The sequence below is a fragment of the Catharus ustulatus genome, chromosome 6, assembly GCF_009819885.2.
Source record: "Catharus ustulatus isolate bCatUst1 chromosome 6, bCatUst1.pri.v2, whole genome shotgun sequence".
In the NCBI taxonomy this organism is placed as follows: Eukaryota; Metazoa; Chordata; class Aves; order Passeriformes; family Turdidae; genus Catharus; species Catharus ustulatus.
In genome coordinates, this window is record NC_046226.1 from 56,182,611 (window position 1) to 56,326,789 (window position 144,179).

At 42.6% G+C, this 144,179-nt stretch overlaps 1 protein-coding gene across 10 annotated transcripts; it reads right to left on the minus strand.

The window, feature by feature from the left end:
* Positions 1-200: 200 nt before the first annotated feature.
* On the minus strand, positions 201-72,432 carry ANO1 (anoctamin 1). Of its 10 annotated transcripts, none has more exons than XM_033063569.1 (27): positions 72,390-72,432; positions 40,983-41,161; positions 38,074-38,400; positions 35,661-35,759; positions 34,337-34,488; positions 33,134-33,188; positions 30,713-30,764; positions 27,629-27,684; positions 26,132-26,173; positions 23,058-23,122; positions 22,361-22,495; positions 20,956-21,116; positions 17,831-17,913; positions 16,224-16,235; positions 15,341-15,412; positions 13,436-13,483; positions 12,161-12,235; positions 10,585-10,786; positions 10,084-10,195; positions 9,862-9,919; positions 9,673-9,773; positions 9,403-9,548; positions 8,144-8,296; positions 6,940-6,992; positions 5,201-5,385; positions 3,475-3,580; positions 201-2,147 (listed from the first exon to the last, which is right to left on the minus strand). In XM_033063569.1, exons 2-27 carry the CDS (start codon positions 41,088-41,090, stop codon positions 1,887-1,889), a joined length of 2,919 nt encoding a protein of 972 aa, XP_032919460.1. In that variant the 5' UTR covers positions 41,091-41,161; positions 72,390-72,432; the 3' UTR covers positions 201-1,886. The 10 variants fall into 10 exon arrangements, with proteins under 10 accessions (XP_032919460.1, XP_032919461.1, XP_032919455.1 ...); XM_033063570.1 differs by lacking the exon at positions 72,390-72,432 and adding an exon at positions 72,233-72,264; XM_033063564.1 differs by lacking the exon at positions 72,390-72,432 and adding an exon at positions 71,837-71,963.
* Positions 72,433-144,179: the final 71,747 nt, after the last annotated feature.

A 144,179-nucleotide genomic window follows, 5' to 3' on the forward strand; every position in this document is an offset into this window, starting at 1 on the left:
TGTGGGCAGAATTCTGCTTGATTTCTCCCCACTCCCAGTCCTATTGCAGTCAGTGGGCCTGATCTGTAAACATTTACTACCAGGCATTCCATTTATGTGGGAATAAATCAGGCAGGATTTGGCCCTACAGCAACATAAGTTACAAATTTTAAAAATAGTGACATTCCTGCAAGTCAAAATACAACAGAAACAAGAGGTAACAAAATATAAGCCCTTTATTAATAAAAATCTTTGGTTAGATCAATATTTTAAATAAGCTTCAAGAATATTTGGTTAATACGATTTTCTTTCTTCCACATAATTTCTCTTCTGGTACCTTCTTTGGACAGACTACAGAAAAATATCAAGTTTATCACATACTTTAAAACAAATAAATATATCAAAAGCTATATATAGCATTCTTTTTAGAGTTCTAGAATTAATTTTTAAATTAGTCTGGCAAAGAAAAAAGAAAAGAAAAAAAGAAATAACTAACCTCTTTTGAAAACAGTTTGGTTTTGTAACAAACCATACAGTAGTTAGACTTTAAAGAAATCTTTCCTTTTTATTTTTTTTTTTTTTCAGTTTTATAATGCAAGTGCCATGGACAAGACAAAGCAATAAAAGAAATTAGGTTAATTGCACCAATATTATTTGGAAGTGCAGTTTATCGGTCGACAAAGCAAAACTAAAAGGCATTATGCATAAAAAGAGCTGTACTGATGGGATTTAACTAGTCATGGAAAGCAAGGATTTCAGACTTATACCTCAGGGAAAAGCTCCTTGTACAAAAGATAAAGGATTTTAAGACAAAATAGAAGTCCTGTAACTAACTGAAGATCTGGTCCTGTAGCCCCAGTGCAGGCAAGGCTTCCTCTGAAGACAGTAAATGGGAAGCATTTGGGATTTACTCCTCTGGGATTCCCTCCTCTGGGAAGTGCCAGCCAACAGCAGAAAGTCTGTGGGAAAAGCTGACTGTGAAACACGAGTGCAAGCACTCCCTGCTCCTGCTCCAGAGGGCTACAGGGAAAAGCCTGCCCGGGACAGGGGTGTGCTGAAACAACAGGGAAAAGGGAATTTCCTCGGCAACAGCGGCATCCGAGTGCTTGGCAGGGCAGGGAGAGTCCCTGGAGCTCTCCGTGTGCTCATTAACTCAGGGCATTAAACAAAATGCTCCGTGACCATGCACCTGCTGGGAGGATGGATCTCTGGAATTGTGCTGCTGCTGCCAAAAAGCACTTCCCAGATTCCCTGCACTGATGTTTCCAGAGGCAGCAGTGCCCCAGGCAGGGTCTGGGGGACACAGCAGGCTGCCTCAAGGACTCCCCACACCTGTGGGACTCCAAACCTCAGATCCACAGAGCTAAACTCAGCCTTGGGAAGCAAGTCAGCCCGGTAGGCTTTATGGAATACTAGGGAATACTGATTTTGCATATCATTTATCGAGTTACCTCATGGACCTTCCAACCTGGGTTTCCAAAAATAGTTCAAGTTAGCATTACTATTATTATTATTACTTCAAATTTACCTTTATTTCATTAGCTAATTGATAGGCTAAGATCAGATTCTCAGAGAATATCTCTAGCAAGATTGTCCTAAGTACCTGCATTTTTTAATGCACGCCAACGTCGATAGTGTTACCTAAGGATGAAATACAAAATCTCCCTGCATTACTGCTTGTGCAAAACAAAACAAAACAAAACAAAAAAACCCCCAAGAAAACAAAACCCCAGCATTATCAGAAATAGAATGTGGTCCTCCATGTTTGCAAGGGCATTTCTCACAAAGATGGCAGCGAAATGGCAGCACATCCTTCGACATGCACCGGTGTCCGTCACTGAGGTCCTGCCCTTGGCGCCATGGCTTTTGTCTCTGGAATGCCCCGACAGACTCAGCTCCCTCCTCTCCTAAACGTCCAGAGGATAGGAATGGCAGGAGGACAAGCTCCCACTGCGGCTCCTGGAGAGCCTGGGGCTGTGGTTGTTACAGTTTTCCCCTTTTGTCTTGTCCTTCTCCTTCCAGGTTTCCAGCATCTGCAGCTTCCCTTGCTCTTCCCTCATGAAGACCTCCACCATGAGGACTTTCTCCTTGTGAATCTGCTGACTAATGTCCTTGGGAATGTCTGGGATAATCCAGTCAACAAATTCACTCATGAACATTACCAGGTTCTGAAAATGAAGTTGTGAGAAAACGTCAGCGGGGTCCAATGAAAGAGTGGCGGAAGGGAAGGGGAAGGGGAAGGGGAAGGGGAAGGGGAAGGGGAAGGGGAAGGGGAAGGGGAAGGGGAAGGGGAAGGGGAAGGGGAAGGGGAAGGGGAAGGGGAAGGGGAAGGGGAAGGGGAAGGGGAAGGGGAAGGGGAAGGGGAAGGGGAAGGGGAAGGGGAAGGGGAAGGGGAAGGGGAAGGGGAAGGGGAAGGGGAAGGGGAAGGGGAAGGGAAGGAAAGGAAAGGAAAGGAAAGGAAAGGAAAGGAAAGGAAAGGAAAGGAAAGGAAAGGAAAGGAAAGGAAAGGAAAGGAAAGGAAAGGAAAGGAAAGGAAAGGAAAGGAAAGGAAAGGAAAGGAAAGGAAAGGAAAGGAAAGGAAAGGAAAGGAAAGGAAAGGAAAGGGAAAGGAAAGGGAAAGGCAAGGCAAGGGGCTGATCTTGGTGCACTTAGGAAGGAGAAATCAAAAGAAGACAATATCTGAGTTGGCCTACTGGACCAAATTCCCTCAACTGCTTTATGTGTACTAGAAGTAGAGAAATGTATCAGGCATAGACATCTATGATTTATGTACCAATCCTGACACTGCAGCCACTTAAAAATCCAAAGGAATTTGCAATTGGTGAGTGGCTCATGAGATTTACATCAGGGAGGCAGAACCAAATACAAGAGGTAAAATGGTAAAAATTGGTAAATATATTCCAATTAAATTTCTCTGATTGAAACCCCTTGATTCAAGGAAAGGTAGGTCTTTCCCAAAAAGATAATTTTTAATCAAAAAACCCAAAAAATGTTTCAAAACATTTCAAAAGTTATTCAGATAAGGCAGATTTAAAACATTTGTGTCACAATAAGTAGCACCACTGTTGTGATTAAATCTCTCTTACGGACAAATTACAATATTTTGGATTCTTACTCATATACAAATTAAACTTCAACTTGAAAATTTTTGGATTTTTGAAAATCTCATTCTTGGCTAGCTCTGATGATTTTGGATTAAATTTATGCTGCTTCAGTGAAATTGTTGATGTCCTACGGGAAAACTGGTGGCACCTAACTAGTATCAGCCTTGTGCTTTGCTGCTCTTTAAGGTCATTAAGTTCTTCTGTATCAAACCAGTTCAAGGAATCCCTGGGGATGAATTTTTCCACTGAGGATATACCAATGCCTGGGTGGGTGGGACAAAGAGGGTGATGAAGATAGGCAAATTTATTTGGCTTTTCCATGAAACAACTGAGACAGAAGATATTCCTTTCGCTCAATAAGTTATTTCCAAGTGCCTGCAGTGTCACCTACCTGGAAGACTATCACAAATGCCAATCTTGCTGCTAGGACAGCCCAGAAATCCTTTGAAATGTCATATTTGTTTTCAGACCAGGGAGGTTCTCTATAATCTTTGTACCTGCAAAACAAGACTCAGTAAATCAGGGGTGCAATTCAGGAATGTTAGCACCGGAAGGAGTTATTAACAAACAATCAAAAAATAAATGGAACTGTCTAAAAGAAAGTTCACTGTATTAACCTCTCAGATACAAGGCACAGCTGAAACTTTCCCATAGCCTTCAAGTTAGTCTCAAAACTAAAGGTTAATACATCTTAATAACCCATGATTACTACAAATAATATCAATTTTGCATAAGACAGAGTAAAATGACACAGCTCAAGTGATTTATTTTAAGATAGGTAAAAAGGCAACATATATTTTTCAAACTAATTTTAAAGACCAAAATACTAATCTGAGATTCATAAATTCATGTGTTTAACACATGATTAGCAAAAGGTTGAAGCTCACTTTTGCCACATGGGGAGAACAGAATTTTTCCTTAGCTGTGGCTTATGGAAAATCTATATGTTGATAAACAGGACCAAGAAAAATACATTAAATTCAAAATCAGAGCATCCTGTCAATATTTTGAAAGCATTAAGGCTCTCCATTTTCAAATGATTTTAAAATTCTTGGTATACAGATGGGATTGCAAGAAGACAGAGGCTGGGAGTGAAAAGCAAATAAATCTGGCATTTTGCCTTTGGACCACGATGCCAACACTTCCATTCTGTGCTGAAACATGTTTGCCAACCTTGTTTGACCTCTGCTCAGAGAGCAGCAGGAGGGAGCCAGGAGAAAGTAAAGCAAGCAAAGCTACTTAAATGCAGTTTGGGTTGGTTCTACTTTCATCCCTGAGCGAATTTTCTGTTTAGAGGTAATTTCACCATATTAACTTGCACTATTCAAATATATAAAGAATATAATATAAAATAATATGATTCAAAAGCAGAGTTTTTCACTTGGTCAGTTAGTGTGATCTTTTTTTAATATGTGTCTATCAAAGTAATCTTTGTTTTTTTCTCGCCTGGAATATCTCTTCCTTCCTTACTCTCCTCTCTTCTCCCTCTTCCTCCCTCTGTTGTGCCCCTTTCAGCTTTGCTGGTCTAAGTGTTTTCACAGTCAGATTTAGATTTGATCCCCAGTTCTAAGAATTCATTAGCTGAAATAGGCAACCTTTAAACATGAGAAGAATAGATATTAATTGCCACAAGCATGCTAATTATTCCTGTGTGATGACAGTGTAAATAAGTCTTAAGTTCCAGTGCAGATAAGGATGCTACTGCTCTCATCAGGAATTGGGAATTGAACAAAAAAAGAGGCCCTGGTCACTACATCATGACATGACATTAGAGTGACATAATTTTCTTCCCTTAAAGCATCATTGTTTGTGCTGTTTATCATTGTTTGTCTCCTTTCCTGGAAAAGGGAATGCATAATAATAAAAGCCTTTGCATGGACAAGCACTGAATTTAACTAATCCTAATTTCCCAAAATAAGCAGTAAATCATATTCAGGTCTATTGCTCGATATGTAAGCAAGATGTTCAAGGCAATGGATCCATCTGATATAAAAGACTAACAAGGTGCTAAAAATGGTATTGAAAATACAAGGAACCTGCCCCATTAAAGCAAGAATTTTCCACATTCTTAGCCATCTATGAAAACACTTTGTATTAGCAATCATTCCAGAGAGTACCTGCATATCTGAACCTCGTAGCCAAGATCCAGGGGGTCGTTGGGAGCTGTTCCTGCTTGGAAATCGCTGACATTAAAAGAGGATAGTGTATGGTTGACGAAGCCATGCATGGTGCCATTCTCACTGTACATGTACAGGTACACGAGGCGTGGAATGAAGTCGGATGTGAATGAGATCACAAATGCCTGAGCCACAAGAGTAAAGAGTGAGCGCGGTACCCAGGCAGAGCTTAACATCATCACATCCTCAACCATGCCCAAACAACTCACACAGCTCAGGGGAGCCCTGAAAGAGGAGCATTCACTGCCCCAGCAAGGGATTGTTCAGTGCCCCCTCTCCCAAGGTGCAGCACATCCCCTGGAGCAGTGCCACGCCAGCTGAGCTGTCTGCAAGGGTGACACCCTGAGCTCCCCAAAAACGGAGCAGCTGTACCCCCAGCACCAGGGGAGAGCTACCACAGCTCTGCTTCCCCATGTCCCCTGGGTCACAGCTTCTCCCTGGTGCCTTGCACAAGGTCCAGCTGATTGATTTCCAGCTGCTTTTCTGTCCTGCAAACAACTCGCAGTGATTTGACTCTTCAAAGTCTCCTTGCATTGCAAAAGGACATTAAATGTGTGTGGTTCTTAACTTCATCAGGATAAAAGGATGAGGAGACTGAGCCCAGTTTTATTTTTATGGTCACAAAAGTTGCATTTCATCCAGTTATTTAACATTTTCTGAAAAGATCATGGAGAAAAGACACAGCAGCCAATTGGGCTGAGTTCCTCATGACTTTAGCCTTCCTCATTTATCATCATTATGAAAGATTGGCACTGGCATAAATCTCATGTACATGTGGAACAAACACAGTACAAAATGTTTTACTTATTTTATGGTAAAGAGGAGCAGTACATTGATCAAAGAGGGAAAAATAGCACTGAGTATTGATGAGGAGAGACTACACAGAACAAAGGAGAAAAACAGAGAAATTATTTCCAAAGGAAAAGAGGAGAAATGGGAAAGGCAGACTAAGGCAGTGTACCAAAATAATGGGATAACAGAACCCTGGGGACAAAATGAAGGGATTTCAAGTCTGGGTAATGTGAAAAAAGCCCAAGGGAGTCCATGGCCATGTGGCCATAAGCCCCATTGCTGCACTGCAAACACATTGAATTTCAGCTGGCCTTTGTTTTCATCTTTCCCCAGATGGGGTGCAAGGAGGATGATCATTGTGGATGTCTATTCATATAGAATAGTGCAGAAGTTCATGCATTAGGGCCTGATAAATTTTTGTGAAATGTTTAAATAAACACTTTTTTTCAGGATTTTCCAAGCTCTCTGAGTGGGGGCAATGCAGCTTGAGGGCAGATTTTCAGCGGAGTGATTCTGCACTCTGAAGAGCTGAACTGATTCTCGCCTTACCCAAAAGAGCACTGAAATTAAAAAATACATCTCATCCCACTGATAGCATTTCAAAAGAGTAAAAGCAAGCAGCTGTGGTCATATTTGTTGGAAGGACAGAACTGTTTTATGACAACATTCTGGAAAAAAAGCAGCAGTGACTGCTTACTATTTTATATTATTGCTACTGCTATCACAGCTTGAAAATAAACACAGCAAGTCATCCTCAAATATTTCTCAATTTCTCAGTCATATACTTTCACTTGATTTAAGGGATTTTGTGCTGAAATAAAACTAATGGAGCAGAATGGAAAAGCCAGCCTATTAAATTTAAATTTAACTCATGCTGATTTACTTACATTTATGATGACAGCAAGCTTTCCAATACCTCTGAGGATATTATACCAGATTCCTAAGGAAGGAGACAAACATGTAAATCCTGTTCTAGTCCTTAAAATTAGACAAATTACATCTTCAGTTAACAGAGTTAGGAGCATGTATGATTGTGCTGAGCTAGTTATAGTTTAAATAGAAAAGGAACAAACTATAAAAAATTAATCTAATGGCTTGTAAGCAAAAGGAGCCCAACTGTGTTTTGGCATCTAATTTTTTTAGGTTTTGAAGAATAGGATTGGACTGCAGTGAATTGCAATTAACACATCCTCAGAAACAAATTTAAAAAATAATCAAACCCTCATCACAATCAAAAAAATCAACATCACCCTCCCAATCATCTCCACCAGCAACCTGAACCTACAGCATCAAATCAGGGAGCCACAAAGCACCCCCAAAGCAAAGCCATGGCAAAACATGATGTGTTCTTCAAGTCTAGGATGGTCCTAGGGCACAAGGATGACCCCAAGGAAAAACTCTGCCTGTGCTGCAGCAGAATGAACGTAGAGTTTAATAACAGACAAACTTCTCTGCTCTTGCTGCTTGGCTCTGTTCTTTTATTTCCACTTTTATTTTAATTTTAATGAGCTTTTGAGCCATAAGTGACTGCCATTTGGGAGAAGCAGCTCCCTCATTACAAACACCAGTAGGTGTGAGCCCCCTGTAAGGGCAGGGCTGGGCTCTTGTCCCCACCAAGCCACAGAGCCCAGATCCAGCTCCATCCACTGCAGTTCTCACCCCTCCGATGTTCCTGCTGAGCAGGGACAAAGAGACACATTTGCCCACAGACTTTTGAGTCTCCTCTCATTCCCTAGGGTACTTCTGAGGCCAGTGCAGAGTTACTAAATGTGGAAATTTTTGCTTCTGCACAAAAACTGCATTGCCAGGAAGGGCTGTTGATGTCAGAACTGTGTGAGATATTTTGCTATTGTATTGACAATTTTGATTTACTTAATGAAATATTCATCTGAATTTAAAGCTTTGGTCTTCCTATTTTGAAGGGAAAGCTTCAATAAATTGCAACAATTCACAGGTAAGCCACAGCTGAATGTTTTTTCCTATGTTTTTCCTATAAGCATCTCCCTGTTATTGAAACCAGCTCAGCATAATAATATCCTGCCATCAATCCAGGAACAAACAAACAGGGATACAATAACAATATCCACTTACCTATATCCTTTGCTCTCACTGCTACCGGTCTCCTCAGCTCAGTAACAAATTTCTTGGCATCCAGACGGATTTCAATGATGTTGTTCAATAAAGCAAATAAAGGTGCCAGAGGGAAGGAGGCAACAAACAAAGTTACAAACCCAAACTGGATAACTGGAAAGAAAAAGAAAACATTTCAGTGCCTGTGCCATTATTTACCAAACAGTGCCAGCCCCTAAATTCTGAGGAGATGAGGAGTTCTGGGAGACTCAATCCCATTTTCTGTGCCAGGCAGGTTGCATGATGGCTGCTCTATTTGGGCATGGAAGCACCAGTTGCCACCTTGTAAAAGGCAAGGCAGTAGCAACCAGAGGGATGGGGGAGCTCCTAAAGCAATTTTCCCGTGGGCAAAGTTGGCACAGGAGTCACCTGAAGGAGTGGGATTATGGCAGTGACCGTGCTGGCTCTATCTAAACTTGCAGGTTTTTGGCCTTCACCAATCCCACTGGAAGCTTTGGAAAGGATATGGCTGATTCCTGCCTCTGCCAGGAATAACTTTCTTCCTATAACCTGGGATCATATTTGCTTTTTGCATGGATGTCATGCTCTTCCTGGTACTGCCAGTGCCCATCTTTCTCCTGTTACTTCCAAATGCTGATCTCAGTAACCACATCTTTTCTTATTTTTAGGAACTGGCAGCACGGCCTTGTAATTTGTATCACTGAACTCCCATCTGCTTCAAGTACTCTGAACATCAAGGTCACCAGATATTCTAATTTGTCTCACTCAATATAAGATATTACTTGAAAAAAAAAATATCTCTCTGATCTGTCAAGTACAACCAGGTTTACAGACTTGCATTGCTCTGAGAAGAGTTAGTTCAAATATCAGATAAGAGACTCTGGTGTGGAAATGATTAAATCTGAACTAACTTATTTCCAGTGAAGAGTTCTACTAATGGTAAAATATGCCTCACAATTGCAAGTAGATGCTACTTAATCATTTGCATTTGAAACTTGACAGTGATGTGTTACATGGCTTGAAAGAAAATATCTAAAATATCATTCTAAAATAAGGGCTTGCAAACAGCAGAGAGCACAATTCAGCCTTCCAGCAGCCAGGGTTGGCTGAAACACACTCCAGTCTAAGACTGTACACATTAATAATTCAGTTATCTCATATCCACTGTCTGCTGAATGTACAGTTCAAAAAGCTCAGCTCTCCATCCCAATTAGTCACAATAATTACGGTTTAAAATGTCTTTTTTCCACCTCACTCACTCATTTCCATGTACTCAGGGGTCAGTCCAGCAAAGGGCTCCAGGTTATAGTCCACTTCATAGCGCTGCTTTTTCTTCATGTGCTCTTCATGGTCCAGAGAACGCCGGCGCTTCAATTTCAAGTATCGTATAAACTTCTTCATTTTTCTGAGGGAGATGGGCACAATTTGCTGAGCACTCCATTCTGCTCACTCAGTGCTCATTTCTCAGTTATTTTACATTACCAGGCACAATACTTAAAAAAAAAGAAAGCGCAGAAGTTGCTACTTACGGGATGCCAATCTCAAACAAATTGTTCTGGATCAGCTGCTTGCCCAACATGATTATACTGAGCTGGATACACAACTCCATTAGGCAGCCTCCTGGGGCACACTGGGGTGGACAGAGGATAGGTCAGTCAAAGCATCTCCTCCACCCCCTCTGTCCAACACCATCGCAGACAGGATAGAAATTCAATTACCTCTTCCATTCGGAAGGAGTGGAAAATGTAGACGTAGTCACCCGGACGTCCAACAAATCTAGGGCACAATGGTTAGAGTCAAAAACATCAGATGGACTTTAAGTGTCTGATTCCTAAAGTAATTTATATCATACTCCACTCCTCTGAGTGGGACCACCTAATGCACAGTCCTGAAAAGGCCACCAACAAGCTGAAATCCCAAAAAGCCCTTTCATCACCCACCGGCCTTTGAAGAAAGCCACGTAGAAAATGGGGGTGTAGGCGTTGACAAATTTCAGCAGGAAAGCCTTGAAAATCAGCCGCTCCTCGAAGTTCTTGTCGGTCTTTGGTACCTCTGAAACAATGGGACATGGATGAGAAACGTTAAGGAATTATCCTACCTGGAAACTTTTCAAGATAAATGTGGGCTTCAGAGAACATCAGCCACCTTTTAAACAAGGGATATCTGTATAGTGCTACATATATGTATATAAAAGCAGTATGGCTGCACTGAGGTCAGTGGTCAGTCTGCTGAGGATCCCCACAGCAATTCCAATTTCGTCCCACACCTGCTTGACCCTCATGACAAGCATTTGTAGATGGACAAAAACTTAACCCGAAAAGATTTCTGGACCTTTCCTTACTGACAATATTTTGGAAATTATTAAAAAAAAAAAAAAGTTCCACCATTGAATTTTAGCCACAAATGTGCCTGTCCTTGGCTTTGTGGGAGTCCCAACGCACCGATCTGTGTGAGCCACCTGGCGATGCAGCCGTACACCTCGTCCAGGATTATGATGACCACCAGGTTGATGATGACGGCGGTGGCGGTGACGGTGACGCGGACGCTGGAGCGCCCCGAAGGCGTGGAGCTGATGGCCAGGGCAGCGGCCGTGGAGATCCTGTAGATGATCACTCCGAACACGATGGCGAACGTCAGCCCCACCTGCCAGGAGGAACAGCCCCCAACCTCATCAAAGATTTACCTTTCAATACAGTTTGAGATTTAGAAATCACCTTAAAATTGGGACCTCTGGGCCACACCCCAAGTCCACCCAATACTGCATTAAGGCTTTGATGAACTGTGGGAAAGGAGTCACCTTCATTGCTTGAAAATCACATGAAAAAGGAGGATACCATGATACCACAATCACAGGCAAAAGACTTTTTTTTTAAAGGCACCTAAATGTAAATTCCATGCTTAGCAGTATTAAAAAATACTACATATTGCTAATAAATAAATTCTAAAATACGATATATTATTAATGAGTATAAATAATAATTTCAATTAATATAAATACTATTTTAATCTATTAATGGGCTTGCTTTCAGGCCTGACACCAGCAACATATGCACGTGGTATTTCCTCTGTGATAAACAAACCCAAATTTGAAACAAACAGGAGTATTTCAGCTTCACTCTACACACTGGCCCCCAGATCCCATACTCAGGCTCACCATGCTCTCATAATCACAAACTGAAATTAAAGTCTGATAAAATCAACACACTTCCTGGCACAGTAAAATCTGTCGCAATTTTTCATTGCTTAAATAAAAGAATTATTTTATATCATGATTCTCAAAAGGTACTGATTCTTCAGCTGATCATATGAGATTTGCTGCATTTCAGTTCTCTGAAAATACAAATATTAAAAAAACCCAACCCTAAACCAAAATCCCTACCCCAGAAAACCAAACTAATTAACTTAGTCTGGGGAATTTCACCTTTGGAAAGGGTTTAAGTGGTTTTTTTTAAATATATCTGCCAATCTGTTCCATAACTTGAATTATTATTATTTCTGTCAATATTTGTTTCAAATGCTGGTGCTTTATCAGCAAAAGGAAGAAAGCTATTCTCATCATTATTTTACCTTTTCCTTGAATTAAGTGCTCTGTTTGCAATTCTCCTGCTAGATAGCTCCAAATTTGACTGATTTATTAAAAATCATTGCAATTATGATTGCCACTGGCAACGTCATTTCTTTCCTAAAGTTTGATTATAAAAATGATGTTGGTCTCTACTTCCTGACTGCTTTCTGAGAGGGGCCTGAACTTTTTAAGATTCATCCCATCAGTGGTGTGAGAATTTCCATTTCTGTACCCTCATTTTCCCCTACCCTATTTTAGTATTCATTTTTCTTTTTTGGAAAGAGACAGCAAAGTAGATATTCAAGCTCTTGGAAAAATTTCAGATCATAAACCAGTAAAATGTTTGAATTTTCTAAATTTTGAACCACATCCACCTGATAAAGTTGCTATCACTTCTCTTCCATACAATGACTCAGTAACAAAAATTTCAGGTTTTGCCAGGTGATGCTTACCATGAAGATGATGCCAACAAAATTGGTTAAATAGGCTGGAAAACGGTCCTTCCATGTCAGCTTCTCTTTATCCGTCTAAATTTGTTTTGGGGAGGGAGGGAAAAAGGTACATTTAATAAAGGAGAGTGTGATTCTGCATGTGTGATGAAAACAGAGGGGGAAGGAAAGGCTGGCAAAACCACAACCAGTTAAAAGATGCAGACACAGTGTTTACAGTCACAATTCCACGCAGGCAAATTGTTTACTCCGTATCCAGGTTCAGACTGGTCAAGTGCCTGCACTGGGAGTATAAATAAACCACATTTTTCTGTTTACTTTTTGAAGGAAACATGCAAATAGGCTGTCATAAACCATGAAGTAAGGTCTCTCTTGCTGTTAAATATTTTCTTTTGCTTTCCCTAGAAAAATCCCCCTCCTTCCTCTGCCTCTCCACAGTTAATATTTGCAGCTCTGCTGTTGCACCACTGGCTCCACTGAAATACAGATGTAAGTATTAAATTAATTCAGGCTATGGAGTGGCTCCAAGGTGAATGTTCAGTTGACAGGGAAGATTTAGTTTTGGTGTGTGGTAAGACTTGAAATTTCTTTGATATGAGTGATTTTTAATTTTACCTGGCTATTTCCATGGTATTCAATGGACTACACTAACAGGAATTATAGAAGGGGTTTGGAATGGGGTGATCTTTAAGGTCCTTTCCAACCCAAACCCTTTTGTTATTTTCTATATAACAACTCTGTATATCCTCTGAATTCCCTAAATCCAGTCAATCAGCCACTGCCTGAATTTTGGCCACAAAACATTAATTTGGAAGAGTGTTGCTCCTCTGGAGTCCTTCACAAACTTGGATGCTCGGAATTGTTTCAAAACACCAGAAAATCAACAGCAAAAGGAACATTGCAGAGGATGATGCACATGTAATGCACATAAAAATACTGCTCAAATTCTATTTTTATGACATGCATGTTGTCTCAGGGAAGTGCAAGCGGCTCTTTCAACACATGGCCCATGCTCCTCTACAAAACAAAACATCCAGGATGGGAAATCTAAGATTAGCCATGCAGTGCCATTCCCAACTCATAGACCAGCGTCCCAAAAAGTGCTGAAGGAACGAGGGGAGGAAGGGGAAGAAACCCAGAACTGAATGTGAATATTAAACAAAGGTTCAACAGCCAAAAACAAATTGATTTTTGTCTTCCATAATTACTCATAATTTGAGTTTCTTCATAAGTTTGAATAAAAAGAACCAATTTCACCCCAGCCATGACTGTCTTAACTCTTTGTCTCCATTTGTTTGCTGTCTCTTCTGGAAAATATCCATGCTTCTGATGGCAGTCAAAGGAAACAGAAAAGGATTGGGCAACATGGCATTACAAAACACTGCTCAATTAATTCCATTAATCAATTCCATATTCTCTACTGACACAGCACTTTAGCACAAGTGAATGCTCTGTTAGTTTGCTTAAGGCTCTGTGTTTCAGCTTTAAGTTAATAAAATGTAACACCAATGGAAGGGAAATGCTTGCCCCAAATCCTAGGGAACATCAGGCAATCCTGCAAAGGATATTCCCTTTTTAATACAGGATTGTGCTTTGCTTTCATCTTTATGAGGTGAAAAGAATGTCCAATTTCTTTTTCTTTTAATTTTTTAAAAATTAGACTTCTCTTGAAAAAGCTATAAGCAATTTTAGTAGCTTTAAATATTTTTTCTTTAAGAAAGTTTCCAAGTCTTACAACTGTCAAATTTGAACTTCAACACACTAGATCCCAAGAAAAGATAACCACCAAGTCTTTCAGCAAAAACCTCTTTTTCTCATGTTTCCCAAATTAGTAACATCCAAATTAAACACAGCCCAAAAACTTATAAATAGTCTGGTTAAAAAAAAAAAAAAAAAAAACCAAACAAAAAACCTTTCTTAATTGCTCAACTTTCATTCTCCGATATTAGAGGGCCACCATTCATTAATTGTCTGATTAGTCTTCCACATTTGAGACCTGAATTCTGATTATACCCAAAAGTGCAGCAAGTTACAGGTTTTTAGCAGAATACAGTAAAGTCTGAATCCAAAATCATTTACCCAGCCTATCATAGTGCAGCAACCCAAATTGTTTCTCTCCTGCAAGGGATTTAAAGAGGGATTTGATTTGCTTATGGCCCTGAACCACTTACATACAGCATCCTACAGATTAATGGGAACACATCACCAGCAGCTCTGCAGCATTTTTTAGGAGGTACTCTAGTATAAATTTACTTTAACACTCATCTATATGTGCTGCCCATAAAAAGTGTAAATGTTATTGCAGTTGTATTTTCACACGGTTGTCATAAAAATCCCAATTTAGGGAACAGTTCCACATTGTGGAACTGGCAACACTGGCAACGGACACAAGAGAGGAAATTCTGCCAAATTTTATGCTGGAGTTTTTACTTCTCTCATTAAAACCACAGCACACAAATGGCTCACTTCTTGCAGTGGAGGGGGAATAACCTCAGGTAGGGTGGAGGCACCAGTGTGCAGGGAGAAAAGGAGCTTTTCCAAATCTTTCTGCTGCTGACAGGAAAGGAATTCCAACTCCAGTGCAAGGGCAGGGAAGCTGCTTGCAGGGATTGCACCATCCCGTGGCAAGAGGCAGGTGCTCCTGGGGTGACTGGCAGCAAGTTCAGAGCATAAGTGAGGACTGCCTTGTTCAGTGGGATAAAAGAGGAAGCTGTGTTTTTAAAAGGCAGAAAGTTATTGCCAAAGCTGAAATTCAACATGGGAGTTAGTACTCTTCATTAATAATTTTATTTGCAGAGAAAGTCCAACAAGACAGAGAACTTCTCCTGAGAGGCTTTAGGTACTTTTACTGCACAGAACAAGATGGTTTGTAACAGTTTTCTGAAACTTGATTTATTACAGGTCTCTCAGACTTGATTTATTAGCATTAGAGCAGCACCTCTTTGATGAGGCTCAGTTAGGTTTCCTGAGCCACACTCCTGAATCTAATTAGTAAAGGCATTTCTAGATTTAATCAGGTCGTGTGCCTGGCAGATCCTGAGCATTTCATGTATGGATGAAGACACCTGGAATTTAAACACAGTGAGCATTGATTATATTTTACCTATTTCTTAGTCTTGGGTCACTGCCTGCTGTAACAACCTTCTTTTTCATAAGTGGAACAAATGAATATTTTTACCATACCTCTTTATGCTTGTGTTCTTTTCTCAATGATTTTTCTAAAACTTTTGCTTCATATTCTGCTCTTGGATGATCCTATGAAAGAAGTAATAGTTAATAAAAAAAGCAACATTGCTTATTTTCTCTATCAGCTACAGATTAACTCTCTGCAGGTCGATGTCCTGATAATTTCTGAGTTTTCACACTGAATTTCAATTCACTTGGTATGCCATTCATGTCCATTGACAGTTAACTATAATTTAAAAATGTTAAGTCCTGTGTCTACAGGAGCAACTGCAGGATGATTTGGACAGCAATGTGCAGTGCTGTGTAGATAAAATTTAATATATGAGATATGCAGTATAACCTGCAGACAGCATGGCTCATGATGGTTGGATTTTAATTACCTCTACTTTTGATAAAAGCTAAATGTCATTAAATAATTTCAGTGGTCCTCAGCTCATGAGGGGATACATTTTCTGCTGTAAGTAGGCAAAATACGTGGCTTTAGGATCCCATAAAATTGTCATTTGGGGTGTTCCCCTAATTCTGTCCTGGACAGCATCCACAGATTCTCTGTCTGCATTGCAGCAGAAGGTGCAGGAAACACTTGGAAGTAAGAGACAGCCAAAAGATTGAGGAAGACTCATGGATTCAGAATTCCTGATAGTTACACATTCATAAAAGAGGCAGAATTCAAAATTATGCATTGGATGGGAAACGGAAGGGAGCTGAAAAAAGTCTGATCAAGTGGAGAGGGGAAAGGTGTAAAGGCAAAGCAATCAGTGAGAGTTCCAAAGAAAATCTGATGCTCAAAAAAGGAGAAATGGAGATCAAAAGATGGCATTCATCAGTAGACATAGAATAAAAAAGGTAGGAGCGATTAAAAAAAAAATGTTTTCCAAACCTTGACTGCCTCCTTCAGGAAACCAGAAAAAAACACAAAAAACAAGAAAAAACAAAAAACAAATAAACAAAAATTTGATTACTGAACTGTTGCAGGTCATATTGTATTTATATATTAAAAGTTACATAAAACAAATACAGGTACAGTGGATGGTTAGACACTACCATCCTATTAATGTTCTATATTAATTAACATTATTGCAAGTATTGTGTGAACCTGGCATCCCTAAAACCACCAGAAAATGAGATACTTTGTGCTTCAGCATTTCATTAGAAACTCTGACTGTTCAACATGATTCAACAAGTTTCCCCTAAATCAACATCAGGAGAATTCTAAATTCTGTGCTAAACTCATGGCTGTAATATTTATCACTGGCCACTAAAACCACAGAATAAAATACAGGGAATTGACAGCTGCTGGTTTGGCTGTGCAGAGCTCTGAACTCAGCCATGAAGCAGACATTGGAAAGATACACTTAATCCTCTCCAATTTCATGGATGCTAACAAGTCACCAAAAATAGAGCAGCATATAGTGTCCAGGAAATAAATCCCTATATTCTCCCCCAGTAAATAGGTGTGGAGCAGCACAGAGGCTGCTGGCACAGGGCACCTGGATGTGCTATGGAGGAGATAAATGCATGAAGGGGAGATAATTCCAGCAGAAGGGCTCTGGGGGCGAGGGGAGTGATGGCTGTGCCAGTGTCCAGCCCAGGGAGGGCTGCTGAGGTTTGTGCTTCACGTGAGCTGTATTTGTTGTGTATCTATTTAGGACATCTAGAGACACGACAAGGGAGGTCACACTTCTTTTAATAACAACAGCAGGGCAAGGCTGGGGGCTGGGACTGTGCTTTGCTCTGGGAAGGCATCTCCTTTATTTTCTGTAAAGTGGCAAAATCGGGACCAAAAAGGTGGCAAACAGTTTCTCAGCTGACTGAAGATTTTCTCTCCTTTCCTTCTAATACTTCACTGATTTTTGAAGATCATTTTTCACACAGATTTGGCCTTTTTCTCCTTTATGCTCTTTAGCAGAATTAGTATAAACCTGGCCAGGGACATAGCTTTTTTTTTAGCCACTGCAAAAAACTCCACCACCTCCACACCGTGTCCCTCCCCATGCCTCAAGCCCACATGTCTGGCAATGCTTTCTGAGGTATTTTCCAAGTCAGGCCTTGATCCTGTATTGTTAAAGTTAATAGGAATTTTTCAGTGCTTTTTTTACAGCGCTGTAACTTTATCAGCTTCAATGCTCTCATTTCTGATTTGCAGCAGTGTGAATGAGGTCCTTGGCTCTTGGCACCCTGACTTCAGCCCAGCAAAAGGTTGAGCTGTATATTCCATGCCTACACTGCTAGGTGTGACCCCACTACATACTTTAAAAAAAAATTTAAAAAATCACATTTTGTGGCTATATGATTACATTCCCATGGCAACCAGACCAGATTAGTCATGCCCTTGTTACAGAAACCTCAAATGGTTCATGTATCATATTTTTATATGATTTTCCCTCCTCCTATGGGATGGAGCACTCCCAAGAACATGAGGCAAAGTCTGTAAGTTCGGAGCAACAGCAGTGTGCAAGGCAAAGAGTCAGAACTGAAGGGACCAACCTCCTCCTCTTCAAACCCAGTCAGGTCCCACCTGTAGTTGAGGCGCATCTGTTTTCTCTTCCAGTGCTCCATAAAGGTGGCAGCTGAAACAACATTTAACATACAACACAGATTACACATCACTTCATTTTGTGTTTTGTTTTATTCAGCACTCAGGTCTGGCTGGGGAACACTGATGTACCAGAAGCCAAATGTTTTATCCAGGTGAGCTGAAAAAAGTGCATCTGCTTCATGTAGGAAAATTCCTGCAATTTTTAAGGGGTCTTAGAAAGCCAGCCAAACTTATTCAAATATTTGTACGTCTGACTAGTGATACTATTGATCTTCAACTGCACATAATTTCATCTGTGAGTCCAAAAAACCTGAATCTTGTCTGTACAAAATAGGAATCATTTCAGTTGTACTGATAGCAGAGTTATTCCCTCAAAAATATCAAGATAAAGCATTTTTATATCATTATAATTGCATCCACCTAGTGGTCACAATAGCATGGTTGGCTCTAATCACCACACTCAAATCCAAACGCTTGTGAAAGCTGCATGTGGCAGGTGTGAAAGAGGAAGCCTTTAAGAGTTTTACTCATTAAAAACCCAGCCATTTTCTTTTTTGATGGAGAAGGCTCAGAGAAAAAACCCTTGTTAAAGCCATTCTTGAGTCCCCATGAAAGATCTCAGTCTATATCAGTCTATCTGCCCCTGAGATCCAGCAAGTTCTCAGAGGACATATTTAGATGCTGGGAATACACCAGTGTTGTATAATAAATAAGTGATTATGAAAGAGGCAAGTCTACCAAGAAATGGTGTTCCCAGGGGAGCTTCCCACAGTGAGTATTAACAGATGTGCTCAGGAATGTTCGTGTCCAGAAAAAACAGAGGCAGGGAGAGGGTAACAAAGTTGAACAGAGAGGAAAGGACACCCTCTTGGCTGGAGCCAGGCCGGGGCCATGACACCCATGCGCCTTCCAAGCGAAACTCTCATGTGGAAAAGCTACAGCTGAGACCCTTCACAAGCCACAGGCTTCCTGTGAACAGGGTGGCCAGAGCTGTGTCATGAGAGGGTCCCTGTCTCAAGGACCTGGAATTGCCTCTCCTCTCCTCTCCTCTCCTCTCCTCTCCTCTCCTCTCCTCTCCTCTCCTCTCCTCTCCTCTCCTCTCCTCTCCTCTCCTCTCCTCTCCTCTCCTCTCCTCTCCTCTCCTCTCCTCTCCTCTCCTCTCCTCTCCTCTCCTCTCCTCTCCTCTCCTCTCCTCTCCTCTCCTCTCCTCTCCTCTCCTCTCCTCTCCTCTCCTCTCCTCTCCTCTCCTCTCCTCTCCTCTCCTCTCCTCTCCTCTCCTCTCCTCTCCTCTCCTCTCCTCTCCTCTCCTCTCCTCTCCTCTCCTCTCCTCTCCTCTCCTCTCCTCTCCTCTCCTCTCCTCTCCTCTCCTCTCCTCTCCTCTCCTCTCCTCTCCTCTCCTCTCCTCTCCTCTCCTCTCCTCTCCTCTCCTCTCCTCTCCTCTCCTCTCCTCTCCTCTCCTCTCCTCTCCTCTCCTCTCCTCTCCTCTCCTCTCCTCTCCTCTCCTCTCCTCTCCTCTCCTCTCCTCTCCTCTCCTCTCCTCTCCTCTCCTCTCCTCTCCTCTCCTCTCCTCTCCTCTCCTCTCCTCTCCTCTCCTCTCCTCTCCTCTCCTCTCCTCTCCTCTCCTCTCCTCTCCTCTCCTCTCCTCTCCTCTCCTCTCCTCTCCTCTCCTCTCCTCTCCTCTCCTCTCCTCTCCTCTCCATTCATTTTCCTCATTCAGTTCTTCATTTTCCAGGAGAAAAAGCCCTTTTTGAAACAACATTTGTTTTACATGGTATTGTACCACAATAAAACTTTATGTTGACTCCAAGGAGCTTGAGGAGTTTGACATCCCACTTCAAAACCCTTTCGGATTTTGTGCAGGGCCCAGAACCTGGCTTCTGCCAATCTGCCTTACTTTGCACAAGAGTGTAAGAAAATGGATGAACAGACCCACAGTTGCTTGTTGTGGAAAGGGAGGCAAACTTTTGCTTTTTGGCCAAGAGGATAACATGCCAAGATCCGTGTGGGGCTCACAATAGTGGTGAATGAGGGAGACCAAAGCTGACACTTGACTTTCCTTGTGGTGCTTGATAATAAGCTCTCTGTGCTGCATTGAAAACAACGTTATCCCAAACACAGACCCTGGCCAAAAATTAGAATTATGATGTTGAACTGTACTTAAATCAGTTCAGATGAATGGTAATGTACAAACAGTTCCCTATGTACTGGAAGAGATAAAAACTCAGGGTGTATTATTAGGACAAAATACAATCCAGAACAGGTTATGTTAATTCACAACAAGGTGTGCAGAAGGCTTGTGCTGCTCTCACTGCTGCTGGAATATGTGGCCATCAAAGCTCCTCTCCCCCAGAGCATTCCTGGAGAAGGGAGGTTCCCCATCCCTCCCCCAGCAGGGAGGGGAGAAGCCCTCCATCACCTTTCCTGAAGACATCCTCACAAATATTTCATCTGAGGGGTCATATTTTGACCCAAGTGCTAGAGACATGCCCAGAAAGGGCTCAAAGCATGAGGGCAGGTTCAGGAAAAATCCCTCTTCACAACTCTTCCATCTTCCCAGACTGCTTGCATGATGTCTGCCTGCTGATAAACCTAATTGCATCTCGGAGCACACTCAGGAATCAATGTTGGTTTGTCCTGAAGACGCTAAAGGCCATTACACTTCCCCCAGAGCCCTCCCCTCAACCCCAGAGTACATTAATACATTTCTTCTGTAATGTTCTAAAGTGGAAGCTGGCTCTGCAAAGAGATTTCTTTTTTTTTTTTTTTGGCAAGCTGTTCAATCCCGTTAATGAAATTTTGACATACCACGCAGCAGTTTTATGACAGATGCTTAACAATTTCATTTGCTATTCAGCTTGAGCAACTTTTTGAATTTTAGCCTCCAGTCCAGAATATAAATTCGGGTGTGATGGTTTCATGGGAAAGAAAAAAAAATGAAGGAGAAGAAAAAAACCAGAGAAGCTCTTTGTATCATTAACTGCCTGTGTATAAATACACTGCTTTATCTCCTCTGTTTCTTCCTGTTGTATTTTCAATAATTAAAAGCTTAGCATCAAGGCATAGATCTTCTTACCCCAGAGAGCCATGAAGACTGAGAAGAAGACAGTGGCAGGGTTATCAAACAGATGACTCGCACGGGCAGTGGCACAAGCAGAGCTCATCTTCCAGTAACTGCACGTTTTGTCACACAAGGGACACATGGTGATGTTGTTTCTCTGGTCACACATCTCCATACTGCAACAAAGCCACAGGAGAAGGGAAAAGCACAGTCAGGATGGCTCCAGCTTCATGCTCTGGTGATCTTATCTCCTCTGGACAGCAGCTATTTCTGTAGGATCATTGGATACGATCCTACACCACTGCAGAGGCTGAAATCCTCATGTGAGGCTGTCTCCCTCCCTCCTTCCTTCCCCAGCTCTATTTCTATTCCAGGGAATAAGAGGGAACGTTAAGAAAGCTATAAGGCTCTATGTTTTCAACTCTAAGATCTTACAGAATAAAATAAATAAAAATAAAATAAAACACTCTTGTTTTGAAATAACAAACTACAGTGGTAGATAAGGTACAAGGGAAGTGCTGAACATCAAGAGACTGGAGTTCAACCAATTTATCTCCTCTGTGCTCCATCTGTGAAATAGCAACAGTGACCCTCCCTTTGACTGTCTTCAACTGTTGGAAGCACTACAAAGCAATCTTAATGAACAAAATAAAATTTAAATCTATTTTTTGGTACCCATTATCTGCTTTGTTATTCAGGGCTGGTGCTTGTTGTACAAGCCATGTAATTTGCATCTCCAGCTGATGATGCATGCAGGGCAAATAATGCAAAATCAGAGGGCTTCAAAAATGTTTTAATACAGAACTTGCTGAAAGATTAAAAGTAGGAGGACATCCAGATTTTGTTGATGTGATCACAGTAGTTTATTTGAGGGATGTATATTCTTGATGCATCTCTCTGTCACACAATGCCCTCCTCAGCACTCTGTGCTGGGACCAAACCCCCTCATTAGCAGAATTTTGCTGGTTTGTTTTAACATAATGATCTGAGTTTGGAAAAAACCCAACCACCTGAGCAACTGGCCAAGAATTATTTTTAGGACATCAATGCAACTCCCCAAGTAATATTAACAGTGAATGCTAATGAGATAGAAATGGGCTGTTGTGTGCCCTTGGAAGAGCTCTGTGGTTTACTGGAAGCTGAGATCAGGGAGGCCTGTGGAGGTGGATTAATTTTAAGCACAGCTTCCAAAAGATGAAGCGTGAGGATGCAGACTCTTAGGAGCACACCATCCTGCTGCAGCAGGCACAGATGGGAATGGGGATTGGGGTGTTGGGATGGGGGTGGCATGGGATGAGACCCAGGAGAAAGAAACCCCAATTCAGTTGTGCTCAGCCTAGATATTACTGACAAAACATTTCTAAAGCAAGGCAACTTTGAGCTTGAACTGCCCTCCAACAACAGAATTAATCTATTTTACCTGGGTATGTTCTCATCCACAGTTGCACAGCCATACAGGAAAACAATAATCCCTACAATTGAAGCTGGAATGAGCATTTGTGTATAAACTCCCAGCCAGGCAAAATATAGCCCGATCTTCTCACCAAAGTATTTTCTGAAATACATTTAGAAAAAAAGAGAAAGAAATGAGAGAAATGTTTCCTATTTCTCAAAATATAACGTGGCTAAAATTATGAATCACATCTGGATTAGGCATGGAGAAAGTAAGATCTGATGACCTGTGGGAATTTTTTTCTTCTCAGAAGACTCTTTCTCATGGTGCTTGGAGTCCATCCAGAGATACAGGCACCCTGAAAACAAGTTTGTCTCACTGGTGCATTTTTTCCCCCCCACCATGTTTCTGCTGTGCAAATTGGTATCTTTGGATCTTCTGTGAGTGAATCCTCTTAGAAAGGCACCTAATTTTCTTCAGATTTTCTCAGGTCTTACCATTAGCAAACAAAATTAATTAAAAATGTATCCCCCACAAGCTTTCACGCCAGGTGGGATACATTAGCACGTTCTAAACTCACAGAAAACTGCTTTTCTCCCAGTGAATTTCCCATTCTCTGGAATCCCCTGGGGGTGGCACTGAGGGTAGCATCCCCCCAGGGGCACAGGGCATGAGCATCCCTGCAGAGCTTCATCTCTGCCCACAGCAAGGGCTGCACTCTCACCTCACCAGGTCGATGGGCTGGTATTTATAAAACACTCCGTAGCTCGCCCACTCCTCACACAGCAGCTGGAAAACAGAAAGGCAAGAGAAAGGGGAGAGCTAAAGCACCGGTGGCTTCTCCTTTGCCCACTGCAGGACCCACAGGACCCTCTCACCATGCTGGCATTTCAGCCCAAACCCTGCCAACACGTGCAGCCGGCATTAAATATGAAAAGGGAATGTAATGGTCCGGCGTGCTCCACCAGAGTGGTGAATTCCAGCATGCCAAAAGGCTCTTCAGCAGCTGGACTGATGGATACCTACAGCAGAGACAGGGACAGCAATGCTGCTTTTGTGATCCCAGTCACCCTCTGGGGGAAAAACCTTTTCCTGACATCCAACCTCAACCTCCCTTGACCCAGCTTCAGGCCATTTTGCCATAACACATCATCCAGCAAGAGGTGCTGGGCTTGAGGTGCCTCAAAGGCTGCATCTAACTTTTTTTTTTTCAGCTTTAAACCACAAGAAGCCAATGATTTCCATCTTCCTTTTTGTCAGGATGTGGGCCAAAGAAAACAATGATCCCCGCTACTGACTCGCAAAACTGAGTCCCTCACAAAAATAGGTTCCTCTGAGACCTTCAACTTATCCTTTGTTTTGTAAAATATATAAATAGTGCTTCTCAAATCTGACTTTTTTCTCTTATTCTGTTCAGCCAACAGAGCAAAGAAGAAATTAAACTCAATGGGGAACGAAGACCGAAACCAGTATCAGCACAGGGAGGGCAGCAGGATTAATTTTGTTCTTAGACCAAACAGGATGTTATTCCCTAAACTCTAGGCTATTTTATCATGGGAAACTTGACAGATGTCAAACTCCTACAAGTCTCCAGAGAAATGCAGCAAAAAAAAAAAAAAAAAAAAAAAAAAAAAAAGGGGCAGCCCAGAGCCTGGCCACTCCCCATGCCCATTCCTCCTGCCCACACTTGATCACAGAGAAGTCCCACACCAACAATGTTTCTACAGCAATTTTTGGAATTCTCCTGCCAAACCATTAACAGAGAATTTCCAAGCTGAACTGCTGTACTTATACAAGTGGCTTGACTCATTTAAAAAAACTGAAAGAACAACAAAGCAACTTCTCAGCTTTTACAGAAATATGACGTCAAAAATATAAGTGGGATGTGGGTTTTCCCCTCTGCAACCCAAAACCATCCATCATTATTAATTTCCTTGCAACAGTAAGGGCAGAAACTGAAACTGAACAGCAGGCCTTTATTAAACAGCAACATTCTTGCAAATTTTTTTTAATTCTGCTTTAGGTTTCTTTCAACCTCCTTTTCCAAAGGTTTAAACCCCTGTGTCTGGAAAGCAATGATTTGGGACACCTCAACATCCATTTGGCAGCATTAGCTAAGCCCCTTCCTTTTATAAATATATTTTAAAATTTAATCTTTAAAACTACTTTTATGCTGGGAATTAGATTCCTTTTCTGTGATTTAAGTTGGTCAGGCATGTCAGGAAAACACTGGGCTGAGGAGATTTTGCATCAGCGCCATGTTTTAGTTTTGTGCAACTCAAAACCAGATTTGTGCCTAAAGTACAAATGAATTATCTCATTTACCCTGACATTTATCAGCCTGATATTCAAAGCACAGCTTCAAAGACATGATTAGAGCAGATCAGCACACAAGACCTAAATATTTACTTCATTTCTAGGCCTCAAATATTTAATTTTCTTGTTAAAAAAGGCACAGGCCTGGGTCTAGTACTGGACAAGATTACAGAAAACTTCAAGAAACCAGAAAAGACATGCCAAAACACATCACAAGACTATTTGATGGAACTGAAAGTCAAAAGCCAAGGCAAACACTTCCAAATACACAAGGAACTTGTGAAATTAGTGAAGCTGTGAGGTTTGATAGAAGATAATCTGGACACTTTCAGAAAACATGGATCTCCATCCTATTTTTAGTTGAGTGATGTGTTGCTTAATAATGAAAAGACAGATGTGTGGTATTTTTAACACAAATCAATAGAGGGAGGGAAATGACATTCACTGCTTTTGATGAGCCATTTGCACCTGAAGGACCAGCACACTGTCAATTTTGGGAACCTATTTTTATATATAAAGCCTGAAGGTCTTTGAATCTGCTTTTCCTATGGCCTGAATGTTCAGAGCATTTCTTTGGAGGAAAAAAAAAAGCAATGAAACAAACAGGGAAGGCAAAGATTCAGGTCTGAAGGCCCAGCATACACAGCACCCAAATTTAGCTGCTCCTCCTGAGAGAGCTGGTTGTCACCTCTCCACTTCAGTTTTTGTCTGAAGCACAGACAAAAGTCACCCTTCTTTGGGGAAGTGTGATGGGGTGGATGCAGTCACTGAGCTTGGAATTTAAAAAATCATCATTTTCACAAAGGGTGGAAAATTTGGTTTTTCTCTCATACCTCCTTACTATAAAGTACTACTTCTTACTTCCTTAGGAAAAGTGCTTCCTTAGGATAATTCCTACTTGTTTTACCACAGTGAAAAAGGTCTTTCACTATACAGACAATAAAACCACAATTTAATGCATTAACTTCAGCAAAAAGTGATGCAATGTCTCAGTGTACACACATTAACACATTGTTGAGAACTTCTTACTCCTGATAAATATTCAATATTTATGTTTTCCAATCACTTTTATGTTTTATGTGCATAAACTGCCTTTGCCTCCCACTCCTCCAAGCCTGATCCTCATGCCACAGAATGAATCAAGATTTATGCCCAACACAGATACCAGAATATGACAGAACATACTCTCATCAGAGCTGGCCTGAAATGACATCATCTGAACTTTAGGAGAAATTATATGTCACTATTCTTACCAATGTGGCCTGAGATATCATTACTGAGCTGGGTGCTTTATACATAGCCACGCTACCTTCCACATCTGGGCAAACTGAAATGCTGGAAAGCACTTTTTTCCTTAAACTGCCAGGCATTCAGTGCCTTTCTGCAGCATTTTCTGTGGGCAAAAGCATGAAGATTCCAACAGGTGACTCTTCAGGCTGGGATTCTTGTGAATTTGTTAAACCCCACTGTGCATCAACTTACTTTTCTGTCATTGGGCTCCACGTTTTCACCTTCATAGTCACCCTTGAAAGAGAGAGAAAATCTGCGTCATCCAGCGGGCTGTGCCAAGAACTGCTCTGTATCCTGCATACCCACGTCTCCCACTCACTTAATGCATCAAAACCAGAAAAAGCAATCTGTAAAATAATGCTGTATTTTAGGAGCCCATTTGTCATGGCACACTTTGTCTTCTGTCGTCGGGCACATTAGGAAAGAGCAATCGTGTCTGTCATGGGGGGAAAGGAATGAATAAGTGATAAAGGTGGCCTAAAAATGTCAAGGGAAAGGATGCGGTATTGCCATGGTATTTGGGGTTCAGCTCAGTCCACTGGAAAGAGAAGAAACCAGCTGAGAGAGCTGCTCCCTCTCCAGACTCTCCAAACACTCAGGGCTAATTAGATTTGAGGTTTTAATTTGGAGCTATTTTTTGAGTAAAGACAAGTAAGACAATAAATAACTTCTATACAAGACTATCAGCAGCTGTCTGAAGATGTAAGGCAGGAACAGGAAGAGAAGTTTATTTAATCTTTCTTTCTCAATTTCTACCCAGCACTGATGTAGTTTGAGACCCCTGACATGTATGACAAACACCATGCAGACAAAGAGTCTGCTCTTCTCTTGGGTGCTCCAAGATAAAGCTCTCACAGTCCAGTGTAAAACCAGAGTGAGTGTGGAGAGCAGAAAACCAGGAACACACACTTCACATCCCAGGCTGGAAAACCAGCCCTTGGGTGCTCACACTCACCTCAGGAGTGAGCAGCATGACTGCCAGTCCCTCTGACATCTGCCAAGCTTTTCTGCAGGCTAAGAGTGTGTGTTTGTCACTTCTAGTTTCACTCTAATCCTCTAAATCAGAAGGACACCAGCACCCAGATGTGTGCACCTCTGACAGGATGGGGGTGCCTGGCATGGCTTGAGAATTCCTGAGCTCTCACTGACCCTCTGGGCGAGCACTGCAGCTGAACACACTATTGACATCTCACTGAGCTGCTCAGAAGCAGATCTTATCGGCAGGAAGATCTGCAGTCACATCCAGCCCCATGGAATATGTGACATCAGACCCTTGCTTATGGCTTTTCCTGGTGGCATGGACACAGGAATTTGCAGCGAGATGTGGCCAAGGCAACCAGCTACTTGGTGCCCTGAGAATGAATGTGTTTCCTGGCACTGGTGCCAGGGATCTTGGGGACAGAAGGTCAGGAAACTACAGAAGAATTTCATTTGCTGGAACTCTGTAGTAACTCTTCTAGTGTTATGTTCAAATTTATGATCATCGGATGTAGAACCGTGTGGGGAATTCCTTGAAAGCCAACAGAGGGATGGAAACCTGCAGAAGTTACTGCAGTCGTGACACAAGTGAGAAGAAAGTCATGTTTGGGATGTTTGGGATATTTGGGATGATGCCACCAACACATAAAACACGAGGGATTTCTTGGTGACAGACAGCAGATGTGTAAAATATAATGTGAGATCACTTACGTCATGCAGAGGATATGCAGCACTGTAAACTCCATTGGCAAGCAGGCTGGTGATCCCTTGAAAAATAGAGACATAATAGTTATTTATAATTTCAAGGTTAGACAGCCTCACTTCATCATCCTTCCTGGAGATTTCCCTCAAAATAACAGCCATTTGATCAGGTAATGATTTTGCTGCTATCTCATTCCTTTCCATGTAGTTTCATTTTTAATCATATAGGTTATTATACATGACTCATTTTATGAAATGGAAAACTGCAGAGAGCAAGAGGAAGTCATATATATTTGAGAATCAAGAATTAGAAGCCAATGACTTGAAATTAGTCATAAAAATTAATTACATTTTCTGAAAAGTCAGTTTGATTTAAGGGCAAGCCTGAAGATTTGAGAGCGTAGCAGAAGGCTGGATCACAAGGAGAGTATGGCTGGAACTGCTGGCATAGGGGAACCCACATCCACACGCATCACCCACGCAAAGTTTTGAATTCAGGTTTCAGATTGATCAGAGAAATTGTAGGGAAAGCCTTTGCGAAGACCTTGGCGTAATACTTACCATATTTACCACATTTTCGTCTTTTATTTAAAAGGGCAGTTTCCTTCTTTCTTCCCTCTCCTTTCCCTGTTTACACAGCCGTTTATTAGTGACATGCATGAGGCTGAAAGCAATTAGTGCTTCATCTACTAAATGTTTGTGGCACAAGGGACTGGGAGGAGCTGGTGGGGAATTCTGGAGGAGCACTGCACCATTCCCAAAGGCGGCTGAACCTGGTGGACTGCAGCTCATTAATTCCCTAATGTTCTTTCCTCCTGCAGCTGCTGGAGTTAATAGAGCTACTTCCAATTCTGTTCACCATGTCTGGAGGTGTCATGTGGCCCATGAACATGCATTTGGGGATGGAATGAACCCGTTTTGGGTGCTGAGTCAGAGCAGAGTCAAGCACTTGTCTTTGTGCAGAGCAACGGTGATTAATGCCAACTGAAAAAAAATTTATGTATAAATCTGGCCACTGATATTGGGGAGGATTTGAAAAGACTTAAAAAAGAAAAGAAAAATTAGGTGCTCCAGTGTGCTCCATGCTGCCCATCAGTTCATGGCTAAGAAAAGAGTGTGGGACTGGGTTTGAAAGAACAGTGACTGAACCAGGAAACAGCTCACTGTAGAGACAGTTTTGATTGCTCTTGAAATGAGGATAGTTCAAGTTCATTAACATTTCCAAGATACTAATCACCTGCTGGAGGAGCAGCTCCAGGAGTGCTCAGTATCTTGCGGTATCATTAATTTTCGAAGCCCTATTTCTGATTATACAGGTCTATAAATTGTCTGCAAATGTTTCCACACTCCTGGCAGAAGCAACCTGTGAGCAGATAAATTATTTTTCTAGGGCTGTGAGAAGAGCTACATAGTACCCTTCTGCTATAGATCTGGATTTAGCAGTGAAGCCAGATTCACATTTTCACGAAATTTTCCTAATAAATAACAAAGGCTGCAGTGTTCCCCCGGGCAGCTGCTTTTTTCCTGCTGGGCAGCAGTGTTGCTGCATGATCTGTGTTTGTTTAAATCTGTTTGCCACCTCTGCTGGGTTGTAACCCAGCATTCCAGCACTGGAACACAAAGGAGCTGATTGAGTTATGCTGGGCTGCCCTGATGGCATTTTTATTAGCAATATTCCATCCAGGAATCCTAACACTACCATCCATTAGTGTCGCCCCTATTCAACTAATCTCTGCTGTGCTTCCCATTTTCTGGACAAAAAAAAAACCAAAACCAAAACAAACCAACAAACAAAAAACCCCAAACCAAAACAAAATAAAAACAAATCAACTGAGAAAGCAACTCCAAGGCAAGAATTCAAACTGAGATGTGTGACCTTCCCCTTTCAAGAGTCCAAAGATGTCATTTCCAGTGAAAATGATCCAGCAACAGACCCAAAAAGGGTCTTGAAAGTCACAGAATAATTTGGATTTCCCATGCTACAGAGAACAGCACTTCTGTTAATACTGGCTGGACACCAAATTTTAGTGTATATAGGGAGTCAACAATTGTGCATTGTATGTTGTTACTTCAACACAAAAGTCAAAGCATGGAAATAATTTGTGGCGTAATTGTTCTTCTATTATTTGATGTCTTTCTAAGCAGCTGATGGGTCAATATTGAACAGAACTACCTGTAATTCAAGTTCCTATTGTTTTATTTAACTGTTTGTAGGCAAATAGGCACCATAACAGATTTCAACAGTTACCAAACATTTTCTCCCATGTTCACGCACTTTTCTCACTTTGTCTGGGAATTCACCCTCCCACCTTATTTGTTTGGATTTACCATTAACTATTTGTTAACTTTGGCCCCACAGCCAAATGTATATAAGTGTATAATGTGTAAAATAAAGTATATAACAGCTGAGCAGGATCAGCTGCCAACAGATCTTTAAGGTGGCCTGATTTGCAATTCATCTTTATTGTGAGTTTAATTCTTACAGCACAAACCCTAGGGCTGAAATCCTAAAAATCTTGGTCATGGCAGTACAAATTTCACATCCCCAGACTTGCAGCACCTGCTCTGAGGATTCAGGTGCCCAGTTCCAGTGCAAGCCTTGGACCCTGGCTGTCCCAGGGGGTTCATCTCAGTTCCACTCAGGACAGTCATCAGTCAAGACCATTGCACTCAAGTCACTGGAAAACAATCCCACTATAAATTGTGGGGTTCCTGCTTGAACAAAATGGGCCAAGCCACAGAATTTCACTGCAGTGATTGGATTTTACAGAAATACCCTCATCCATTTCAGGGAGTGTAGAACACAGAGCACATCTCATCTGCTGGTTTATGTCATCATCCATCCTAAGTCACATCTGCAGGGACCACATGCTCTCTTACCATTTAATTTAGAGTTTAATCTATAAATTCACATTTGAAAAAATGTCAAAGGGTTGCATAAATTGAATCGAATTTCCAAATAAAACAATTACATCCACATACATCAAATTAGAGAGCAGGAGAGAAACCTAAACTCCACAGCCATTTACAACACATAATTATTTTCAATATCTGAAAAATATATTGATCTTAAAGCTAAATAAAGTTCCTTACCCATGCTATATTTTGCTTTGGTACATGTTGTTCTTTTCAGTATTTCATAAACCTACCAAAAGAAAAGAAAGGGTTACTTCAAACACTGCCAGTGAAAAGCACAATCTTTTTGTGTACAGCTCAAATATTGGCCAAACCAAGATGTCAATGAAGTCATCATTCTTTAATAAAAGTCGTGGTATTCAGGAGAGCAGGGCTGGGAGCTCTGTGTGCTGTGCTTTCTGCACAGGAGAGAAAAGCCTAACTAAATAGTCAGCCACCAGGAGAATTGATGGGGGCAAACAGGGTTATTTCTGCCCCCTGGCATAACAGAAATGCAATTTTTGCTCGTGTTAGCTATTGATCAAAGCTCAGGGGTGCTCTTCCACCTGGAGCAGCTCTTCCCTGGCCTCCGACGGCGCGGGCTGGCTCCATCCCAAGGAGCTGAGCAGAGCTCCAGGCTCACTGCGTGTCCACAGCACGCAGCCGTTTATCAAACTGGGCTAACACAGGCTGACCTTAACATCTCTGAGCCTGCCTGACCTCGGTGGCAAAACAGATTTATTTATTTTGGGATTTATTGCATTTATTGTCGAGTGACCTTTGCACAGCTGAGCAGCTGCCCGCGAGGTTCAGCCCTTGGCCGCTCCCGTGCAGCGATGCTCTCGGCCAGGCAGCACAGGGAAACCTGAGCAAAGCCCCTCCTGCCGCTGCCTGGCCTCTCTGGTGAGCTGGGGACTGTTTCCCAGCTCCCTAATCCACTTGCTAACTTGACTCCTGCCCAATTCCCTGGAGGAAGCAAGTGAGGGCATCTGGGGCAAGTCGCACGGCTCATCTGTCTGTCATCTCGTGACCCCAGTGAATTAAGGGGCTGTCACAGAGAGATTTCCAGTTATATAATTTTTTTTTAATTTTCTTTTTTAATAACAAAAAGATCTCTGGCTTAGTTCTATTCATCAAAGACTCACAGGGAGTGACTAGATTCCTGTTCATTTCGCAGTAGGCGGAAGGGTCAATATTTGCACTGAGGTTCAAAAACACATATAAGAAAGGCAGGGGAGAACTTTAAGAAAGAAGAATACAAACACCAATGCACACAGAATAAAATTATATTGGGAAACATTCAATATGTTCTTCATTACTGGGTGATTTGCAGGGATTTCACACAAAGCAGCACAGCACCAGCATTATTCTTATATGCCCAGTGTTCCTTCAGGCATTTAAAAAGCCCTTGTGCCTCCTTTTCCTCTCAGCCTCTGCTCTGAGCTGCTGTTTCAATCCATTTTCCAGTCAGTCTTGCTCACCCTCTTGTCCCATGGAGCCATTTTGTCTTGCTGCCTTGCTCAGCCTGTCACGAATTTTAACTCTTCATTTGTTGAGCTCCTTTTACTTACAAGATCTTTTTCCTACACATCTGCACATATAAAAGAAAGCCTACAAACAAAACCCAGGCTTTTTTTTTCCTCCTCCCAGTCTCAAATTAAATATCTTATTTGCAAATAAACCATTTTTCCTTTTTCTTCCCCATTTCTGTGATCCTGTATCTGCTTCCTGGTGCAGCTCACCTCACCCCCATAACCAGTGCTCACATCAAACCCTCGCTCCTCAGGCTGGCAGGGAACTGCACTGTGGAACAAGCTGGAATTTCAGATCAGGAAAGGGAAGTTGGGTATCTCATACCCCTTATCACCACAGCAATGCAAGGCAGCTATGATTGGAATATAAACTTTTTCGGAAACCACTTGGCATCCCAAAAGGCTGATGTTAAATGTAAGATAAAAACACGCTGGCAGCCACATTCCAAGGCACTGGTTAGGAGAAGTGGAATGGGGCAAAGAGTCCCTGTTATCCCCTGAAATGTGCTGCAGCAAGGGCTGCTTGGCACAGCCCCTTCCAGCTGGCCTGGATGTTACATGAGCTGGCCTTTCAGTTCCTCCTTTGGTGGCTATAAATGAGGGAACACCTTCTTCCCCAAATCTCTTCTATGCTCTGTAAGTCAGATAAAACCCATCAACCTCAACCATTGCAGAGAATTTCCCCTCAAAAACAAGAAATAATATTCCCTGTAAATACCTGGCTGTTTTGTTGGAATTTGTCTTGGGATATTTAGCAGCATTTTGCAAAAAGAACAGTGTATAGTTACAAAAAGTTAAACCACTCACGGCGCAGGCAGCTGGTGGGCAGAATGAGTGGTAAAATCTAAATATTCCCAGCTGGTGATATCTCTGCTAAGAAAATTACCCATGAACTAGAAAGGAGAGCCAAATTATTTTCCAAAACTCAGCAGTAAATCTGGAATTATTTATAATTTCAGTACCTGATGGCACAGGAGATCCTTGGCATTTGGTTAAGAAAGATAAACTTGAACAGGCATTGTATTAAAGCTGTTAACAACATGACTGAGGCAATATTCACCATAAATTATTTATAGGCAGTACTTACTATAGTGCTTCTTGTTTTACTGTCAAAGAAGGAATCTTTGTCAGACAAATCAAATCTGTTAAAAGATTAGAAGAAAGCCCATTAGGTTAAAAAAAAAAAGTCAGTAATTTCCTGTTCTTGTTGACCCCTTCAATATTTTAATTTCTCCTGGGGATCTCTCAGAGCTCACATTAAAGAACAGTTTGTAGAAACTCTGTTAAAAAGCAAGTCCAACACAACCCCCACAATTTAAAGAGGCTGCTTATACATTTTTTAATGTCTTTATAGGTTTTTCAGCACAAAAGAGAGTGTTGATGCTCATTCAAGTTGAATCCCTGACCGCTGCTGGCCTTGAATTTCCCCTCATCATCTTTAATTTCCCCAGCTCAGCAGAGACTGGGGTGGTGTCACTGGAAAAGCCACCTGCAGACAGGGTGATGCCCATCCATGCCCACAGTCAGGGGTATCTTTTGGACCTTCTCTAAACCTCCAGGAGCACCCCACACCCAGCAAACACACAAACACTGCATGAAACACCAAACCCCTGTGGGTGCAGGAAGAGGTGCTGCCCCAGGACTGCTGCTTGTTCCAGCTGGCACATCCATAAACAGGGCTCTCAAAGCAATCCTCCGGGATGCTGGCCAGGGAAGAGCAGTAGCAGAGCAGTCCAGGGCAGGAGAAGCTTTGGCTGGGCTCTACCTCATGGTTTTTTCCCTACACCCACATTTACAGCTGTTCTTGCTGATCTGGGATTGATGGCAAAGCCACCTCTGACTTCACAGCACTTCAAAAGGCAGGGCCTGGTTGGCACTACCTGGGTCAGCTGCCCACACCAGATCCATGAAATGATTCTGAATTTATCAGCCCACATCTCTGGCTACAGGTTTTACTGAGCATTTTATTTAATGTGGAGAAGAGACTGTTATAAACCACATTATAAATCCCCTTCTGGCAGCCTAACAGAAGTGTATGGTTATACAAATGCACATTATGTGCCATAACAGCAGCTAAAACACACAGAGATTTCTCTGCAAAGACTCATTCCTCAACAGCAAACAAAAAAAAATCCCCCCCAAAATAAATTTATTGCAAAATGGAAATATTCTTTGCAGCAGTGCCCACCAGAGTGTTGGTGTTCATGCTGTCTTTCACCCTCTGGTGCCTGAGCTGCTCAGAGAGGCTGGAACCTGTGGACATGGACATGTAGGGAAAGCTTTCACTTACAAGTGCTGCTTCTCTCTGGAGAAGGGGTAGGAGAGGCGCTTCACCGTCTGAGGTTTGTGCTCTGCTACTTTTGGCTGGATGGGCTCTGTTATTTTCTGAATCACAGAATTAATCTTTTTCAGGAGGCCGTGGGTCTGGTTGATCTGATACATCTGAGGGGGCAAAGAGAAAAAAAAACCAGTAAAGCTTTACTGCTTTTGGTTATCCATAGGTCAGAGTGAACTGTAAGGAATAAACCAGCAAGTAGTTAAATAAACAATAAACTATCAAGGAGTGTGATTTACATTCTTGAAATCATCCAGAAAGAAAAACCAAGGGTGCTTCTGATTAAAATCCCTGGTAAGTGAGGCAATAATGGGGATTAATATGAAACCCAAACAAAAAATGTGGTTTTTAATATATGATGCTGGGCTTGGAGACAGTCTCTTGCTCCATTATGGACTTCCCTGTGCGGACTGGGACCTGCACTTAGTCTGTGTTTAAATATTAATCCCTCTCTGAGCTGTGCTCACTGAGCAGGTTGCTATCTATCTATCTATCTATCTATCTATCTATCTATCTATCTATCTATCTATCTATCTATCCATCCATCTATCTATCTGTCTATCTATAATCTATCTATCTATCAATCTAATCTATCTATCTATCTAATCTATCTATTTATCTAATCTATCTATCTATAATCTATCTATCTAATCTGTCTATCTATCTCTATCAATCTAATCTATCTATCTATCTATCTATCTATCTATCTATCCATCTATCTATCTGTCTATCTATAATCTATCTATCTATCTATCTATCTATCTATCTATGTATCTATCTCATGTGATTTAGAATTGATGAAAATATACTGTCGTCCCTTTAATGATATTTCAAATATTCTGAAAAGTAATTTATTTTTTGGTAGAGTGGCTTCTGCAAATGTGGCTGACTGTGTATATGAATAGTCACTAAACCCAGTGGGACAAACTCTTATCCTTGTGTTCATTTTTAGCAGACTTCAGGTGAGAAAAAAAATGTCCAAAAGGCACACAGAAATTTCACCATCAATTGAAACCTCTACTTTTAAAACATACTGATGATGAAATCATTCTCATCATGTAAAGACAGTGGTAGCAGCCAGAAATTCTTGATTTCCATTCTTCCCTCCACTTTTTTTCTCTGCTGCCCCAGGCAAGTTCATTTGTGACTTTCATTTCTGGTGCACATAATTTAATTGTTTTTAAAATGCTTGTGGAAAGAGAAGTCTGCATTTATAAGATGTTCTGAGAGGAGCAAATGTTTAAGCCTTCATGAGGAAAACAAGAAAATCAGGACTCACCTTTTTTGTGGGCATCTTGAGCTTAAGGAATTCTGCCTCTCGACACAATACATTCCATGGTGCATGTATTTTTACAAACCCAATCCCATGGATTTTAGTCTTACAAAAAAAGAAAAAAAAGCAGGGGAAAATGTTACTGATGAGAGGAAATTAATCAAATTACCCCTTGTGATTCATACATATTTAAGGAACAAACAGTCCATTAGGAGCAACATGATAACTCCCCTTTGTTTGAGAGAGCTGGTTTCCAACAACAGGACAATACTGAACACCTCACTGTGCTGAGCTGCTAACAGAACGTGACTCAAAGAATGCTATTGACTCCCAGAGCAATTACCACAAGGTTAAACAGATAAAAACTCTTTGGAAAATAAAAGCTAATGACTGTGGACACACATACAGGCTAAGCCAGTTAAATTTGAAGCGGAAGCATCCAGCCAAAATGGTGTGATTTGGTGAGTGTGTTGTAATTGCTGGGCCTGAGAGAGTCCTTGCTGCTCACCCCTCAGAGGAGCAGCCTCAGAATCAAATGTGAAAAAAAAAAAAAAAATCTATATATATATCTATATATCCATTAAACCATCATAATTAGGAAAACTGGTTAGAAGAATTCCACCAAACAAAGCAAAAGGAGGACAGAAGTTAATGACAATATTAGTGGTTTGCCTGCAGCCCAGTAATTCTCTGAGCTGTGCTCTAGAGGGACATGGATGTTTGCATCTGGCACTCCCACATACACCCATGTTTGCTCCCCTTGGAGCAGCCCTTCCAAAGGCACTGGGCAAACGATATCCGACCAGGATGCATTCAGCAAACAGAAGAGAAATTAATAACAATGAATCTTTCTAATCTTGCTGCTGCACCAACTTAGGTATTATGATGACAGCTTTCACACAGCTATATCCTCACTGCCTTTCTAGAAACTGGTTGCTCAGAGGACCATGGAATGGTTTGGGTTGGAAGGGAGCTTAGGGATCATCCTGTTCCAACACTCCTGTCCAGCCTGGCCTTGTTTTAATCAATTGTTTGTGGACATCGAGCCCCTGACTGCAACTCTTTTGTGAGTGACCATCCAGACATTTCATCAAAGAGAGCTAAGTGATTTATTAAACACCATCTGTTAAAGAAACCTTTGCTCTTTTGGAACCAGTGATGTCTCCAATGGAGCTTTGTGGCTTTTCAGGCCCAGCTGATTGCAGATCTTTCCCCCTACATGGATGTGCTGGCTGTGGAAGCTGATGTAAATCCCTGAGTCTTGCTTTCATCTCTACACTTTCATCTCATGTGGTTTGGAGACTTGCACTGAAAGGACAGGGTTCCATCTCTTTTACAGAATCCTGGCTTGACTTCTGAGCCCTTCTGCATAATTTGAAATAATGTTGCATGTCATAGGTGGAACCTCCCATCTGGCAAAGGATTTCGATATCTATGACTTTGCACAGGCAAACTCCCTGTTTGTTACAGAAAACTACAAGTTGGGCAGAAAGCAAGTCTGATTTTCTTTGGAAGACAAGAGGGGAAAGGTTTTAGAGTTTTCTTGCATTGTACCATGCTAAGTATATATATTACATATACATAATATATAAAAAATAAAAATGTCTGTAATTTATGAGTAATAGGTGACAGATCCATTTTTTTGCAGTCTCTTCCCAGGTTGAAATGTTTACCTCAACTTTTAGATCCTGTAAACAAAACCAGCACAAATGTTTACCCTCTCTCAGGAGTCTGAGGCACATTGGTTGGGTCAGATAATTGGAGCAGCTTTCTTTGAAATTAATACTGCTGTGTCTATTTCTACTAATCACACACTGGCAGCACTTCACACACATCATTTTTTACACGGTCTAATGGGCTTTTAATAGAATATCCTGTTTTCAGGGTGCAGGTGGAAGATGTTACGAGCTGTACTGTTCATGTCTAAGAATGGAAAGAGCAAACTGTAACACAGACCCATGTGCTCCAGCAGGACCAGAGCCTCCTGAGCAAATTTAATTCTCTGCAAGCCTATATTGAGGAACAAAGGTGACACTGCCTGTATCAGTTTTTTTTTTTTTCTTCCCAGAACTGAATTTTCCAGAGGATCCAAACTACTGCATACTGTAAACCCACCAAACTGGGATTAGTGTTCAGAGCAATTTAAGCCTCACTTCCAGACAGCACAACACAGCCGTGTTGCATGGCCAAGAAAAGCCAGGAATTTCACCTCATTGGGGCATTTACAACAACATGGCACACTCCTGTGCAGCCAGCTACATCCGTGGGTGAGGATGGCCCTGACTGCCAGAGCTGCAATCAAACCCTGCAAGAGCCGAGCTGGTGCAACCTTGATCAGAGCCAGGCACAGCTCAGCAGCCCCCAGGACCTGGCCACCAGCCACCCTCTCTATTGCTAACCCTTTCAAGTGCGTCCTTACATCTTCATCGCGCTCCAGCTCCAGCCCAGCCTCCACAAGGTTCCCTTCGTACTCCTCCCTGCGGAACCTCTTGTCGTCCTCGTGGTAATCCAGGTGAGGCTCGCTGTCCCCCATCTCCAGCTGCACCCCCTTCCCAGGGAGTGGCTGGTCCTGCTTGGTGCTTCGGACACTGGCATCGTTCTGCTGAGCCCTCCTGGCCAGCGTCTTCCCGGCTGAGGATTTCTTGTAGTGGTACACCAGGATGTAGTCCACCTTCCTCTTGCCATCTCGGAAGTAGAGCCCGTATTTGCAGTCAGCATCCGGGTTTTTGGATAGGGAATTTAACAACTGGAAGTGCAGAGTGGGGAATGGAGAGAAGAAGAGAGAAAAATAATGAATGCACAGCCCAACATAGGCACCAGACAGACCATCCTCTCCTATCAAGGCTCCTTTTGCCTGGAGCACAGGATGCCCTCTCTCCAGACAGCCAGCAGATGGGAGGAGTCCCCCCCATGCTACTTACTCTGAAAATTTTTGCGAGTTAACACCTTCAATTTTACTGATAGCCAGCTGGGATTTTATCGGCGAGAAATAAATAGATTGCATGACTGGGATTTAATCTAATCACCAGCACACTGGTTCATAAGTCAGCTACTTGCTGGGTTTGGTTTTCTCCTTCGGGGGTTAATCGCCACTAAGATCGTTTGTCCTTTTCCACCCATGACATCTGCAATGCTGCAATTCTGACAATTAGATTAATATCGTGTGGAAACATTTCTCACTTCTCTTATCTATCATTGCAAGTCCATATCATCTGAGAAAGAGATCATCTTAGATACAGACTGAAGGGAGCCAGCTGGTCCTGCGGCGCAGCCAAAAACGCCATGGAAAGTAGCCAGGGAAGTGGGGTCACTGCTTATTGAGTTCACCACTTCTTTTTCCCACTTATAAAACTATGTCACTATGTGATCTGATGGTGGCAATGGCTTTATTCCCAGCCTGAGTTAATGCTGGATAAGTGCTGCAAGATACATGAAACGTAAGGCTTACAACACAATTTCACTTCCAAGCATTTTTTGAAAACTGCACAGGGCAACTATAGAAAGAAACAAACAAGCAAAAAGTACTAACAATTTATTTATTTCTACTTTTATAACATTTATCATAGAAGTGGATTCATAATCAAGTGTAGAATTCACAATTCTACCCTTGGAGATGCACATACTATTAAAAAAAAAAAGGAAGAAAATTCATTAGTAACCGGCACTTGTTTTTACAAAAAATACCCATCACAGGAGTGGCTTTTGAGTGATCAGGGAATTTTCTGTCTTTTAAGTTTATAGAAGAATGTCCATCATCTTGGACATATGGAGGGAAAAGGACTTGTGCTCCAAAAGAGAGCAATTGGTCACCAGTTGCAAAATGCTAAAATCTTTTTGGGATGTGCATACCTATTTATTTCATACATAAAACACTAAATGCAAGTTATTTTAGATGGTCTTTGCTATCTGCTTTTCTCTCCTTTAGGATCTCATCCCTCTTTCCCATTTAACCTAAACCCTTTACACCAAGTTAATAAATATATAATAAAATAACACAGCATTTTGAGCCACCATGGAGTTCACTCATTGTCCTCTTGCCTCTATTCCCTGTTCCATGAAAACAGGGGAGGTAATTTAGCCATGTCAAACTCTTCAGGGTGCAGTTTGTTCATGTTTGTGCCCTACCTAGATATTCTTATTTAGTTTGTAAGCATAACTTTGATATCAAAGACCATTAGTAACTCTTACTGTCTAATTGCTTTATGATTAATGGCACACACCTGTGAATTCAGAACTTTTTTTAAGGCAAGGTGATAGTCTGCTTGTGGCAGGCAACTCATGCAAATTTCTACAGAAACAAAATATAGCAACAAATGGCAACTAACTGGGTCGTGTTTAATTTTTTTTAACATGTGTTGACCTTACTAATTATTTAAATAGCAATTTATGAAAAACTGGGCTGAACTACTACTGTGGCTATTGAAGCCTCAACAAATTCATTATTATGTGAGAGTAGCTATATCCCACTGCAAATAGGAAGCAGCCAAAAAACTTGGTTCTGTTTTAAATAAATTAATGGTCAGATTATTTTAAGGATGGGTATAAATGCTGAAAGATACTCATGGGCCAGATGCTCCCTTGCAGTACTGCTGTGCTTAAATGGAGTTGCATTGACTTAGACCATGTAAAGCTCATATCTCTTCAGCTGTGAATGAGACAGAGACAAGACATTTCAGTTTCACCACAGCAGGAGGATTTTAACACCCTGACAGAATAATTCATCCATGCTCCATCCTAATTTTAAGCACAAGCACAATAAATCACATGTTGCTTTTTCTGGTACCTCTTTCCCCAGTGAATCTGTTGTATAGCCCACTCCACTTTAATAAACTTATTTTTATGTTTAAATTACATAACCAAGTAATAATCATGCTGGGTATTCATGTTGTTAATTTCCTTTAAAATCTGTGTTAAAGAATTTAACTGAGGAACAATTAATGATACTAGAACCCTAATCTTTATTGTGTGCTGGAAAAGATAAGTTTAATGTTACCTATGTTAACAATGGGTTTTGCATTAAATTTTAGACATTCTCTTCTGTTCTTCTGGTGAGAAGATGTAAAGGTTGGCACAGCCTTACTGCAGATTCCTTACTCTGAGAAGAGTCAGCCCATTTTTATGCTGCATGTCAAACCATGTTCCCTTTCTCACACATCCAAGAACAGCCCCCACCACATCAGCATGGACAGGTACCAGCAGTGCCTGGCACAATGCTTCCCTTGGAAGAACAGAGAGGATTTCAGAGCGTCCTGGCAGTGGGGAGGATGGGGAATGAGGTGAGGGATGAAGTGCAGGTGCCCATCCTGGCCCAGCAGTGTGGTCACTCACCGTGCTCTCGTGCTGGTCATAGCCGATGTCCTCGATGGCTCTGATGTTGATGATGTGGATGCCCTTCTCCTCAGCAGGCAGACAGGAGTACTTCTTATTCACCCTCATTCCTGTCTCCTCTGGAGCCTCGCTGAGATCTTCTGGCAGAAAATCCACCCCATGAAACTCGCTGTCTGCGTCTGAGAAGGAAGGGAACAATTTTATCAAGACTCCTTAATCCCAACACTTGCTCCTCCCAGAGCCACCCAAAAGCTGAAATGTATCCTGTTCCTGCCTTCTCCTGTCAACGAGCCCTTGGCAGGGCTCCCACCCCTTCTCCTTTCCTCCCTTCTCTGCTTTCCTCAGCCTTCTTCAGCCCTACCTGGGTCTACTCCTCCTCCAGAGGAAGAGTGCTGAGTTAAATTTTTATCCTACACTGGTGTCTCGAGATGTTTTTACTCTGTGGGCTCATGGAATGATTGTCTTTCTTGGCAAGAGGAGGAAAAAGGGGAAGAGGGAAGGGAAAAACTTCTGGTGAGGGCAGGTGCCATGGTGCCTTTCCCTTTTCCAGGAGGCGTTTTCTCCTTTAATTTGTTCACAGTGGAAAACTAATCAAGGGCTTCCCCTCAGTACCTACATCCTGCATCTGATTCACTTAAATAAATTTACTTTAAATAAGCATTCTTATTTAAGTAGTCTTGAAAATCTGAGTGTTTCTCCCTCTCAACCTGCTTCTGATGAAGACATCAGACCAGTTTCCATTTCCTGTTTAAGTATAAAGATAGGTTAAAGGATTTAATATAAAAATTTCACTACAAACTGAGCAACCAGATAAGTGACAGAATGCAAACTGATATTTGCATATGGGCACTTATGCAAGCAATAGGCAAAGCGTTCCAAGATTTTATTAATTATGACACTGAAATAAAATGCTGCAGTATTGTACACTTTTTTTTTTGAAACCATACAGGAGCAGAGCTTGCTCATCTAAAGAGTGAAGATAAAGCAAGAATTGTGTAATTTATTGGATACTAAATTACTTTTCCCAAACAACAAAGACCATAAAACTGAATCACCCTGTCTGATTGAACTTCAGGGATAATGTTGAGGGAAGAGAACAGGGAAAATCCCACTCCCCAGCAAATTTGCAGATGATGTGAAACTGAGGAGCAGGATTGATAAACTGGAGAGCAAGGCTGCCACTTCAAGAGGTCTTGACAGGCTGGAAAAATGGAAACCCAGAAAGGTCCCCCACTTCTGCAGCCCAAAGAAAGGAAGGCAAATGCTGGGGTCCCATTCCTCCCTTCAACTACCAGCTGAGCAGTACAGACACAGCAGTGCCAGATTCTTCTCACAGGTGCATGGGAAAAGGGTGAGAGGCTACAGACACAAGCTGCAACAATGGAAATTGTGACCGGACATTAAAAAAACCTAAATCTCAATTCTCTAACAACGTGAGTGATCACACGATGGTGAAGGAACCAGTGAAGCCACAAATCTCCATCCATCCCTGGAGAAGGTCAGAGCTCGACCCCACCTGGCCCCAAGCAACCTGACCCAACCTGAATGCTGGGAGGGCACTGCAATAATCACTGCATTTCTGAATGTTGGGAGGGCACTGCAATAATCACTGCGCTTCTGATCAGGCTCTTTGTGGGGATGAGGCTGGAGCCAGCATGGACAACAGCCGGCAGCACACAGAGGAGGAGGGTGCACCCAAAGCCCTGGCACACGTCCTAAGCTTATCAGAGAAAGGTAAACATTGCTGTTATGAAAGCCATGCTTCTGTGGAATTTGCAGTTGTGCTCCTCTGGAGCTTGCCAACACCATGAGGATGTTAATTTCAGTTCTGGGCAACCTGCTGGCCCAAGTTGCTTTCACAGGAACATCAGTGCTCATTACCATCATCACTTACCAGGAAACCTGGGCAGCAATCAGCCTCTACGTATTCATGTGCACAGAATGTAACACCCACACCTTTGCTGTTCTTGGCTCATCTTTAACACTCTCCAACAGTTCTCCCAGAAAAGACAGCACTCGTCAGGTCTCAGGGCAGCATCACCAAACTCAGCAAGCCACTCGAACAGCAATTTGTAACAGCTCAAGGAGCTTTTTTGGGGGGTAATATAGAGATACAGACAAAAATCTGCTGGCTCATGGGAGTAGCTGGAATGTTTGTAACAATTCCCTACACGTGTATGGTCTCTTTTTCCCAACGCTCACATGCATGCATGGACAGGTTCCCTGAACAAATGGGAATCCAAACAAGTGTGGGCAGCTGCAGAATCCTGTGTACTCAAGCTGCAATATACTCATAAAATAATACAACTTTTGGAACTACATAACCGTAACAACCTGCATTTTTATTTGGAAGGATGCAGAAAACAACTTTGTAAAAACAGTGGATTAAGTGCTGTAAAATCCTTTCTTCTTTTCCCTCCTTTTCACATGTGTACTGAGTAAAACCCAGTTATTTCAGAATTTTGCAGAGGGCATTAGGAGAAGCAGCTTTTACTGACTGTGAATCTGAATAATGGAGCTGTGAACTGAACAGTGCGAGTTTAGGAATCACCACTGGGATGGAATAGGCTCAGAGGAGAAAATCACAAGCTTCATTGAACCCAAACGACCTCCCTGTGCTCTGAAGCTGCACTTCCAAGCAGCGTTTGTGAAGAGCCAGCACGGAGCAAGGAGACCTGCTCAGATGATTCAGCACCATTGTGCAAGCCCAAACAATCCCCCCAACACAAGCAGATATTTACATTTCTCTTTACACATCAGTAGCCTGGCAATATTGGAAAGAACAAGTGCTTCAGGTAGGCAATGAATCATAGAATTTTGGTTTATGACTACTGGAAAATATGTGAATTGTGAGAGCTTACTTGATACAATCTTAATTACAGTAAGTTTGATTTCTGCACTTACGGATGATGTCAGGATTTAATACTAAGCCATCCAAACCACTTTGGTAATTACAAACACTCAGGGATTACAAGCAATTCACTTGTGCTGGTTTGGCAGAGGTCAAAGCCTTCTATTGCAAGCCTTCTTTTTTTTTTTTTTTTTTTACATGGAGTAGAGCATTTCAAAGACTTAAAACCATGAATACTTTATGCTAATCACATTAAACAAGGACAACAATTTAATCTCAAAATAAATTCATGTTCAGAATTATTTATGGTGAGATAGAAGAGGAAAGGTGAGGAGTGCAAAGATGAATGTCCTAATTCAGCTAGACTGACATCCTAATCTCTTTGTTGGGAGCTGAAAGAGGAGAGCATTGTGAAAACTGCTGGCTTTGCTGCCTTCTAAAGCTGACTAACCCACTCGCTTCTATTTATTAAGCAGAAAACACTACAACAAAGACTTGAAGAAGCACTCAATGTATTTCACCATAGCCACAAAACCAATCCCAAAAATCCATGGATTTTTAGTCAGCAGAAGTCTCTAATATTCCTGGAACACAGAGTCAAACCCATGCTTGAGTGTCTCACTCTGAACAATATGGAAACAAGACTGAACCCATAAAAAAACCCTCAAACATGAAACCATGTCATCCTCTGTTCAAATTTCAGTCGCAGCTGATAAATTTCCCAACCTCATCATGCAAAGATTAACACTAATTAATAAATCACTTTACACCACTGAAATTTGGCACATGGTGTTGCAACCTTTCCTCATTCATACAATGCTTCTTCACAGAATGTTGAAGACCAGGTGAACCAGAACCAAAAACCTGTTGCAGAGACCAATGTATTTTCTCCATGACTCAATCAAACAGTAACATTATAGCCATAACCATGCACAGCCACTGAATATCCCCCAGCAAAACATGTTTTCATCATTAAAATGAATTTTAAAATTGCATTCATACAACGCGACTCTTGATGGAACACCCTGCATTAGTTCTAAAGCAAGCATCATCAGATCACCACAAGTACATCTAAGCAAATGAACAACTATTTCTCTTGCTCAGCCTGAAACAAGAAGTGTCACTGAAACTGCCTTCTCTTGTTTTCTTTTTCTTTTTTTCCATGTTTCTTCTTGTTTTCTTTTTTAGGGAGTATGTTTAAGAAAGTGGGAGAACAAAAAAAGTTGCAAAGATCCCTGAGTTAGCTGTCCTAGCTGTTCCCAAAAGGGACGCAGCAGGAGAGTTACAAGACCATGTGATTTGAAGTTTTAAATGTCCATGTCCTTATATTTGTGCTTTATATAGACGATGATAGAATTCAGAATGAAAAATTAAGAATCACGCAGGTAACGAGGAAGCATATTAAGAAAGTCATGCACACGTACACATATATATGCTAAAAGAAACACATACGACCTATAAGTAAAGATTGAATATTTGTTTATGGTATACTCTTTCTACAGAAAAAAGAAATTAATTGCTGTGCGTAATACATTGGATAACTTTTGGATTTAAGTTCTTGTCTCGAAGAAAAGATAAGATACTGAGAAAAGCTCCTTTAGTGGGGTTTTGCTTGCTACATATTGCCCCCTAGCAGCAGGATCCTCCTTCAGCACATCCTCACCCAGTCCTCTACCAAAGAACTGCATCTCCCAAATTCCAAGTTAGAGGTTAATCCTAAGAGGAGAAAAACACCATTCTTGCAAGTGACTCGCCTCGCGCTTCCCCTTTTCCTTCCCCTCCAAGGCTGTCAGATTTGGGGGCCAGAACCCCTGGAAAGCAAGGCCAGGCCAGTGCCAGGCAGATTCAGAGAGCCACCCCAGCAGCAGCACAGCAGCAGCACAGTAACAGCACAATAGAGCAGTAGCAGCAGCACAGCAGCAGCAGTGGCAGCGGCAGCAGTAGAGCAGCAGCAGTGGTAGCACAGCAGCACAGCAGCAGCAGCAGTGGTGGCACAGCAGCAGTGCAGTAGCAGCAGCACAGAAGCAGTGGCAGCAGCAGCAGCAGTGGTAGCACAGCAGCAGTGGCAGCAGCAGCAGCAGTGGTAGCACAGCAGCACAGCAGCAGCAGCAGTGGTGGCACAGCAGCAGTGCAGTAGCAGCAGCACAGAAGCAGTGGCAGCACAGCAGCACAGCAGCAGTGGCAGCACAGCAGCACAGCAGCAGTGGCAGCAGCAGCACAGCAGCACAGCAGCAGTGGCAGCAGCAGCAGCACAGCAGCAGTGGCAGCAGCAGCAGTAGCAGCAGCAGTGGCAGCACAGCAGCAGTGGCAGTAGCAGCACAGCAGCAGTGGCAGCACAGCAGCAGTGGCAGCAGCAGCAGCACAGCAGCAGTGGCAGTAGCAGCACAGCAGCAGTGGCAGCAGCAGCAGCACAGCAGCAGCAGCAGCACAGCAGCAGCAGCACAGCAGCAGCAGCAGTGGCAGTAGCAGCAGTGGCAGCACAGCAGCAGCAGCGGCAGCAGCAGCAGAGCAGCAGCAGTGGTAGCACAGCAGCAGAGCAGCAGAGCAGCAGCACAGCAGCAGTGGCAACAGCCGCAGGTCTCGCTCCCAACCAGCGGGTCATTCCTGCTGGCCCGAGGAGCCGTTGCCGGGAATGCCAGCGAGGATGCTGGAATGCCAGCGAGGATACCCGCTGCTGGCAAGGAGGGCAGTTCTTTTTTTGGGATGCTGACACCTGTTTACGAGGCACTGGCTCCGGACCAACAGCCCGGGCAGGAGCTGCCCTGCTCTCCAAGGAACACCCGCACCCGTCCTGAACTTGTGTTCTGCTCTAAGTCCTGACATCAGGCACTGATTAGCAGCACATCAGGGACAATTTGATGTAAATTTTCCCTCGCCTGTCCAGCTGTGAGAAGCCAGATGTTGCCTCGAGCTGTGCTGCGCTGCTTGTGGAGAGGCAACACGTTTCACTTGTACCACTGGCCTGGCAGGAAAAGGGAGCCCACCTCCCCCGGGGCAAATTTAACACCTCTGGGAATGCTGATACCTCCTGTCCATCCTTTCAGGGATGCAGGGATGTTGATATCTCCTGCCTTTCCATCTGCAGAAAGGTGAACCCTGCCTCTTTAATCTTCTTCAACACCACACTACGTAGGACAATTTGGAACTCACCCATCTCCTTTGCTTTTCCATTTACTTTAAAACTTGTAGCCTACATCTGTGCTGGTTATTACCTTAATGAATTAAGCATGATGTTATAACCCAATCCATTAAACAAAAAAGCTCAAACAGTGACATAAATCTTGGATTCCATGGACAGTTTACTTTTCAGAGGAGAAATACTTTCAAAGTAGGATGACCTTGATGTGCCTGATGCTGACAACTCACTCTGAAGGGCAGAGCCCATTCAGACACTTCATGTCCAGTGCTTGGGAGTCACACGGGTGGAAAAACTTCAGCTCCTGGCAGGATTATTTGGATGATTAGCTGGCTTAGCTCTGTTCCTCACTACTGAGAATGGTGGGGCTCTGGAGTGGGGCTGCAGCTTTCCTGGAAGGCTGGCTGCAGCTTTGAAGTTATTGATCTATTATTATCAGCAACATACTCAAGCAGGTTAGAAGGACACACAGCTATGACATCATTTTTTATTTATGCTTGTCTATTTTTGTTTTTAAAGATTCATTTACCCTGTTTGCAGGATGCAGGCCTGGGCTTAAACACACGCCTGATCTGACACAAACCTTGGGAAATGTAAACACAAAGAGCAAAACCACCTAAAACCTGTAAAGATAATAAACATTTTGACTGAAATGGCATTTTCAACAGCGCATAGAGAACCAGAAAATACAAATTCTACCATAACACTACTGCCTGTTTATTTAGACCCTGTCAAATCTCACATTTTATGAAAATCCATAAAACCTCTTCCCATCCCAAAACAAATTTCATTTTTTTGTTCACAACTACTAACAACTATTTAATGGTCTATTAAGTAAACCTGTTTTCAGACATATTTCTAAGTTAAGCACTCGTCTTCTTCCAAGCACCAAAAAAATATTATTTGCTTCTATTGCTATTGCACCAAGATCAGCACTAAAATTATGCTCAAGTTTATGGTGAAAACAAAACTAGATATGGGAGAGCCACTGAATCCATGTTTTGTGAATCCTATTAAATATGTTTTGCAGGGTTATGATGCTCATTACTTTTGTTTGTGTGTTCCAGGAGGACAGTTTTTATCAATGGGAGCAGTAAGCTGAAAGGAAAAAATATACTAAAAAAGAGATTATGGTGAGAGAATTGGTATTTATTGGTACAGTGGATACCTAAACTCTCACCAGAATCTAAATATAAAGGATATCTAGATACATGTAAAATATGACACATATTTTCCTTTACCAGGCTGTAACAAAAGGTTCTTTATACCAATTGTGAAAATGAGGATCTAAAAATTACCAGTTTTACTGTAAAATCTGTCGTGGGCTGCAGCCTGGGGCTGAGGCCATGGCTCATGTGCTGACTGGCAGAGCTAGCTGCTCTTTATCCTTGAGGTTTCCCATTTAAAGTCCTAATCTCGAGACATTTGCACTCGTGTTTACATTTCCATGCAAAGCCACGAGGGCGTTAGGGCTGCATAAACCCAGTTATGGATGTCTTGGAAGGCTTTGCTCATCTGATAAAAGAGGGTTTGGGCCACAGGCACAACATTCAGGAGCTGCTTTTCTACATTTGAGCTGAGAGAGGCAGTCACTGGGGCTGGGTTTTCCAGGGCAGAGCTCCACCTCATTTATATCTCCACCTCATTTATATATGTTTTCTGGGTGTGCCCAGGCAGGTGGAGCTGATGTGGTGGGGAGATGGGAGTGGGAGAGATCCAGCCAAGGTCCCAGCTCTGAGGAAATCTAACCAAATCCTGAGGAAATCTAACCAAATCCTGCCCTGAGTAAGAACTCCGATCTCCTGAGTTTTCTGACAATTCTTATTATCTAATATATCTTCATATCAAAGGAGCAGTCAAGATCCAGGCTAAGTATAAACAGCTGCCCTGTAGGTTTTGTAACAGGGGACAGGCTTACTAATAAATCTGTATTATCCAAATATACACTGGTCAATCCGCGTGTCCTGCCCAAAAACAAAAGGAGAGGAAATTGCCATGAAATTACTGTCACCTGTACAATGGAAAGAAGCCGAGCGTGGAGGGCTCTGTGGTTGCTGCAGGTGTTCAAAGGCAGCTGGGCCAAAATCTCTATCCAAATATCTAAGTTTCATTCCGAACTTGCTCCTGTTTATTCTGCAGTAGCAATTTCCAAAAGGAGCTCAGAATCCATCCGTCTTTAAGGTGTGGACCTTAAACAGGCAGATTTCTGCACCAGGATGTACGTGCCTAACACTGCTCCCCTCCAAAAGCAAACAACAAACCCAAGGAGTTCTTATCACAAGAACCTAAGACATCTATTTTGAAGGATCATTGTGCTCAACCTTTGTATAAACAAGGACATCTTGGCAAATTCAAAGAGATATCCTACACAAAAAAACCCCACAAACAAACTAACAAACAAACAAACAAATCAACAAAAAAAACACCCACACCTTTTTTTGTAATTATGATGACCATGTAAAACACTAATGAAAACAGAAGTAATAAAGGGCAACTCTAGTCTAGTATTTTATTTCAAAAAGTGAGTGATAGGATTCCCTCATTTTGCCATCTTTCTGTTCATTGCTCTTTGAGAAATCATCCCCAGGAAGAGCATCACCAGACAATCACAAGTATCACCAGAGGGGCATCATTCTTCCTACAGCAAACCCTCAACACTCTCTCTTTAGTACTAGAAGTGAATCCTCCTCCATTGAGGAAACACCTCTGAGCACTACAAAAGTATGGCCCAAACAAGCAAAGCTAGAAATTACCGATTTTCAAACAGCATGTCTTTTCTGTAGCCAAATCTTCTTTAAATGCCCAAACTGCAGCTCTTCCACCACAGAAGAGCCCAAAATTCATCACAGGCACGTGGTCAGTGATAGGCTGCCCAAAGATATTCTGGATAAGAAGGGAAACAGCAGCTCCTGCCAAGAGCAAGCATTTGACATCAATGCAGAGAGAAAGAGAGAAAACATTATTTGTTTTCCTATTTCCTGAGAAAGACACTGAGGATGTAACTTTGTTATTTATGCAGGGTCAAGGTTTCATCCTAGAATTTAGGAAAGGAATTTGTTTTCCCCTAAAGTGTGATTAAGTTTATAAGACTAAGACAAGTTTTGATTGTGCTTTTTTTTTCTGTTTTGGTTAGCAGAATAATTTCACTTTCTGTCTTCTCTTTTATTTGAAAAAGGAAAATATGCTGTTCATTTATCCGCTACATGTTTATCCATTCTGTGTTTAAAAACCCTAAACAAGAGAATAAAATGGAATTAAACTTTAATATACTGCTTATCTTCAAGCACTGAAACACTTAGAAAAACAATACTCTGCATGAAAAAAATGCCCCATGTTTTACCAAAAGTAATTTTTTGGGATACGTTAAAGGACAGTATCGGTTATTCCATAAACTTTTTCAAAATACATTGTTAATGGCTATTTACAGACTTGATTGCTTTTTAATAGCACATACTCTATGCTGGTGGATTTGTTAAGCAAGTTTACAAAACACATTTTTGTCAGCTAGGTTTCTAGTCTCATGAACGGTCTCTACAATTTTAGTTTTGGTTTTTTTTTTTAAAATATTCAAGCTCTTTGAAAATTATCTTGAAGTGGTTGCTTTTAAACCTACAATAAATGTATTGCTGATTGAGAGAAAGGGAACTTCTGACTGCAGTAATTATGTAAATATTGGTATTTTTAAGGAAGAGAGGGCAACTAGTTTAATAAAAACAAAGGTATTGCAGTTCTGATTGATTTCAAATCTGACAGATAACACGCTAGCAACATCCTTGGGCCATTTGCTTTACTGACCTTTTAGATGTCTGTGGCCTGTAGCTGTTTCTGGTTTTTATTACAATATTGCAGAACATATTTTTAGTGTTTGAGCGACAGACGATATTTAAAATACAATAATTTCACAATTATAACGTGCACCATTTTGACTAAAATTTTGGTCCAAACCCAAAGTGCAGCTAATAATCAGGTGTGACTTATATATGGACAAAGAACAAAAAGCTGCCAACACCTGGAAGTGCAGGTAAGAGTCGACTCTGCCCAAAACTGTTGGAGTGCCAGCTCCTACAGGAGGAAATACCTACAGACCCAGCTTGTCACTCCTGGACATGATGTTCCAGTGGGAAAAAACCATCACCACACCTACTCCAGCCCATGAAACAACTCCCACAGCCCCCATCAGGACCTCCCCAGGCTACAAAACATCGAGTGCTTTCTCTGCCAATCTTTATGCTTGCTAATCAGCCATCAGGCTCTTGGAAATACTCAACCTACGACCTTTTAAACAAGATTTAAGAAGCCAGGCAGCAAAAATCAGCCATTTGCAGAAAAATCTGTGTCTGAAATGCTACTTTTCATGGTAAAACAATGACTTGCTGGTTTGACAGAAAGGCACTTCTTGCTGATCCTGAGTCTTTTGAGCACTTATATCCTGTTTGGCTTCTCTCCTTTATGCCTATTTATTTGGGAAATTTATGGTGCGATTCCCAGAGGTTCGGATGCTCTATCACTTACCCACGTCAATAAACAATCTGTTTAAATATGGAAACACTTTGTAGCGGCATAACCAAAGGCACTGGTCGTGCTGCTGCTGTGCCTGAGGAAAAAAAAAGGGAAGGGGTGGGGAAAAGGGACCTTTTGGTGAAGACAGCCATTTATCTTCCATTAATCCACCAACACCACTGGGGCACACAGCTGGAAGATTTACAAATTCTGCCCATTCTGCCCTTGAGCTGGACACTCTTCTGGTTTGGGTGAGAATATAACTGGTCACACCATTTACTGATAGCTCTGCTCTCTCCTTAATTTTTAGATGCCAAAACTGGATCTGTTTTTGCTCATGTCCCAATATCTTGGTTTTGGGAGACACTTTGTGTTGAGAACTTCCAGCCACCACTGGCAGCAGAGGAGCTCACAGAGAAGAGCTGAAGAAAGCAGTGTCAAACCAACTGGAAGCCAACACCTTAAGGTCAAACTGCACACCCACTGTCTGCCCACCCTGTGCCCAAACACTGCACGACTCCTCCATTTCAAGGAACACCCACAAAATTATCTTTCTCATGACTGTAGATCCTCAAAGAGCCTGTCAGAGCTCCCAGCATGGTGTAACATGTTCTGCTCCTAATCTTCTCCAGAGTTGTCACCTGCCAGCGCTGTGTGGATTCCTTCATTCTGTGTCAGTACAACTGTCCCTTTTGTGAGAAACAGCTCAGAAAAAGGAAAATTACAATTTAGGGTACGTCCAGTGAAGATGAACAAGCAACAGCAGCTTTTTTCTGGGATATTGCCTGCAGCACTCATCACTTGTGTCAGACACAGGAACTCAAATTTAAACAGATGCAAAATGACAGAGGGGGTTGTGGCAGTGATGGAGGGAGGAGTTTCTCTTCCTAGAACACAATATAATAATTAAAAACCTACCCCATCACTACCCACTTTCCCCATCCTATACTGGATGGTCAAGAAGACAAAGGGCCATGAAGGACAAATAAAGTGCGCAAGTGATTAATTAACATTTAAAACGCTCAAAATCAGTCATTAGAGATGAGGCTCCAAAGCTGGAGGTTCATGCCAGGGCAATAGCAGCAAAATAAATAAATAAATAAATACATATATAAATAAAGTAAAACAAAACTATTTTTGCAATGGTACTTGAGAAATTTATGAATGGGATTCTGCGATGTGGTTGCCCGAAATAGCAAAGATTTGGACATGGTGACCCCAGGAGTTCCTGAGAGCAGCTGGCACAGAGGCCACGCGTGAACGGAGGGTTTCCCACTGCTCCCTCTCCCCTCCTGTCAGGATGGGCTTTTCCCTGAGTTACAAACAAAATCCAGCATCAGTATAAGGCACCTCACACTAGGACAAGGATGATAAATATTACCTCAAAACCAACAACTCTATCCAGAAACCCAAAGTGAACTTTGCAAACCCCACTGGCCAGATGCCTCTCTTCCTCTACTTTCTTCCAAGACTTGTTTCCCTGGATTTCTTTTCATTTTTGTTGCTTTAGGCTGTATGCTACACATTTTTCTTGTGAAGAGATCTTGAAATGGGATAAAGTCCTCCAGGTCAGGCTTTTCCAGCTCTGAGCAGCATTATTACGCGTTCCCTACACAGAGATATTGTGGATTTATGTTTAGTTTATGAGTCTAGACCCTTCTCTGCCATTTAACTGGCTAATTATGCCTGCCCAGATGGAGGATTTTGCACTTGTCTGGTTCTCATCTCCAGTCCTGGGAGCACATCCTTTTCCAGGAAGATAAGCAACAACAAGTCTGCTTTAACAGCGCAAGATTTAAGGCTGCTGGTACCAGATCCAAACCTCCACAGGCACAGACACAAAAAGCTGAAGGGGGAGCACTGACTTCACTGGTTCAAGTTTCAAGAAATTTTTGGGGGGCAAGCTATCATCAGCAGGCTTTATTTTACATCTATTATCAACTGTCCTGCCATGTCCAGCCTGAAGTTGATATAGAGGAACAGAACTGCCATTAACCCATCTGGGTGCCTTTTTTTTTTTTGAGGAATTTGATGGCAATACAAACCATATGTGACCGTACTCAAAGAAAATGAAACCAGTACTTTTGAGTGGCCTGATACTACGCAGATGCAATACCTAAAATTGTGGAATCAGGGTAGAAGTTTGGTTTTACACAGTAAAACTTAGGAGGAGTAAACCTGGAGGAGATTCTTCTCTATAAACATGAGAGCACATTTGACGTGGAGATCAAAAGGAGAACTTACTCTAATTAAACTGAAAAACAATCGGTGCTCCAGAACAGATAATAATGAGAAATGAACACTGAAGGAAACTTTGATGTACTTCTAAGATAACTGTGGTACTTTAAAATTGGATGCAGTTCAAACATCTAAAACATGTCAGTCTGAGATCTACATTTCAGATTGAGAATGTGTTGATGCACAAGTAGATTTTAAAATAAACACACGGTGGAGCAGAACACAAACATGGATTAAAATAAAAAAATCCAAACCCCTGCTCTTCAGTTAAATCTCCCCTGTTGAAGAGGCTTTAAAACCACTTCTCCTTCACACAAGCTAAACCCAAATGTCAAACTTCACTGAAATCATTGTTAATAATTCAGTTTGCAGCCTAGATTGGCTGGGTTGCCTGTTGACTCAGTGCAATTTGAGTCACAGGCACAGCCCAGATCACACTGCCAGCTCCTGCACCCACCAGCAGGCACAACACTGAGGGAAAAGTGTGTCAGTCCTGATGGAGAAGAACACAAACCTGTGGATATTTCAGCAGGCCATTTGTCTTGCTGATGCTAATGAAGATTTCTCAGGATGGGTAGGTCTGGTTCATTACTGCCTAAACTGTGGGACCAAACTGAAAAGGTGCTCCCAAAAGCATCAGTAGTGACAGGATGAGGAATACAAGGCAAAAAAAAGGACAGAAACTTGGAGACTATCAAGCTCCCCTAAACATACTTCCTTACACTCCTATTTAGCAGTAAAATGTTCTCCTGTAAAATATTTTCCTGCAACACCCTTCACCAAAAAGTCACCTAAAACAAAATAAAGAACTATAAAGACAGCTAAAGGCACAACTAAAAAGAAGCTATAGTTTTTCTAAGCTGAATGAAATATGTGAAGACAAAAGCCACCACAGGGAGGGAAAGAACCATTCCAACAGCACCATCAATCCCTCCATTTACACAAGAAATAATGTCCATGTGATGCACTTCATTTTCACTCTCTGCAGCCGAGCCATAGGAAGTGGATTTTCTCAATATCATGATCTGACTTTGGATGGGCATCAAAAAACATATGATAATCTTCAATTCAAAATAGAATGAAAATTCAGAAATGCTATTAATAACAAAAGTGTTCTCCTCCACTCCCCCCACCCCCCAATCTCCTATTTACATCTCCTGTGCTCTGAAGTTTAAAATTCCTATGAAAGTCCCATCTGGGGGCATGGAGATCACAACTGGAAGAGGTCCATGAGGTCCACAAAAAAATTAATATAAAGATAAATTTTTAGAGCACTCTCTCTGTATAAACCACAAGACAGCAGGTGCTGCCAGGATTACCCTTCAGGAACAGTATGTGCCAGCACCTATTGGACTGTTTATGAAATTGGTCATTAAACTTAAACACTTTGGAGGATGGAGGAGAGCCTGTGGCTTGCTGGTTTTAATTACTTTGCTGAGGAGAGGCTAGCAGAGTGTGTGACAGCTCCAGGGATGAGCACACCACATGGGAACAGCTTTGGACGAAGCTGCTCACGTGCCCTGTTATATCCATGCTCCAGGAACTACAGCTTTTCAAATGTAAGCAAATTAAACAGTGGTTTTCATGAGCCTGGCCAGCCTTAAGGACATTTGACCCAAGGACAGGGAGTGGGGCATCAAAGGGGACACGGGGAGCTCTCAGTTGCATGCATGCATGGGCTTGCTGCCACCAGAATGTCCTGACTCGTGTCCATCATGTCATTTTCAAAACAGCTGCTGCCCACAGGCGTTGTTGGAGTGTTTAATTACATGGCATAAGCACTGAGAGCTCCAGCTCCCACCCTGGGCCACCAGCAGGGCCACCAGGCAGCACCACAGCTGTCACCTGCACGGTGGCTCCTTCCTGGTGCCCACACAATTTGTGTCCTGCTGGAGTCCATACCCTGGCCTTGGAGAGCTCCTGGAGCCAACCAAACACGCAGCACATGAAATCTGAACGGGCACCACCACAAGCACTGGTTTCCTTTCCTTAAGAGGCAAAGTGAATAGCTCTCATTTTATTTTCAGGGTGCAACAGCAGCCGGCACCAAGGAAAACAGAGGTGGAAATATTTTTCTAAAGCCCTTTCCAAAAACTTTGGCCATCTGCATGCTGGATGACGGACTGTGTGTGATTCCATGAGTAGATTTTAGGGATTTCACATTTCTGAAGCACTTGGGAGACAAATATTTTCCAACCTGTACTTCTTTCAATCAATTACCTGCCTACTCACTACAGAAATATTGGAAATCCTACAGTTTGGGACCTACTCTTAAGGTCCAAATTCATTATTTGAACACATAAATCTGTTGAGACAACATGCACCTTCCCCTCTATCCTAAAAAAGGGTTCCTGGAGCCCATGCAGCAAACTCCCAGGCAGCAAGCCCTGTTCACATGGAAATGTTAAAGAAGAGGAACAATATCAGAGTGCCCCCTATTTATAATTATAGCTTTAATAACATTCCACCTCCTTTCTAATTTTTCCTCCAGGTTCCATTTTCAGTCTGTTCTCAGTGTCTGCCTCTCACAGGCATTTCCAAACTACAACATATATTTTGGTGAACTATCAGTTTCACTCACTCCACAATGATTTTTTACTTGATAGCAGCATTTATTTTCCTGGTGGGGCTATGAACTATTCCCTCATAAAGAATAAAGCACCTAAAGGTTAAGTGCTCTCAGAAAAAATTAAGTTTTAATCATCCAGGTACACACCCATCTGTTCACTTTTACCTGGAGTTTTTGATGGGTTAAAATTGTACATGGATAGAGGAAGGAATGACAGGATTGAAGTTTCAAGCTGGAAGATTGTAGAGTAAATTAGGGTGGAATGAAACAGCACTGCCAAGTCCAAGGAAAGGTGAAGACTGCGTGTGGCAGACTCAATCAGTAAGTGATTGATCGAGTGTTTAAGCAAGAGAATGCTGAGGATGGGGCATGATCTCCTAAAGAGCTAAAGCAGGGATTGCTGTAAGGTCCCTGCTTCTGAAACCACACACAGTGGAAAGCAAAACACTTTGTTGATATAAGGGCTCAGAAATGCTGCAGTTATAACCCTCATGGGCCAAGTTCATCATTTTACTCCTAATAAATTCAGTGAGGCAAGGTGGGTCTTTTCCTCTCTTTTCCACAGAGGTTCTTCATCCTATATCACACTGCTGCAAACCACCACTAAAATACAGGAAATGCAAAGAGAAACCCTTGTCCATACAAATTTTGACAAACCCTCACTATGAAACACCAACCAAAGCAGATCATAATGGATTCAGGAAAGACTTTGGCATGTTTTTACGAAAAACAGCCTCTCAAACCACACGTTACCAACCAGTGTGGAACCCAGAAGTTACGAATATGAAAGAAAACTCTTCAGGGCTAGATTATCCTCCCTCTGTTTGGACTCAGACTCCTTGCCCCCTCCTCAGACATCCAGCCTGTAGGAATGCACCAGTGTCCCACAGCAAATTTCTGTGCCCTCCAAACTGGGTGAGTAAATACTCCCTACATAAAAAATATCTGTTGATCATGCCACAGAAGTAAAATAAATGAGGCTGTGTAAGATGAGAAGCTGGAAAGGAAAGATCACCCAGGTTTACCCTCTTTCAACAGCTTTTAAAAAAAAGATCCCTTTCCCCCAGGTGCAGCCCCCCTGGACTGCCCTGTGCTCCCACATGGATCCCAAGAGGACTCACATTCCTGGGCAGAGGGATGGGAGCAGGGGGCACATCTACATCCAAGGAACTGACACTCCAACAGCATTCAGCTGCTCTCTGCATCCATTGCTTCCTTCCCAAATATAACCAGCTACTTAACCATATCCCCAACTTAACAAATAGCTGGGGCACTATTGCTTTTTTTTTTATGAAAAAGGGAAAATATCAGGGGGAAAAAAAAAAAAAGAGAAAGAAATAAACACAGAAAAAAGAACAGACACAGAAGTAAACAATCTACCTTAAAATAAACTCTGTGGTATTATCTGTCTCTTGCCAAAAAGTTATTAGGGAATAAAAGTGACAGACTGTCTACTAAGATACATCCCATGACCAAATGACACACCTAAAACTTGTCAAAGACTTCCCTCTGTTGATGTGTCTGCTTATCCTTAGGGATCACACGTGTTACAGCACTGTATATCCTTGGAGGGTGGAAGCTCTTGATTTATTTGTTGCAGGGAAAGAACACTTCTTTCCCCCACCTGATTTCACCCTTCTGATGTGACAGGTCTTTTTCTGTTCTTCACATAAACCAGAGAATTCCTCGACTAAAACCAGACTCCACATAATTATTTTCCCTTAAAAATAAAGTCAATAAAACTGGCAAATGTGAACAAAACTGGAACCGATCTATCAAAGAACTGTAAACAGATTTTCTTCCAGTGCACATTCTTCACACTGAGGAATTACTACTGGTCAGTATTAAAACCAGACAAATGATGTGGTGCTTTGGTGAAGGAGGGGATGAAACAACTCATGTGGACAAGTTACAGACATGGGTGAAGGAGATGGTGCCTCAGCCCAGAGAGAAATTCTGGGAACTTGGTGTCACATTGTCCCCTACAGAACACATCCCATCAGAACTGAAACACCAGGCTCTGCTGGAGAACGGGGCTGTGACCACACCTTTGATGTGGCTGTGCACTGGGTATGCTCCCATCCAGTTTTAATTCCTGTTAAAACTGTGGGAGGCTGGAGCAAGGACACCAGGAGGGCTCAGGAGAAAAGTGCTGCCGTGGGGGCACTCTGGAAAGGGTTTCCTCTGCAGTGCAGCCAAAAACATTGAGAGAGATTTTAAAACTGTTTGCAGATGAATATCTGTACTTTTTTCCTGAGAGGGAGCTTTAAATGAAAATTAAACTGAGCAAATAAAGCAAGCTACAGCTATTGAAATAGAAAGTGTACAAATCATGGGAGGGAGGAAAGAGCAAGAGAAACACCACACTGGGAGGTGCACACAGCAGGGTAAAGTACACAGGAGTTTGAGTCTGAGCAAGAGCAAACTGTGCATCAGAAACCAGTCTACAGCACATCAGCTGGACAGAGGGAGAGATTTTACCTGTTAACATCACTAAGATCAGATTCAGCACAAAGATGCATTTTGTTACTTCATTATCTCTTCTTGGGGAGCAATCAAAAATCTCTTTTCAACACAGTAGCTACTTTTATTTGCATTTATCTCAATGCAACCTGAGTGATGTGACAGTAGCCCAACAAGAGCAAAATGCTTCTTTCCAATGCTGTGAGGAATCCATAGCATCTGGAATTCCCTGCCTTCCTGGACTGTGCCTCAGAGCATGCCAACACCAACACAGCACTGCTTCACGGGATTCTATCCCCCAGTGGTATTGAGTCAACCAGAAAAGAAAAGTATGCTCAGACATGACGTGAAGAGAAATCTCTGGCCTTCCCAGAAGGAAGTGCAGAGGGCAGCTCAAAGCTGAACCCTAAGAAAACTCTGGTCGCAGAGGGTTTTGCCTTGCAATATGGTTTAGATTAAAATCCTATCTGCCTCCACAGCTTTGATGAAAGTCTTGTTTTCTGTGTCAACTGAAGGCAATGAAATGAAACAAAGAACTTGACACATGTACATGTCTCCAATGGACAAACAACTGGCTGTTTCCATAGAAAAAACAGAGAGCAAACTGAAATAACCCTAAAAAAATGAATTCCTGATTTGGTAATAAAGGCCACATGGTCTGCTCAAATAAGTGCAGAACTGGAGAGGCAAAACTGATTGGTTTTACCCAAACACCAACACTGATTTCATCTCTTACTTCATCTCTTCTTCATCCCAGGACACATTCCTGTGGAAACTGCAGAACTCACCTCTTACTCAGCAGAGCTTTGGCAGAATTAATTATTGAGCATTTAATCAAATCAAACAGTGAATGAGCACACCCTGAAGTACAAGTCTGTGAAAAACACAAAGCAAACCCAACATTATCGACTGAATTTTTGTGGTTGAATGCAAATCTCTTATCTGCACTCCCTGGAACTATTCTGGTCTGGGCTGCACACAAACTTATTTTGTACACCAAACACAGTTCAACAAAGCAGAAAATCAACAGAAACATCATTTGGAAGTTGGATATTACAAACACCTCTTGTGAGATTTTAATACCATGAGACTTCAGATTTTGCCCTGATAGTCTGAACATTTTACAAATCTCACAAGCCCAAATTTAACCTTCCCTCCACTGGGCACTACTATCAACAAAAACTTAGTGATCAATAATGCTGGCACTGTAAGCTCATGCAAGGAATAGTACTGGCAAAGGCTCTGGATGTGAGCTGAAAACCCATTTAGTTAAGAATATTTTATTGTGGAAAAGGACGTGGAAACAGAAAATAAGTTAAAATGATAAAGAGGCCTGAATAGAAAACCCATGGTTATAAATGGAACAGTTGCTGTGAGCAGACAGTTCTGTACATCCACATCTGTTCCAGTTCAAAGCAGTTCATGTGAACCAGGGGAAGGAACTATTTTTTCCTTCAGTGCTGCAAACCTATCTGCAGTCTGGCCAGGGCAGAGGGTAGAAAGAGGGAGAAGCCACCATCACTGGCTCAATCCAAATTTCAATGAGATGGAGCTGCCACCAACATCTCTTCTTGCCTTTTCCCGTTTTCCCTCCCATATTAAAACACACTTAGAAGAGAACAGCAAAGCTGTTTGTTTTTGCTAAAACCAAGATTAACAAAAGCTCTGTTTTTGTTCCTCTGCTCACAGATAGTTTCTGTTTCACAACTGTCCCTTCTGGGGCCACTTTGATGATAACGTGGGAAAAGCAGGCAGAGCAGTCAAAGAGGGAAATAAATATATAAAAATAACAGGGCTGCTCCAGGACTCATTCAGGTTCCAGAGGAGCTCACAGGCGGATTTCCTGCCTGTGGATATCTGAAACATTTTCTCTACTCAGTTCAGTCTTTGTTTCCCTAATATCCTCTTCTTCCTTTGAATCTTAAAAATTACTTTTTTAAAAAGTAAGTAACAAAGACAGCAGTGGCAAGAAAAAATGTGCTGCAAAGAAACAGAAAGAGCACTCAAAAAAGGGTGAAAGCTGGAATTAGCTCCCTGTCCTGGTCTCACAGCAATACCATACTTCAGAGGAGAGTCACTCCCCTGTAATAATCTGGTCATTAAATGTATTTATTTTCCCACTTACGTTATTAAATGACTGCATATATACAATCTGGGGGATTTAAAAGCTTTTTTTTTTTTTTTTTTTTTTTTTAACATGGGATTGTTCACATTGAGGTTGAAATATGTCTATAGAGTCTCTGAATTTATTTGCCACGGGAAAAACATGAAACTTCCCGCAAACAACCCTGCTCCTGACGGAAAACACGCTCAAGTCAGTCAATACTGAGTAATTCCTGGACTGAAATCAATCACAAGCTCCCAGGAACTGCTTCAACTAGGTTTTGCGTTAAAGATTTAGTGCTGTGACTGGTGAGGCGCTGAAATCCCCAGCTACCATTAGCCATTACTTCCAAACAGGATGGCAAAGCCTCCCCTGGAGCAGAGCTCACGAGAAGCTCCCTGAAATGCAGAGATCTTCCACTTGAACTAAATACAGTAGTTTCACGAATACAAGCCGCACGGATTATAAGCCGCGCTTCCGATGCCTCGACAATGTTGCTGTCTTTGTCAATAGATAAGCCGCACCCCGAATATTAGCCGCACTTTCGTTCGTCGCGAGAATCCGTGCGCAGCTTTCACAAATTGGCCAATTAGTAACAGGATCGCGGCATAGCGGGCTTTACTGGCTCGGGGCGGGGCCAGGCAGGCTCGGCCCGCTCATGGTTGCCGACGGGGCCGGGTGGCCCAGCTCAGCGCCACGGCTCGGTGGGGCCGGCCGGGTGGTGCTGCCGCCGCCGCCGGGCTCGCTGGCCCCCCTCTCCCGTCAGCACCGCCCCGCTGCCGCGTTCCCTAGCCCTGCCCGCCGCCACCCGGCTCGCCGGCCGCGCCGCGCCGCGTTCCCTAGCCCTGCCGGCGGGCTGCCGCCGCCGCCGCTGGGCTCGCCGGCCGCCCCCTCCCGTCTGCACCGCCGCCGCGTTTCCTCGCCCTGGCCGGCACTGCAGGCCCCCGCACCACCGGGCTCCCCCATGCTGCTGGCCCCGATTCTGCTGGGCTTCCCCCGCTGCCAGGCAGCCCCACCCGCCGGCCTTCCTGCTTCTGCCATGCTCCCCTGCACTGCTAGCCCCAGTTCTCCCGGGCTCCCCCGCCCTGCTGGCTCAGGCTCTGCCGCCCCCCTGCCCCGCCCTGCTGGCTCAGGCTCTGCCGCCCGCCCCCCACACTGCTGGCCCCGCCTCTGCCAGGCTTTCCCACCTCTGCCGGGGCCGGCCGGGCTCCAGCTTGGCTTGGGGCTGCCGCGGGCTCTCACTTCCGTGTTGGCAGCTTTTAGAATTTTGTTAATAGATTAGCCGCCCCGGAATATTAGCCGCACTTCCGGGTTTCCACCAAAATTTTGGTCAAATTGGTGCGGCTTGTATTCGTGAAATTACTGTAACCCTCACAACCCCTTGCACAGAGGCATGAATGAAGGGGCAGGGCTCGTGTCAGGTGGAGAAAGCGCTGTGGAGAGTGGGAAGCTGCTGCAGATTTCCCCGGGACACAGAGGCATGGGAGCTGTCGGGACACTCGGCAGGGGCTCCTGCTCAGCTGCCCACTTGCCACCAAAACCAGGGCTATTTGTACACTGAAGTGCTTCTCTGGATGAGGGCCAGAGGGCACAGGGAATTGCAGGACACAGCCCCCAGGAGCTATTCTGAGAAAATGTACTGAAGAGAGAGGAAGAGGAAAGCTTTCGTTAATTTATATTATCAAGACAACAAAGATCTTGTTTTGGAAACAATAATCTTCTAACTGAGAGCTTCTTAGCAAGATGCTACAAAGAGAAGTTTTAAAAATTAAATTATTTCATCTGCCATTTAGAAACTATTAGCTTTAAAAGGCTTAGATTTGATTTCTATGCCTCTGGTATGTAACAATGTTTAAAATCTAAACCAAAACCTGTTTCTGCTTTTCCTCTGATAATTAGTAGATGGTGTCTGGTTTTCATTATTCAACTATACATTTATATTGCTAAATGGGCTTAAATGGTTAAGATTAATCAAAAATACTCTATCACAACACACAAAAGACAAGTCATTACGGCACTGTAAGAACAGAACCAGTGAGCACAATTTCTCTTGCAGACAATGACTTGTCATTATTTTCAGTGTGTTTGTGAGAGAAGATTCATTCTCAGAAGAAAACTATCAGCTGCAAATTTACCAAATAAGCTATTTAATTTTTACAGTGTGATGGCACTCCTCAGTCCCTTACAAAGTAATGAGCAGAGGAAATAAGTGTGGCCCAATAGCTCAAACTCCAGTTCTAAGGAGCTGAACTAAGGAGCACCTAGAACAGTTTTACCCTGTGTGATCTGGGGCAGACACTCTGCTTCTTTCTCACCTACTCAGTGCACAGGCTCTTATCCAGAACAAATGTTCTCTCAGCTGAATCCATTTCAAGTGAACTAAAATGACAGTTCTTGTTCTCTGTTGTCTGTCAAACCCATAAATTCAACATATTCATTCTTGTCATATGCCAGAAGTTCTGCAACTTGAATGCAGTGCAAATGGAGTGATGGGCTCTCACAATGTTTCTCTAAGGGTTGTGAAGTCCTTGAAGATCTGTGCATACAGAAATACATTCTAAAGCATACACAAAAGGGCTGGGACATGATTTTGGTGTTCAGTCTCTTAACCTGGGAATTAAAGGAGGATCTCCTTGAGAGGATATATCAAGGAGGTATCCTTGAGTACAATCGTTCAAAAACAGGATCTGCTCCTATTCCAAGTGCTCAAACATCATCTAACACCCCAGAGCACATGAAGCCAAATGTTTCTCCAAAATGACCGAACTTGAAATCCTTAGCACAGGAAGAATTGTCTCTGTTAGCTGAAGTGTGTCCTGGCAATGTGCCTTAAGCTGCTCTCTCGTGCCTTTAGCTGGCCTCAGCTTTCTGGCAAATGGATTATTGACAGCAATAAAGATGTAAAGGTGAAATAACATTTCAAATCTATGTCCCTGTCAAAGTCAATTCTATACCCTAACATTGCAGGAGCCTGCAAACACAACCCTGCTAGTGCAGTGCTGATACCCCAAACCCCAGAAACCTTGAAAGAAAGGTAAGGATTACTCAATTCACACCCTCTGTGCAATCAGTTATGCTGATTAAAAAAGCTATGGAGTGTGTGGACACTCACTCTTCATTATTCTGTGTGCCACTAAGAGAGGTTCTCCCAAAATATATCCTGGCAAAGGAAATGGTGCTCAGCATGTTTTAGTGTAGATTACTTGCCATTTTTAAAAAGTGAACAAAACTACAGCATCTTCTGCTACTGTTGTACAGAGGCAGCCTTAAACTTCACCCAAAGGAGACCTCTACCTAAAATTCCTAATAACAGTCATTTATTTTCCTAGTTCTGAAAATAAATGGTTGGTTTGGGGCAGCAGCATGATGAACTGACTGTACGCCCTAGGAGACCAGATTTGTGAAAATGTTACTTAAGCTGATTAAAGGAAATTAAGTGTTGCTTTGCATGTTGGTCTGATGAACCTTAGGGGTAGTGTGAGAGGAATAATTGACTGGAATCTCACTTTTATTACTTGAGCGATAAACTAACCTTAAGAATTCCACTTCTAAATTATTTTTTTAAACTCTTTGCACAGAGCTGCAAGGTCTGACCACACTGGAGGCAGATGCAGAGAGCAGCTTTCCCCTCTGTGCTGCCCATGTCATGTCTGAGATCCCTGAGGCACAGTCCCAGAGCCAGCCCTTTCCCTCATTGACCCCGGAGCTGCAACTCCCACACCTGGCGAAAATCCTGGAAAAAGCCTGGCTCCACATCCTTACTTTGTGACTCAGGCTCATTTCTGTTTATACTCTTGTGAGCTGAAGAATGATGATGACTAGTAGCTATATAGATAAATAAAGTATATTAAGTCACAGGAAGTAAAAAGGGAAAACCATTAATTTATTTTTAGAAACCTGTTCTTGCCATTCATCAGAAGAAGAACATCCAAAAGTCTGGAATGAGATACAAGCATCTGGATGGGGTTTGCTGATCACATACCAGCGTTCAGACTACTCACAGGGCAGTCAGTACTTGCCTTCTTTAGAGCAGTCCTTGACTCCATCCAGGAACACAGGATACAGACAATAATGGAGTAGTTTCCACTAGCAGGAAAGGGTGCTGTCACTACACAGGCTGCAGCTGCTTGGTCTCCCCCTTCCAGTGGTCCTACAGCAGATCCCTCCCTCCAGATGCACCGTGGCACCAGCTGCTGCATCCCAAACTGCTGTCTACACACACCTTCCATCAGCAGTGCCCACCCCAGGCCAAACATCAGGGAAAATGTTCCAAGGTCCAGATTTCCTTCTCCAGATGGACAGACCAACTCCCTGCACCCCATCTGGCTGATCCCCAGACACAGAGAATGGATTGAGAGCAGCCCTGAGGAGGAGGACTCAGGGTTGCTGGCTGAATAGCAGCTCAACTTGAGCTGTCAAGGTCTGCTGGCAGCCCAAAAAGCCAAACATGTCCTGGGGTGCCACAAAAACAGCATGGCCAGCAGGTGAGGGAAGGGATTCTGCCCCTCTGCTCTGGAGCACTGCATCCAGCTCTGGGGGCACAGCATGGAGGGGTGTGGATGTGCTGGAGCGAGTCCAGAGGAGGCCATGGAGATGCCCCATGGGCTGGAGCCATCTCTGGAGCCAGGCTGGGAGAGGTGGAGCTGTTCAGCCTGGAGAAGAGAAGGCTTTGGAGAGACTTAGAGCCCCTTCCAGTGTCTGAAGGGGGCTCCAGGGGAGCAGGAGAGGGACTTTGGACAAGGGCCTGGAGTGCCAGGACAAGGCAGAATGGCTTCAAACAGGAAGGGCAGGTTCAAATGGGATATTGGGAAGGAATTGTTCTCTGTGAGGGTGGGGAGGCCCTGGAACAGATTCCCAGAGAAGCTGTGGCTGCCTCATCCCTGGAAGTGTCCCAGGCCAGGCTGGACAGGGCTTGGAGCCACCTGGGATAGTGGAAGGTGTCCCTGCCCATGGCAGGGGGTGTAACAAGATGATCTTTAAGACCCTTTCCGACCCAAACCACCCTGGGATTCTGTGACCACACCAATGCTAATAAAAACCATAGAGGTGATAAAATCTGGAGCCGGATGCTCCACTCCCAAACACTGAGTGAATGCAATGCACCCATACACCCTTTGCTTCCCCTCCTCTTGCTGGTTTGCCAAAACAGCACCAATCCAACAGTGGAAAACCTTTTGAGGCCAACAGCGCCACACTCGCGATGAATTTAATGGGTTTTGCATGAAAGCTTCCATCTCTTGCAGCCCGCAGAAGCTGTTTTTTTTCTGGGCAGTCATACCACAAGCATAAAGTCACACCATATTTTGAATCTTTGCCTTCCAAAATCCGGGAAGAATTGCAAGGCGCACTCATTGACATGTCCTGTAGTGCATGAGCAGCCAAGATGCCATAGTGCAAATGGCCAGACACGGACACACAAGAGGTTTTGCTCTGACTGTTAATGTTGCTCTGGACAAGTGTCTGGCACCATCCTTACTTCAAAGCAGTAAAAACCCTGAAAGTCTGAATGATGCTTAGCCCTGTCACTTCCACCTTGGCTTCCTTTCCACTTCTTAAGAAAAATTATAAAACTCCAACAGTATCATGTTGAAACGCAGAGTTTTAAAATTTATTCAGAGTTCATTGCTTTCACCTCCATGATGTCACTGAAGTCACTATCTGCTCACTTTTCCTACTCAATTTTTAACAATGTGTCCTGAATCTGCTCTGAAAATGCAACTTAGTTGCTAGACTTTTCCCCTTTTCCACCAATTGAATGCTATGAAATGTATTTCCTCTCCCTGGCATATTTTCTCTTAGTAAACCGTACTTATCAACACATGGATCCCTATTGCACATTGCAAGATTGTTCTGCAAGCAGGATATCAGCTGACGTCAATGAAGATGTACAAGGGGCACCAAATATTTTGCAATGTGTTTAGAAAACAGAGATTTTTCTTGTTTTAGCATGTACTCACCAGGATACAAATAGAGGGAGAGGTAAACCAGCAGGACTGGGAGCCAGGAATACACAACTCAGATTGTTATGTACCACTAATGTCATGATAGAAGTTCAATAATTTATAGGATATGAAAAGAGCAATTAATGCCTGCAAACCACTTAGGCTTTTCATAACAGAGTTCAGGTTTTAAAACTCCCTCAGAGCACTCACAGTTGCATGGAAAAAGTCATAGGTGTTTGTGTCAGTGTAAAAAAAGAAAAGGTTCTGCCTTTCAGTGCTGCAGTCTCAATATTCCTATTGCATCTCAGTAATTGTATACATCATTAATATACCACTGATAGGAATAAGAATGTACATCCAGGTCCCTGCACAGATAGAGGGCTGCCAAGAACAAATCAGATATGTAGATAAGGTAAGCAGGCAAAGATATTAAAGGGGAATGGCACTGGGTCTGGTGTTACTGCTATCTTTCCATCAGTTCAAATCTGGAAATAGTTTCCGTAATGGCTGGAAGGACAGACTGCCAGCAGAAGGTTCAAAAGATGTGAACTGTGGGAGTCTGAAGAAGACAGCAAACACTGAAGAAGACAGCCACAGAGGAGAGGCGGGGACAAGCCACTGGAAAGAGCAAAGGGAGCTGGAACACAGAGCACAGGAGCAGCACAAAGGCACGGAACAAAGGCAAGGTGAGGACGGAGAAGGGACATGGGTCAGCTGCTGCAGAGAAAGGCTAAAGGAGGCAGGGAGGTTAGGGGGCAGGGAGAAGGGTTGGCCCTCCCACCAGGATGTAGTACTACTTTCAGAAATAGAGGGGTGAACCAATAAATAAAAGTCTGTTTCCCTGGAGGGTATGTGGGATCGCCTGGGATGAAGCTGTGGTGACTAATGCAGGCCAGCAGAGCTGCTCTGCTTCCTGTGCATTCCAAGGCTCCCGAGCCAGGCAGACATTGTGGTCGTTGCTAAAAGACCCACATTGACCATAAATTACCTCGCAGGAACAATGGAGACACCACTATCTCTGTGCTCTTCAAAGCACCAGAACAAAGTGGCGCAGTGTTAGTGGCATTGCTTAGCTCTAACAGCTGGCACAAGATGACTTAGCACCACTGAAAATAACCCCGTGACAGGGCCCCAGCAAAGCTGCCAACCCCTGAAAATCTGCCATTTGTAAAACCCCCTTCCCTTGGGATTTATACCTATGACAGAACTGCAAGTCTTGTCCTGATCTCCAGTTTGGCTGCAAACATGGGTGAGGTCGGGGAGGCGAACAACCCCACACCAGCTGAACACCTCTGTAATCATACAGAGCTCTTTCATCCCACTGTTGCTAACTTGGCTTCTGTAATAAAACATAATGCTGTGAGGAGAAGGGCTTTGTCAGAACCCCTGAAAACACTCCCAAGAAATAAGGAGAGTGATGACTTCTGTTCCTGGAGCTCACTGGACCAGCGCTGCACCTATGCAGTGACCCAACAATTCTATATGAAACACAAGTTTTGATAGCATAGATACTTCAAATTCCCACTCCTCTTGCCCGAGGACAATGCCAAGGACTTCGGACAGGCTTTTCTCTGGAGCCTGCTCGGTGCCTTTGGCTTTCCCAGATCTCATTCCTGTGCTGACTGCCCTCTGTGGCAAATGAAGATATAGCAGAGGGCACAGGGCAAAGTACCTGGACAGCAGGGAGCAGAATGCTGAGCTCTGTGTGGAGGCTAAGGGGATATCTTTTCCCAGGAGTCACAGACCTTGCTGCATAGTGTGATACAAGCACCTTCTCAGCACTATGATCTCAGTGAGAACAGCTTCTTCCCACTGGAGAGGTTTCTGGTGAGGGGTGTATCCCAGGGGATCTCGCTCAGGATCCAGCTGTGTAAGATGCCAAACGTGTCCCAGTTAGTACCAAGTATCCCCAGTAAAATGGGAGGAGGGGCCAAACTTGGCTTTTATCAGCCTTTCACACAGTAAAGTCCTCAAGCTTTTCAATCCTGTCACATCCTTTCTTCCTCTCCTCAAAGCGATCCTAATTACAAGTGAGCCTTATTTTCCAACCACAGCATGTCCCCAAGCATTTCCTTTTCTCAAAACCGCCAGAACCCAAAGGGTGCAATTTGACTCAAAAGGGATATTTTTCCCTTCCTGATGCCAACAAACACTGTTAATTCCCAGGGTTACTCTGCTGTCTGCCTTCTGTTTTGTCACGTTGCTTTCACCCATATTTCACACCATGCACCTGTGCAACCTCAGTGCATGGCCCCGGCGATCCGCAGCATCTTCCCAGCACATCCACCACACCTGACTCCACAATGGCCCACTTCCCAATGCCCTGCCAGAGCTCCCAGTGACTGCCAGGCTGCCCTGCTTGCTGCCAGCCCGGGGCAGGACAGGGAATGCTTCCCATGGCACATGCCTGCAGACCGGCACAAAGTCAGAGCCGCTGCCCTGGCCGCGTGCATGCTCACCCCTAGGAATTAATAACTTATTATGACAAATTAAAATATTAAGTTAATGATGTGCATGACTGCAAGTTACAGAGCTGGAAAAGAAGTCCTAATTAAATCAATACAGTTATTAGTCCCTTGTCATCTCTGATTGATTATTAGCTTAATATGCTCCATAATTTTCACTGCTAATGGAAAGAGCTGCAGTGCTACCGGGGAAGCTGGGCAGTACACACCAGAAACCTATGGAGACAGGCTGGAACTCCCAGCTCTGGGTTGAACAAGGTCTGTCAGAGAAGGGGGGAAGAAACATTTCATTTTTGGGAGTGCTGGTCTGAGAGCATTTGTTTTCAAAGGGGGCAGATGTTCGTTCAGGGGATTTTTGACTGCTGAAAGGTTAAGGAGTAAAGACTTGACTCCTAAGGTTGGGCTTAGTCCCAGGCACTTGTCCTGGTGCCTCTAAGCTTTTCTCTGCAGTGACAAGATACCATCACGGTCCTTTCAGAAGCCAGCGTGCCCCTCCCTTGCCCCAGAGTCCATCCTAGTTGTGGCCCTCATCCCATCCTCCCCAGATGCACTCGTTACCCCGGCACAGAGAAGGAGTGGGCACACAATAAGCTGGCAGGCATCAGCTGTGGTGCCTGGCTCCTCAGGGCACAGATGTAGCTCAGGACACCTGTCCTTTCATGCCACCGACAGGGCCAAAAATAATGTGCTGAGGTCACTTTTCTCCTTGGTAGTGATAAGTGAAACAGTACTTTGGATTTAGGCAACAGATAGTATTTACCCAGAGCTTTGGGGAGCACAGCCTCCCTCTGGCTTTGCTGTCTTCCATCATCCTTTCACTGGCCCCAACTTTTCCCTAACTCCTCTCAATGAGTAGGTTTCCTTTGCTGTCTGCAGGAGGATTTTTTTGAGTGTAAAAACTTCAAGGATGGGTCTTTATATGTGCCACCAGCAAGCCACAAAGAGAATTTGTACCACAAATGCTGCTATGTCATTAGACAGGAGTTTTGTCTCAGAAACACCTTTCACAAAGAAGTTCTTTTGGGTAGGATATCAACAGAAATACAAACACACACTGCCAAGAACAAAACTGCTCCTTGAACTCATCAATGAAGCTGTTCATGCTGCTAAGGGGTGATTCAGTAAATTAAATAATGTCACTGTGCTTCTCAAAGATAAAAAGCCACTCAAATGATTTCTCAGGAATCTCACCACCCTATCGCTGCGATTACCTTGTGATAAATTGCCACCTGCCCCATGAGTAATGGTAGTTCCCAGCACCATTTTATCATTTAGTCCTCTTACTGATATCTCTGTTAACGTACTGTCACAACACTTCAGTTTTCCATGCTCTACGTGCCTTCTACTGCAATTGTGCAAAGTTGGAGCTCCTTATTCCCAGAAAGAAGTTAAGGTGGGACAACCAGTGTCACGCAGAACTCCTGTCCCCTGCTCCTTGCATATAAAACCCACCTGTCTTGTGCCAGACATTAAAGAAAAATTTCAAATTCTGAGCACTCTGGCCAGCCTAGGTTTGAGGAGTAAACAGCATTTCTTCTAGAAATGGACTGAACTCCAGTGAAATATCTGGCTATTTAATGAGCAGGCTCTAGGATAACGGTTTTCATGGGAATCCAAAAAGAAGGAGTAAAGAAAAGGGTTCTCTGTGCTATTCTTAGCTGCAAACAGCTAGATTTGGAATTTTGATTGTAAAGCATGGAATTTATAAATGGTGCCATGCTAAATTTACTTCATTTGTATACAATTCAGCCAGATAATCAGAAGTGTTCCAGTATGTTCCTGGTTAGCATCTTGGTTCTGGTTTTATTGTCTCCAAGCTGGTAGAAAAAATGCATTCAGTAAATAGTTCTTGCAGAATTTGTGTCCCAGTGCGCATGCAGGAAGGTTTTCTATAGAGAGATTTTATATAAATGTGCATGTGGGTGCCCATGCATGCACACAGACACTGAGCCATGATTTATTTCCAGAGGGAAGCCAAGGAAATTCCCACCCCCTACCATTTAAACGATCTGCTCTTTGGCTCCAAACATTCTGCAACTTCTCAGCCAAGGAATGTATTTTCCCCTTCCAATATAGATAATTTATTTTACTGCACACATTAGTTAATGATAGCGAGATACATGATTTAGTCAGCTCTGTAAAAACATTACTGACAATCTCAGACAGATCCATTTCATTTAGTAAGTTGGGATCTTTTTTAGCTCGTCTTCTGCAGCACGGTGTGAATTAACAGCAATCATCAACTCAAGGATTTGTCATATAGACTCCTCACTCCGGCAATTTTTCATAATTAGATTGGCTTCCTGCGGTTAGACGAGCTTTTAATTATGATATTAATATAGGTTAGAAGGACTTTACACTGTTACACGCTTCGGGGGCGGGGAGGGGGGAAGCGGGAGGTGGGAAACGAGCTATTTCATTTCACCGGTACTCCGCAGCGATTATTTCTGGATTTTTAAAAATAGTCGATGAAACGCTAATAATAAATCCCTTATCGGGGCACCCGGGGCGCCGAGCCCGTCCCCGGGCGGGCAGCAAAGCGCCCCCATCCCGCTCGCTCCCCAGCTCGGCGCTGCCCACACTTACGCGGTCCCCAGGGCGCGGCGGCCGGCAGCCTGCGCAGGTGGATCTCATCCTTCTCCATCGCCCGTCCGAGCCCCGCAGCCCGCCAGCCACTTGGTACCAAAGTGAACTTGCCAGGATCCCTCCTCCCGCCGCTCCTCCTCCCCCGTCCCCCCCTGCTGCCGGGGCGGGCGCGCTGCTCCGGGAGCGGCTCCGCGCAGCGCCCCGCCGCCCCCGGGCACACTTTAAATACGGGCGGGGAGCCGGCCCGGCCCGCCGGAGCGCGGCCCTCCGCGGGGAGCCGGCCCTCCTCCTGCCCTGCCCTACCCTGCCGTCCCTTCCCTCCCCCGTGACGCCGCGGCTCTCCCCGCCCGATCCCCGCGGTGTTCCCACTCGATCCCCGCGCTATCCCCGCGCTACCTGCGGCGCTGGCAGTGCCGGCGCTGACCTTGGGCGCGGGGCGGCGGCGCCGGAGCGACGGCGGCAGCTGCGGGCGGGGACAGCGCGGCCGCGAAAGGTCAGCGCGCCCCGGGCTGCGGGAGCGCCCCCGCCGCGCTACCCCCGCACCCCCGCTCACCTCGGAGCCCCAGCGCCGCTCTGCCCGCGGGGGGAAGGAAAAGCCAGGCTGGCTCTGCTGCTGAAACCCCCGGATCGCTCCCTCTCGCACAAAGTGCCGGCTGGCCACTCCCCGTGTTTCTCACAGCCCCGGTGGGAAAGGTGACGAGATTCCCAGCTGGGAGATCAGGGATAAGGTTCTGCACCCCGCAGCCAGGGCAGCCCGTGTCCCAGGAAAGCTTCTTCTCCCAGATCAGGTCCAGGAGAGATGCTCTGAAGGTCACCACAGACACCAACACACTCGGGCACTCAAAGAACATTTTTTAAAAAACTTTTCTTTTAGAAATCTGAGGTGTAAAATTGCCGGAGCTCGCTTTTTACACCTCCTGTTGCGTGGCTGCATTATTTGTACAGGGGTTTGAATAGAATTTCAGGCTTTCCCTTTTCAGTGCCCCACAGGGATTCCCTGGTCTTCTCCAAAGTTGCAGCCTGGGCCCGTGCTGTGCTGCAGAAACCTACTCAGGCAAACCTGACACAGATTTATCTCCACCATTCTCTGACTGTTCTCTCTCCTTTTTTTTATTGTAATCTCAGACCAGCACTTAACCCTCAAAAATGCAAAGCCAGGAGTGTGCAAGGGCTCTGCCAGAAGGAAAGAGGCTCAGCAGGCATCCCAACTTCTGGCAGGCAGCCCCCAAGTGTCCCACATTTACAAGCCCCTCTCACTGTCGTGCTCCTGCTGTACCCAGGCCCTTCCCGGCCCCCTTGCATCCAGGGAAATTGCAGGGACTTTGCTGAGTGGCATCTTGTTGGTGGCACTCACCTCCAGTCTGCAGATCACAGTTCTAATTCCACTCTGAATTCCACTTTGCTACTGAAAATGTAGTGGGATGTGGCTTAGGTATCTTTGTGGGGCTGTGTTTTGGAAAAGTGTAGAAGCATCTTTCCTGGGTTGGTTGGGGGTTTGACAGGAGAGCAGAAAACAGTGTGGTGAATACACAAACAAGGGAATTTATGCATATGGACTTTTCCTCCATGGAATATAAGCCCCAGAAGCCCTGAGTACGGATGGTTTCTGACTACATTTCCTGTCTTGTTTACTCCATTTTAACTTTTGGGCTGGGTTTGGGACAATATGGATCAGACTATTTTTACAGGGCACATCACTGGGTTTAATTTTAGCAGGGGAAGGGGCGAGTAGATTGTGTTGCACTGAAGCCTCACTCAGCAGCTTGCTTAACCCCCGGATCAAAGACACTTGGGAACGTGCTCTTTTCCCTTTGCCTATAATTAATTCATTTTGGACAGAGATCTGCGACAGACCCAAATGTGGGCACGGGACCAACATATATATTTGTTTTACAATTGTGAGACACAAAGAGATTCCAGTATCCCATCTTGGTGTGACCACAAGCTCTGTGAGCATCTGCTAGATAGAGCTGGGGTGGGAATTCAGCCTGAATGTACCCACAGGGCCTTCATCACTGAAGTGCCACCTTTCCTGGGGATATTCCCTACTGAAAGCCCAGCCAGAGGTAGATCAGCTGCTTGATGACAGCATTTTGTGGCAGGTCTTAGGAAGTTTTACTCTGACAAGCTGGATATTGAAAATCAGGTGTGTATTCGAGCTTCACACCTGAAAAAAAAAATAAAGCTGACATTACTGCCTCATTCGAGGTGTTTAAGTCTCAATGAGCAGTAATTTACCTTAGTGTCCTGAAAATTAAAATACATTAATTGCCTGGTGTTATTTTGGAAGGTCCTAGGCTGACATGGCCCAGATATGAGTGGAAATGGAAAAATCTCAGTGCAGTGACATGTGCTCCCCCCAGTAGCACTGAGAGGCAGGACAACCAATTCCCATCTCACACTCCCAGATGAGCTCTGGCCGATCCTTTAGCTTCTCTGGAAAAGCCCATTGCTGGAAACTGCTGTAAAGGTAACAGGGAAACCATGAGCCTGGCCAGAGCCTGCCTGACCTCCATCCCCCTGTGCTGCTTCCCCACACTATTCCTTCTACCTGGCTGTGCATGTGGACTTGGTAATTGGGCTCACAAGTGCTGGACCACTCACCTGAGGTGACAGAGCGGTGCTGTGGGACTGCTCAGTCTCCAACAGGCGCAGAGGAAATGCGATTTGTCTTCTCAAGAGCCCCACGAGCTAAAATAGGCTGCTGGGATGACAGGAAGCAGAGATTCAGCTCCAGTTTTCTTCCTCAGCCTGTGATAAACCCAGCGTGCCATCTCAACACATACTTGTGAGAAGAACGGCGAGGGGATGGAGAGCCCACTGCCTGTGCAATTAAACAAAACCTCTCTCCCAACGGTGAGGAAGGCGACAGCGGGGCTTGGCACCCACACCTGCAGTGAGTGCTCTTACTGGAAATATTTACAGTGTGTAAAATGAATTGCGTGCCTTCGGAACAATAATAGTGCAGCTCTGGGCTGCTGGATTCTGGAGCTGAGTGGAGGCTCTGTGTGCTCAGGGTGCTCTGAGGAAATGCCTGTGTGTGGCACCAGCCCCACCACCCCAAATGGCAAACCAACCACCCACCCACCCCTCTGCCTTGGAGTTGTCTCTGGACAATTTTTCCAAAGTCTTTTGTGCTTTTAAGGGACGCCCAGTGAAGGCAGGGATCCACTGCAGCTCTGCTCTCATCTGGGGCACCCAGAGATAAGAGCCCATATCCCTGGCAGGCACCCGGAGCAGCGTGAACACAATCACATGATGGTGAAACAAACGCTGGCCCTGGCTGTGACAGCAGCACAGCCCCTGCCCCTCACCGTCACTGCCACACACAGCACACTCCCTGGCCAGACAGAAATTAAAAAAGGATATATTGTGTAGAGTCAGAGAGCCCTAAAACCGCAGGTAGCGCGGGAAAGATAAACAGGGAGTGATAAGTCACAATATAAAAGCTAAGGTATGCCCAGAGGAATTCATAGGTGGTGAGATTAAATAAAGAGAATGAGTTTTTTTTCCATGTAATGCACTGAAGCCATAGGATATTTTTAAGTAAATTGCTATACACTAGTAAATAAAACAAAACTATATACAGAGTACAGAGCATTGTTACATTGTCCTGAGACACAAGTCAAGAAGCTTTTTTTTTTTTTTTTTTTTTTAAAAGGGATGAGAAATATTTATGAAAGATAGCTCCAATGGTGCCTAGTGCACAAAGGAGTCTGGCTGTAATTTTCAGCTTAGTGAGCTCTCAAAGCTTGGATGGTTGGGCAGACATTTGTGGGGATGTTCTATTTCTAATCTCCTTTCCTTGCTGCTTACCCCTGACAGACCTGGCTGAGATGCACCTCAAAGTATGCCAAGTTCTTTTGGCACTATAGCACCTAGCATTTGTGTAGAGCTCGTGTACCTAAAGCACACACGACTTTATTTGTTTTGAACTCATTCAGGTCTGTTACTTCTGTGACAGAAGTCTCTGCTTCTTTTTTGAATTTTTTTTTTTTTTTTTTCTGATTTAACATTTTGCAAAGCTCAACGAGAAAAATGTTCCTGTTTGTCAATAGTAATGCCCTGATGGAGCAGGACTGTTTCAGCCACGAATCTGGGAAACACCCCGGCATCAATGCTGCCGAAGTTTCCGAGTGTCGTTTTACAGCTGTTAGAGGCACCTCCCACTTCTTCCCGGTGCAGTTTGCGAGGATCACCAGCCGAGAGCCCGGCAGGTCTTTGAAGTGAGTTGGGGAGATTCCGTAAGGAGAAGGTTTGACTCAGCCCGTGTGAGTCACGGCCGCTCCCGCTGCTCCGGGAGGGAAAGCTGGACAGCTGTGGCACAGCTGCACCGGCCAGAGGGGCGGGGAGCCAAAAGGAGCCCACTCCCAATTGTTTAAACCCTCTGCTATTGGATCCAGCCACCCTCTCGGTCCCAAAGCTGATCGAACCGGAGCCAAACTGCTGCTGATGTGAGTTTACTTGTGGTGAGATCGCCACCATCCATCTCCAGCTCCTGTGGGATTCTGGTGCTGTGCTCAAAATTATCCTTGCATTTAGAAAAGTTTGCCCTAATCCCAGGCACTTCTTGCTATGGGGCAAGGCAATTGGTCCGTGTCCATTCCATCAGACACAGCAGTGTGCGTTCCCTGAGCTTTGATCTTTATGACTAGCAGCAGCACAAATTGATTACCTTCTTGAACTGAATCTTCAGGTAACCATGACAGGAAAAAATCAGAATGGTTCCTAATGTTTGTGGTTTTTTGGTTTTTTTCTTCCCAAAAGCAAAACTCAGCCCACAATGTTTCCATCTTCCAGCATGCTCCAACTTGCATCTGTGTCTGTGGTCTCCAGATACAAAATCGCTTAGCAGAGTTACCTGTAGAGCTTTAGTCACTTGAATCACAAAGAAGAAGAAAGGGTGAAGCATTTAATTGTGGCTCCACTTACCACCCTTTGCTTTTATAGGAGGCAGAATCTCCCTCAACACACATTTAGTCCAGGTGTTTACTGCAGCTTCGTTTTGAACCTGCAATGGTTTCACCACCTGTAATTGAGGCAGCAAAGCCTTTTGTTGTAAAATACAAAGAGGCACTAACAGTGAGTCAGGTTAATACTTTAAGTGGCTTGGATACTGCAAAGCTGCAGCTTCATGTGCTACAGTCACTCTGCAGCAGATTAGCATCCTGCATGCACTGGCAGTCCGCTGAGAGACAAGGTTTTAACACTTCATTGACTGTGCTGGGAGTTTTGCCATCAGCAGCAGAGGTTTTCACATGCCAGGACCTAAATATTTCACATCCTCCTTCCATATCAGCAGATATCCACTAAAACAGCTCAAGGTTTGTTATCTGGAGATTTCAGACTCTGCATAGCTCAGAGTTCTGACAGCAGTAGCCAAAGGAGGTGCTGGTTCTTCCAGCCCATCCATGGGGCCATCTGCTCACTAGGATAACAGTGATCACATCCAGAGACCCAGCCCATGGGGTTTTGCTCCTTGTCCATCTCCCACCTCCTAAGTAGCCAGGAGCCCAGACTGATCTCCCTTTCCTAAAAACACTGCACAAAAAGCAGCAAATTTTTACATCTGTAAATGAGTGCAGATCTGAAGCTGCAGCAGCACCAGACTGTGGTCTAACAGCAAAGAAACTGTTGCTGTAATACTCAGATAATATTTCACTCATATATCTGCTTTTTCTGATTTGAACTATGGCAGTGCAGCTCTCAGGGTCTACATACAGCAATTACCTACAAATATTGTAAGGCCTTTCCATGAGACCCCACTGATGAAATTACACCTAGGACTGTCACTGAAATGTAGGTTTAAATTCTGTACTGTCATGCATTCAGTTCCAACTGGTCATTACAGCTTTCTGCGAGTTTCATTGTTTTGGGTTTTTTTTAGATATCCATAGTTTATCTCCAAGGTGTTTGTGGTTTAAACACATGAATCATGAACTGAGTAGGGATCTCTGTGAAGACTCCCTGGAAACAAGAGGACAATGAGCTGAGAATCAGTCCAGGGCTGAGTCAGAGGCAGGTTCAGAGACATTCACCAATATTTTCCAAAGCAGAGATACCTATGGCCTGCTTGGGAAATTGTGAGAGTGGGGAGCTGGTTAAAGGAACAGCTGTGTTCACTTTTTCAGCCTCAGATATCTCTGTTTCTGCAGGACAGGTACTGAAAGGAAGAAACAGAGACAAAACTGAAGAAGGATGTTTCAATATGCATTCATTCCCCTGAGACAGATCTTAGTAAGAGACAGCATCACCTGGAGTAGCTGAGTCCTGGTCAGGTAATCAGGTATGACTGTGTCCTCACGTGCATGTGTTTGAGTACCAAATGGATCCAGGAAAGAATACAGAGCTTTTTGTATTGTGCTTTGAATCCATATAAATAAAATAATGCAGCAGTGATTGTTTCCTGGTGGGGCTGAGCGCTGTGCCTTCCTGCACGCTATCTGTAAATATAAGTAGCCTGTCTATATCCAGATGGGTAATCAGGATTAACAAAGCCAGGCCATTTGTTACTGTACACAAACGTGCCATAAAAATGCACCACTCACAGCAAACACTGGTGTTTGGAAAGCATCACTGTGTGATCCTCACAGCTCCAGGAAAAATCAGGGTGGGAAGGCAGGCAGAGCCAGAGGGGATGACAAAACCGAGGTGGTGCAAAAGCCCAGAGCTGTGGGCTAGGTTTAGTAATAAGAGGAGGGGATGGACAAGAAGGGATAAAAAAATATGATTAAAAAAGTTTGTAAAGTCCTTATTCAGCGTGACTGATCCAAAGCCAAACTCCTGTGACAAGCTGTTGCCTCCTGTCAGGTGTGACATCCAGGCCATTTCCTTCAGCTCTAATGCTGCCTTCACCGTGGAATCTTAATAAATCTTTTTAATTGTACCACTTAGGAGTGAATCTGTCATGGGAGAATTTTTTCGTAGCTCCCCTCCAGACTGTCAGATCTGTCTGCAAGAAAAGAAGAAAGGGTGTTCCACTGCTATTTTTGTCAGGACTGTGATCCAAGAGGCACTGCATGAAGGAGATTTCTTTTTCAGAGGTCAGCTCACGTCACAGCAGCCTCTTGCTGGTCACAGATGCAAACTGAGTTTGAGTGGGTTCAGGAAGTTCTGTGTGCATCATTTATGTAGGTCAAGGTTGGAAATAGACCCATTCATACAAATTTCTGGGGATACTGGTGATTTCTTTTCAAGAGCAGCTCTTGAATGCTCCCTTTCAAAACACGGGGTTTTTAACAAATATATTTCTTTTGCCTATTTTATCAGCTATTCCAATGATAAAAACCAAGTTCTTTTATATATACAGCTTCTATATATATAAATACAGAATTCTTTTAGCAGCAGGTTGAATTCCCACGGGAAGATGCCAGCACATACCCTGAGGATGAGGATATCAGCAGCTATGAGGTGAGGAACTTGGCACAAGGTCTGAAAGGAACCAGTGACACAGGAGAAGAATTTCCAGTGGCTCATTCTCTCCTTCTTCCCACGTACAACCTGCACTCAACAATTCACACACCTTAAAATGTTTTTACCTGAAAACAAGTCCTCAGATACCTTTCACTATCAGAATTTAGTTATTGATTATGGACAATAAACCTGAACAGAATATAAAGAAGAAATCTCAGTGTTCTTTCTGAAAAATTTTAAATACTTTAAAAAATGCACTTATTGCAAACTTGTAAGTAGCTTTTATTCAGCAGTGGGTTTGGGAACATCTGGACATATGTAAAAACAATCCTGAAACATCTCAAGATGAAACTCTGGTTTTAATTCTGCAAAAAAAGATTTAAAAGTATCTTTCTTTCCCTATGCCCTAATTCTCACACCTTTCTCAGGCAGAGTTATTTAAGTTATTCTCCGTGAATCTTGCATGTTAAAAGACACACAGATACAACTGATCTTTATCATGTTCTTTTAAACACGAGGGGGCACCAAAAAGCCAGAGGAGCAAGATAGAAACGGTTCCCATACAATAAATCAGAAAAAAACCTGTAACAACTCTTGATAGCCTTGTCAAGTGAGACAGATTTTGAAGGAAAAAGAAAGGAAAGCAATGCAATGTTTTATCATCCCTTCATCTGAAAGGACTGGGAAAGTAATCCCTGCCATCTTTTGCTGCCTCCTTTCTTTTGCTAGCTAGAACATGGATTATTTCCCACTACAGATAGTTCTCAATGAAGGTGGAGTCCTGTGTCCATGGTTTTATAAAGGAGGAATCCAGCCTTGAAACTAAAAGATGCCAAATACCCCCTAAAAAGCAAAGTTGAGACAAAGTACCGTTAGATCTTTTATTTTTTTTTTTACTACAGAAACATCAGTCATGCTTGTGTTACTAAAATTTCCAGCCCTTTTCCAATCAATTTGTGTTTTCATAAAAAGCTGACTAGAAAGGAAGTTCTGATATTTAGATTAAGATATGAAAGTTTTTGTTCATGTGATCCCATCTGCTGAAGTGTGGGTGTCTGCACTCACAAACCAGGAGAATTTTCCCAGTGCTGGGGGAGAGCAGGGTGGTGTAAATTCCTAGAGTAGAGCTGTGGTGTGAGGAAAGTGTTGCTCCATCACCTCTGTGCTGCTCAGGCTGCTCCATCACCTCTGTGCTACTCAGGCTGCTCCATCACCTCTGTGCTGCTCAGGCTGCTCCATCACCTCTGTGCTGCTCAGGCTGCTCCATTACTTTTGTTGCTCCATCACCTTTGTACTGCTGAAGGGGCTCCATCCCCTCTGTGCTACTCAGGCTGCTCCATCACCTTTGTCGCTGCTGAGGCTGCTCCATCACCTTTGTACTCCTCAGGATGCTCCATCACCTTTGTACTGCTGAGGCTGCTCCATCACCTTTGTGCTGCTCAGGCTGCTCCGTCACCTTTGTAGTGCTCAGGCTGCTCCATCACCTTTGTGCTGCTCAGGCTGCTCCATCACCTTTGTTGCTCCATCACCTTTGTGCTGCTCAGGCTGCTCCATCCCCTTTGTACTGCTGAAGCTGCTCCATCACCTCTGTGCTGCTCAGGCTGCTCCATCACCTCTGTGCTGCTCAGGCTGCTCCATCACCTTTGTGACTTCCCAGGCTGCTCCATCACCTTTGTGCTGCTCAGGCTGTTCCATCACCTTTGTTGCTCCATCACCTTTGTGCTGCTCAGGCTGCTCCATCACCTTTGTTGTTCCATCTCCTTTGTGCTGCTCAGGCTGCTCCATCACCTCTGTGCTGCTCAGGCTGCTCCGTCACCTTTGTACTGCTGAAGCTGCTCCATCACCTCTGTGCTGCTCAGGCTGCTCCATCACCTTTGTTGCTCCATCACCTTTGTGCTGCTGAGCTGCTCCATCACCTTTGTGACTGCTCAGGCTGCCCCATCACCTTTCTACTGCTCAGGCTGCTCCAGCTCTTTTGCTACTCAGGCTGCTCCATCACCTCTGTGACTGCTGAGCCTGCTCCATCACCTCTGTGACTGCTGAGCCTGCTCCATCACCTCTGTGACTGCTGAGGCTGCTCCATCCCCTTTGTGCTGCTGAGGCTGCTCCATCCCCTTTGTTGCTCCATTACCTTTGTGCTGCTGAGGCTCCACTGAGCTTTTCCAGCCCCGCACAATGTCCAGGGTCAGGCTGCAGGGTTTGGTGTGTGACAGATCACTGCTCTTCATCCTGCTCATGAAAGGGAGCAGAATTCAAAGGAATGCCAGGTTTTAGTGCAATGAATGAAAGTAAGGCTCCTCTGAGGCTTCAGGGAATGGCTTTGGCAGTGTGTTTTTCTTTCTAACTTTTCCTTTTTTTTTCCTCTTTGACTTCAGATATTGAAGGTTTCCTTCTGAGGAGTTTCCCGCTGTCTTAGGTGGACTCTTGCTCTTCCTGGATTTTTTTACATCCTCCTAACTCTCAAGGCAATTATTCATCTAGCCATTCCCTCTTCCCACCCTAAACAAACATTTGTAGAACGAGTTTTCAAAGGAATTAACAGTTTCCAGGTCAACATGAGGTCTCAGGGGACATATCCCTAACTGAGAGCTCATTTAGCTGGATTCCTTAAGTCAGAGGGTAGCAATCACAATGAGGAAATAATTTTTAAATTTTTTTTTTTTTTTTGCAAGTGTTAAACTGTTTTAACTAATTTAAAATCCCAAGTGAGCCCTGCATGGACTTAAAATGTCTTTTCTGTGTAGTCAAACCATACACAGCTCGGTTATTCCATCTGTGAGATGAAGGTCCAGGTATGAAGGTTTCAAACTCCTGTTATTCTGCTTGGGAAAATGGTTCTACAATGACACAGATGTCATGGTAAAGATTTTCCTGATAACTGACTGTGTTTGGACCTGCACAGGACTACTGTTCCCATTCTCTGTGTTCATCTAGCTTATGAACTCCCTGTTCACTGCTGTGTTTGTTACCTCCTTAATGTAGGTAAAAATGTTAATAAATGGTTTCCAAAATGAGAGAACTCTTTGGGCTTTGTAAATATATATGAAATTTTATACATATATATTTGAAGATGTGATGTGTTCTTTCAATTCATCACAAGCTCAGAAGAATCTCTTTACTCAAAAATGGATTTATGGATAAAACACAGGAAAATGGAGTCGAGATGTGAATAATTTTCACACCATTACCTTTCTTGTGAATGTGTCAGTGAGCTTGACTGTGCATTATTCTCATATGAGTAAATGTTTACCTTGTGCATTACTGACAACAGACCCAGCTATGAGGAAAAAAACTCATCACTTCTGCAAACTTGAGGCCAAAGCCTGGCTTGTCCAACCTTGACATCAGGGTTTCCACTGCACTTACCAGACCTTGAAATCAGGGGAGTCTCTGATGAAGAACTTGATGAAGACTATAGGTCTGTGGGGGGCTTTTTATTCAATCACTTAAAGAGATGTTGGGATGGAGTAATTGTTGCCTAATCAAAATTTTTCTCTCGCTTTGCTTAATTCCAAAAATAGTAGAGGAGGTTCTGCTTGCATTATGTCCCAGGTTTCCAAGCATTTCTGTGTGTGTGTGCTGGATGCATTAATTCCTGCACATTCCAGAGCTGGAATTTTGCTTGTGCTGAGCTGCACAACATCTCTTCAAGCAGAGATGCTCCTGTCTGACCCTGCTGGGACATCAACAATCAGCTCCCTCACTAAAGCTCAGCATCATCACCTGATGCTTTCATTCAGGTCTTCAGTGTGCTTTGCTTACTTTTTGGGAGATCATTATTACTGCAATTGTGTTTGGGTTTGGCTTCTCTTTCCCCCTCACATGAATACATTTTATTCTTTTTGCCTGCCTTCCATTTGTCACCTTTCCTTCTTTCAGCTGCAGACATTTGCCCAGTAGGGCTGAGATGCCTTACTGGGTTTACTGGGTGCTTACATTAACCATGACTGCAGCACCCCTCCCTGCACTGTGTCCAAACCGGCCCCAGCACCAGGGAAACTCTCCAAGGACACCAGAGCAGCCTCTGCCATTGCCAAAGCTGTCCTAGGAATTTTAACCTTCACACCAAATGTCTGTTTCTTGTCCACCCACCATACCTAATGTATCTCCCTCAGACACACGAGCCAGCTCTCTGGGGATTTGGAATCATTGATTTAAGGAAACAAGGTTGTCCACACTTGATAATGAAATCAGACAGTGATTATGGTTCCACATGAACAACTTTTGGTGACAGCTCTGGCTCAATCCATTCCTCTTCCTGTATGTGCTGGGCCTTTTATTGCTGCACTCACTTCTTCCTCTGAAATATGGCTCTATAACCCAGGCAACTTATCTGAAGGAGAAAAAAAAGAAAAACAAGATTTGGGGTTTTGTTCTGTTGAACCAGTTCCTTGAACAATCTCTCAATGACAACACATTTTAGTGATGGCTCAGAGCAGGAGGCAGCTCAGAAAAAGGGTAAGAGTCACTTATAAAATCATAAATAACCATGCTGCTGGATGTGGCACTACAACCTGAACTGGAATCAGTCAGAAAAGTTAAAACATGGCCCTTTGTGAATAGCGAAACTTCCAACATGGTGAATGTCAGGTCTGATGAAATTTCCTTTCAGGCAGCAATGAAAACTTCCTGAACTTTATTTCATTCACTCTGTCAAATATGGCATATAGTGTTTCAATCAACCTGAAATAAATTGTACTTTCCAAAGCACAGAACTTTCCTGCAGACAGCAAATTCTCTTACTAACCAACCAAGCAGAAATAAAGTCAAATGATGAATACAACCTGGCCTTCTTGATGTTACATTTAAATTTGCAGCCAAGACAATGAAAGAAAAAAAAAGGAATAAATTGTAACTTAGCCTTTCCAAATTGAAAAACTCAAGCTCAAAATGAAGCTTTTGTGCCATGGTGTGGTTTCTTTTCTGTGCTGTGCAGGTGTGCTGCAGATTTCCCCTTCATTTTGGAATACTGAATTTGTATTGAGGAGGAAAGGAAACTTTGATCTGCAAAGCTGAATTTTATCCACCAGCTCTGGAGCTGTCCTTTAAAACAAATTAATGTTTCCTGGATGCATTTGATACATGCAAAACCCAGAAGCAGCTAGAAACCTTGGACATACCAGATAATAAAATCAGAAAAGTGTGGCTAAGCTGGGTGGAGAAGTGCACAGAGCTCATGGAACTCATACCCACTCTTACCTCCATCCCTTCTCCCTGCTCCCTCCCACTTGGCACCAGCACACAGGAGACTATTTCCAGTGACAGAGGAAAGAGCTGCCTCCTCCTCAAGTGGCTCTGCTTCCGTGGCACACAGAGCTAGAAACAAAACAAAGCATTGATAAACAAGCACTCCTTGCCTTAAAAGAACCAGGCTGTGAAAAAAGGGAAGTGTCAGCAGTGGTTTCAGCACTCTGGGAATTCATGGCTGCGCTGATTTTGGACATCAAACACTCAGCTGATGAGAAAAACCTCATCTGGCAGAGCTGTACCAGCATCACCCTGAGCCTTGCAAAGCTGGAAAATTATAGTAGCTCTCCTGATTTTTGTCAGGGTGGAGGAAGTCATCCTTTCCTCCTAACAGCACACCATTGTCCTCCTTTCTGGAGAGTGAGCACCCGAGGACTTAAAGTTTCAGTTCACACCATAACACAGACCAGAAGCAGGGAATAAAATCCTGGGGATGTATCTGAGGTGCTGTGGCCTGGGTCTGGTGCCAAGAAAGCCTCCAGCAGGATGAAGGGGTACTCAGCACCAGGTGGGAATGGCAGCACCACCAGGGGAGCCCGGGGGAGCTGTGTTCAGCAGCTGCTGGGCTTGCAGGGTGATGAGAACATAGGAACAAGAACAAAGAACATAGGAAGGAAATGTGTGATGGGATTTTGTGGTTTAAATCTGTCTCCTTTCACTGAGGTGAGCAAAAGCAAGTCTGGCTAAGTCAAAAGTTTTAATGGTAAGAGGGGATAGTAACAAATCATTAAAAAACTTTAGGATGCTGTCAGATAATCTAATGTTTAAGTTTTGGTAGGAGGCTAAAGCTGCAGTGTAAGAGTTGCCTAGTGTAGGATTTAAGTATTTATATGTGTTTTATTAGCATTAATTTTATAATTACCAATATGTTGTTGTGCCAGATGTATGTTTGCAAATACCACCAGACCCACTGTAGCACCAACTTCACTTGTGTGATAAATATTGACATGTTTGTCTTAGAAAATGATCTCTTTTGCTTTGGAGTCTTTAATTAGTTCCGCTTTCTGTCACTCCCTGGAATTGATTTTTGCGTGTTTACTCTTTGGGAACTGTGTGTACAATCCTTGCATAGCTGCCAGAACTTGGGTGATATGTTGTTCATCTCTGGAGCTTTGTTAAAGTGTTTTGAAAAGTGAAAAACTGAGGTTTCTATAAATCTGCCAGAGAGTTGCAGCCAGCTTTGTTATTATTTAAAATATTTTTTTTTTTAGAACTTGAAGAAACTTGGAAATGGGCAGGAAAAGTTTAAAAGTGTTTACTTTAACAGTTTGAAACATCATATTTCACGTTGCTATTATAAACAGTGAAATGCCCTGTTCCCTTATTTGGTTAAAAAAGCAGACAAGCTATATGCACTGGGTATTTTGCCTTTAGGACATTTTTAACAACAATTATTAATTACAGTGCATGCTGGTTGGCATCCCAGATTGGTGCTACTGAGCTGAGAAGCCAAATATTGAAAGTTTCTGTTTGAAGGTTCAGTTCATAACCCCTCTGTTTGGATTAAGAGCAGAATGTTTGTGTGAATTTTTTTGTAAAAAAGTTGAGCTTCCAATGTTTAATGGAAGTGGTATTATAACACAGGCCATGTCTCCAAAGTTCTCTCTGAGTGAACAGCAAAACAGTTCTAAATGCAAACATATGCCTCATAAACTTTGGTTTATTTAACTTTTTTTTTTTTTTTTTAAATGAGGAGATGAATTTTACAGCTGACAGAGTCAGAATCAGGCAGCATTATGTTCAACAAGCATTCCATCCTGAGGGGTTTTTTAAGCTTTACAACAAAGATTTCTATTTATCTCAGATTATGCAATATTCAGGGACTGGAAGTCTAGTCTGTGTCAGAATTCTCACATTGCTCTGCATCCCATCTTCCAGGTTGGTTATCTGTTGCAATCTTAGCCTAAACTTAGCATTTAAAAGCTTTGTGCTGGCCCACAGTGCTCAGACATGAATCACCAGCTCACTTCCCCACGCTCTGATGGCATTTATTCCGGAGGAAGGAGCTGACCACATGTGCCACTGCTTGCCCAGGAGCTGGGTGGCAGCTCTGCTTGATAAATTATCAGAAAGCAAGAATGTCTCTAGATGAGCTTGTCCTAAAAGTTTTAGATGTAAAAGTGGAACACAGAAGAAGGAATTGTGGATGACTGGGGAGAGATGATTTGCCCAAATCATCTGCTCATCCAAGTTCCATACAAAGCAGAGTGTGCTTTGTAATCCACCAGGATTTCTACAACACAAAATAAGGCTTGGGGGGGTGGTGGTTCTACCTGTGTAAATTCACTGTGAAAGGAAAAAGTTCACATACTTCAGACCCCTGCACAAAGGCACTGGAATTTACTCCCTTTTTTCCCTCTCACAGATGATCTGGGATCACCCCAAACAGAGACATCTGGCATGCTCTGACCAAGTGAAGGACTTTTTTCCCTTAAAACTCCCAGTTTTGGGTGTTTTTTGGGGATGTGGAATCAAATGCACTGAGAGGTTTTTAATAGAAGATATTACATGGCTCTGTAAGTGCCTGACACTGCCTGGCAAGTAATTCAAAATTGTTACAAAAGAAAAATCCAACAACTTTTAGAATGAAACAGAAATAATCTTTAACCTTCTGAAAATTCAAAAATTGAGCATTGTTTTTTCCCAGTTCAACAGCAGTAGAAAGGAGAGTTCAGTGATTTTGACTTGTTTTTATTGTTCTTTATTACTCACAGGCACAGGAAAACACATCTGTAACATAAAAATTCAGACTACCTGTCCATTGGAATAAATTTGAAATCTAAATTCTGAGCACTTAACCCACCTTTATCACTCTGGAAAGAATTAAACTTCATATTTTAAAATATTTAAAAGACTCCTTTAATTTTTCTGTCTGTCAGCTTTTCCTGTAGCTGGTACTGAATGCAACTAAGGAGTCTGGTGGGGAATTTAACACCCAGAGTCACGAAATTCTCACCCTTGGGTGGAACCTGGAGGACTTATGGGTCAAGTGGAGAACAAAATATGGCAAAATTGGAAGGTTGTAATTCTGTTTGGAATGTCTGGAAAAGTGTCAGTGTGTGGAATTGCTCCATCTGGGAGAGGCAGATTTTACCCTTCATCATCCCAGCCAAATGGGAACAACCAGTAAAATGAAAATATTTAACTAAAATCTCTCCTTACACTTCACATAATCTGCAGAACGGTCTATTACATGCGTACACTTCACATTAATGGAGTTCCATGGATTAATGAGATTAAGAAATATCACTGGAGATGCTGGACAAACTGGCAAGTCTGTTCTTTCTTCTGAAGCCATGCAATTAGAAATGAATTCAGGCTCCTTCTTTAGTCTCAGACTGAGATTGCAACATCTGCAGAGAAAGGGAAAAAAACCCTATAACAAGCAGCTCAATGCCCCATGACCCATTACAGCCATAACTGAGATAAATTATGACTGAAATTTAGGGGAGTGAATAAAACCTTCTAGACAAAATTCTAAGGTACTCCAAAAATAACAAAATACATTCAGAATTATATCCCCAAATTTTGGTTGTTTTACAAGGTTTTTTCAGCACCTGTCTCTAAGTCTTACCATGCAAAATCCAAACTTTATGAACTACAAAGAGCATCAGGTTAAACAGATAGATTTTTCTTCTCTTAATTTAGTTTATGCATGTCCAGCAACCTGGTCTTCATTACTTTTATGTGCACCAAGACTGTTTCAGAATTAGCAGAGAAGGGAATAACTGAATGGAAAGAAAACATTATCAAGTGAGTAGAGCTGATGAGGACAATTCTGAATTAGTTTTGTCAGCAGCATTTCTGGCTTCTGAGAATCTGAAGGGTCTCATTTCTGAGATGTCAAGCCGGCAGTGGAGGAGTTGCCAAAAATAAAAGACATCTTCAGAATAAATATAAATCCCATCTTGTTTAGAAGAACTCATCAATAGGGTGAGAGTTTCCCACAGGACTGAGCCCAGGCAGGGAAATTGTCCTTGTGAGGATGTTTCCGTTCCGGAGGAATCCCCCTTCAAACCCCAACGTGCTGTCACAGAGCCACCATCTCCAGCTGCCAGAAAGAGTCCTATGAGAAAATGACTACCCTGACATTTCCTTCTGAGGTCTCTTCTTTCTCATTTTCTAACTGCAGAGCCTCTGCCTGGGCGTGTGAGTCAGTGGATTCATTGTGGGGAAGGCTCTGAGGCAGAAATGCAGCTTTTCCATGGATTTCTATGCCCCATCTACTGCTGCTTTATCAAAATGCCCTTCAGCAGAGTTTAACAACAGCACTGCCATCTGCCATGTGCCTGCAGCCTCCTCTCCTTGCCAGTGGGAGAAGTGGGAACAGTTAAGTGTGTTTTATAACATACCCTCCTCCCCAACATGTGCATAAAGGCACCCAGAGCTCTGCATGAAGATCAGAGGAAGATCAATATCCCAGACATGCTCCCTGAACTTTGTCTGGAGGGTTGTGATGTTTAGGGTGGTCTCCAGCTGCTTGGGAAATCACCAGGAGATGGGGAGATGTGCAAGGAGGTGAATTTTACCCTCACTGTAGAGCTCCACCACACCAGGGAGCGTGCATCACCCTGGCCAAAGATGTTCCTGCTGTTATTAACAGCAGCTGGTCATTAGAGGCTGCTCTTGAAAGTCCAGGAGCATTTCTAAAGTCAAGGCAAGCTACATGTTTGACTGACCAGCTCTTTAACCAAGGGCTTTAAAAGCTTGTATGACTTCTGTCACATAAGATGAGCCGTGCTTTGAAGGCACCCAGGTTGCAGAAAACATTGCATACGAAGGAGCTGCTTCACAGTACAAATGGGCTGAATTACAGTAATCAAACCTGTAGGAAGTGGGTATAAAATATGGTCAGTGTTCAGAATGAAACTGCAAGAAGCCTGCAGTTTTTTGTGCACAGGCTACTCAAGACTACTATGCTCTCCTTGAAGTGCTGTTCCATGGGAGTTTCCATGTCTTGATTCTCCAAGGAATCCCGAAAGTACAGCAAAAGCTGCAGGGAGAAATAAAAAAGGACAGCAGGGTAGTTGTACTCAGAGGACCTAATTCCTGTTATTCACGTAATGTATGATTCACTTTATTATCTCTCTGTGCCTGTATCTTTATTCTTGGTCTGCTTAGATTGAACCTTCCCAGAAACACCAATCATATTGGGACATCATCCTTGACATCTTTCAATAAAACTGCTTCATCTTGAGAAATGGGTTGGGCACTAGGTAGGTGTTTTGGATAAGGACTCAGGGAAATGGAGTTCACTTTTCAGGTGCAGCACATGGCTCCTGCATGAACAGGTATTTAGCTGGGCTTCCACTTCCCACATGTAAAACAAGGAGTTTTGCTTACTTTCTGTGTCTTGCCTAGTTGAATTTGGAATTCTGTGGTACATGGACCTCCAACAAAGTATATTTATCTACATGCAGAACCAGGAACAGGGGGAGATCAGGCAGAGGCTCTGGCATGAGGCTGTTTTAAATCTACTGGACTGAGTTTTGCCCAGGGTTGAAGACTTACACGTTGATTTGCACTTTTTTTTCCCAAGCTTGGAAGACAAGCCAGCTTTGGAACTCAAAACCTCATTCAGGTTAACCACTGCTTCTAACTTTTTATTTTTTTTTTTTAAGTCTTCTTCTTTAGACAGTGAGAAAACGTGAAATTAGATAATCTCATTTGCATTTTGCTGTCAGAACTTTACTCAGCTCAGATTTTCACTTTACAGCCATGACAGATAAAATTACCAGTCTGGATTCCTTACTGAATTTAAAACGTTGGCAGAACTGTTGTCTAGGTATGGATTCCTGGATTTAGTCCCTGTTGTTCACTCTTAAACATTGTTATACCAGTGGGGGTGAGAAGGAGATTCTGGCACCCCATTAATACAGAATTATTTACCCCACAATCAATCCTTTTGCTCAAAAGCAGAAACTTGGGATTTAACAAATCTAACAGTAAACTGCCACACAGGAAAATTCCATTTGAAGCTTAGATGGCAGTTGTAATTCTCTCTTTTCCTTCTTCTGAGCCTTAGAAATTGCACTTCTCTTCCCACTGCAAAGAGACCTCCTTTTAAGTGCACTTCCCTAAGGAAATGAGAATCTGTATCTACTTAATTTAAAAAGACTGCACAGAACTGTGTTTTGGAAATTTTCTAATCTGGTGATGGGCTGCAGTCCCTCTCACTGTGCTGCAGACACTGAACCAAAACAAACCAAGTTTTTGCTGACACTCTTTGCTCTCCAAGTGGATTCTCATTTTCAGAAAGGATCAACACATCTTCCACTACAAAAAGGTCAGTCAGGTCCTTCTACCCCTCAGCACATGTCTGAGCTTCATTTTTTATTTTAATGGCAATTGGTATCACCAGAAACTGGGACAATTGTTTCAGCCATTTAGAGAAATGTGAGAATTCAGATTAAGATTTCACACATTTTAAACTAAAATAAAGGTGCTGAGCAATCTCAGTGGAAGGATAATATCAGGTAAACAGAGCTGGGGGCTGGTATAAGTAATTGCTGAGAGCAGCTAAATGGTAAACAGCTGAAATGCACCTCTATTCGTCAGGAGAGCTGGAGAAAACCCCAAGTTATTTCTCTGTTTTTCATTCCCTACATCTTAAAAGTAGGCCAATTATTTGAAAGTAATGGGTTATAGTGTGTGGGAATTAGCAGTGATGAAATGCTTAGACTCCCTGAAAATCACAATCAGCATGATGTTATTATTGCCTCACTTCAATCCTTCAAAATACATTCTGTTCTCTTCAAGTTAAATGATTTCATTTAAAGCCTTTAGGCTTAGGAAATCATAGTTGTCTGTGATATTCTCAGCTAAAATTAGTCATATGCTGTGTGAACTATGCTACAATAGTGGTGGTGTCGTGTACTGTTCAATCTGCTTTGCAAATGCAAACTGCCTTTCTATCTACTATTTTACTATTGCAATTATAACAAATATCTGTTTTTATACTTCATTTCCCTGTCCTCTGTGATTTAATATTTTGCTTAAACACAGCAGTATGTGTATTTTATCCAATCCTGCTACAACCCCAATAAAATTTTAGAGAGTTGAATAGAAGAAAAATAGCTGTGCAGACCTGTGAGAGCTTCACAGTTCCACCCTTATTCCAATGCATATATTAAATTTAACTTACTTAACTTTTTGCAAATACATCAGTGATATAAATGCTAAATACATTTAGGGTCCTTTACTTTGAGGAAATATTAATTAATTTCTCTATTTTTTTCATCCTTAACTTTATTTCATTGCTGAAGGAGATCCTGTGTAGTGGCTTTAAAACTCAAAAATTCTGATTTACCAATCAATACTAGTCATATATTGCCAAAACATGGGAATAATTTTATACACCTGACATTAAACTGAAGACCATACAGGATTTTTGTTTTCTAGCTTGCTGTTGCATAGTCAAGAAAAAAAATCTAATGAAGTTGTCTTGCTCTTCTTCAGTCTTCTTCTACAGTTCCCTTTGTCTAAAGAAATAATAAATACAATATAAATATATAATATATAATATATAATATATAATATATAATATATAATATATAATATATAATATATAATATATTATATATTATATATTATATATTATATATTATATATTATATATTATATATTATATATATAATTATAGTAATATAATGCAAATAATAATGAGTCCACTGTGCTTTTGCTCAACCTTAAATCTTACAGGTTATATCCTATACATTTAATCAAAGACCAATGTCACTGTTTTCTCTAACAAGGAGCTGTAGCCATAATCTGGAGGCTTTGACCTCCATTCAGCCCTTGTTCAAATAAAGACAAAAGAATGGCCAGGAATGAGGGAGGAATTAAAGGACCCTTTAAAACAACACCTAAATAAGCAGCAAAGTCCAAACTCAGCACAGCAAAGTCGTGGCTTCCCTAGAAGAGTTAAGCTAGACTGAAGTGATTTCCTGCAAATATTGAAAAAAAACCAACAAACCCCAAAGCACCTTGGGAACTTCAAAGACAAGCATAAATAATGTGTCTTACAGAGAAAACAACTTCCTCTTTTTATTGTAAGTACTCTAATAATGTTTAATTCCATCACAGGTTCTTCTAAGATATCAGAAGCAAGGGGGCCAGAAAAGTCTTGCAATTAAATTTCTCTTTAGCAGTGATGAACTTAATCACTTTAGCAGTCATTTCTAAACTTAATTTTGGTGACAAAATTGATTTATTTTAAACATTTTAAACATTTTTCCTGTTTCTGAGTTCAAAATGCTTTCTGTGATGTGTCTGCAGGATGATCTCAAGCACTAAATTCAGTTAGGCACAAGTTTATTTACTACTGTAATCATTGTAGGAAAAATGGAATTATTCCATGCAGGGGAGCTGACAGCAGAGTACAGAAATCTTCTCAAAGGCTGGGAGCTTTTTTTTTGATTGCTGCAAAAGAATCTGTTGAGAAAACAGGATATTATTTGCATAATGCATCAAAATGACTGTTAGTTTTCCTTTATGAAGGCACAACAAACTTCCTGACACAGATAATATCCTAGCAACTCCTTGTGGTAACAGAGACACCATTCCAGCAACAGAAATATTTACAGTATGTTTTTATGGCATATTAAGTCTCAGCTATTTAAAAAGCTGGAGGAATTGTTCTGTATTTCTAAAAATGGAATCTTGAGAGTAAGCTTTTAGAACTATGCATCATTTAGTATCCAATTGTTTCTTTTTGTGTGAGACACAGGTTAATTTTGGAGGAATATTTTTAAAAGACATGATATTCCTCTCATTTTATATTGGTCAGTGTTTTCAACAAATTTTCAGTAGAGTGGTAATTTTTTGTTAGACAAAGACTGGAGAATTTAGAGTAAGAATAGCTATGTGGCAAAATTCAGTTTTACTAAGTAAATTAAGTAATGAATATATATAAAAATATCAACAGAAAACTGGGGTAAGGCATAGTTGAAAATCTATATTTTAAGATCCAAATATTCAACTTCCATTTTATCTTTTTTTTTATAAGACTAGCATAGCATATTAATCATAGTCTATGTATACAATTGATGGGATAATCTTAATCTACACACACAGTTTTAATCCTGACATTTTTTATACCACAAGAAATTTGCATGAATATGAAACTCTTAAATGAAAACCTAAAGAATTGGATAGCAAAAGTCTGGTTTCTGAGCTGGTTTTACACTTGGTTACTCATATCTGCCCATTCCATTACAGTCAACAGGACTTCATAGCTGAGGAACTTCCTGAGGACCCTTCCTGAAGAAAGTTTTGGCTGCAGAAGGATGATTAGGTAAAAGTGGGTGTTTCTCCTGAGCAGCATTTTTCCATTTATATGCTGAAATGTCTTCCATGGTGCCTTGCCTCAAAAAGTGAATATGTAACCAGTCTAAAGCTGCATTAAATGGGTGTGAAAAAACAGCTTGAAAGTCAAGATCCACTTGTATTTCATGAAAACCTTTTACTTTTGTTGCAAATCTGGATACTTTTTTTTTTTTTTTACATTTCAAAGCTGATCAGAAATATCAAATAAGTGAAGAAGGGCAGCCCTGTTTCCTGTAAATGAACTCTGCTGTACACATTTCCCTGGCATCTCTGAGACCTGATGATCTCTCTGGAGGACACCCCATTAATAACCCAGCAAGGCCAACACTTGTATATTTATGCTTTTGCAGCTTTCTCATTGAATGAGCTGAGTGACTCGTTTGCCTGACGACCCAAGTCAGGAAAATGTGTGCTCAAAGTACCCTGTCATCAATCTTTTTCTTAACTTTAAACACGTGTCAGGTCCCCATGAGGCTGACCAATCCTTTGGGTCACTATGGAAACTGGCTTTGGAGCAGCTGAGAGAAGTGGGATGTAGCTTTAAAGAGTATTTTAACCCAATCCTCTATTTCTCAAGACAAAAAAAAGTCAAGACCAGCCCAGGAAGCTTATGATTTTTTAGCAAATGGAAAATAAAGGTCAGCACACTCAGCTACACCACAACCAGGAGCTACAAGAATTCTGCAAAGTTTTCTGTGAACGCAGGAATCTGTGCGGAGTTCTGCTTAATTTGTTTCATTAACTCTGTCAGGAAATATGATATAGTGCTCAGGAACGTAAACACTCTGACTTACAAGTTTGTTGCCATACAAGTAAAGGGCTTTTTCTCAAAGTCATGGCAGACATGAGTGTACACAAAGATATTCTGCATAGCAGGGGAGGCCACCCACAAAGTTGGGTGAATTTAATTTTTGATTCACATTCCTCCTCTCCCATAAAAGCCAAGGTGGGCCATGGCTGTTTTCCCATAAAGTGCTGAGAACACTCACTTGGGCCTTGACCAGAGAACAAACCCACACACAGCCCCTGCCCCCCCCCAAAAGATCCTCTTTTTGTACATCTGACAGGGTAGCAAATTCCCCAGAGGAAACGCTTGGGCTGAGGGAAGCACTGCAAGGATGTTTTCCTTCTGCATTTTAAAAGACATTCCCCAGCTGACATCAGACCTGATGCCAGCCCAAGGCCCAGCCATAGGAGATGGCACTGCTGGAGAAAAGGCATTTTTGGCTCTGGCCACCTTTGTTTTATGGCTGCTGAGGAGCCCCTGTGGGTGGTCGTTTCCCTTTGGTTTCCCTTCTGCAGCCGACAAGAGTCAGAAAGGAGATAACAGCAGGGGAAGAGGGGGAGAGAGAGTCACAGAATGGACAATCTGAGACATGTGGAGCCAGATTCTCTGAGAGCTAAATTAACTTATCACTGATTTACTGTTTATTTTTAATCACAATTACTATTTTGATGTCTTGTGAAAAGTGCATTTTATGTCACAAAATGAACGAGGGACCAAAATTAACCCCTAAACCCAAATTTCTACTGAGTTCATTCCTCATCTTCCACTTTAGGACAAACATGAACCGAATCAAGAACAGCACTGGTATGTTTTCTCAACAGAGGCTGAAAACCCTGCTCCCTTATTGTTATTTGTTGCTGTGTTTGCCTGGAACTTGAGCAGACAGTTCAGTGTTGTATGACCCAGTGCCAGTTCTGGGGTGTATGGAGCCAGTCACCTTGTCTGAGTGGTTTTAAATCCGTGCAAGGCAGTTTCTGGCATTCCAAGCATGTGTATACATAGGCATTGTCAGGTCATTTCTTTTTGAAGTTACTACTGGATTCTAGCAAAAATCCTAGGAAAAGGCTCACTATAATTCCCTGCAAGTATCATTGGTTTAGGAAGAAGAAATTGGGAACTGGGGTATTCTTCTCTTGGAAGAAGCTGGAAACAACTAAAGCTCAGCAGATCTGCTTTAATTCTGTCTACATTTTGTCCTGAAAGTGACAATATCTTTTCCCTTATAATCTTGACAGTGTTGGTCCTTGATTTGCATCAGACAGCAAATACACAGACAAATTTCGTAATCTAGTGGAGGCAAAATGAATTTCTGTGTTCCCCACTTTCTCTATTGCAAAAATAAAAAAATATAAAAAACCCAACAACCAAAAAAACCTCACAACAACAAAAAGAGAGCTTTCAGGACAAGCTGGTGCTTTCTAAGGGCACCCACCCTCAGCCTGGATGACCCAAACTCTGTAATTCACGGGTCTCAAAGCACCCTGGAAGGCAGTGCTGGGTGGGATATGGTGCTTTTCCTGCCATATCTCCTCTGAAATTCCTGTCCTGGCCATAGCCCTGTGGTGGTTTTATTCTGCTTGTGATGTTCAACCAGCCTGTGGAGGTAGCAGAGAGGTAACAGTGTGGAGCAAGCAGAAATCCTTTACACTGTGTTCGCAGGAAATGATTCCTGGTCATGCTGAGCAGACACATCTCTGCAGAGTTCAGTGACCAGAGGGGCCAATAACAGAGGGGAGCAGCTGTCCCCTCTCTCTGAGGGACAGGCATGACCCTGACTTTGAAGGGCTCTTCCTCTGAGGGTGCAGATGATGCAGGATGATGCAGAGGGTGGCCCTGGGAGTCAATCCCGTGGTGTGTAAGTTCAAAGAACCTCACCCAGCCGCAGCCCTGTCCTCTGTGCTGTGCTGCAGAGCCCAGGAACTGCCTGAGGCAGAGCTGGGTGACCCCTGGGTCAGACCCAGGAGTAGATGTCCTGCTGTCCACAGGCCACAACGCCCTTTCCATCCAGAAGTTTGCTGGTCAAGCACTGACAGCGTGGGACAGATCTTGGTTGCTCCAGTGGTCACCAGTGATGGATATCCAGACAAACTTTCTGGGCAGTGTGAAGCCAAGGGGTGCAGTCCTGTCCTGAGCATCAAACCCTGTCAAGCCCTCAGAAGGAAAAAGAAGGTACTAAAAATCACTCATCTCATCAAATGCTGTGTCAGATTGTCCCTCAGAGGAAGAATACAGAACCAAACTTCTAAAGCAAAAATCGCCATTTCTGTGCTACCCTGGTTCTGACAGAAATTCACCAAACTGACCAAAGCTGCAGCCCATGGGCTGGTGGTCATTGTTCTGACTTGCAGAGTGTGAGGACCTGGTTCAGCTGCTCACACAGCTGTCTCATGCCCTGTGAGCCACCCCAGCCCAGCTAAGACACCCATGTGCTGGCAGACTTCCAGGACACACGTGGGGCTCCAGGCAGAAACCAGGCAGCATACTTTGGAGCATGGGCTGTGGGGCATTGAGAGCTACATCTTTGCATTGACCTTCACTCTGAACTAAAAAAATCAGACAAAACTCAGTGTTGGGCACTCTGAGGGAAGCAAAGAACAAGAGAGAAGGATCCTTCTTTGTTGCAGGTCATTTTTCCCAGGCATGCTCATGATCAAGACCAAACTTTCCTTATCATCACCTTGTTCGAACATCTTTTCATTTCCTACAGCAAGATCTGAAGCTTCCCTGTGGAACTCGAAGTTAGCTTCCCATGGGGACTTGTGTGATCTCCAGGAGTTAACATCCTGAGGCTGAATTAACTTTAACACCTCTTCATTGAGTGGGTAAATATTTATATCAAATTGTCCAGACTTTAGCATAACAACTTCAATTCCTCCTGGCAAGAAAGCCAGCACAGGTCACTTTGTCAATGACAAGGCTTCCAGATAATTAAACAACACTCACTGGCCACTAATTTATATGCATTATAACTCAGACTTAAGAACCCAAATAGAATAAACTTCACAGACACTAAACACTTATTTGCTGTGACACTATTTACATTTGGGTCTACAGAAAGCAGTAAATCAAAAGAGGACTTTAGAAGAGGAAGAAGAGAGAACAGTCTTCCTTTTCCCAATATTAATATTTAATAACCTTTCAGACATATGCAGTTTTGGATGCAATTCCTAGGAATAGGAATTTTACGTAAGGACTTGAATGAGCCAAATAATTAATGGCTAAAAATTCTACAACTGCTTTTTCTGGCATAGTGGCAGGGCCTACTGTGAGAATTTAGGGCCTGGTGTGAAAAGAAGCAAAGGAAGAGGCGTAAAAACATATTAGAAGTGATTGTTCATGTGGCAGAATTTGCAAATTGAATGTTGCAAAATTATTACCAGGAGTGCTATGAATTCTTTGTGGGAAGTAAGTCAAAGGGAATAAAAAATACAAATAGTATTCAGTCAAAAGGGCACTCTCCCCAAAACTAGAGCAGGAGAAACATCTGCATAATCAAAAGGTTTGAAGTGGGTTGGTTTTTTTTTTTTTTTGGCAAAACTAGTAGTGAGCCTTGAAAACAAGGAAGCTGGAAAGGCAAGAAGTACAACTACAATTCCAGGGGTCATTCATCTCTGCCACAGAGAAATAAATAAATCAATTTCTGTTAATGTTCTTGGGTTTTACTGTCTGGTGCTCAAATTTTGTCACCATCTTTAATTTTCATCATGTGATTTTAGTCAAATGATTTTAAATTATTCAATTTATAACCATGTATGAAAAAATCATTTCCCATTCATTTTTCTGCATGCAGCAATATCCAAACCAATGTAAAAGTTCTTTTGTTTCATTTTGTGTCTGGTGCTTCTGTATTTCCCAAGATGTTTTCTTCAGGAAAATGATCATGAAGATAGGTTGCATTCTTGATTGCTTTTGTATTTCCTTAGTTGTTGTATCTTTTATTACTCTTGGCAACAAATCAAAACCAGCAGAGGTATCTTTTCACTTGCAAGCAGAGAGTACTAAATACATCTTATCACTTCATTAAATCAATTGTAGTGATTTCTCAGCTTTTCTTGGCTGTTCTTCCAGTTACTCTTGAGTTTTCCCAAACGTCACAGGGTACAATTAGTGCTAATAGTCAGCCATTCATTATTTACATTATTTTTCAAAATTGAAGTATTTGATACATTTTGCAGTGCAGGAGATCTGCTGGTTAATAAAGCCATCTGGAAATGCAGGCATTTTTCCTTCATTCTAAGTGTTACTATTTTACATCCTGTTTGGTGCTGTGTAAATGCTTAAATGTGGAGAAGGGAAAGTACAAGCCCAGATGGATTTCTCATGGCAGCAGAGCTTGCAGATGTTTGTGTTTAATCTCTCTCCAGGCTTTGAGAGAGATCTCGATGCTGCTCAGGGTGAACACCAAGGTCCTTCCTCTTGATGCCAGAGGAGTTTTCACTCTCATCAATAAGAGGCCTTATCTCCAGCACTGGAAACGAAGGATATTTTCAAACTAGCCCTATCAGATGGGATGCAGCAGGAGGCAGCCTCTCAGCCAGCATCTCTGGTGCTCTATGGCACAGCCCAAGGCTCCAGCCAGTCGTGGTGCCTCCTTCCAAGGGCTGCTCTTGCTCACTGCTTCCCATTTTAGGCAGAGCAGCCACAAGAAACTGTCCTACTCTGGAGCTGTTATTGCAGAGACAATGTCCTGACATTTTTTCAGCCCTGTATTGCTAGTGGGTTTGTGTACTTGTGTTTATATACATTTTAGATTCAAAGGGCTCCCCTGTGCTGGAGTACATCCAGGCTCACAGGCAAGGTCACATTAGGGAGAGTTTTCCTTGACAGCTTCTTGGGGAAAGGCATTTTCTGCACTTTCTGTGCTGAGCCCGGGGCTACAATTCATCAGCAAAGGAATCTTTGATGGGGATGGCCAGATCTTCGAAACATGCAAATCAAAGGAAATATTTCAGAATTATAACAGTGTAATAAAATGTCCTTATCTAATACTCTCTCATCCTGGGAACTGCAGAGTTAAGAAGTCACTCTCCTACCCCAGCCCAGAAAAATTGCCTCTGACAGGGGGATTATAATCAAAATAGGAAAGAAAAGGCAATGCTAAAATACTGCCCATTCAGTGTGAAAATGGAGAAATGTGGGGCCAGTGTTAGTCACAGGTCCTGACTGCACTCTCAGACACCTGGACATTTTTAGGACCTCTAAGTGATGTGAAAATTACGATCAAGTGGAAATTAGTGTTGAGGATGTCTCCAGTGTGAAGAACCAGGCCAGTGGCAGCCCCGTTAAGCTGTGAGGAGGAAAGCAGGATCTTCTCAGGGATGTGCTGAAGGATTGACTGGAGGTACAGCAGGGGGGACAGAATAAAAAAATAATTTTTCACTGGTAAAAGCTAAAGGAGGCCAGGATTTCTAAATCAACATTAATCACTTCTCTGAAGGCTGACAGACTAAGGAAAATAAATAAATGCCGGAAATAATTCCTGGCTACAGTAACATTAAAAATATTGCATATCACTGGGACTGTCTCCTGATCTTTCAACACCCAAGTGATGATTCCACAAGAAAATAGATTTTACAGCTACCAGTCTCTTCAGGTGATTGAAACATTGAGGCTTTCCCTGAGAACTCTAATGGATACTGTTATGCTTAGGTCAAATATCTATATTCAAATACCTATATTGTGCCTGGGAATGTACATCCTGGCAGTGTCCTGCAGACTAGGAGAGACTGCAGGGACAAAGGAATGACCCTCAAACTCACTGGAAAATGAGTTCTTGTACCATCAGTTGTACCATCTGATACTGAGCCATGGGTATTTTTTTCTCTCCAATAAAATATGGATTTGAAGGCACAGCTTTGCTAAGTCAGTGTTGTAAACAGTCCACACAAATTGAGCCCAAGAATTTTTTCAGGGAATTCAATTCCCACTGAAGAAATGTTGAAGCTGCCCATTTTCCATGCGAACTGGATAATCATTTTCTTTCCTCTGCTAGGGAAACTGAAGTCACAAAACAACAAATACTCCTATTCTGATAATACACAAGCTGGCATTCATATAGATACAATTGCAATTTACCTCTCAAAAGTTCACTAGCAGATGAAAAGGCTGATAACACTCTTTAGAATATGAACCATACATTTGTCTTTTCCTCTCTGGTGAAGCCTTTAGTGAAATAATACATGCAGAAAAATTAAAGCTTCTCCTCTAGAAGGGAGATCCATGAAAGCGCTGGAGTTGGTTTCATCTGTGTTGGGCTAAATCAGGGGTTGTTGCATGTATCCATGCACGTATCCTCCTATTAAAATATGCTCTCTGCAGTGCAAGAACAAGTGCCTTGATTGTACTGTTTTATTTCAGAGTGGTGGTTCTCAGCCCTCCTGTTTAATGACTTCATAATAGCTGTGGATAGATCCCAGGACTGCTCAGTTTTTTTCTGCACTAACTCATATTTTTATTTGCTCAGGTTTTCCCAATCAAATCAGACTGGGATTTAATGGTTTTAGTATTTAAAATGTTGCTTAATAAACACCAGCCTGGAATAACTCGAACTATTATTTTCTAAGACCTTCTGATTTGTCACTGGAAGGCCAAGCAGAGCAATGACCGTGTTCCAAACATCTCTGAAGCTAAAACAAAAGCAACAATACAAATTCATATGTCAAGGATTTGTACTTTTCCACCATTCCTTTCACCATCCCACACACATTTGTTGCTGTTCTCAAACATTCTCTCAACATTTGCGTAATGCAAGTAATTCCAGTTTCTGCCTTCCATGGGATTCACTCTGTGTCTCAGGTTTGAGTCTGAGTGCTTTGGATTAATTGCATGTGAACTCGTTAATCTAGTTTTAAAAACCTGTGTTGTTTGATGAGGGCATTACAGAATCAGACCAAGAGCAGGGTTCTGTGAAAACTGGAATAATTTGGGAGTTGGAAGAAAAGGTCACATTAATTGTGTTTGTCTTTCAGGACTTTTTGGTGATGGAAATTTGAGGCACCTGAAGTCCTTCTGAATCTTGGCCCAAGGAGCACCAGAGGACAGTGCCAGGCACACAGATCTAGTGACAGGAAAAACTGGCTGGGGCTTGAAGGAGACAAATGTCTCTCATGTGTCAGGAGATTAGGAATTAATAAAAATATTCCATTATAAAGGAGTATTTTTCAGACACATGCTTCAAATCTCAACATAAAGAATATCTGGTCATGAGCAACCACAGAGACAAACATCAGGTGTTTGTATCTCTGCTTATACAGTTGCCACAATTTATCTACTTTTCTATGACTCTGCAACTTTTATGACTTTGGAGAAATTATTTTGATAACAATACATGCTCTGACAATGAGGACTTGGTTTCAAATGTCAAGTGCCACAAAAAGAGCGGATTATTTTAACAATTTATTGCCAGTTGTAATGGGTGAAGACCCAAAAGGCCTGGCAGGATATTTATTGGTCTATCAGGCAATCTGAAAGTTCATGAATACAAGCACAATTTCAAATTATATTGTTGTTTCCAGTAGGATGTATAAACCACTACCCACATTTTCCAAAACGAAGAGGGCAATAGCCTTCTTCCTGAATTTCCTATCACTGAACTAAGCAAATTTCAGCTGCTCTCAACTTCACCAGGCTGAACTAAAACAGAGCAGACCTATCTGTAATTAGAAATCCCTAAATCACTCATCCAGGTTGTGTATTTTTTGTAATTCAAGGTAGGCAGGATGTGTTATGCTAACTTTTAAATCCAATCCATGACCTCCTGTGTTTTGAGAACCCAGCCAAAGACGTGGCTGGAAAATGAGTGTCTTGGTGTTACAAGACACACTGTGCATTTGTGAAATACAGTTTGGAAAGCGTTGCAGAGTGGCAGCCATGCACAGGAAATTTGATATGTAACAGATTTAGAACAGTTATAAGGAACAACTTCCTTTATGATGACGTCTAGGAAGTCATTTATCATCTCACAGAGGAGTCTGGCACCTTAAAGTGTTTATCTAAGGAAAGGAAATGAACCTCTGTCATCTAATAGAAACAGTATTTGATCCGTCTCACAAAGAAGTACACTGGTCAAAGGAATTTTAAATAATCCTCAGCTCCAGCATTTGGCTATACCTGCTTCTTGTCTCCAGGAAGCTCTCAATCCATTACTTTCCTGGAGTTTTCCTTTCTTTTCAATCCTTTCCTTATTTAGACAATCTCTGGGTTTGAACATTATCCAAGATTTATTCCTTTTCAGATTAAATTAACAAACACCTCCAGTTACATTGAGTTAAATAGCAGGTGTACTTTAAACACACCAAAAATTTAGTTTTCAGGAAGAAAACTAGCTTGGATTCACTAAATATTCCTGAAGTTTATTCCACAGACTGGAGCAAAAAGGCAGCCTCAGGCACCACCACTTTTAATGATCCAAAGTCCATTGAAACCTTTACACAGTCTTCAGTGGGGCTTTGATCAAGGCGTCGGGGTGGGACCATCAGTGAAAGCTCTGCTGAAAGAAGTGTGTTATAAGAAGAAATTTATTTAAAACAATCAGAGAATGAGGAGTGAAACCTCGAAGAGAGGCAAAAAGGAGGACAGGATGGGAACAGGTTTGATGGGAAGTATAAAATCGAGTGGAAATAGCAAGAAAGCCCATGAGGAGAAATGAGAGCCAATGCACAAAGGAGTAGATTTATTGGTCCTTGGAGACAGAGATTTAAAATTGATTTCTGGGCTGAGAAATCTAAGCAGGAATCCAAATAAGACACCAAGAACAGCAAGAAATAATGATGACTCTTCCCATAGCATTTAGGGATGTATGAGAAAATAGGTAGGGAGGAGATCTGGGAAAAAACCAGAATCCTGGAGCTTCAAGTCTTATTTTCTAAGTCTTGGTAGTGAGACCTTCAACTGTAAAAGAACAACCTAATGCCACCTCCAGCTTGCTGTCCTGAGTTTCCATGAGGACAAAACTGAAAGAGAAGTGTGAAATTTGGTATCTCAGAGAATGCTTCCACCTTTTATGTCTTCTTCTGCACCAACCAACCAGATGGACATGGAAATGTCTGTTTGAAGGACAAGTATGAAGGATGTCATAGGCTCAAAGTGATCAGTACTGAAAGTTGTAGTTAATTCCCCAGAAGAATGAAATAGAAACTGAAAAATTGGTCCTTGTCTTCAGTCAAGAAAAGCAGAAGAAAAAAGACTGTAGGGAGACTAAAGGATATGATTATTTTCTCTGTGAGGGAAAAAACATTTATTAAGTGAAAATAAAACTTGAGCAAAAGTTATTGCCAAATATCAGCTTCTGGTCAAGGGGCAGTATGGAAACAGCTCTTTAGGGTTTATTTAGAGATGATTGTTCTCTAGGGCTTCAGACATAAATTATTTCTGTGAAGTGACCAATAGCAACTGAAACAGGTTGAATTTGTAGCTTGGGGACAATGTTCACTGCTACATCAGGTAGTACAGGTGATTCTAGATCCTCCAGTTTTCACTAGGGAGCCACTGCACACTGCATACAAGAACTTTCCCTAAAAAGTAAAAATAAGAAAATAAAAATAAAAGAAAGAAAGTTATTTTTCTGTTCCCTTTGACCCAAATCTCTCTTTTTTTCATGGTTCGTCATGACCACCACTGCATGACACCTTTGAGTTTCCCACCTTTAGGCATCTGCAGAGTTCAGAGTTTGTGATTCCTGGCTTGTCCTGAATGTGAGGTTCAGCAGCTTCCTCCAGCACTGCTCTTGGCTTCCCCATGGGATTTACAGCTCTTTGTCTTCCCCCATGGCACAGAGAGCTGCTAGGACAGACTTTGACGCTTTGTTCTTGGTGCTGAACTCAGCACATTCCCACAGTGCAGGATCACATGGGTTATTCTGGCAAATTCCACTTGGTATTCCCTGCCTTCGTTCTCTCCTACCTGTCAGGGGACATGGCCATTGCTGTTATCTGCCTTCTGCCTTCCTCTAGTTTTTGGTTAATGGGTTTATGAAGAATGTAATTATCTGTCTGAGCATCTCTCACCCTGTCCACAACACATTTGAGCCTCTCATTAAAAACATTTTTAGGAACTGCCAAAGGAGGGTGGGGAGGGGGGCAGGAAAAGCTCCTTCCCTGTCCCTGGTCTTGGAAAAAAACTCTCCAGGTTTTAGCTATGACATTTTTTATATACTGCATCCTTTATTTGGAGAGAATGTTATCTAACTGCAGCACAATGACAAACCAATTCCAGCTCCTCTCTGACACAGCTTGCTTTCTTCTCTCACTTTCAGTGGGTTTACACTGAGACCTCATTTGGCTGTGCTGTCCCACCTGACTGAAGTGTCCTCCCCTGACCTGTGCTTGCCTTTGGAACAGCAGAGCAGAGGCAGGAACTGAATAGGTGCTGCTGGACAGGAAAAGTGTCCTGAGCCCAACAAGCCTTTTACATTCATCTCTTCTCCATGTTCCTGAAGTGCCAGTAAAACCTTAAATCACTCTCTCAAGTACAGAACATCTGTCTTCCCCACAAGTTATCCAAGCTTTTCTTCCTTAATGACCTTACTTGGCAAATTACTCCTCTGTTTACTACCTTGGTGAGATCTTGGAGTCTGAATTTCCAGCCTGGCCTTAATTTTCCAACTTCATTCTGCATGTACCATTCTCAGAGTAGTTTCCGGTTGAGTTTTATGATGATTCATTACACATTTTCACTACTTCTAGAACTAAACCTCTTTTTGCTTTTCCCAGCATAGACCCTGGCTCTGGCTGATCTGTAGCAACAAGAATTCCTGGGAAAGGCTAATTCCTTTATAGCTGTGTGAAATGGATGCTCTGGCCAGGCTGCAGATTATTGTTGCTTTAGTCTACATAAACTCTGAATAATACCACTGAAACCAAAGGAAACTGATTTCAAATTACTTATCCCATGTTATACCTTTCAAGCAATGAGTTTCATGTAATTTCAGAAGAAAAGAGGCTAACTTCTAAAGTAGTTTGCTCTTATTGTAACATTTTTTGTAGTAAGACATGTTCATCCTGATAAATTGTCTGAGCTAACATGTAAAAACCCTCTCCTAACCAAAATCCCAGAAGACTGGCTCAGAGTGCTGGGACAGCATAACCTGCTGCATGTCTCCTGATAAAGCATTTGATGGCAGTTCACTACAAATCCCAGCCAGGCCTTCTGAGGCCTAAAGGTAATTTTTTACAAAATGTTTTCACCTTTGGTGTGAATCCATCCATTTTTATATCATTTCTATTCTGCAGGTCTGTGTCCACAGTGGAAGTGGGGTTCTTGTCTCCTCCAAGGATAGTGTTTTATGTGACTGTGTAATTTGAATGGAGTCAGTAAATAAAATCACTTGGCTCCCCTTCAGTGTGTCCAACTTTTGATACATTCATCCAAAAAACTTAAAATCTTTTAAAATCCTGTCCCATCCATCAACCTTTCAATGTTTCCAATTCTAGCATCTGCCAGCTCTGGATGTTGGCACTCTCCCATCACGATCATTTCTACTCTGCTCATCATTCAGCCCTCAAGAGTGAGGGATTAGAGGAAGCCTAAAAATATCATGAAGGATGTCATTAATTTCAGTCACTTGCCTGGAAAGGCAGACCTTTGTCCACCTCATCCTGCTCAGCCTTTCCAGCTGCCTCCAAGCCTTGGTGCTCCTCCTGGGGAGCACAGGGAGCCTGGTGAGGCTGTCCCAGAGCCCTTCACACACTTTCCTGCTCTCCAATATCAAAAGCTAAATACTACTGAGATAATTCTGTCATTGCCTGGTGGTGCCTGAGAAAATTATTTCCCTAATGTTTTGGTTCCTCATCTACTTTCTGCCTACTCCGTGTCTATAAATAGGGTTCGTGTTATTTGAGCAGGGAACTGCAGCTTCGTGCTCAAGGTTTATTTCTGCTCCTCTAATCATCTGGTAATGGACTATGTTGTAACATTCCTCTGCATCAAAAGGAGTAGTCAGCATTTATTTTTGCTCCAAAGCCTGAAGACATCCTAACTGCTTCAGAAAAGAAGCAGGAAACCCATTGCCAAAAATATAACCTGCCATTAGATTGAAGGGTGGGGAACAGCACAGAGTAGCAAGCAACAGAAAATGAGGAGAATGGTTAAACATAAAAAGATAACCAAAATAACAGTGAGATAATGAGTTTTCTGAGCAAGGCCATGATCAGGTGCCACTGAAGCTGTCTGAATGAGCAATTCATTTCCTATTGGTTTGTTCATAAAATATGTACTTCTGAATATTTGCCTGTAGCATTGAGATTGTTTCCTGTGTGCTAACCAAGAAAAGAAATAACCTCTGAAGAGACTGGGAAGTGGTAAAGGACAGTTTAGCCCAATGTGATTTTTTCCAAGGGAGAAGGACAAGGCACAAAGGAGAGTGGAGTTGCTCACAAATGAAGCAGAGAGCTGGATCAAGCATGGCACCCACTGCTGCCACTTGCTGAGTAGCAAGAAGGGCAAGGCAGCACTGCTCCATTATTATTATTAATATTAATTAATAATTATTAGTATTATTATAGTCACAGGAACACGACTCCCCCATTTCCTCATGTGGAGAAAAAGTTGGGAATAACAATGCTGCTCAGCAAGGCCTCAGCCCTCTTGCAGCCTCTCCAAAATCTGCACCATATTTAAAGTTCAGACCACCTTCAAAGCTTCACTTGACTTTATCTCTCCTTGTGTCTGTTCACACTGTCCTGGCCAAGCTGTTTGACTGTGTTTTATCTGCAGGCTCACTGTGACTCATGGCCACCCTCCCACTGCCACAGCCTTGCTCCTGTTGCCATTACTGGAATTGCAATGGCATGTGCTGTGGCTCAAGATGAAATACATCTTCCCACAGCAGCCCTCAGTTCTCATAATTCCTTATGCATGTTTTATTGAGGACTCTTAGACCTGGCATGAGTCCTCTCTCCAGGTTGCTCCAGATGAATATCTGTGGTTTCAGAATGGAAAAGGGATCAGCCATGCTGCTGTGAGAATCAGTCTCCTGCTGTCCAGAGCACCAAACTACTAAATTACTCCTTTGGGAGGGATTATGTACCCAGAAAATAGCATGAAGTAGCCATCCTATAGGAAAAAAAAATACCTGGAATGCTAAAAATGAACAGTTTGCTCTACTCACATCTCCAAGGTGGGAGAGCCTATATGTCATCATTCTAATTCTGTGTGTTATTAGTTTGCACTTCACTAATTTTGTGAGGTACTTCTGAGGACAAAAAAATGAGACATACAACCCTTCTGATAAGAATTTATTTGAAATATGTGGACTAGGAGCTGAATTTTCTATATTCACTAGAGAGAAACATTCCTATGTTATTCAATGTTAGTTAGTGAGAGCAAACCAAGGCCAAGATCAGTAAAGCATGTAAAGCTTTGCTTAACTCTATCCTTAAGCACTGGAGCTTTCCAGAGCATGCCTTTTATAGCCCCACACTAAGTCCTGTGGCCCTCAGTTTCATGTCAGCATGAGATTTCTGCTGGATCTCTGTGAAAAGCTGTGCCAAAAAACACAGTGCAGAACAATTCAGAGGCACGATGCTTTGAAAGCAGCATTAATCAGCTTCCCCTCTGTATTTCTACACAGCCACAGTGTCTGAACCTGCCTTTCAACAGGTAATGTTTGGACAGTATTTTTCATTACAAATCTTATCCACCACAGCAAATTAAGCTGAAAGGAAAATAATAAAAAATACTTTTCTGTTTTCAATAACAATTCCCATGCTGTACTAATGTGAGGGGATCTTGCCAAGAAGTGTCAAGCTCCATCTGCTGGCACTAAATTGAATTTGTAACTCAGCACGCTGAGTTTTGGGTCTATCTCCAAGAAACAAGCAGGCAGTTCCACTGTCTTTGTAGAATTTTAGTCCAATTCCATTATACTACACATTAATCCATCTTATTTAAATATCAGCTGTATTTTCAAACTCTTGTGGTGTTTCACAAATTATGTGAGCATAGGAGGAAAGTCTTTCACTGCATGAGGTGCTGGGCTGTGCATAAATAACAATAAATAACAATATCCATACAGCCAAACCAGAGAAGTTTGTAGGGCTCTGTTTGGTGTGGTGCTCAAAGACGTGACCCGTGGAAAGTCAACAATTTACACCTGTAAATAGTTCCCCAAATTATTAAAAAAGGAGGAGGGATCTCCCTTCAGCTGCCATACATAAGGGAGCAGGGAACAACTAACGTGGGCTGCAAAAAGAGACACATCTCATCCTTTAACCAAGGTCACAAATTTGATTTTTTTTTTCTATCAGTATTTACTTTAAACTCAAAATTTCTATATATACTCTGCCTTTTCATATACACTCTGCCTGCTGTCAAGTGTAGAATCACAGTATTTTCCATTTGGAAATAAATTCAATGGTCGTTTTGAAGGACAACTGCTCCCTGTACCTGCAATTTTCATGTCAGGTAGGATTTTTGATAACCTAGAGATAAAAATATATTGTGCTAAAGTCATACTGAGTAAATGGGCCTCATAACAATTGTGTGTATTCGTGATAAAATAAAATCATTCAAATGCAGAATGGCAAGGCTTCTGTAATAGGGTATCACAAAATTCAAATTACTTTTAACATATTGAAGACATGAAAGGCTTGAAGAAGTGCATTTCTTCCTGCCTGATGTACAAGAAACATAGATTTTCATCTCATTGAGACGAAAAAAGAAAGGAAAAAAAAGAAAAAGAAGGAGAGAGCAGGAAAAGCTTTGACAGGAATCTGGTGTTCAAAAAATTCAACAATCAGAAAAGTCTGTGATTAGTGTTAATAGAACATAACATCCTATCCGTCTCATGTTTATTTCCTTTTGAGGGAACATTCTTGCCTGAAATTGCATCCTGTTTCCAAAAACGCCTCTGAGCTGAAGCCTTACATGTACCAAGATGAGGAAAGTAGGTCGAGCCAGCCCTGTTAATCTGCACTGGAAGCCAGCTGAGGGGATGTGCAAGTTCCAGCTGCCCCTGCCATTCCCCCCTGCCCCTCTGGCTCTGATGCTGCCCCTGTCCCCTCCTCTTGAGCACTTTGCAGAGCTCATCCTGCCTGGAGCTGCAAAACCCAATCCCTTCCCCATTTTCCCGTGGTTTGTGCTGTTGACCACCAGCTCTTCTGACTGACCATTAGCTTTTCTGACACTGCCCTCTCCTGGCTAGTTTTCCTCCTTGTTAATTGTTTCCTCCTTCCTGAGGCAAGAATTAAGGGGAGTCTCACAAAGATCAGCCCTTGGCCCTCCGTCCCCACTCTGCATTTCAATAGTTAGTAGTTTTAGTAGTTTTTAGGAAATAACTGTTTCTGTTTCATCACACCTGAAAAAGGCTGCTGACCACATAAATCATGGATCTGCTATTTTTCAACCATCTTTATTTTCTGGGAAAGGCCATTCCAAGGCATAGGGTCATTGACACTATCTTCCTTGTTTTCTTTTCTCAAGCTTAGGAACAGCAGCAATATAATTTTATGACACCATCAATAGAAAGATTAACAAAAACACCAACTGAAAAGACTATGAAAACATCACTTTTTTGTTTTAGTTTGAATTGTTTTGTTGTTTTTTGTTGTGTTTTTTTTTGCTGTATTTCTCTTCCTCTTTTGATTTAAACACTCATTTTGACTAAAGCTCACTAATAATTAAATCTATTTTGTCCAGCTCTGCACTTGGCAAATTCTCTCCTGTCACCCCAAATCTGTTCCAAAATCCCTGGCAAAGTCATGACCCTGGACTTGCTCATGTCACTCCATAACCTCACTCTTCTTCTTCCTTCAGCCTTGTTCAAAACTCCTCTTTGAAATTCCTCCAGTACTTCTTACCCCTGAGCTGACAACTTTTCTCAGACAAGAGGAGGAACTGTGTCTTACAGAGATGTCCTCAACTGTCCCATTCGTTTTTGATTTTTTAATTTCTATTTTTATGCAACTGTTTGTTACTCTTTTGGGGAGAATTTCCACAGAAATTCCCTCCTCCAGAGCCACCCTAGGCCATGAAGTGTGTAAGACAAAATGTGATTTAATAAGGTGTGACATTGTATGACAATTTCCAGCACCAGCATTTTACTTTTTTTTCTTGTTCCCCTGTTGAGCGACACCTTACCTGCCTTCATTAATGTCATATAAAATATCTGATATATAAAGGATCTGCCTGTAGCAGCCTCTGATTGCCCTAAGCATCCTGGAAGCTTTTAATCAGCTATAAATATAGAGGAAGTCTCATTCAAGAAAATGGGACTATCCAACTGGGACTCTTGAGTTTAACACTGAGGTCCTTAAATAGTCTAAATGTGAAATAAACTAAATAAAAGAAGCATATTTTGGAACTTTCATAACATTGAGACAGTATTCCAGTCATTTTTCTCAGAGTGCTCAGTGGGAAATGTTGGTATCACAAATCACATAATTTGTCTTTACTAAGTGCAAACTTCTCCTTTAGTATTTCCTGAAGCAGCCTAAGGCACTGATAACTCTGGAAAGAAGAGAGGTCATGAGTCAAATATGGGGAGCAGCAGTGCTCCAGTATCCAAACAACTTTATGCTCTTTATTTCGCCTTGCCAACTTGTCATGAGCAGACATTTTTCTCCAGAGAAATCTGTGTGAGATAGAGGAAGAAATATTTGGGGAATCTGGGCCTAAAGCCATCTGATAAGGAAGCGGGGGCAACCTCTTATTATTTCTGAAGTGGGAGATGATATACAACAAGGGAAAAGCCCCTCCTCTCCTGCCCCTCTAAGTACAGAATCACACTGCTTTGTCCTCCCACTCCCAAAGGACATCCCTAACCTTTCTTCTTCTTAATTTGTTCTCTGGTCATTCCTGTTGTCCCTTTTTTCCCTTGAAAAACAAGGATTTTGACAGCTCTACCTAACACAGTAAGACACAACAGGGTTGACCACAGACAGGATTTCATTCTGCCCCACATTTTGGTGTATTGGATGGTTTGTGAAGCATATTTTAAATCTACAAGCTGTTCTGCTCTGTATATTTAAATGTGCATAACCTTTCCTCTGTAATTACCTCAGCAGTTTTCCCTTTTGCCCTGGCATCTTTCCCTTCCTGAGCATTGCCACAAAGTCCCCTCCTATTTTCTTCCTGCTCTGTCCATGGCCTTGCTGTCTTTGAGCAATCCCACATCTCTACTGTACCCAACAAAGACTTGTTGTCTTCACCTTGAAGTCCTCTCAGAAGTGCACCCTGTTCTCTGCTGGAATACCAGTAGGGAAAGGCAACATCATGGATGTTTGGAGACTGAAAGATTCCTTTCCCTGTGAACTGGGATGGAGTAGAATCTACCCACGTGTTCTCTCTCTGCGTCTTCTGCACAATTCCTGACCAAACTTTCCCTGGGAAGTTTCACTTAAATTTCTTTTTTTTTTAAATCTGATGCAAGATGTTTGACTCCAGTTAAGAAAACATTCTTCATTGGAAATGCACTTGGCTGAAACTGTTTCAAAGCATCAGCTCTAATCACCTCTGACTTTTAATCAACCCCTGATAGCAGCTCCCACTGCCTACTTAGTATTTTTCAAACTTTAGTGTGCGCTGCTTCCTCCCATGCTGTTTTTTAACCCCCCCACAAAACTACGTCATCCTCCTTCTTCTAATCACTCCCTTCAGGGAAGCTTGTCTGGGAAAAAAAGTTTCACAATTATAAGCTGCACCATTTTGACTAAAATTTTGGTCTGAACCCGAAGTGCGGCTTGTAATCAGGTGTGCCTTATATATGGACAAAGAATGAAAAGTTGCTGTTTTAGTTTGGAGGACAGGTGTCTGCTGAGAAAGGCAGGAGCTTCTCTTTGAAATGGAGAATGTAAACCCCCTCCCTCCAAATTATTATAATTTTGAAATCAAGGGGCTTTCAGGCAAAGATCTGGGAATTAGGAATAACAGTTCTTTACTAGGGAAATTAAAATAGAAATACAGTACTACAAAGAAACAAACTCCAAACCCTGACAAAGTCAGAGTACAACCTGACACCCGTCAGGCAGGGTGTTGGTAGCAGTCCCATTAAATGGTGGCTGCATCCTCCTGCACTGACAGATGTGATTCAGTTGGAGCAGTGCTCCTGTACAAGGTGCAGTTTCCCTCTGGAGGTCCAGTGGTGATGTGGAGAAATCCGGTTTTCCTCTGGAGTCCAGTGGAGAAAGGGGCTCCCTTAGTGTCCCAAAACCTCTGTTTTTATCTTGGTAAGAAATGTTGGGCTCTTCCCCCTGGCTGGAGCAACTCCCAATGGGATGCAGTAATTTTATCAGTCCCACAGTGGGACTCAATGGCCATGAGCAGAAAATGACTGGCTGGAGGAAGGATGGGTTGTGAAAAGATAAAGAACAATGCCCTGCCTGGTTTCAATGGATGGCCCATTAGCAGAATATCTCCAATGGAGATAAGGATCACTGCCCCCACCCTCAACAGACGGTGATAGAATAGATACCTTTTATCACACTCTGTATTGTAACCCAAGACAGTTGCCAACACCCGGATGTGCGGCTTATACTCAGTGCGGATTATAATAATGAAATTACTGTATTCTGCTGTACAAATAAATTAATAATTCTGAAGAAAAGCAAAACAAGGAAATGAACAAGTGACTTGCAAGTCAACTTCTTAGAAGTTACCTTTGAGTGAAGCAGGAGCTTTCAATTCAGCAGAAACTTTCTCTGGGAGAGATTTCTCAGGACAAATATGAAATTTCTGATTAAAAAGACAGGATTAGAATACCACAGGTATGTTTATACTCACTGCATTGAGTTTCAGTTCCCCACTTGGCATGATGAGGAGAAGCAAGTGCACTGGATGTTGGGCATAGTTTGATTTTGGATTTCTTTCTTTGTTTCTCCTTAAAAACAATTATCTGTGTTTTCATTTTAGGGCAAACCCAAACCTTACCATTAATCTGCAAAATATTTTGAAGAACGAGAAAGAGGATTGTTTTTCTGCACATTTAATTTTAATTATTTAAACATGGTTTTGTGAGGCAAATTACTCTGAATTGGTTCCAGACCCCAAACACCAACATGTTAGAATAAACAACAGAATGAGCTGTAGAAATATTTCAATATTGCTCACACAGATAAAAAAATCATGTCATACTTGTAACATGTTCTCTGTGTACCCATAAAAGTTATGCCTATATTACCAAACACTGGGATATGTGACCATCCAACAGGGAAATCAGTCTCCTCTGACTGTTAGAAGCTCCACTAATTGCAATAAATATTTTTCTTCCTCAAAAGCTTTTCAGTAAATCAATCCATTTTCCTTTCCAAATATAATATGACTATACATTTGGCAAATGCTAGCAAGAAGGAAACATTTTAATTCCAAACTTTTATTTCAAAGTGAAACAATTTTGTTGTCCCATTTTTCTTCATTCTTGTCAGTTTAGGGAATGAAAGTTTAGGTTGGAGGGTTGGTTTGATACAACAGAGGTAAATGTTCAAAGAAATTGTTTCTATATTTCAGATAAGAGAACTCTCAGTTCTAGCTAAAGATTAAGTCTTTATCTAGAATTGAAAGAGGTTAACTTTGAAATTGCATCATGCCAAATAATATTTGAAACAATTTTATTGTTGGTACGCAGACTTTTCCTGCTGTCAGCAGATGGCAGCCTCGACATATTTCAGTGAAATGCAGGTTTCTAGTGTGAAGTTTAAATCTGCTTTAGTCGGCATTTCCCTTTTGAGGCGATTCCTTTGCTCTCCATTCTCTGTCCTGACCTTCTCTCCGTCTCAGTAGTCTGCAGTCATTTCTAGCTGAAGCCAGAATTTGTTGCTTTAAAATTGGCACCTCTGCTTCTCAATTGCAAGGGGCTGCAGAAGGATTTCCTTGGCAAACAGACAGAAGGTAGACCCAAATCCCCTTACCTGATTCATGGAGTTTAATTTTTATTTTCACTGCAAGGCAACCCAAGTATCTTAAACAAATGAATGCTCAGCTATACTGAGCATTATATCAAGAACTGAATTCCTGGCTCTGCTCTCCTGCTCTCCTGCCCCAGTTTTACATGAAAATGCTAATACCTTCAAGCCAGGATGATCATTTCAATTATGCCTTTTTTCCTCCAAAGAGCTGGGTATCCATTGTCCTTCTTGTTGTTGGTGAAAAAAAACCTGAAAAATTATTTGCTTAAAACTCCAGTATTTTGATCCTGAGAGAGATTAAACAGGAGATTGAAGTTTTTGGAGATCTTAAGCCTGGTCTATAAACAAAGCAAAGGAAACATTAAGTGTAGCATTGTCTGCTGCTGTTGTCACCACAGTCATATACTTCTGAAAAGAGAAGATTAAGTATGAGGTGAAATTAGGAACTCAAATACCTGTGAGCTCTCTAGAAGTAGCAAGAATCTAAATCCAAATTTTGAAGCTAGTTTCATAACACTGCTTCAAATCCTCTTGTCAGGAATATGCTTAAATCATTGGGATTTCTGGCACTAGAAACTTCCGTCTAAGTTTGGTGCTTTAGCCCTCCTTCATTTACTGCTCTTAGGTATTAACAGGAGATTTCCCTTACCCCAAGCTTCCTGTGCCTTGGATGAGAAGTCAGAAGCTGACAGCAAATGCCACTTACACAAAAGTCTGAGATGAAAAATAGCAGTAAGGCCCTCAGTTCATGAAGATTCAGAGTATGTGTGCAGGATGTCTGGTTTAAAACTTCTAATCCTGAAGGCATCTATGTAGCCATGTGCATTTGTTAAAAAAATTCCTGAAATTCATGCTCAAATCAATTTCAAATTGAGTTCATTTTTACTTTAGAGATAACAAATCAATGCTTGCAGGCCTTGGATGCTCCTTCTGGAGAGTGTATCAGAAAGAAAATGATTCCCTGATACTTGGGGGTGATGCCTTTGTGAGATAGCTTATTGTAACATCTGAAATGTGTAATGAGCTCCAGGTATTCATGCAGGTGGTTCTCCAGGAATATTGTCCTCGTGTTCTTTTTCATTTCCTTCCCTTTAATCAGACGTTCTGATAATCAAACCAGCCTGAGGCTTGATTCAGCAGATAATAACTCATGCTGCAGCTCAGGGAGAGCTGGATGTATGAATTACACACAGGTATTTCCCACCTGCTGATTTTACTGCCACATCCCTTGGCTCGTTTGAGAAGTGAGCCCAGGACTTGTGGAGCCAACTTTGTCTCCTGCCAAGGACAGAGCTCTCCTTGCCCCCACCCTCCAAGCCTGAGGTCAGACCCCACCAGCAGCACAGCTCCTCGTTGCAGGATGAAAACTTAGAGCAACAAAAATCTGGTTGATACAGCAAAAATCTGTGACTGGAGGTGAAAGTATTGATGTTGTTCAGGAGTTTGTGTTCTTAAATCATAAAGTAGTTGTTGGTGCTGTACTGTCTTTGTTCATTCCCTGTTGAGCCATACGTGACTGAGGTCAACCCACGGCATTTATAAACACACTTTGTTTAGTCTCAGGGTTTATCCCAACATAAAAGGGAGCAGCAAATCAATCAATCAATCAATCAATCAATCAATCAATCAATCAATCAATCAATCAGTAAAAAACTGGCCACACAAAGGACAGGCTTCCAAAATCTGGATGCTGGATGCTTTACTTCGAACCCCACAGCTTCAGAGACTTACAGGAACTTCTAAAGCTTGAACTAGAAAAGGCACATGTGTGCTTGTAGGCTGAGGACAGCAGAGCCTGCCTGCTTGAGCCCAGGATTAAGTGTGTGAACTGACACTGACACTCTGTCATCAGCACCCGGAGCTGCTCCAACTGGGCCCACCACACACGGAACTCGTGGGTTCAGCCGCCCCTCCTAAAGATAGCAAAGTGCGGCCAGGGAGCCTTTGCTCCGGTTTCAGGCTCATTAGATGAGTGATGACAGCTCGTAGTAGTGGTCCCCATGGCCAGACAACAAGCAAGGCCCCCCACTGCTGCTGCCCACCCTGATGGCAGCTGAATTTTGCCAGCTGTCGTGGCGAGCAGTGGGACACCAGCACAGATCTCCCCCTGCCTGTGCTGCTGGTGCAAGCTCCCCTGGAGCCCCTCACTCCTAGGAAATGCGACCCCCACACCCAGAATTCTGGTTAAATGTGTTTTCCCTGTTTCTCTTTGCAACTCTTTTTACCAAAGATAACCTGAAGAAGACATAAACACCCCAGTCTCTCCCCCTTGTTTTGAATAATTTCAAGTTGAGCATTCCCACCTGTGAGATGACTACTCATCCAAGAAAGAGTGTTTGCTAATTAGAAGTTTAGTTTTGGTGTCTTTCAAGTATCAAAACCATTATATGGCTGCCTCAGCCTAATCTGTAATTTGATCTTCATGTGTTCATTTTATGCCATTGACTGTAATCTTATCCAGGCTCCAAAATAAATTAAACTCATAGCACTTCCAGTTTAATGGTCCTTCCCTGCATTCATTATTTTCTGAATTACTGGATCATACCTGATTTCATGGGTCTATGAAAGAACTATTTTTCAAGTCTGTGTTTGCAGTTAAAACTGGGAAAGCTTATTGAATGATCTGCACTGTGAAAATACTTCTCAGAATATGTAGGAAAGGTTTTGTTTCTGTACAGTAAATTTGTTAATTCATTGTTCCAACTACTTCCCAGTAAAACATCACACATCATTTGACACAGATGAAGGCAAGGCAGAGAGCCAGGCATGGGGCAGGGTTTGAGAACATGATGAAGCCTTTGTGGTTCTCTAAGTCATATTTTAAAATAAATTGCCTTAATAACAATGAGGTATTGAGAGATTGCAAGTGTTTTCTTAATACTCTCTCTTGCTTTCAGCTCTCAGGGAGACAAGAATCTTCTTTCTAGAGATATTATGATGCATGAAACATCAAGAGTAACTGACATAAATCCAAAGAGAAAAGAGTCTTTTTATGCAAAACTCTATCACCACTCTGTGCAGTGGTCAGAGATTGTTCCTTAAATGGCTCTGAGTTAATACTTTTTGTTACAACTTAGTCATTTCTGATTTTTGTCCTAATTACAGAAGTAATTTCATGGTTCTATGAACAGCTCTTCAGTGATAAATTTAAGCCTTTATTTCATTTTCATGATTTCCTCAGCCATGCTGCATTCTTGTGAAGACCTGCTGTCCTGGTTGTCTTTGTTTAGTGTGAGCATCAGCACACGCAACACTGGCACACAATGCATACTCTTTATTTGTAATAGACACTAGGGAATTAATTCTAACTCCCGGGGAGCAAACAGTAACTCCTCTACATGAATTCCTGGGATTGGCTTGTAGTTGTTTGTTTCAGATCTGAGATATTTAAGCACAACTCAATTTCCCCATTGTTCAATTCATTCAATATGTAAAAAATTTTCTCCACTCCAAAATTGCCTCAGAGGCATTCACTGAAGCCTCTATGAACTGGCCACTCTTCACACACTGGTGCAAATTCCTCACACATTTTTATGATGTTTCTCACTATACTAGCTGAGTGCAACACAAACAGGAATACTCATGTATTCACAACTTCTTTTTGAGGAGAAAAGTGAGGTTACACTGTCATTTTACAGCATCGTGTTCCAGAGAGCTGCATTTAGAGCAATGTAAGTCCCAAAACTCACACTGAGCTGTTGGGATGGTGACCTACAGGTCATGTAGCTGCCAGTCATGTAGCTCCACCTGTCAGATTGGGAAGATCTAGACGCAAAGTCCAGTACCTAAGTCACAAGATCATTCTTCTCCACATGGATAAAATCTGGTATTGATGCAGGTCACCTCTAGAGGAATCAGTAAAAAGATGATCTGCAGTCAGGAGCTCAGCAGAGTTATTCAGAAACACCAATGAAACAATCTGTAGTAATTCTGAAGTGTTTATCACTTCATTCACTAAAGACATTATTTGAGCAGAAGAAGAGGAAGGACAGGAGCAAGTGTCGGGTCTGACATTGTTACTCATTTCCCTGGATTACCCTGATGCCCTGAATTAAACGCCCAAAACTAACAAGAAACTATTTCCCAGAGAAAAGCCTCAGCCTGGTGTGTTTTTTCAGAGCTATTTTCACTGGTGTTTATTTCATGTGAGCTGATGAAAGTCCCAAGGGCTTACCTTGGACAAAAAGAGTGGGACAAACACACGAGTGCCCAGCAGCTCAACCCAGCTGTGGCGAGGCTGCCAGAGGAGATAATTCTGCCAAGCCAAACGGCTTCCAGACTGTGCACTTGTGTGTCAAAGTGACATTAGTGTATTTTGACATAAGTGCTGTCTTTTATCAGGGATAAGCTTCAAAGCCACGGAGATGGAGAGATGGGAAACTGGAGGTTGACAGCAAAAATAGAAGCTGACAGAAAAACATAAAGAGAATTTGTTAAAATAAACCAAACACTCCAAGAGCCAGCGATACCCTCAAGCATCAAATTTAGAGCAAAGGGTGTTTTATTGCTGTGAGACCATGATAGTTTTGGCATGGTAAATAAATATTCTCTGCAAAATGCAATGGAATTTGAAAAACCTTGTGTTTGCTCTAAAGTGTGGAGCTGCTTGCTGATGAGAGAAGCTTTAGTCACAGAGAACAGAGGTAGTTAAAATAGACTGACATGCCTGTTCATGTCTATTTTGATTCAAGTTCTGGACAGCTCAGGTCCTTACCTAAATAAAGTTTGGCAAGAACTCTCCAAAAAGCAGTGGAAAGCACTTCAATCCCACGGTCTGCTGAAGGGTTACTTTCCGAGGTGAGATCATTTGCCAAAGTTTGCATTCATACCAAGTCAGTAATGACACCAAGACCAGAAAAAGGCATCCCCAGTCCCACAGAATCCCACAGCTCAATTCACATGTGCAAGCAGAAGTGCTGTGGATTGCTGATAGTGTGGGTGAACTCACTGAGTCAGACAATTCCCCTGAACAGTCTCTCCCTGATGGATTGCAGGCTACTTGGGAAGTGCAGGAAGAGGAACATACAGCTTGGTTTGCAGCACTTATCACTGAGCCTTCCTGTCTCTTTGGTTGGCAGGACAGAATTTCCACCCATTTCCATGGACCAAAGCCTTGCAGGATGGGGCTAAAAGTTTCTAACTTCTCATCAAAATTTCCTGCCAGAGTGGTTGTTATGTCCAGCAAGGTAGGTCATTTCCCTCTTGAGCATTTTCCTCCTCTTATCTCTGGTGGCTCCCAAAAGCACATAGGTTTCACAGGAGCTCAAACTAAAACAACATCCAACATCTGGTAAATTGGGACATCTCTGATCTTTTGGTCAATCCCCTCTGACAGCCACACAGTCAATAAAAGGCTCAGAGGTGCAAGCAAGCTGAATCCCCCTCTCTATTCCTTTCTGAGGCTTGAAGCCTGCAGAGACAGAATGACAATAATCAGCTTCCTACCCAAATTTCAGCAATGAAAGAAGAATCTGCCAATTAAAGGTGCCACAGCTTCCTCTGACAGCTGTCTTTTAGCATGACTGATGTCTGCTGGAGCCCAGGAGCTTCTGCAGGGCACACATGAAGATCAAAGACTTCTATCTAAGTCCCCTACATCAAAATATTTACTTGCTGTCACCTGGACAGATAAAGAGAAGTCACGGCCTCAACATCTGTCAACTCTCCTGTGATGCTACGAACGTGCCCCGTTTGCCATTAATGCCCCCAGTGATATAAATAGGATATTGCAATGCCTGCAGAAGGGTGGTTTCCAGACAGAGATAGCCAGATCAAATTCGACCTGGATAAGGCAAAAGGAAAACAGCCAGGAAGGAGGGATCACCAGGAAAATGGCCCTTGTGGAAGTAGATGTACAAAGAAGACAAGCCCTTTAGCTCAGAAGACTTTTTTTTTATTCATAACAGAGCCTCTGCTCCTTTAGCCAGATCTGTGTGCTTAGATTTGATTCTCAGCTTGTTGTTATTCCTTAATTCCGCACAGTCCACCATGATTTAGTCACTTCAGCTGCACAAGGCTGGAGAAAACATTTCATCACCTTGAGTACCAGCATATTTGTAAAACTGAAATATCATATCTGAAGAAAGCCAGGAATCACGGAGGGAACAGAGAAGCTCCACAGCACAACATTTTGAGACAAATAAAGAACATTAGAAATAAAAAACAATCATAAAGCAATATTAAAATATTACAAATATCAATGCTCAAGTAAAAGCTGTATTTTAGAGAGCTACTTGCTTTCTCCCTCCTCAAGGCCTTTTTAAGCTTCTCATAAACAAGACTTTCACTGTAGAGGACAAGGCCCAGCACAACAGTGACAGCAGGAGCTAAGGGACAATTCTGAATCAGCGTTTGTTTACAGTTCTATATGCTGCTGTAAATATCTCCTGGCAAGTTCTGGTATTTTTAAAAAATCACACCAGGTCCACAAAAGCATCGAGATGCTTCACTCCCATTAAAATCCCTGAAGAAATCAGCAGGAGTTCAGTACTTGTTCCTAATCAGGGCATCAGAGCAGCAGAGGCTGGTGATAAACAGTGAACCCTGCTGCTACAGCTGCATCTGAGAAAGGATGACAAATTTTATGTCCAGTTGATTTGCAAATCCCTAGTTTTGTGCCTCCAACAGCAGCCCCAGTTTTGTTTAAATGACACTTTGTTAATTACTTTCCTAGGCCTGGCAGTTATTGAGCATGAAATGGAGACAAGAAGTCAAGATTCTTAAAATGCACTGCTGCCTGCAGTGCTTTAATTTCATGTATAAAACCAGGCATGATGAGCTGAATGAATCTTTTACACACCTCCTTAGTGAAGCAGTCCGGGGTTAAACCTGTGATCTGGACACTTGAGGTGTTTACTGATTCCTAGTGGAAATTTTCATCAGGTCTTTCCCAGTCCCAGGAAAAGTGGTGATTCTTCAGAACATTTATTTGGAGGTGTGTTGAATTCATATGCCCATACTTAATTGACAGGTTGCAGAGGTGATTTTTGCAGCAGCTCATGGAAATGGAAGTCAACCTGTGTGTTGCTCCCAGTACATTCTGCAGCACTTGGATTCCTGGACTTTTTCCAACGTGTGGCATTGTTCATGTCCTTTGTCTTGCCATTAATGTCTCTACTGTTACGGTTTTGTCTGTTGGGTCAACGAGATTAGATTGCATTAGCACAGCAAACTGAAAAAAAATACGACTTATTCGATAATCATTAAAGCACATCTGCTGCCTTTTTCAGAGTGCCAAAGTCTGAATTCCATTGAACTACTGACATGGCACTTGACCAGCGCTTAGTTCAGCTATGGACAATGAGCTGCAAAAGGATTAAAATATTAGCAGCAAGTGGATTCAGCCTAATCCCTGGCACTTTTGTTTGGATTGCAGAGAAAGGTGCCCAGAGCAAGAGAGAGTGAAACAATTGCAGTAAGAAAATGCAAACATTTTTGAGGCCATTCCACAAATTGTGCTGTGCTGGCACTCCACTTTGGTCTCAACGCCAAGACATCAGTTCCTCACTTCCATGCTTTCATCTGCTTCCACCCTGGGTCAAAACTCCCTGAGAACTTCCCAGCCTGAAAGTCTGGCTGCTGGAGAATGGAAACAGATTCTCCTTCCATCATCCAGGCACTCAGAGTGACAGCACTCTGGACTGGGAGCAAGCATCATGTCTCAACCTCAGCTCCTCTTCTCTTCAGAAAGTCTGCTGAAACATCACATGGCAAATCTTTTGAGACATAGGTGGTGTTTATTAATAACTTTTTTTTATTTTTTTAAAGAAAACTTGTATGTGTTATGCATATCTCTTTTCAAAGTACTGGAAATCTCATTTTTGCAGACAAAAACTAGGTTTTCTAAAGAAGTCTGCATGGAGGAGGCACCCAGTTCCCAGAACATGTCACTTGTGATTTAAAATTAAAGTGTTATCATATAAGCACTGTAGATAATGTACCCATCTATGACTAATTCTACAGAATGATACAAGAATTTACAAGAGAAGAAAAGGAAAAGAAACCTCTTTAATAATAATAACAATAATAATAAATCACGTATTAGACCACAAACATTTAGGAAGGATTTACTTTCCTTAAGAAATGGTCTGGAGTATTGAAATCACTGTTGCTTTGGTGTGGCTGTCAGTGGCTAATTAAAGAGATGTTTTGTGATTTAGTATGAATTAAGGTATTTTATGATTTAGTACAGGTTCCCTGATTTTTTAGAGATCAAGCAAGATATACAGAGAATGAAAATTCTTGAATGGTTTTCTGCCATCCCTGACCACAGCAAAAATCCAGAGTCCACCTCTGACCTACACAGAAATTCACAGGTGCTAAAGACACAATCTAAAGACATTTCAGGTTTTTTTTAGTTTGGTTTTTTTTTGGCCAAAGAAACACTTGCAAAACCAAACTACACCAAGGAGCTTGACTACCTGGATTGATTAAACTATGTGGAGGAATAGTTGGGAATTTTTTACTAGCCATTAATTGCTACATTTAAAGCAAATTTGGATGAATGGAAATTCCATTGCTGCTGATTTTTGCAAAGTGTAAGGCACATACACCAAGGGGAGAGAGGGGCTCAGAGGGAATCTGGTTTAGCCAGAAAATCTGGATGTACATTTGTAAATTATCATTTTTTAATGCTTAATCAAATCATTGTCTCAGATGTTCTTCTCTCCATGACTATTGCCAACACTGCTGCTACCCTCCCATGCAGCTATTACTGTCCTTGCACTCATTAATCCCAATAAATGGTTGCTCACACAATTCCTCTGCCCTCCCATGTATTACTCACCTGGGATATCAGTAATAAACAAGAAAATTATGATAAGCCATGAGATCTGTAACAGGTGGTGAAAGGCAGAGAGGAGATAAACCCTACAATTAGAAGTTTATCATTGATGATTATTTCATCAATTGTTTTGTTTTTAACAATTCTTTTTCTTTCTATGACTGACTTATCATATTGGAATTCCTCTTTTAAAGAGCAGGAAGTCAGCAGGATGACTTTGCTACTCCTTAACAGGCTGAAAAAGGCATGTCTGGGAAAACACAGTGCCTGGGTAATGTTCTAGAAAAAGCAATTAAGGAATAAAACCTGTGCAACTCTGTACTCCTTGCCTACATAAAAGGTCATGTTTTCCTAGGATAGGTTCTACCTTGATTCCAGTCTTGCAACATTCAGGGATAAGAAATGTGTCTAAGATATATCCTGCTGCTTGTCTCTGGTACATGTTCTACATGTACAGCACAGTACCTAAAAACTCACCAAAAAGTCATTGTTTAAACTTGACAGATAAATTATTTCCAGTTTAACTAATGGATGGACTTGGCAGTCCATGCAGGAAGCTCATCCACAAGGCCCATGTCCCTTCTGTGTCAAGGAGGAACATGGAAGAACTTCCACTGCCTTGGAAATCAGTTTATGTACCTGAAGAGTCTGCATTGTTCATCTCAGCTTGTCAACAGCAGCTGCAAATTTGTCTGGAGAGAACCTGGCTCCTCTGGCTTCCAGAACAAAATGAAAGTCAAGAAATTGTAGATAATTGGCTGAAAGGGTGGTTTGGGGGTATTTTTTGTTTCTTTGTTTGCATTGTTTTTCTTTTTTTTAAATCCAGAGCATTTCTTAGCCCTTTGGAAGAAAGAACAGATATCCTGGACACGAAGCCTAACTTTAGCTTTTTTTGTCACCCTGGAAGGGATCAGCCCCCATATTTGGCGTTCATGTAAGGTACCCCAGCTCCCAGAGCAGAGGGTAAAGCTGTGCCAGCATTCCGGAAAGAATTCACAATTCTCAGGATGAGAATTGCTGCCTTGTGCTGCCAAATGATGGTTCAGGAACTCACTGAGGGTGTGAAAAATTTAGATTCTGGTGTCCCCTCCACCAGTGGACAGGGTGTTTTCGTAGAATCAAGGAATCATTGAATGCTCTGGGTTGGAAGGGGCCTTAAAAATGGGGGGGTTGCATTTTACAAAGTTCATGCAAAATAGGCCAAGGAAGGAACAGTTTTCAGGGCTCTCCTTTTCTGTCTCCTTACTAGAGGAAGCAACCACACAAAAGCAGTTTCCTTGGCTTGGCAGCTCCTGAGGTGTTTTTCAGAAGAACAGAATGATGTTAATGGAAAACAGAGAGCACACAGAGATGTCTGGAGCATTCCTCAGACGGGGAAAACTCTAATCCAGGTCTCCCACTACTCAGGCACTGTGCTAACACTCCCTTTCTGTATGAAGATGTCCCACCTGCCACAATGAGAGCAGTCCTTCCAGTCTCTCACTGACCCTCAGCCTCTCTGCAGCTCACAGAGCGCTGAAATGCAAATCTCCTGTGAGGCCACTGCCCACCTCCCCAGCGCTTGTTACAGCTATAAAATGGGATTGGGGCCAAAGTGTGATGTGATCTGGCAACTGCAGCCAGCAGAATAGTGCCCTGCAGAGCCCTGGCTTCCCAAAGCAGGTTGGAGATGCCATAAATCTGTTTGCGCTTGCAGTGAGAGCCCATTTGCTCTCTTTCTTCCCAGGCATCTCTCACCTCTCCATAGATCCTCAATTGTTCCCAGTGGTTTTGTATCTTATTTGCAGATTCTGGGTTTTCCTACAGGGCACTTTATGACAACACACCCCCAGATTTGTACAACTGAAACATTTCATAAAGGTTTGCTTTCCACTTTCAGAAACAAAACCAAGACAAAGTCAGTCAGAGGTGACAAAGGTCTGCTTCACACCTTGCACATAGGTTTGAGTGGAATCTCAGTCTGGAAAGCAAACAAACAGGTCACTTCAGCTTTCCTGAGAAAGTTCCTGTGACTCAGACCACTGCCTTCTGGACAATGATGACCTAAATGTGACTGAAATTCTCCTGATCTGTGCAGTGGCCTGTGTGCACTGCTGAAGTGCCCATTTACCTGCTGTGGTCACAGGTGACATCAGTTCCTCCTGTGATGTCATGATCGAATATTTCCTGGTGTTAAAGTGCCTGAATACCCACCAAGGCCTAAAAGCCCCTGTCGTGGTTTAGGCCTGGGGAATATTTTTCACAGCACAAAGGTTAGAAATAGTAAAATAATGATTCATTGCTGATCTTTTAGCAGCCTGACGCTCTTCCAGCTGAGCTCTGTGTCTCAATGGGTGATTTTATTCCCGTCAGCAAAGAGCATGACATCTTATTTCAGTCACTGGGGAAGTGCCCAGGGAAAAATATGGCTCATTTTAGCTGTTTGGGAAACACCACCATGTTCCTAACAGGAAAAAGAAAATGCAGATGGGTTACAATGAGACAATTAAACATTTCCATCTCCCCTTTAATGGTGTAAGACACGTTCAACATAGAACAGAGATCCAAGAGAGGCAACAGCTAAAGGGGTGAACAATTTCTGGCCAAACAGCATTATACCAACCTTGTACCTCCTAAAAAATTGGCTCTGCTTTTAAACACAGACAGGTACATTTATTTTTATGCAGAGGATTATTGCATCAGTTATTGCAGAGGCTACAGCACCACCTTTCCCAAAAGTCCAGATCAAACCAATTTGCCTTTACCTAAAGCAGTCCCATGTACTTGGGAAACCCTCGCTGAATAAAGACCAGGAGCTGGTGAGCATTACCACACCTCAACATACTCTTCATTTCCCCTGCATGAGGAGTTTTTATACACCCTGAGCTCACAAGCTGACCATGGGGGTTGGTGTGAAGCTGATGGGGAACACAGCCCCTGCTCCTGCCTCCAGCAAACAGCTGGATTTTGGTTAGTCAGGTAAAAGAGTGCATAGGAAGGGTCATTAGGGAGATTTGGAGTCTTCTCTCCCTCACTGAAATGGTTGCTGTGATGTTTTGGGCGCCAAAATTGATGGAATGCCAATGCAGGTTCCAATAAACTTCAACACTCTGTCAAATGCAAAGCCTGATCCTTAAAATTCAAAGTATTAGTGCTTGTGTGTCCAGCAGTGTGTTCACTGTCTCACAGAGGTCTGGAATTGCAGTCTGTTGCATTTCACAAGCTACATTAGAAAAGAATGAACACTGTGAAAGCCTCCTGCAGGAAAACACAAGCATCCTGACTTTAACTTTTTCCCAGTCACTTACAAGGAAAAATAAAATTAGAACAACATGTTTATTTTTCTATGTAGAATCACAACAGAAGATAGCAAATATTTGGCCCTTCATTTTCACAGAAAAAAAATATATCTTTTTGTGTAACTTCAATTTTCAGGTTCATGCATGGACATGACTGACAGGTGTTGAATTTATGTACTGCCAAGATTTTCAGTGGCAAAGAAGCAGTCAAATAGAAATTGTAGTCTACTGTTTATAAACATGTGCTTTTATTAAAAAAAAAAGGTGTTTCAATTTTATTATAAAGCAAATGTTTGTATATTTACGACTTGAAGCAGAATGGAAATCAGCTTAGTCATGGTTTGGCCAGAAGTTACCTGTAACTTTTTCCTGACATAAAAGGTTTTCTTCTTTCCTCTTGGCAACATTCAGAATACTGTAGGCCTACTATTTATGGCAAATGCTTCACAGCATTCTTTTATTGTCAAGAAATAAAGTTGGCACATTTCAAGAAATCTGAAAGCTTTTATTTACAGGTTTTTAAAATTAATTTTTAATTTAAAAAAACCAACAACAAACCTTTAACATCCTTCTCTTATCTCAAAAGCAATCAAAAGGAACAAATTAATGGAGTAGCTTCAGAGTACTTATTACTCACCAGGAGATACTGTACCAGACACTCCATGGCACCTAAAATAAATATCAAACTTTTATTATATTATTACTGCCACCTGCCCTGGCAAAGAAATCATGTGACTTAAGAAGAAACTCTGTAGTAAAAGAAAATGTTGGATAATAATGGGTTGAAGTCTTGTTCCATTTAGGTCAAAGACTAGAATTCCTGCTGATTTCAGTAGTCTTGGTGGGGCTTAAGAAATATTTTGCCAGAGTCACTCTGCCTGATAGAGCTCCTGGTTTATTTTTAGTCAGACTGTGGTATCAGAAATTACCACAAGGACCTGATAAATTCTTGTTCTGATACTCCCAACACCATTCCCAACACCAGATGCTTGTCTGGGCAGAGTGGGTCACTTTAGGAGTCTTTTCTAAGAAAATGCTCCTTTTTTCTTTGTTGTGGCCTTCCCCAGAAGCGACACTGTCATGAGCTGCAGCTTCAGCTTCACAGCATTTCAGCTGGGAAATATTGAGGTCGAGGATTCCTCACCTTCTGCCTCAGTAATCCAGATGCAGAGACCAGTGATTTTTGATAAATGTGACAGAGGGAGCAGCTAAACATGGATATCTTCATTTAAATTCCATGTAGCTACTGCTTGTTTCTTGGTGGAAACAGCTCTAACAGCAGCACTTAGGGGCTCCCCAAAAACAGGGAAAAACCCAAAAAAACAACTCAGGGGAGGGGAAAAGTCACCACCTCAAGTTCTCAATAGCACAGTCTAACATCCAGATTCTTGAGTGCATATGGAAATCTGAGTTTCTCTTACCAAAGAGTTTTACTTACCACAAGATGTCACTGTTTTTTATTTCTTTCCCCTGTGGCACTGTCCACAGTCCTCTTGAGTTCCACAATGCTCTCTAAAGGGAAAAGGACCTGATCTCGCCAACATGAATATTTTGTGTACCTGTTTCTTTTGACCATCTGCTCTTTTTATACTAGATTTGAAACAAACGCTGTTTTGTGGCTTTCAGTGTTTATTTATTGCAAATATTCTTCTCCTTTCCAACTATAAAATGTTTCACAACCCACCACTTCACTTTTGAATTTTCATTCTCAAGGCAGCTCCGGATTACTTTGGGTTCACTAAATAAGAAAAATGTTTTAGATGTTAGACTAATCCAAATATTCTGCTAAATCTGGGGGGTTCTGTCAAGATTTGAAGGATCAGGGTTTGAGTTTTAAATTCCTAATGAAATCAGGCACACAAGTTTCTAGACAGCATTTAACACACTTCTACTACAATAATGCTTTTTTTAGATTGCCCATCAGGATATGGTTTTATTGCATAAACTTATAATTATGACATTGTTGAGTAGGTGAATGTTCCCATAATAGACTTGTACTGCCTGCAAAGAGAAGGGGATTTACTGATATCCATAATTATGTTAAAAAAAAAAAAGACATTTCCATTAGCTGAAATAGGAGATGGTGACAACTGATTTTATCTTAAGATGTGTTCAAAATGTTCCTTGTTGGCTCTATTTGTCTGGATTCACCAAGATGTTTTTAACATCCTCTCAAATAAGGGTGTTACATTGGGGCAGGATTTCTGCAGAATTCAGATCTTAGGGAAGTTTCTCACAGTGCTGGCTGTTTGATGAAAATGTTGGCCTTGTGTTTCTTGTTGAAAATCCATGAGGTGCTCCAAGCAGCCAGCCCTCCTTCTGCAGCACCCCCAGCAGGAACCCTGTGCTTGCTCTCTCCCTGGGGAGGGAACATCTGCTGTGAGCAGTGTGAAACATCTCCCAGGCCTGACCCACCTCTGGTTTCTCCTTCAATACCCCAGGTCCCTGTGCTCAGTGAGTGGGACATGCAGGGCTCTCCTTACCACACAATGGACAGGCTGCACCAGCCTTGCATCTGCTCCTGTGTTAGCCTGTCACTCACAATCAGGGGTTACTTGATGCCTAAAATAATTCCTCCCCTGACAACTAATTCATCTGGGAAGAAAAAAGACTCCATCCAGATGGTGGGAATCTCACAGGCTGCTATTTTCTTTCTTTCTTTCTTTCTTTTTTTTTTTAAATGGCAAAGTCTCTCTATTTTTTAATAGACACTCTGTAAGTTATATAACATTCTTGGAGCTACCCCAGGCTATTATCAGCCTTTAACTATGCATTAGGCATTCAGAAAATAAGGCCTTCCCTGACCTGGGAGACTCCATCTCTAACATTGGGGCAGCTAAAATTGTTTACAGAAGTGAGCCCTAATACCAAACTCTATCTTTTTCTCAAGATGTGAAGACTAAGAATGGAGAGGGTGATGGGGAAAGGAATGGGGCAGACATTTTTAACACCATTGGTTGACAGAGGTTGTTGGCAAGTGTCACCATCTGTGGACTTCCTTGTGGCCCAGACACCAGGAATAAGTGCTTTTAGTCCAGCCTTTAGCAGGTATCCCGGTGATAATATGCAGAATGATCTGAGTTGTAGCTGAGGAAATAAAGACATAATATTTGTGAAAGGAGGCCTTACTTCTTTAGCTAAAGTGCCAGATTTCAGAAATGGGTTTCCTAGAAACACTTGCTCTGTCTGTTGAGAAAGCTCACACAGTGTAATTGATTTTCTATTGTTTGGTTGTAAAAGTAGAGCAGCATAACAGTTGTAATGCTATTTTTCATAATTTGAGTGTTTTATTCTGGCATGAGTCAGCTCTCCTGGCTTTTGAAAAGTGAGTTTCCTATAATGTGTTTGGAGAGAAGGGCTTGGAAAAAAATTCAGGAAAGGTCAGAGGCCAAAATGCAAACATGAAGGTTATCTACCAAGCAGTATATCGAGACGATTTTTTATTAATTTTTTATTTTTTATGCCTTCCATGAGAACAAGCAGAGAACCACCAGTAATGACAGAATATTCGTCTGTATTAGTGGAAGTATGAAATATCCTGCTTCTGCCAATGGTGCGAGTAGAAGATTACACTGTGTGAGGCTTTTATTTGTTTCCATTCCTTTAGCACAGTGCAACATTCTGCTGTAACAAAAGATAAAATTGGGGTTTCCCAAATGGCATCCCAGAGCCCCAGGAAGGTTCCAAGCCCAGGCCTCCCTCTACTGCTGTGGGAATAACTCTGCCAAGGACCATGACATGTCCTGGCCCTGGGACTGATGGCCATCCCAAGAGAAATTCCCTGGACATGGGAGCTTGTGTGGCTCCTTATTTGCTGTGATCTCCAGCGTGGGCACCTCTGAGCAGTCGCTGTCCTGGAACAGCCCCAGACCTCATCCTGTACTTCCACCCTGCGATCCCTCAAAGCTGCCCTAGGAGCGACTGGGCACAGTGACAAACAAATGAAAATCAATTGTTTCGCTCCAAAATTACTTCCTTAGGCTGCAGATGCCAGCTCAGCCCTTCACAGAGACAGGCTCTGAGCTGCTCCTGGAGATCAGGTGTCTCTGGCTTTGGGGGGCTCTGTGAGGAGAGGCTGGGGCTGTCCTGAGCAGGACACAGCTGCTGTAGCCCCCCCGTGCCAGCACCAGGCACAGCTGAGCTCATCTGGGCTGGTGGCTCCAGAAAAGGCGTTCAATAAAGAAAAAAATGCTGGACAGGCAGAGGAGAAGGGGTAAAAGCTGAGGAGCAGACCTGGAGCACCCAGATCGGGGAAGAAGGAGGAGGAGAAAAGATGCTCCAGGTGCTGGCTGGAGAGGGGATTCCCCTCAGAGAGACCTCAGTGCAGTGGGGACAGATATGGGGATGGGGAGGCAGAGAAGCCAGAGTGGAGCTGAGTCTAGGAAAGGGTGAGTGATTTCCATGTCCTTATCATAACCCGTGAGCTATTCCATCCCATTTTTTCCCCTCTCCCCATATCCCTGGGGAGGGGAGTGTGCTGCATGGGCAGCTGGACAGTGGAGGAGTCAGCCCACCACGTATGTACAGAGTACAGCCTCTTGCTCTGAGGAACTTCCCAGAAAAACAAGGTGATAAAGCAGACAAAAGGGAAAGATGTTTCATTTCAGATGTAATTCAGAAGCTGAGGCACAAAAACTGCTAACATTGTAGAGTTACACAGGGAGACCCAGCTCAGTGACCTGGTGTTTCAGGCAATCAGATCCTCAACCACGTTCCCTCCCACACCAGGAGCATGGAAAAGTGCTCTTCTCCTTTATTTTTGCCAGTTAACTGGCACTTTGTATTCCAAACGGGCTCAGGCTGCATGCATTGAATTTGGCCTGAAAACAGGCTGTGGTATTTCCATCTGTCAGTAACAGATTAAAAGAAGATTTCACGGATTCTTTATAAACAACCCTAAAACTTTACCTACGGTATTTATACCTCAACTGCAGAAACTTTTCATGACTGATGGCTGGGCTCCTCTGCCAAATTTTTGTCAATAGAGTGACAACCCAAATTCAGTGAGACCTGTGCCCCACTGAGGGGATCAAGAGCAACACTGAATTCCCATTCCTCAACAGGCTGAAATGTTTTCTACTGTCTCGTGACCTGTGGGAATGAATATTCATTTAACAAGAAGGTTACTAAGTATCAAATACTAATTTATTCATTTTTAACACTTGCTTTTCTGCTTAAAACACTATTTTCAGGGGTTGTGTTTGGCCGACAAGCATAATATTAGCAAGTGATATTTATTTATGATTTCCAGATATATGTTTACTGCTAATCAAGGGGATTATGTTTTTAAAAGGAAACAAGGAAGAAGTGAGTAGGTGATTTCTTTATAAGAGAGAAATATGTCATTGACCTACTACAATAATGAGCATTTAAATACTGGAAAATGAAGATTACTTGAATTAATTTGCCCTCTGTGTTGATACTTGTCCTGGTTTGGAGGACAGATGTCTGCTAAGAAAAGCAGGAGCCTCTTTTTGAAGTGGAGAATATAACTCCCCTCCCTCCAAATTATTATAATTTTGACATTAAGGGGCTTTCAGGCAAACATATGGGAAATAGGAATAACAGTTCTTTACTAGGCAAATAGAAATACAATATTGCAACAAACCCAAAACACTGACAGAGTCGGAGTACAGCCTGACATCCCATCAGGCAGGGTGTTGGTAGCAGTCCCATTAAATGGTGGCTGCATCCTCCTGCAGTGACAGATGTGGCTCAGTTGGAGCAGTGCTCCTGTACAAGGTGCAGTTTCCCTCCGGAGGTCCAGTGGTGATGTAGAAAGGCACAGTTTTCCTCTGGAACTCAGTGGGGAAAGGGCTGCCTTTTTCTGTGTAAAGTCTCCTTTTATATCTTGGTAAGAAAGGCTTGACTCCTCCCCCTGGCTGGAGCAACTCCCAATGGGATGCAGTAATTTTATCAGTCCCACAGTGAGACTCAATGGCCATGAGCAGAAAATGACTCCCTGCAGGAAGGATGGGGGGTGCAAAGATAATGAACGCTGCTCCACCTGGTCTCAATGGATGGCCCATTAGCAGAATATCTCCTGCAGAGATAAGGGTCACTGCCCCACCTGGCTTCAACAGATGGTGATAGAACAGATACTTTTGGTCACATCCTGTATTGCAACCTAAGACAATACTGTTATTCATCAAGGTTCTCAAAAGTTAATTTAAATGAAGCACTTGAACACAAGTACCTCTGAAATATTTATCCATGAGCAGAGCTGGGAGTAGAATCAACACACACATTTCCAGCTCAGCTGTTTTTTTTTTTTAGTTGGAAAACATAATTTACCAAGTTAAATGCAAATGTTAAGGCTAAATGGGTTGGACAAGTCCATTTACAAAGTTGATAGCTTCAATTTTGAAACACTGTTCAGTCCAAGTGGATTTGCTACAAAACAGATGAGGAAACTGAAATCAGGAGCAGAAGAAAGTAAATTTCCTTCCATCCTTCCCAACTTCCTTTTACCATTTTGGGGATTTGTTTAGAAGGTAGCGCTGAGAATCCTGTAAAGATGTGTTGGGTTTTTCCCAAAATTTTTCACTTTAAAGCACTTTCCGGTTCTTTGTCACACTTCATAATTTTCCAATGAGGAAAAAAAAAGAGAAATGTCTGGGATTTTTTTGTATTTGCAAGACCTAGTGGGATTACCCAGTGGGTAAAATAAATATATCTTTATTCCTCCACAAATCCCATTTTGTGTGGATATTCCATCCTGGCCTAACCATTGTGGCAAAATGTGTAATTTTTTCCCCAGTACTGTACTTGAAGATCATCACTGATAATTTAATGTATTTTTAGCAGTCTTTCTGCTCCAAGTTCTAGATGTGAATGACCACACTGATGTGAACATGAACAGAGACATGAGAACTCAAACCTGACCTCTCTGAGCACCCCAAAAAGCAAGAGGAGCCCTCAGAGCTCTCAATGGTCCCAGAGATAAAGTGTCTGGTTGACATTTTGAAATCTCTAACAGTGAACCAATAACTTTATGCCCTGAGGTTTTGTAAGTGCTGTCAATGGGTGAATTTCCTAGACCGTGATCCTTGGGATGTTCTACACCACATCGCAAAATAATCTTGATCTGTTCTAGCTTGACGGGGGAATGAAGTAAAGTTCTTGGGCTTGTCCTGGACTTTGATAAAAATAATAACATAAGTGGGTCCTGATCTTTTTGAATCTCCACAGTCAGGCTTCTAAGCAGGGACTAGCAGTGTGATATTTTGTCAGCTTCTCTGGCAACAGTGAATTAATGCTGCTGACCTTTCGAATAAAAGCCAAAACCTTGATCTGGTTGCTGGGTGAGCTTCTTTGAACAGAGTTTGTTGCACTATGAAACTTTTTCATCTCTGTATATTTGATTAGTCTGATGCAATGACTACTTGATTCTCACTTCAGAAGCTCCTCAGGGTCTGGGAAGGCAGGGAAGTTTGTCTTCCCCTCCCAGCCCTGAATAAAGTGAGACTGTGAGAGTTGGTATACCATAAATATCAAATTCTGATCTGCAGTGATCAAAACCCAACCAATTGAGTTTAATGCATAAAGTACTTCTTTATCTAAGAAGTCTGTCAAAGCCCTATCTTGGTAAAACTATGTCTTTTTCCCCTTGTATTTAGGTTATAAATATTTTGGTAAAATAGTGTTTGTTTTATTTAGTTTCAAATTCTTATCTAAATGCAGCCTGATAGATCTGAGTAATGCATGAGTAATGCACACTAGGCAATGCAAAGTGAAATAAATATGATGAGACAAAGGGAATCTTTCTGGTAAGCAAAAAGACGAAGGAGGCTTTATTGAAGGAACAGCCTTTTTGAATGGGAAAATGATGAAGAACAAGCACCAAAATAGATCAATGTCTTTCATGCAAATTCTGTATATAATCAAGCATCTTTCTTACTGAATTAAAATCAATTGATTAAAATCAACTGTTATTATCAATCCACCTTGTTTGGGTGTGTGCTACCAATTGGGACACCCTGTGTGTAAACAAACTGTGCTCTTGCTTCTGCAAGACATTTGAAGATATTTAATATTTCTTTTAAGTGGTAAAGTGATGTTTGATTGCAATGTGTGTTTCTAGGAGTGCTTAACTTTTATGCTGATGTAAACCAAGGGTTTTCACACTTTCTGGAAACATCTTGTAAATAACTAGAGTAGAGACAAGGAACTGGTGAGGGAAAGGTAAGGTCCTCAGAGTCCTTCACATGAGCTTTCCAGGCAGGGCTGGAATAGCTGCTATGGCTTGATTTATTTTTTATTTTGGCAGCAGCTCTTCGAGGGAGCCTTTGTTTTGGGATGTTTGCATGGAACTGCCCCTACAAGCCATTTGTCTCATCAAAGACCTTCTGTTTACAGCTGTCTCATAGCACCTCATGGCTACAAGGTCTGCAGTTCTCACATTTGCTGGATGTCAATGAACTATAAAATAATTAGCTCAGAATCAGGCCGTTTAACCTGGATGATTTTATGGCACGGTGTTTTCTCAGTGTTTCTTCAGCACCATGCAGCCAGTTCCATTTGCACCACCTTAACATGGAGCTGATCAAACATTAATCAGCAGTTATTCACACATTGCCCCGTGGAATAATTTCACAAAGAGCTGTATAACCCAGGAGATGAAAAGGAGTTGGGTTTCACTGCTGGTTTAATATGTGCAGCTGTTTCACCCTGACACCCCTCTGCTAAATGCTCAGGAAACCCCATGCCCTAACACATCATTAAAAAACAACACCAAAAAAAGGATCTCCTATTCTCCTGGGCATCTCAGATCAGATAAGGCTCATAGTCTAAAATATATAATTGTTTAAAGTCTCATAGAGCTGCCACTTAAAAAGAAAGCTTCCATAAAGCACTTCCAAAAGACATGAACTCCAAGGAGATTAAAGGAAATTTTGTTTATGTGCGTGGATACATATTTGAGTGGGAAGTCAGGCTCTGTATTTTAATTGTGTCTGAAATGATGACTCAGTCATGATCCAACTGCAAACATGAGCAGCCTGGGCTGGTGGAAGGTGTTCCTGCCCATGGCAGGGGATTGGAATGAAATCATCCCTAAGGCCCTTTCCAAACAAACCATGCCGTGATTCCATGACAGAATGAGCTGGTGCTGCTACCCAGCCAATAATTCTGACCAAGCCACTTTAATATTAATAAGGAATCTTAATCATCCTTCTAGATTGGATGAGATTCCACTGTAAGTACTAGGTTGCTCTAAAAGAAGTTTATCTTCTGTGTTATCTTAGTTAACTAGCACTTCAGAGAATTAAAGAAGATCACAACTAATGAAGGAGTATACTCTGACAGAAGTTATTCGTAGTGGTCATAAAAATTTCCCACATGGTGGAAATAAAAACAAAAAACCAGCTTGTGATAACTTTGCAGTTTTTAAAGGGACATTGCAAGTGTAAAATTTGCATGGTTAGTGCAAAGACTGGTTCTGCTATTCACCAGTGCTGTTCTATGTCTAATCAAATCTCACTGACAATGGCACTTTATTGAATTTATTCATAGCTGGAGTCAGTGCTGTTGAAGAGGCAACAACCAAATGCCTCAAAGTTTTAGACCTTGAGTCAATCAAGATACATTTTTGAAATAGCAGAAAGCTCCAGCCTATTTATTATAGGATCTTCACAGTTGTGGTTCACACTTGAATTCTTGCCCTGTTCTGCTTAGAAGAGATGCTTCTCTAGATCTGATCTCTAACCCCTCTTAAGTAAGTGCCTGTTAAACACAGCCCTGTCCAGAATGGTTAATTCAGTACCTGTTAGAGGGGTAGATGAACAAGATGATCTGCACTCTCCAGCTTCTGAAGCCATACCCTTGGCTGGCAGACCTTGTGACTGGCAGGTCTTAGACAGGATCTAAAAGAGGCAAGGAAAGTAATCAGAACTTTTCAGGGCAAACCTGAGTTGTAAAATGGCATACAGCAACATTTCAATTAGCCAGTTAGCCAAAGAAAGTCAACAAGTGAAAAGCAATGCTTCAAATCATAGTAAAGCATGAATTAGGTGGCTTTGGCTTTTTCCTGGAAGCAAACTGGTGTGAGGCAGAGCCTAATTCTTCTCCTGGTGTGAGTCAGGAGGAATTTTGCTAAAAGCAGCACTAGTGGAAGCCAGGTCAGACTCAGGCCTGGTTTCCCAGTGCTCTAGATCAGGTTGACAAGCTGTCACCTGTAAGTCCTTCCTGTAAGCCCAAGTCAGGAGGTTTGGGAGCCAGGCTGGGGGTTACAGGTTATGCCAGTTAACATCCCCTTGAATAGCAGAGTGCCATGGGTCAGTGGTAAAATGGAAGGCTTAGCAATGGATCAAATTGTATCTGCCAAGTATATTTATCTTTCTGCCTGCTAAGTGTTAAAGAGTCTTGGTGACACTGATAAGGGAGCTGTTACTTATATTTGCAAAGCCTAAATACATCAGGTCACGACCCTGATTGGATAAGTGGTAGTTAAACCCTTATGGCTCCCTAACAATGGAAAAAAATTACAGAGCTGGTAATTGGGCATCAGCAACGGGGGAAAATGGGAATGGCCAGAAGTACAAAGCCAGATTATGACTTTCTGACTCCCTGGCATGCTTTAGTGAGTATATGGACCATACCACTTCAGTCTGACCTGCACAAAGGGTTTGTCTTTGAACAAGCCTAGACTGACAGCTTTTTTCAGGCTCTGTGTGGGGTTAAAGTCTGGGACCTGGCACTCATGTCACTGGAGCATGACAAAAAGTGGAGAAGTAACACTTTAGAGACACTGTGGGCCTTTTGCTGCTTCTTTTGTTGCCTGGACAGTGCAGTGTTCCTGCATGTCACCAGATACAATAAAGGTGCTGGCCACTGCTTTGGTCAAGGATGGAGCTGGCATAACAGCCCTGCAATGGTGCAGAACTAATCTGTGCTGGGCCTTTCCTGTGTGATAAACCCACACCCAAGTAACCTAATTTGCAGTGGGAAATCACACACACAACAACAACAAGAACAACAACAAAAACCCACCAAAAAACAAAACAAAACAAAACAAAATCCAAAAAACCAACATGCCCCAACCCCAGTGTTTAGTGACAGCCTGAATTTTTTTCACAGTCATTCAAAGGTTTCCATTGGGGACTCTGGTCATTTGATATGACAACTAGCAAGAGGACTTTTGTACTCCACTGAGATGAAACAGCCCTCTACAATAATTATTTTATGCCTTGAACAGAAACAAAAAAAAGCCCAGAGAACAAATAATGTTGGTACATCAAATGGGAAATCGGTTGTGCTGTATTTCTTTTCTTTTATTAAAGCAAAGTGTTACTTTTCCCGTGAGAAAAAACAAACAAACAAAAACCAAAACAACAACAACAAAAAACAACAAAAATAAAACCACAACAGCAACAATAAAAAACCTTGAAATTATAAGACAAAATTTCCCCACACTGCCTTTAGTCTCCCCCTATTTTTACCTTCATAAGCTAGTCAGTTTGCTTTGACCCTAGAGAATTTTTAAATTGTCCTGGTCTTTTAACCTCTGTATGAAATATTAGCAACCTGAAGGGGAAAATTGGCAATACCACCTGCAGCCTCTTTCTTTCTTTTGCCACAGGAACCAAGACACTGGAATATGATGTACCATACTTAGGGTTCTTAAAAGCTCTCTTTCTCTCCACCTATAATTTTGTGCAAGGTACCTCCAAGTAGAATTGGTCACTGTTCTGAAGAGACAATCAAAGACTTAAGGAGCAGTGGACATAAGAAAAGATGTTTGACCAAAAAATTAATAAAAACAGATCTCCAAGCCTGTTTTTAGAAATTTAAACAGATAACCTCCTATTTTTTCTTTAGATTATTGAGAGATCTATACATTGAGAGATCTATACAAACTGGAGATTCCTTCACTGGGATGCAGTTTCCTTTGCAGAAAATCCAGTTAGATATATCTTGACTTCCCTGGGAGAGAATCAGAGGTATTCTCCCTTCTGGGCACATATGCTCACTATACATTTTTAAGCTGTCGCCTACACTGTAGAAACCCCTCACTCAGCATGCTGTTATCGACATTAATTCCAGCAAAATAAATCATTTTTAAAAGGCAGAATGGGTGGACTAATCATGTTCTCACTTGGATAATCTGAGTACAAGGGAAACCAGATTCAAGATGCATTTTTCCCCCCAAAAGACAGAGTGAATGATCTCACCCATTTCATTGCCAGCTACTTTTGTACTTTGCATTCTCATTGCAAAAAAAAAAAATATTATTTGACCCATTTTCAGTATTTGCTTAAAATTACAGTAATTTCACGAATACAAGCCACACCAATTTGACCAAAATTTTGGTGGAAACCCGGAAGTGCGGCTAATATTCCGGGGCGGCTAATCTATTAACAAAATTCTAAAAGCTGCCAACACGGAAGTGAGAGCCCGCGGCAGCCCCAAGCCAAGCTGGAGCCCGGCCGGCCCCGGCAGAGGTGGGAAAGCCTGGCAGAGGCGGGGCCAGCAGTGTGGGGGGCGGGCGGCAGAGCCTGAGCCAGCAGGGCGGGGCAGGGAGGGCGGCAGAGCCTGAGCCAGCATGGCGGGGGAGCCCGGGAGAACTGGGGCTAGCAGTGCAGGGGAGCATGGCAGAAGCAGGAAGGCCGGCGGGTGGGGCTGCCTGGCAGCGGGGGAAGCCCAGCAGAATCGGGGCCAGCAGCGTGGGGGAGCCCGGCGGTGCGGGGGCCTGCAGTGCCGGCCAGGGAGAGCAAACGCGGCGGCGGTGCAGACGGGAGGGGGCGGCCGGCGAGCCTGGTGGCGGCGGCGGCAGCCCTGCCGGCGGGGCGAGCGAAAGCGGCGCTCGCCAAAGCGCCGCTCGGCGAGCCGAAGCGCCGCTCGCCAAAGCGCCGCTTGGCGAGCCGAAGCGCCGCTCGCCAAAGCGCCGCGAGCCGAAGCGCCGCGAGCCGAAGCGCCGCTCGGCGAGCCGAAGCGCCGCGAGCTGAAGCGCCGCGAGCCGAAGCGCCGCGAGCCGAAGCGCCGCGAGCCGAAGCGCCGCTCGGCGAGCCGAAGCGCCGCGAGCCGAAGCGCCGCGAGCCGAAGCGCCGCTCGGCGAGCCGAAGCGCCGCGAGCCGAAGCGCCGCGAGCTGAAGCGCCGCTCGCGAAAGCGCCGCGGGGCGGGCGCGGCGCTCGCGAGGCGCGGAGCAGGGCGAGCGAAAGCGGCAGCGGGGCGAGCGAAAGCGGCAGCGGGGCGGGCGGCGAGCCCGGCGGCGGCAGCCCTGCCAGCCGGGCGAGCGAACGCGGCAACGGGGCGGTGCTGACGGGAGAGGGGGGCCAGCGAGCCCGGTGGCGGCGGCAGCACCACCCGGCCAGCCCCGCCGAGCCGTGGCGCTGAGCTGGGCCACCCGGCCCCGTCGGCAACCATGAGCGGGCCGAGCCTGCCTGGCCCCGCCCCGAGCCAGTAAAGCCCGCTATGCCGCGATCCTGTTACTAATTGGCCAATTTGTGAAAGCTGCGCACGGATTCTCGCGACGAACGAAAGTGCGGCTAATATTCGGGGTGCGGCTTATCTATTGACAAAGACAGCAACATTGTCGAGGCACCGGGGGTGCGGCTTATAATCCGTGCGGCTTGTATTCGTGAAACTACTGTAATATCTGTTTCTGCCAAGGAACACCTGCAGAGTGATCCAAAGGAAGTGAAACACAGCCGATTTAGATTTATATCAACATGCAAAAAAATATTTCTGGAAACGTGCTCTGTGATGTGCTCAGGTGTTGTGCAGTGTGAAGTGATCCAGGTGACATTCACTTGAGTCCTGGCAAGCAGCAGCAGACCCAGCAAGACATGAGGAGCCCTCACAAACCTGGGCAGAAGGTTGAAAAAGTGGATAAGAGGGTGAAGGGGAGTAGGATTAAACCCCTGAGAGCAGCCATGGCACAAACCTGTGATTAAAAATGGTTCTGCAGCACAGAGCTTCCCCTGCACAGACACAGCACATTCACCCAGGGGCCAGGCAGAGCCCATGTCACAGGGTGAGCATCCAGTGAGGGAATCTCCTTCTCTCTGTGCAGTGGCCTCACTCCTCAGAGAAGTGCAAAGAGCTGGAGGTGTGAGGCACTCCAAGCTCATCTGCATTTTGACAGTCCCTGTTCCCTCTACTATATATATATATTAAAAAGTTACTTTTTTGCCACTGTGCCACCAAAGTCTTAACTCCAGCCCCCAGAGCTGTGGGATTTGTATGCAAGAAGCTCCACTTGCAATGCATCCAACCCTTCCTGCTCCTTTTGGACACACAAGGGACTCAGTGCCTGAGGAAGATGCCTGCAGTAGGTGAAAACATTTAGTCAGTGTTTTGTGGGAGAGAATTCCCAAACATCCAGCAAGATGTTTTAAACACAATTCTTATGAGCTTGTGGAAAGATAAGAGCCAGCACAAGCACAGGAGTGAGGATGGAAGAGAACTATGGAGAGCTGTTACCCAGATAAGCTTTGGAGCAGTACAGAGCATTGACTTCACCACGATTCACACTGCAGCCTGAGTGTTTAACTGAGATGTCTACCTTTTAAATACTCTTTTTAAGGCTTAGTTACATGGGGAAGCTGCACTGGTTTGACCTAAGATATTAATTTAATTGATTTAGGGAAATCAGTGAGAACTCTCATGGGAATATATTCATTTTAGCATAAAAGAACAGCAATTAGTTCGTCTTAAATTAGCTTAGCTTTGAATTAAATTAGAAGTGGTATTAATCTCCCTACCTAATTATTTAACCAAACTTTAATGATGTTGGGAGTCAGGACTGCCGGGAGTTAAACCAGTGCACTTTTACTGTGGCCACAAGACTTTTGACCTTGTTACCTGAATTGTGCAGTGTTGATCCCTGATGAAACTGATTCTGTGGCCACCTCCTAGAATGAGTGTGAAGGGAAGCCAACATCTTGTCTTGAGTCTCTTAACAACAAGAGCCAGTTACTTTTGGTGGACCTATGAAACAGATATTCCAAAAACATGTTTGCAGTCTGCTCCAGGAGTGTACATGTGCATGTGTTCTTTCAACTGCCAGGGATGATGTGGAAAACATCAGTGTTTAGGAAATGACAGAGCTGGTGGGTGGCAAGGAAGGATCACGACATCCTCTGGGCAGAGGTTGGATTCCAGGATGTGAACAGCAGCCATGGGGTGCTTCAAAGTCCTCTACAAATTTTTGGACTGGCACAACACAACTGAAGATTTGGAAGGGCTTTAATGCAGGCTCAGGAAGGCAGCCCTCCGAAATCCTCCTTGCCCTCCTCCTCCCCACCCTGAGCCTTCCAGGAGAGGAATGGTGGAAGAAGTCTCATGGCAGGCCCGTCCCAGCAGACTGCTTTGAGGTTTTGTATGCATAGAGAGAGCTACTCCATATCCCAAGGTAGATGCTACTCAGATTCTTTCTCAGGCCTCGATGGTCCCTTTCCTTCAGAAAAATCCCCTGCTCTCTCACCTGTTCCTGTCTTAAATATCCATGTAGGGAGCTAAAGGAATACGAACAGAGCCCCGAGGACAACAGAAATTCAAACAAACAAACAAACCAAAAACCAAGCAAACAACAACAAAAAACCCAACCCAAACCAAAAAAATCTCCAATTAAGGTGCAGTTGGGATTGGTCTAGTTCAAGTCCCTGATGCCAATTGTATTAATTAGGAGATTGAGATCCAAGATACGAAATACTGATATGACTCAGTTAGTCGTGGGATAATGGGATGCCATTCAGCTTCTGGGCTATTTTGTTCCCTCCCCATGGGGTTGTCTTGTCTGTTCAGATCATGAACTCTTTGGGATCTGAGCTTGGCCCTGCTCTGCTGAGCATCTTGTACAACAGTGGTCCTTTCACAGCTGGTCCCCTGGCAATACAGCAGGACTCCCCCCACCATTGCCCTGGGGCAGTGGAAATTTTTCCATCGAGTTTCACTGGAATTAGATAAGGCTCATGGACCCTTTGAAACACATCACTCATAAAGCTGGAGTAGAGCTGTGCTCCAGGATATGGTTTCATGGAATGTCAGAGGTTGGACGCAGGAACAATCCCAGACATTGTTCCTGTTTCTAGCTCCCAACATTCCACAAAACAATCTTTTGGGCGGCTTTTCTCGTACTTCCATGACCATCTCGTGATAGAGGATGTATGTGGGATTAGACTGATGCCTCCATCTGTTTCAGGAGCAGCTCTCCAGCCAGGGAGTGTGGGTTGTACACAGACAAGTGTTGGGCCTTCTCTGCCCTTGCTCTCTAATTTACTGCAGTTGCATTTCTAATTGTTACACGTGCCCTGCACATGTTTAATCGGACAGAACAAAAACTGACTGCCAAACCAAATGTGGTTTGGGATGCCTAAACGTTGTCCAAGGTGGTGCAATGTCAGCTGCAGGTGTGAAATCTGTGAGGTTTTACACCAAGAGTTTGTGAAGAGTTGCAGTGTAAAGGAGATTTAACAGCATTTAATTACTCTGGGTTACCAACCAGGCAGAGAGCAGAGGCAAGGCTGTTTCCCCAGCACTTCTCTCTTCAGCCCACAAACCCAGATGGACACTGGAAAACTTATTCCAGCTGTGATTCTGAGTTACTAATCTCAAAACTAGCAAGAAATGCACCTGGTACTGTCTAAAGCCCAAATGTAATTAAAATATTTGGGTTAAAATATTTATTGTTGAAGCATGGCCTTTTCTCAGCATAAACTCTTTATTAATATTATTAATTGGATATATATTTTTAAATCAAGATTTTTATCAGAGTGTTTTCAATCATTCTTTTTTTTAAATTATTATTTCCACCTGTTCACATTATCATTTCTTACCACAACAGAGAATCTAAAACAAACTTTCTTCAGATTATCTCAGAAGGAGTTTCTTCCATGTAAATTTTGAGGGAAATACTGTGAAATTTGTCTCACAATTGAGCCAAGATCAATCAAAGCAGTGCATAAAATTTTTATTATCACAGCTTTTACCTCAGCACTGAAAAGGACCATCCATGGCTTTGCACTCTGACAAAACTGGGAGAAAAGAAGCACGATCACGACTGGTTGGAAATGAGGAAAACAAAACATGCAGAATCTCAGGCCAGGTAAAGAACAGCCTGTCTGCCATCAACACTCTCTAGAACACAACCTGGAGTGATTACAGTTCACCACTCCATGGCCTTGAGCTGCAGGAGTTTTTTGGACTCTAATTCAGATGCTAAGAGACCTAGGAAATGGAGAACAAAAGGACCATTTTATCTTCAAAATGTCACTGTACTGATAATCCTGCTCTGCAGATTAATAAAATATTAGTCCATCAAGAGAGCTACTTGCTTTGCCAAAACAGAATATAAAATACTAATCAAACAAAAAATAGTTCAGAATGTAGTCTGAACAAGTTAATTCTGAATAATTCTAACTGGTTCATAATGGTTATTGGTCGTTAAACATTTTCAGATATTTAGCTTGGTTATAATTTGTAAGATTTTGCTTTTGTGATTTTTCAGAAGATGAAAGGTTAAGCTAAAATTAAAACAAGATTTTTTTTTTTTTTTAGTGTAACCAAAGGTGAAAGAAAACTCCCAGAGTGTTTTCCAGGCAGGTACTCACCACGGGTTAGGAAATTGGTGGTTCAAATGTCATGGGGAAATAGCATGTCAGTGCAAGTTCTTTAGTGATCAATAAAGTATTCTGCATTCAGGTTTCACAAAAAGGTTTCTGAGAACCTTCTCAG

What these genes read in the sequence shown, in the direction of transcription:
- ANO1 (XM_033063564.1), bottom strand. Translation starts at nt 71,894, where the DNA reads ATGGAGAAGGATGAGATCCACCTGCGCAGGCTGCCGGCCGCCGCGCCC. An exon ending in CAAACAAATGGAGACAAAGA is followed by an intron (nt 12,236 to 13,435) that starts GTTAAGACAGTC and finishes AAACAAATTTAG; the next exon opens with ACGGATAAAGAGAAGCTGAC. An exon ending in TACGAGGTTCAGATATGCAG is followed by an intron (nt 3,581 to 5,200) that starts GTACTCTCTGGA and finishes CTTGTTTTGCAG; the next exon opens with GTACAAAGATTATAGAGAAC.